The sequence below is a fragment of the Buteo buteo genome, chromosome 6, assembly GCF_964188355.1.
Source record: "Buteo buteo chromosome 6, bButBut1.hap1.1, whole genome shotgun sequence".
Lineage (NCBI taxonomy): Eukaryota > Metazoa > Chordata > Aves > Accipitriformes > Accipitridae > Buteo > Buteo buteo.
In genome coordinates, this window is record NC_134176.1 from 14815472 (window position 1) to 14959650 (window position 144179).

Consider the following 144179-nt stretch of genomic DNA (forward strand, 5'->3'; position numbering starts at 1 on the left):
AAGCACGATCCCGGAGTCAGGAGCGGCATCCTTGAAGGAAGCGTAGTGCAAGGAAACACAATCCAGGCCTGGGGCGTGCGTGTGTGTGCACACACGCGTGTGCTCGCAGGGGGTTACGGCCAACACCGGCTGTTGCCCCTGGTTTTTCAGCTCAACTACCTTCAATGAGCCTGGTGATACATTGTCATTTGTCTGTCGAAGGGAATGCTGTTATTTGATCATTTTCAATTAAGATGTGAGTAGTTGCCTGAGACACGAGCAATGACGTTCACATTCATACTTTGCTCCACTCTTTATGAACAGGAATGTGTAGTTTGGGTGCAATACACAAGCACTCCCAGGCCAGGCATCTGCACTTCTCCGATCCGTAATTGTCGACAGGAATAATGAAACTGCAGAGGCTGGTACTGAACCTAGAAACTGATGAATTTCCCTGTTTGAGTTCCGTTGCCCAAGTTAAAATAATAAAAATAATAATAATGCTAATATGTTACTATGGATATACCCTATTTAAATAAAATAAAGTAGGAAGAACATAGAGAGATAAAGAACAAGAACGAATGAGGTGCCGTTCTCTTCTGATGTTCAGATTCGGATTTTCATGATTCACAAGAGACAGGCTGGAACGTTTCTGTCATGAGTTCAAGCTGAAGATTTCATTGCCACGTTCAGAGCTTAGAGGCCTTTGTTATTTTAAACAATCGAAAGATTTCAAATCCTCTTAAAATCATCTGAGAAGGGAAAGGGAAGAAATTGGTTGAAACTTGCACTTGAAAGCAGTGGAGAGCTGTATGGATCCCAAATTTCAGGTTGAACAAGTTCTGAGGAGTACCTATGAAGGAGGGGTTCTTTGTCCCCTCCACATGCAAACGCAGTTGTACATGAATCTCTAGAGAGAGACAATGTTATGCATTTCCATAATGGAGGAAGTTTTAAAAGCACCTCTTTAGATGAAGATTTCCTTCAATTTCTAGGAGTTTTTCAGGGATTTTTTTTTTTTTTTACAGTGAAACTAGTGCTGGTTCACAAAACTCAGCTTATTCCACCAAGCAATGATGGCATTCGTTTTCCAAAGACACAAACAATCCTTGGACTGAATTTGTTAAGGAATATGTGCCAGCTGTTTTAAAAAAAGCCTCCCCAGCAACAGTGGATTTTGCCCATCTTCCTTCAAATTTTTTTTTTTTTGTAAATAACAGTCCTAACCCAGGTGTTATGTGGATGCCTGAATGGTATTTGTAGTGGAATGGAGCATATATAGCAGATGTGATGCTTGACTCTAATTTACTTTGGATGCTTGTAAAGCGGGTTCCCCTCTACCTTTGCCTGTTGGCGTGTGTACGCAGATGCAGGTAGTCCTTTGTAGAATGAGAGACAGTGCTGGAGAGAACTGTTACCTGACTTTTAGAGAGGTCCTCAAGTTACAAATGTAAGGGCACATCTTGCTCTCACCACAGTCCCTGAGGGTCCTGCAAGTGATTTCAGTGGGACCGCAATGGAATCTCTACTGTCGAAAAGTCTGAAGCTTAAACAGACCAAATTCTGCCTTTAGGAATGCACCTTTTAAACTGAAGAAGGAGAACAGGGCCCAATCCTGCATTTTATCTGATTTAAAAAAAAAAATAAAAAAAATCAGTGTTTCTCTTCTGCTCTGGCTTGCTGGTTCCATGATTATTTTTTGGGGGGTGGGAGAAGAGGTATTGTTTTGATTTTGTTTATTTTAATTGAAAAAAGGTGTGGGAGAAAACTGGGCCCCAGCATTTGGACTGTTACCTAGTATGTTTAACACTTGGAAAGAGTTGGAAAAATGAGGGACTCTGCAGGAAAAAAAAAAAACACACACAAAAAAAAACCCAAACCCCACAGACCATTGACTGAGCAGGGGACTCCAGGGAAGGTTTTGAATGTAAATGTTGAGAAAATCTCATTTTCTAAATTCACTCCTCGAAACATCAGCAAGTGACAGCCACCAAGAATAAGGGGACACCAAATGTCTCGAAAACACAGCAAGATCTGTATCGCTTTTGCCTCTCTCCAAAAAGTCTTGGGAATGAGGCAGGGGGATAACACACTATCTGCTTAAGCCTTCATTTCACTGCACCCTCAAATATACCAGTGTCATGGAAAAGAAAATCAAGTGAATAAATGTTGCAATTTATATATATTTGAATAGATAACAAGAACAATTTTACTGTTTGCCATAAATGAAAAACCCCACCAAATCATTCCTCTGATTGAGGTTCTGAAGCTCTGTTTATGGCTGCAAAGTGATTTGATACAAAAAAATTACACATTTTGAGTTATTATATCACCCAGAAATTTGATGCCACTTAACTATGTAATTTTCAGAAATGATATAAAACCACTGCAGAAAAATATTCAGGGAAGCCCAAAAGACCTCTTTTTATCTTTTTTTATGGGTCTAAAATGAGAACTCGCAGAGATCCTTGCACTGTATGTGAAGGCTGAACTGCCACCTCGGGAGCTTTATTAATATGTATGTAAATATGATCTGGTTAGATCCTGTGCTTCTGTGTCTTTTCACAAGGTGGAGCGGCTAACTAAGCCGATCAGATCAACGCCCTGTGTTTATTTTTTTGTATTTATTTATTTTTTCTTCCCAAGCAGCAACATTTAAAGATTCAAAGAGAATGAGGACAGCAGCCTCATTTATGTCAAGATTGTCTCAAACCTCCTTCCTTCCTTCCTTCCTTCCCTCTCTTCTCCCTCCCCCCCCCCAACTCCCAGATCTGTATCAAAAACAATTTACTTCTAACTTAGCATGAGCTTTCTCAGTAGAGACTGGGAAGAAACTAAAATCACATCACACAGAATCTGCAGCTCCAATTTTTCTTCAACTGAAAAGTTATTTGAGCAAATGGGGAGAAAGTGGAAATGCATTCGAAATGTGTCCAAGTGACACATCAAGCTTATCCTCCGTGAGGATATTGGGACTTCCTCTTTACACTGAAGCCACTGTTATTTATGTATCTATATCCGTGCCAAATTTTAGCTAAAGACATTGCACGATTTAAAAAAAAAAAAAGGAAAGAAAGAAAGAAAAGAAAGAGAAACCCAGAAGCTGAACATGTGTGTGCAGAGAGTTCTTGACTCAGCATGCCTTGCTGTATATAGGATAAAATGGAATATTTAACATCGTATTAGCTCATTTTCCCCTATGATAAGGACAGTGTTCCTAGATGAGAACTCTTCGAATCCCCAGTATATATGAAGACAGAAAAGATTATTACATTAATACAAGTTATTTTGTGCAAGAGAGTGCTTTCCCCCCCCTAATTTAAAACAAGGGACTCTAGCACCTTTAACGCTAGCGAAAAGCTCATCCTCTTCTTGCAGGTCATGCTCCCCGTTGGCCTGTTTTCGTCTTTCTCCTGGGCATTTGTTTTTTGGTGTCGGTGTCGGTTATTTGTCGTTGTTGTTGTTGTTTTGGGGGGCTGCGGCCCCAGGTTTGCAGGAGGGTGGCGGGCGGCGCTGTGCCGTAGCCCCCAGGCCGGAGGAGCGGGGGAGCCGGGGGGCACAGCCCCCCCTTACCCGGCTGCGGGCGCTCAGCACGGCCGCGCACCCCGGGACAAAGCGGGGCGATGTCGGGGGCCGCCGCCGCTGCCCGGGGCAGCCCCCCCCGGGGACCCGGCCCTTCTTGCGGGGCTGCTGCCACCGGCTGCGGCGGTGGGGGGGGGGGGACGGGGGGACACGGACACAAGCGCGGGGCCAGCTGCAGATGGAGGCGGGTCGAGGGATAGGTCAAGGTTAGAAAGAGCTTGCTATTGATCTGGCTTTGAACGCGAGACAGGGAGAGCAGAGAGACTAAAGGGGGAGCTGTGAGACAAGACATTAACAGCTTTCAGTGCTAATGATCACAAGTGCCAGACAGGGGAGGAAAGAGGAGACTGAGAAATCACTTTGGAATTTTTTTTTTTTTCCCCCTATTGGGATGTATTTTCGGAGGAGGAGGAGGAAGAGGAGGAAGAGGAGGAGGCAGGCTGGGGGCTCACCCCCCGCAGCCCAGCCCGCAGCCGGCGAGGCGGTGCGGGCGAGAGGGGGCTCCGGCGGCCCCGCCGCCCCGGGCAGCCGGGGCGCCCGCCTGGTGAATCATTGCCGGCCCTTATCTCCCGCTCTCAGTGCCCACTGGAAGACACTGGTTAATCAACAGATGATGCCCAGTAACTTCCCGATAAGCCGCGCTCCGAAGGGGTGCAGCTTCCTGCAGCTCGCTGAGAAACGGCCGCAGCCGCTGCGAGCCGGACTTTGCACCCCCGAGGGTGGAAAGTGACACCCCCACCCCACACCCCCCCCCGTGACCGCGGCCGCAGCCCCGCGGAGCGGCCCCGGGGCCGGGCCGCGCTTCGCACGGCAGGCACAGCCACACAAAGCCTCTCGGCCTCGCCGGCCGGGAGGAAACGAGGGATCAAAGCGGGGAGAGGGGCGACGGCAGCCCCCAGCCCCGCTGACCTGCCGGGGCCCCCTTCCCCGCGGGTGCGGAGGCCAGCGGAGGGGAGACCCTGCCCTCCGCGCCCCCACCCCGCCAGGGTGCCGCATCCCGACCCCCGGCCCCCGCAGGCTCGGACAACGTTGTCCCGCCGGGCCGACCCCGGGGCACCCCCGCGGGCCGGGGGGGGGGGTCGAGGCTCCCGTCCCTCCCCTGCCCGGCGGCGCGGAGCCCCTGCCATCACCACGCACATTTTTCTTTGCAGGACCCTGCCAAACAAACCGAAACACTCGCGGCGAAGAATCTAAACAGCTTAAGCGCCGTTAAATGTCTTTTACGTGTTTGCCGTGCCTTAATAGAGGCGGAGGGCTGAGCCGGGGCAGAGAAGGGCACCGCAAGGCTGGTCCGGCGCCCACCGCCCGGCCTGGGAGCATTTTGGGGAGGGGGGGTGGGGCGGCTGCCCTCGGCGTGCCGTCGGGCCGGGCTCCGGGGGGCCGGGGGCTGGCAGCGCCGAAATGCGAGCTGTGAGCGGGCGGACGGGTGTGGGGAGGAAAAGGCAGATTTGCTGGAGGAGGCGAGAGCGATGCTGTTTAGCCAAATTCTACTCAAAGCTGATTAAGGGCACCGAGATGAATTCTGGTCCCCCCCCCAAGGCTCTCATGCGATTTAATAAAAAAAAAATATATATTAATTTAACGTGGAAAGTAAATGACACGAGTGCAGAGCGGCTCTTCTAGAGTGCTCCGGGTGGAGGCTGGCTTTCTTGGGTTTCTGCTCCATCTGCCTTGGAGCCCCCAGCCCCCCCCCCCCTCCCCATTCCCCTCGCCCTGTCCAGACCTGGTGCTGAAAAGCTGTTTGCACCGAACAATTTCCTTGTCTGGGGCGGGGGGGTTGGGGGGGGGAGAGAGAGAGAGAGAAAAAAATAATCGCAGGAGATGGGCTCGGAGAGCGGAGGTAGAGGGGAAAAAGTTGGTTTCCAAGATTCTCCCAAGTTACAAGCGCACGCAGTTGTGGGCATTTACCTGCGTGTGAAAAAGGAGGACAAGTGCACCGAGATGCGGTCCCTGGGAACTCGGCGTCTCTCGATTCGTGGCTGAGACTTAATTCCTCCAAGGAAAAATCCTCTCTGCCAGGATTTTAAGGGAAGGGGGGGTAGGGGGGGTGGGAGAAGAAGGTCGGAGCGCGTGTGCGTGTGCGGATCGGGTGTGCGCGCGTGTCCCGCTACCATCACACTTCGGGTAGGGAGAGAGGAGGGAGGGAGGAAAAAAAAAAAAAAAAATCCTCTCCCCAACCCACACAGATATTTGTGTTGTTGTAAAACTGTTCGAAAGAAATGCAGGGGGGACGTGCTCGCCGCCGAGGAGCTGCGGCGGCGCCTGGAGGGAAGAGCAGCCCCAGACCCCTCGGCAGCTGCCGCTCCCGGGCACGGACGGCGGGGAGCACGACCCGGCGCCGGGCCCGGACGGCGGAGACCGGCCGCCGCCGCAATGAGTAACGGCGAAGGCGGCGGCACCGGCGGGCAGCGCGCCGCAGCCTCCCGCCCGCGCCTCCCTCGGCCGCCGGCCGCCGAGCCCGCCGCGGCCCCGGGCAGCCGCCCCCGCCGCCCCCCGCCCCGGCCGCCCCCGCTCCGGCCGGCGCCGGGCTCGGGGAAGTTTGGCCGTGCGTGAGGATGCGGCTTTATCCCTCCTCACCCCCCCCCACCCCCCCTCACCCCCCGCGCTCTCCTCCGGTGCCGGCACTCCGCGGAGCCGAGCGGGCGGCGCGGCACAAAGCCCGGAGCGGCTCCCGAGCCCTGCCGGGCTTGAGTTTGTGTGCGTGTGCGTGTGTGTGTGCGTGTGCGCGCGTGTGTGTGTGCGCGGGTGTGTGCGGTGTGTGCGAGTGGCGTTTCTTGTTCTCTTGCAGGGTACAATGTTAAAAAGCCACCGCTAGTCGCCCCCAGTGCTCCTACTCTCTGGGTCTTTTTGTCTCTAGTGCAGATTAAACGTCACGTCCGCACTTGAACTTGAATTTTATCCCATTGTACAGAGGCAGCCCCAGCCATAGAGAGACAGAGCGCTCCCAGAGAACCAGGACTCCGCCATCTTCACATTGCAATATATAATAGTAATAGCCAGCACCAGCCCAGCTGCACTGGGGGCTTCCTTCCTTCCAGTCCCAGTGCCAGGCGAGGGGGGAAGAGTGCAAAGTGGTGCAGGAGCACTGGCAATCCAAAAGCACCAGGGCAAAGCAGTGCCACTTGAACTGGGAGAGAGGAGACACAGTTTTGGCTACCCCTTTTCAAAAAAATTCTCTCTATATATCTACCCAGCAAGGGTCAATCTCTGAAAAACATTTTTTTTTTGGCAATTTTTTTGCGTGTGGGGGCAATCCCAATTCTAGTACTTTTTTTTGATATTCCTGCGGTTTTTTGCTTTTTCGATTTTTTTTTTCCTTTTTTTTACCCTCCTGGTGGAAAAGCACACTTGCCAATTTGCCAAGCACTCTGGAAAGAGGGAAAGAGAAAAGTGTCACTGGCGGTGCATATCCTCCCAAGTTCAAGAAGAGATCTGGAAGTCCAAGTGGCAGAAGCTGTGGAGAAAAGACAGAGTGTGTGAAAGAGAGAGAAAAAAAAAGAGCGAGAAAGAGCTTTTCCTGATGATGATGATGATGATTTTTAATTGAGAGGGGATCCCATCCAGTGCACCACAGCAGCAACAAAAAGGAGGCTTTTTTTTTCTTTTTAATTTTTTTTTTTTGAAAGAAGAACTCGATAAAGAAGAAGAAGAAGAAAGAGGAAAAAAAAAAAAAGAGGAGGAGGATCGCCCCCCCAACACATCCCCCCAAACCAGTGCAGCTCTCCAGGCGATGCCAGTGTAAATGCCAGGGCAATGTCCCGTCGCAAGCAGGGAAACCCGCAGCACTTGTCACAAAGAGAGATTATCACACGTAAGTTTGAACTTGGAACCAGACCGAGCCGAAATCGAGGAGCAAAATTAGGGAAGGGGAGGAAGCGGTTGGGGGGGGGGGGGAGAGACTCCAGGAGCAACCAAAGCTGGTAAATGACTTCAGAGAGAGGGAGAGGAGAAGGGAATTAAAGAGGGGAGGGGGGTGTGTGGCTAGGGGGGATGGGCTGGGGGTGGAGGGGGGGAGAAGCCCGAAGTTTGCTGTGCGTTTTTGCAGCGGTGCGGAGGTGAGGCGGGCAGGCAGGCGGCGTGGAGCGGGGAAGGCGCTGCCGGCGGGGAGAGCGCGGCGTGGGGCGGCGTGGGGCGGTGCGGGGCTCCCCCGGGGAGCGGGTGCGTGTGCGGGGGGCGGCGGAGCGGGGCGCGCCGCTCCGGACCGGGCCGGACCGGGCCGGGCCACCCCACCGGGGCTCCGCCGCTCGCCCCCGGCCCCGCTCCTCGTTGCCTTGCTCGGGGGACAGCGCGGAGCGGTGGGAAAAGTTGGCCGAGCGCCTTGCTTCGGCGTGACAGCCGGGCCGGGGCGGCGGGGGGGGGGGGGGGGGGGCGGATCAAGGTGGGCAGCGACGGGGGGAGAAGCGGAGCGGCCGGCGGGGGGGGAACTTAACGGGAAGCGCATGGAGGCGGTGGGCCGGCCGGGGGAGTGCGGGCCGGCAGCGGCGGGCGCCGAGCCCCCCCCGGCGCGGGGACGCGGGGCAGGTAGATGGGCAGGCTGCACCCTGCCCGCCCCAGGTGCATCGCCGGCGGGGGGAGATGACTCTCCTCCGAAGCGGGATTGGGGGGGGGGGGAGAAGGCAGGATGAGCTCGGCTGGGGCTAGAGGCAGGGCAGGGGCTGCAGAGGGGCCGGGGGCGGGCGGGGGTGTCTGTCGGTGGCGGGGGGCGCGGGGAGAGCCGAGGCAGGGGACGGGGCTGGAGGGCACGAAATGCGGGCCGGGCAGCGGCTCGGGTGCCGGGGCAGGAGCGGAGGCTGCACTTTGCCGAAGCTCCCATTGTGAAATGAAAACACGCACATACCCGCCCCCCCCCCCCCAAAAAAAAAAAAAGGAAGGAAAAGATAAAGCGGGGGGAGGGAAGGAGGCGCCCCCCCCCGCCTCCAGCTCCAGCATCCCCCCTCCTCCCCGTTCCCACCCCTAAAGCCCCGGGAGAGGGGCGAGCGCCTGCAGGCAGAGTCGGGGGCAGGTCCCCGCGCCGGGCGCCCCGCTCCGCCGCTCCCGTCCCCGCGGGGCTTGTGCCGCGGGGGGGGGATGTTGGGGAGGGGGCGCTTCCCGGGGTCCCCAGCGCTCCCCGCTGCTCCGCCGCCACAGGGGCACGGGGGGGGGTGTCCCCCCATTTCCCTCCTATAGCATCGGACCCGTTTGGGGGGGGGGAGAAAATGCCCGGCGGGCCGTGGGGAGGTTTGGGGGGGCGGAGGCCGGGATGGGGCCCCGCACCCCGCCGGGAAGGCCGGCCGGACACCCCCCCCCCCCCCCCAAAAAAGACGAGTCCGCAAGTTGCTGTGCTGCGGGGGGCGGCGGCGCGCACGGAGCCAGCCCGGGGCTGAGCCTGAGCCGCGGCGGATCCGAATATTTATGTTGAGATTTTAAAGAATTTAAATAAATAAATAAATAAAATATTCCCCCGGCTTCTCTCCCCTCCCCTGAAAGCCAAGAATAGGAGCCATCTGCCAGGAGCATTTGGTGCTTGCGAGCTCCTCTCTTTCTTTGTTACCGGTGATAAATTTCTGTTTGTAAGATTTCCTTGGGAATCGAGATATATATGTGTATATAATTTTTCCACCTCCTGTGAGATTTTTTTCTTTTCGTAGCGGAGGGTTGTGGGGGGACGGTTTGGGTCCCGAAATTTCATTTTCTTCTGCTCTTTTTTTTTTTTTTTTTTTTTTTTGGTGTGCGCCTTTATTTTTTAACCCGTTCCTCCTCCCCCCCCCCCCCCCCAGCCCATCAGCTAGTGGAACACAAATGAAGATGCATCTGGTATTCAGCTTTTTCTGGGGGGTTTGTTTTTAATTCATTGTTATTTGGAGTCAGATTTGCATCACCATAAAAGGTGGATTCCCCCCCTCCTCAACTCGTTAATTGCATTTTTGTTTTTAACCATCCGGTTTGGAAAATGCGTCTCCCTTTTTTGTTGGTGGCTTCTTTTTTTTTTTTCCTTTTTTTTTTTTTTAAGAAAAAGCATCAACCACCTAACCCCTCTAAATCGCCCTATGCAATTTCTCCCACTTTTCTGTCTCAGTTGCGAGGAGATGTGGGGTGTTGAAAGGGGTTGTGCGGAAAATCTGGTTTGTTGCGCACGTCTGAATTTGTTTAAAGGGGGTGAAACATTTCTTTTCTCGCTGCTGTTGCTGCTGGGGGGGGGGAGGTGGGGTGGAGAAGAGAGCCAGGTAGGTTTGTTCTTCCAATTTGATCTCCTTTTCTGATCGCTTTACTTGAAAGTAAATAATGAGGCAGGAGAGCATTAAAAGGTGCCGAGGAGCTGCGTGTACAATGGGTTTAGCGGGGAGGCTGGGGAGGAATGGAGAGCAGAGCGGTACGCAGCTTCCCTCCCTCCCCTCTTGTATTTATCTCTCTCTCCATCCTGAGGAAGCTGGCGAAGAAATCAGGCTGCATACTGAACAGTGGCAGAAAAAAATGAAGGTATCCAGGGGAGGAGGGGGTGGGAGCCGGGGGGGGAGCTGCGGCTGGGGCTGGGGCTGGGGTTGGGGCTGGGGGGAGCAGTTCAGCGCAGGCAGTTCAGCGCACAGGCGCTGAGCCTCAGCTGCAGGCTTGCAGGAGGGGGTTTCGCAATCCCCGCACTCCTCGGGAAGGTGTCATTCGTGGGGGAAAAGCAGCCAGGGAGACCGTCCTCTGTAAGGGGGAGTTTGGAAAGTAGCGGGCAACGGAATGGGAAACCAAAGCACTTCCAACAAAATAAAGCCAACCCCAAGCCAAGCCCCCCAAGCCGGATGAATTGATACTGTTTTCAGAAATCTTGCATTTATGTCATGTTTAGCTTGGGCTTCCCCCCCCCCCCCCGCCTCTCTCTCCCTTTTTGGCATCTGTCAGGAGAGTTGCATTTCAGGATGGATTGGAGGTCTGTGCCAGGGAAGGAAAGAGAGATTGGGAGAGAGATGGGGGGAGAGAGAGAGAAGGGTTTTCTGACACTGCTCAGCTGGAGTTTATTGGTTTTCATGCTCCTGGTGTTCAGAGAAACGTTTAGATCCTGAGTGTAAGACAAACAAACAAACAAACAAACATAAAAAGCAGAGAAGCTGCAATGTAGTTGTGCTCCAGAGTTGCAGGGTCTCATTAGCACAGTGGTCTTTACGACTGAAAACCGGAGTGGCCTGTTTGTCCTTGCCAGGCTCACCCAGGCAGCCTTGTAATGGATGCATGTGCAGGACAAAAAGAGGGGAAATACATGGGGAGAAAGGAGCAGCTCTGGACCTTTCTTCAGTGGTGGTGGACAGAACAAACTTGGTAGCTGAGCTCACTTAAATGGGTGGACAAAGTAAAAGAGACTATTATGTAGCAAAGAGGAGGCTGAGCTGTTGAGCTGCTCTGTGCAAAGAAATGTTATTTTGGTTTGATTCAAATTGCTGATTTTCCAGCTTAAGATCTTCTTTTTTTAACTTGAGAAATCTGTTTTCAAACTAGCCCTGCATTTTGCATCTGAAGGAAATGTGAAAGGCGAGAGCATGTGAAAAGCTCGCTGGTAGCAGTTTTGCAGAAGGCGGCAAAGCAAGAACATTTCTGTAGAGCAGCAGCAAAGATTGGGAGGGAAAGGCACAGTAAAATCATACAATTCCAGGTAGAGAACCAGGTTTCCCAAGGAGGCTCTTCAGTACCTGGTCAACAGGTTCCCTAGGAAAAGTAATAATATCCTTTATCACTTTGTATTTGTACATAGTCATTAAAAATAATAATAAAAAAAACCTACGATTTTTTGCATATCAAAGTTTTGCAAATGGCTTCAAGGAGCTTGTCTTAAAATGCATTTAGATTTAGTGCAATTAATGCACTCTTCCTGCAGAAAAAAAAACCCACCAAGGCAATCAACTCTAGTACAAAGAGGATGGTAAGCTGTGACTGAAGAATTAGAGAGGAAATTATTATTATTTTGGAGATGGCTGACTTTTTCATAATACCTGCATAGTTGTGCACAGAAAAGCTTAATGTGCTTTTAAAAGACGGTACATGTGTTGGCTTTAAATAGGACAGGACAAAAAAAAGGTTGCGTGCTGTTGACTTCCAGGTTGCCTCTCATTTGAATATATTTGTATTGGACTTACAAGGTAAAAAAAATATATATATATACTGGCACATTTTCATAGTTTCTGGTCTTTTAAAATATTTTTTAAAAACTGGTGCGGAGTAACTAGATTGTGGATCTAGATTGTTCCGTCCTTTTCGGTTGATGTGCTCAGTGGCTTAAATAGATGTACAGCGGGCGAGAAATCATTTTGCATTTTTTTGCTGGTCGGCAGATGCAGAGCATATTTTGTCAGGCTTATTTAAATATCGAGAAAGACAAGTCTTCAAGATTTTACAACCTGGCTGCCTTCAATAGGAACGGTTGGAGCCCTTGTCTTGCGCAAAACGTATGTTTCTCTGCAGAACAAAGGGTTGTCTTGTGGCATATTTGACAATAATTATGACTTAGTGGAGTGTGCGCTCGTAGAAGTAGTACAAATTACTGATGCCAGTTACCGACTTCGGTCGACACCTCTTCGGCGGCTCTTCCCCGGGCTGCGCTTGCTGCCGGCGCACCTCTTCGCTTCAAAAAAGCCTCTCGCAAGATGTTCCCTTCCCTTCCACGTTGCCTACCTGCGTGGCTTTGCGCTCTGGGTCGTCCGTCGGTGGAAAATACTTTCCCAAATAAACTTTGCTGGCTTTTTTGAGTTGCTCGCACGCCTGCCTTGTGCCCCCGGCTGCCAGTGGCGGGTGTTGACGACTAGGGGGAGCTCATAGCCTGTATGATGGCAGGGCTGGCTCCGGCCCTGCGGCGCGGGATGCTCTGCCCCGGGAACCCGGAGCCGGCGCTCAGCCCGCTCGGGGGGCCGCAGAATGTTTTCGGGGCAAAGTTGTCGCATCGATCGGCGTGCGAGGAGCTGCAGAGCCCTAGCGAGAGGGGCTGCGAGCGAGGCGAGTCTGTTTTCAGCTGGATCGCCGCTGATTAATTGGCTCGGGCGGACAGGAGTTTCTAATTAAAATTAGTTTCTAACAGTGCCTTTTTATTGTCAACGTACGGTGTTTAAATTGTCAACTTCTTGTCGGCAGATAGCGATCGGGGTAATGGTACCTGTACAAGAACGAGTCTCGGGGGGCGTGGGGGGGGATTCCACGGAGATCCGATTGTTTGTTCCAGTGGACGTAAAAACACTGAGCGAGGAAGCTGGAGTTCTAGGAGAAGGTGGGCACAGCAACAAGGCAGACATACACGTACATAATTTGGCGTTGATTACATGTCAGAAAGCCACATGTACCCCTGCCGAGAGGATTTGTTATTAGATAGTTTACCGTGCTTTGATTCTCGGGTCCTTAGAGCAAAAAATCCGCGTGTCCTGCAAATGAAAACAAGCATTTTTTTTTCTAGAGAAATAAACACAAAATCACATCTGTCATGTAGAAGTTGCTGCTGAGCAGCTCACAGGCTGCTTCACCGGGCTTGTGCTGTTCTCTGCCGCAGTCAGCTTGCACGTCGTGGACGGACTTTAGCGGGACACTTTCTTGCCCAAACAGATAATTCGTGGCGTACACACGGGAAGCTTTGATCAGTGGACATTTATTTCACCCAACCCGATAAATTCAGCAAGTTATGGTATTGTTAACATAGCACAAGTGTCTTCTCATTTTTAGGGTGCAATATGTGGATGGAGGTTATCCCGTGACAGGAAAGCGTGCTTTATTCTAACCTGAAAGAGAAGTAAATTAGGTCAGACAAAAGATCAGGGCTGTCATCAGCTGTACAAAAACCCTTCACTCTTGGGTAGAGAGGGCCAGCAATTTATCTGATGATTTCTCTACTTCATTTAATGTTTGAATTGAGCTGCTTGGAAGCATATAGACAGCAGCCAGCTCGTTTGACAGACCGGTAAGCTGAAGAGCACAGTGCCCAGGCCGCTGCTGATGCTAGTGTTTCCCAACCATGGGGAAAACCTCCCCTTCTCCCCTCCCGAAACCTCAGACTTCGCCGACTGTGGCTTTCCTTCCATTCCACGACTGTTAACTTCTACCAAGAGAAACAACGATCCCCCTCTCCTCCTTCCCCTTGCCTCTGCCCACCCAGCGCACGCACACCCACGCTCCCCTTCCTCCCACTCCGTCCTCTGCCTCCCACCCGTCTCACTCCCCCAGGTCGAAGCCCAGCGGAAAAGTCTCCCCGTGGAGACCTGCTACCCCAAAATGGCTCTCTGTCTTCTTGCCGGAGCACTTCCTTCTTTTGGGTTGCAGTTCGGTTTCTCCAGGGTTGCGTTGCAGTTGTCGGTTGAATTTGGTCTCCCCTTGGTAGCCTCCAGAGAAAGCACGCAGAAAAATAAACGGGGGCTGGGGGTTACCGCCTGCTTTAAAGTTAGCAATACCATAAAAGTGCTTGGTGAAGCATCAGCATTGGCTGTAGATGGATTTATATATATGTATCTTTTTAACGAGGGAGGGAAAAGGCATCAATAACTGCGTGCATTGATAAATGTATGATTCATTCAGCTGCTCTTACTACAGCACCTTCCTCTTTCGTGTTTATTTTCTTTCTTAAAATGTATCTATCTGGGCAGACTGCACACCGTTCCTTGGCACCCACGGTTACAGCCTCAGAGGCAGTTGTGTGTTCAGCTCCTGAACATCAGTTAAATTTGCTCACTGTCTGCCCTCCCTCCCGAAAAGCTGTTGCTTGCTCAGTACTGTAGACCCTTGCTGGAGCTTTAAGTAGTAGCTTCTTTTTTTTTTCCCTTTTTTTTTTTTTCCAAAGGATATATAAAAAATGCCTAAAGCAGGCTATTCGAAAACAAATTAAAGCAGAGGGACACACTTCATGCGTTGCAGGCACGCGCCAGTAGAAGGGGGTTAGAAGAATATCATCATTTTACTGGCAAAAGTGACACCAGATCGGGGATTTGATTAATGGTGCAGCATTCACAGGGACTTAGTTCTGTATTTTTGACATATGCAAGTCTTTTGTGTAGTTGCCTCAGTGCAAGAAATTCCGTTTTTTTTTTTTCCTGGAGCAGCTGATAATTTGTGTGTGTGCTGGATATGCCCAAGGTACTTTCCAAAGACTAAGCACTAGACAGCACAGTATAAAAAAGGAATCCAAAGTTAAGGGAGAGGAAAAAAACACACTGGTTTACTTAACTTTTTTATGACCCCTTTTACTAAGCCACTGGAAGAAGCCATAAATTCGCTGAATGTTATAATGAATATGCTTCAATGAAAGTAAAAAAAAAAAGGCTTAAGAAAATTGTATATGAGCAACAGTGCACCGTACACAATTGAGAAACAGTCTCTTTTGAGCCTGATATTTAAGAAAAGAACAAAGTTGTTGTGTGTTTAATACATGCTCAAAACTAATTACTTAATTTTGATCCTGCCTTTTAAATCCTGGGGTAAGACTCTGTGCTTCCAGTATCCTTTTCCACGCCAGTTAAAAGCCTGTACCCAAATACTGCTCCTTCTCCTTTTGTGGCACCGAGCGCTCCTTTCTCTCCTTGGTTGTCGTTTAGTTTTAAATAAAACAAATGTATTCACTGGGGAACAAAGAATGCTTTTATATCACATCATCACATCCCATTTTATCTGCAGAGATTTACAGCTTCTGCAGTCTATAGAAGAGCCTATGCATTTTCCGCTCTCAAAAGCAGTAAATATTTTTTTATGAACGTATAGTTTACTTAAGCGGAGACACGCCACTCCCTTCCTTAACACTGGGCATAGTTTCTGATGAAATAACATCTGACAAGTGTTGGAGATTCGCGCGGCTCCTTGGCTATTCTTGGCTTTTGTTCCGTTTTGGGTCCGGCGTGGTTATTGTCTCGTTTTCCTCCTTCTTTTCCCCAAACCCCGCTGCGTTGCCCGGCTCTTTGTGGCGGTGCCTGGGCTCGCTCCGTCTCAGGTGTGTGCGGAGGGTTAAACTGCTCTTCCCACAGATTCGGGACACTTCTGCAAAAGCTGCCTGACGTGCCAGCGGTGCAGGGGAGTCCTCCGACTGGCGGCTGTGCGCGGGGCTTGCTCAGGCGTGGGAGTGAAACCGGTTATTCCCCCCCCCCCGCCCCATCCCTGCACCGCTGGGTCCCGGTCCCCTCGCTGTCGGTACCCAGCCGGGGCTCGGGGAGGGGGGGGACGGGGCTCGGCGGGCTCCATCCCGGCCGCTGCGGGCAGGTGCCGGTGGTCAGCCCGCCACGACCCCCGCCACCCGCTGTGGCGGCCCGGGCCGGGCCGGGCTGCCGTCCGGCACGCGGGGAGGGCGGGCTGGCGCGCAGCGGCTGACTGGACCGGACCGGACCGGATCGGACCGGACCGGACCGGCCGGCGGCTCGGCGGCGGCGGCGGCCCCGGGGGCAGGCGCGGGCGGCGCGGCGGAGGTTCGCCGCCGCTCCGGGCGCCTTTGTGTGTGGGAGTCGTCGCTCGGAAAGTGCGGCGGAGCTGCGGGGCCCCCGTGTTTCTGGGGCTTCCCCATCGAGTCGCCTCTTTTGGCCGAGTCAGCCTCAGACTTCTGTTGAGAAAAAAATGTAGCGTACTCTGAACGATTGTTTGTCAGCCCTCAGAAAAATTAAAAATTGATGGCAGATAAGCGGTGCCTAGTACCGCTGAGCGTGATGCTGATGCAATACACAGGCAGAAGCTCGACTCTGCACCTTGCAGCTGCGGGGAGGCTCTGAAAACAGGTTATTGATAAACTTCGACGGCGAGGAGCCGCGTCGCCCGCTTTGCGCAGCGTTAGTCTTTGTGCAGCGAGGATCCTGACACCGATCGCGGCGATAACCCAGCTAGAGAGCATGTGATCCGCGCTATTTCCGTTAAGCACGTTGATGTTACAGTAAATGTGACATGTGGGTGTTGATTGAGGGGACATCATTTTCAAGCCTGCTTTGGGCCAACACCCTGAAGAGCGAGTCACTTCTTTGTGCTCGCTCCCCAACTGGGCTGAGCTCTTTCTGGATCTGCCTTCAAGACGGCAGCGACTGCGTGCGGGGAACGGCGTGCTCGGCGCGCTGCGGCACGCCTGGGCGCCGGGAGCCGTACCTCCGTGGCGGACCCTGGGCAGCCCCAGCTGGTCCCAGAGATGGGTGGCCCTGGGGCAGCCCCTGCTTCGACCCCGCAGGTGGGCACGAGGGCGGGCGGTGTCCGTAGCGGGGTGCCGGGGCAGGCAGGGCGCCCAGCAGCACCTCTGCGGCGAAGGCGCTGGCAGCGCTCGCCTTAACCGTCCCGTTATCGATTTGTGCAGAAACCAACCACGGAGGGGAGGTTTCACACGCAATGCTTTGGCCCGGCACCAAAACGTTCCCTCTTCCCCCTTTCTCTGCCTCCTCCTGATACTGCAGATCGGGAAGAATAAGGAAGAGAATAAGTTGGCAACTTCTAGATCCCTTCTTACCTTGGTTCTGCAGTGCAATAAAAAGGCAAAAAAAAAAATTACTGCTGCCTCGACCCAGCCTCACCCAAACGCTGTGAACAAGCATCCACGGTTCCGTCCTTTGAGGCCTTGGAAATGATTTTTAGTAACACAGTCTTTTTCAGTGTTAATGGGTACGAATTTGAGACATCTGACAGGCAGAAAGTAGTTAGCATGTGCATTCGCTTTAATACTGGGCATGAGAGTATTGTTTGCATGGGGCGCATATGCTCTAATGATGTCACCATGCTGAAGCAGGAGCGCTGGTGGTTTTGTGACAGTGCCTTTATGGAATTGAGGGGTTTGTCCACTGTATTTTGCCATGGGAGGCAGCCAGAGAGCTTGGAGATGCTGCTTAGAGTCCAGCCAGCAAGTGTAATGCTTTTCAGAGTAGAGCAAATGGTTTAGATTCTCCAGTTGCATTAATTTCATGAAGCCATTGGATAACAAGTGTCACTCACGTCCCCATAGATCACCCGTCCCGACTCGCTGTGCTCCTTAGGCAGGCAACGCCAAGGCAGTCCTCTTTGGAGGAATCTCTGGGTGCAAGAAAAATGCCGGGCACACCTTAACACACCTGGAAGAACCAGGGCATGAGTCCTGGATGGAAATAGCTCGTTTGCATTTTTTTTTCCTTTTCCCACGTAAGGGAGATGAGATGTTTTTCATTCTCCTTTTTTGTGTGCCTTGATTTCTCCTTCTTAAAAAAAATATAAATTAATTTTAAATAAATACTCGTGAGGAAACACCCTCCTCCCCCCAAACCCAGCTACCAACAAACAGCAATGAAACCACAAAGTTAAATTCAGATAATGTGAAGTGACTCATTTGAAACCCACAGACACAAGGGGAGTCAGAACTTTAGATTGAGACTGGCCCAAATTGCCCCATTGGTATTAAAGGACTCCTTAAACAGCCTAAGATCTTGGCTGTTGTATTAACCAGGCATGACCCGATGCGTTATGGGCTGGACTTGCAGGCTTTTTTCTCTTTTCCTTTGTGGGTTTTAAATCTCTGCTGTAATGTTACTTGAATGTAGGTTTTTAATGGCTTAATTGAGTTGTCAATAGGAAGCCTTTTCTTTTTTTTTTTTCATTCCGAGTTAAAAAAAAAAAAAATCCAAATTGCCATGGATAAAACGTATCTGAAGATCTATTCAGTATTTTGTTTTTCATTCTTTTGTATCTGTTTTCCATGTCCCGAATAAGGGGATGTAATATAGCTTCTGCATTATTGGGTGTATGGATGGTCTCATGCTTGGTGATTTATTAAGCTCAAATCAGAAATAGAGTTGAGTAAAAAAATCTTTTGATAGTTTGAAACCCAATTACTACTGATCACGAGGGCTCGGTGTACCAAGAAAACGAAAAGCTGATTTTTGGTAATGTGATGACTGCCAAAATATGAAGGAATACCAGATGTTATTTTAAAAAAAATGCCATTGCAGAGTCCTTGGAAAGAGAGAGTGAGCGAGTGTAAGCGAATAGGCATATGTGGATTTAACTAATATTCAAATGAAGTGTAGAACTGAAAAGAAAGAATTTGCAACAGTTTAGCTGTTCAAACCTCCTTCATGTTTCCACAGATGCCTGGTCAGGACCCTTATCAAATGCAGCAGTTTTGCTACATTTTCTGAAGAGCACAATGTAAATCACAGGCAAAAAAAAAATAATCCTCACATCAAAAAGATAATCAAGTTGAGATCTGTGCTTTTCTTTTTATTTGTTACATATATATAAATGCAAAAATTCAGTGTTTGTAATTTAAGAGACAGACTTTAATCTGAAGGCTTTACAGGAATGTTAGGTGAAGCTAGTAACAAGCATTTTCCCCCTCTGCCACCTTTTTTCCTTACGACCCTTGGTTCAGTTCCTGTTTTCGTGTTGTCTTTTCCAGCTCTTTGTCCCATCTCGCGCGTGTGTATCTGCGTGCCTGTGTGTGCCTCTCTGTATTTTTTTTTTTTTTTAATATTTTGACACACTGCTCCCCCTTAATAGGAATTCTTCCTAGAAATAGTGCGCACATTTCTAAAGGACCCTTTTCACAGTCCTTTTCTTTTGGCTCTAAAATGATGTATATGTAATTGGTAATTAAAGGTGCAAGCTCCCTTCAATATAAACAATATTGCTCAATGTTAGATCATTAAAGGGAACCGCAGCACTAAATAATTACCTTTTGCATCGTGACACACTGTTTGCAGGCACCCGCTCCCTTCCCAGCAGTCCCTGTTCAGCGCAAGGTTATGGTTACATTTTCACTAAGGCAAGGAGGCATCTTTTCATGATATAAATTGGTGAATTAATTACGTAGTATTGTCTTCAAACTCCTTTTAAACTTAGATTAAGGGGGAAAAGTTAATTAATGGTTTTCAGAACGAGTACTGTGCTGTGTATTTGGTAAGCTTGGTGTGAGTTAGGAAACCAAAGCCTTCCTGTGCCCATCGTTTGCTCCAGCAGGATGGTCCCTGCTTGGGCACTTCTCTGGGGTCCCCGTCTTTTTCCTGCTGGTGCTGCTGCTGCTCTCCGCTCTGCTGTTAGTGAGCTCTGCTGTAATACAGCTGGTAGATACACTGATCAAGTATTTATTCTGGAAGGCAAAAATGGGGGCGATTCTTTTTCTAAACTGCCTTTTTCAAGGCTCAACCATTTTTGTTGCCAGGTAATACATTTCACCTTCTACCTCTTGTCCCTTTCCTATGTGTTTTTTTTTGCAATTTGCTGAAGAGCGGGACAAAATGCCTTTTGTTTTCGGCTAGGAGGAGAATCCAGATCTGGATTATAACATCTGTTTATCTCAGTCTTACTTCTTTGAGATATTTGGGTGACTTGCTTTCCCCAGGAAATCCATAAGCAAACTGCTTGGGCTAATAGAGAACATTTTTCTTCCTATTCCTTTAATCCTGATTCGATTAGAGGTCTCACTCGCTGATTTACATACTGTTAGTTCCTCTGTTTTGTTCAGCCCAAATCCTATAGTCCTTGCAGAGGCAAAACAGCCTTAGGCAAAAGTCAGTGGAAATTTTGCCTGAGTAAAGACCAAGGTTTGTATGATTTGGCAGTTACACAGCAGAACAAGAGAAAACAAACTAAAACCCACGTTTTGCCCCAGAAATGGATGGTGATCCATAATTATTTTATAATGTAGGAATTATCTTCTAAATACCCATTCAAAATGCACTGTGTTTTATTAATTGTGAAATGAGAAGTTACTTATTTCTTAAAAACTGATGCAGGTCACTCAGAAATGCTTTCCCAGTCTTTGGGGGTAATGGTATGAAATCCACCAGGTCCACGGGCAAGACTTAAACAAAAAACTTTTATTAACCTATATAGCAACTGCAGGGTTATTTGACATCAGGAAAATAGAGTGGAAGATTTCAGGCTCAGCCAATATTCCAGTATGTTAAATAAGTGCCTCATTCTCTTTCCCACTGTACACGATTTTGAAACCCCGTAACTTCTCATGAGACTGTATCCTGTGTACCATACCCTTGCAAATAGTTTGCTGTAATTCTTGCTAATGGCTGGTCACTTAACCTTGCCGGTATCTTTGTAATGGGACAAGGTGGTGCTAATTTTGTATGCCACAGGGAGCCTGATCCTGCTTGTTTGGAGCACACAAGCTTTCCCCCTCTCTCTGAAATAGGAGGAGAGGTTTGGGTGCATAAGCTTTGCTGGATGGGGCCTTGGCCAGATGGCTGGGAGACACGGTGGGAATGAGAAGGTGGGATAAAAAGAGAGGAACTATTTCAGAAAGTGACTCGGGGCTCGAATGTTCGCAAAATGGCTCTTTGCTGATATCCTTGCAGTGCTGGCAGCAGTGGGAAGGAGCTGTCAGGAAAGCTATGCCAGGTCAGCCTTTCCATTTTGTTTCAGGCAGGCTTGGTTGCAAAATATATTGAAATCATTCTGGGAGAGCGGAAAAGCTGAAAAATAAAAGAAAGATCTCATCAGGCTTGGCTTCTTTGGGGGGGTGGGGGGAGGCTGGGCCTCTCATGATGCATCCTTCAGAGTCTGTGAACATTCAAAGCAATCTCTTTCTCTTCTCCCCTCATCCCTTTCCTCCCTCTTTCTCCTTGTCCATGTAAAGCAGAGGCTGACCATGTGGAACCGGCACTCGCCGACGAGGATGAGAGCCTGGCAATAGCAGAGCCGGGCGGCATCAGCATCACCGCAGGCGGGACAGACCCCGACTTGTTAACCTGTGGACAGTGTCAGATGAACTTCCCGCTGGGAGACATCTTGGTTTTTATAGAGCACAAGAGAAAACAGTGCAATGGCACTGGTGGTGCCTGCTATGAAAAGAGCATGGATAAGAGCAGCCCTCCCCCCTCCTCACGCGCCGAGCTCAGGAAAGTGTCAGAGCCAGTGGAAATCGGGATCCAAGTCACACCCGATGAAGAAGACCGTCTTCTCACGCCTACAAAAGGAATTTGCCCCAAGCAGGAGAACATTGCAGGTACAGCATGTTTTACACTCAATCAACTGCCTAGGTAATCTTTTAACGAGAGCCCTCTAGAAAGCACCATGAAACAGAGGCTTCAGTAACAGGTCTTTATAGGAGCCATCGGTCTGGAGGATCCTCACGGCTCAGCAGGGCTCAGCAGGACTCTCCACCCCATGTTTAATTCAGTGTAGCTATCTGCGCAGGGCCAGCTCCCAGAGAGAGGGGCAGCTCCCAGAGAGAGGGGCTTCTCAATCCCCTGGGAGAGCCAAGGGACAGTCTGTACATGTAGGAAAAAGCAGAAGGTTGGGGTCAGAAACCACTTCAGGAGCATCCTTAAGCAGGTAGCAGTGGCGGAGGGGTAGGGGACTTTGGTGAGATGCTCAGTTCAGTCCAGTTCAGATACCCTTTGTCACATGCAGACCCACTGGGAAGGAGTGAATCCCAACCCCACTGAATTCAGTGGAAAAATCCTCTTCCCACTGACCGCAGCGGGAAGAAGATTTGGTTTTAAGGTCTAAAGCAGGGGTTCATTAGGTCCTTGCTTGGTCCTTCCGCTGGGGTAGATGTCAGCTTCCTGGTCTGCACTGCTGCCTGTGCCGCCTGTCCCGGGTCTCTGCGCGTGGCTGGAGCTGGGTGGGCGACACTTCCATTCACGTGCACTCCCCAAATGGCGCTTTGGAATGTGGAGATGAGAGCACAGACTGGCCTGGGTGAGCAAATTGCAGGCATTCCTCTTCCTTAAACTCTCCTACGTGGTGCAGCTGACGTTTACTCAGCGGGCCTCCCCAGCTCAGAGGTGGGCAGGCGGTGATGGTATCCACCTGGGCGAGCTGCTGTGCAGCGGTTCCTGCAGAGCGCCCGGTGTGCGGCCGCTTCCGTCGTGCAGGGCGTTCCTCCCCTCTGCAGCGGTGAAAGGAAGGCTCTGTTCCCTGCTAGTGAGTGGGGGTTTTATCTTACACAGCAGGATGTCCCCTCAAATGGGCCTTTTTTGTTCAAACCGACTGTATCCCATGCAGAAGACCAGTGGTAATTTGTCTTTGCTGCCACTATCCCAGTTTCTCTAGGAGTTGCCCTATGGGATTAGATCTGACAGTCCAGGATCCTGCCTGTAGTAGAGATGTTCCCTCGAGGGGATCCCCAGAAGACTTATGAGAGGCTCCTATCTTTACAATTGAAGCTTAAGAGATTCCCGCTTTTAGCATTGGAGGTCTCCGAGTCAGTCCCCAGCATCACTGATGGGCTTGGCCATCACAAAAATGAGGATGTGGGCTTTGAACAGCTGCAGTCTTCAGATCTCCAGATGATCTGCCCCTTAGGAGAGGGCATAAGCCATCCATTGATGACCCTGTTGACTTCCAGGAATCTTTTTTGGGTGCAGTCACCATCTTGGCACGGGGCAGCTGGTAGCTTTGGGGACATCAGCAGTGGCAGCCTGTGCTGTAGCATTGTAAGCAACCCTACTGTAAGACCTGACCCTGTCCTTTCCTCATCCTTTTTCAGCTTTCCCCATCCTTTTGCAGTTGTGAGTGCATTTCTTGGCTGAGGTGACTACCTCATGGTATAGCAGCCTTGAGGGCTAGATTTCCTTCCTGTTGGGTGGGAGCAGAAGAGAAGTATTCAGGACCTTTTCTTCCACTCTGCTGAAGGCCTCCTGGATGGTGCTGAGCACTCTCCATAGCTGTTGATCTCTGTGCGAGCTGATGACACTCAGCCCCTTGCAGAGGGTGCCTAGTGCTTAGTAAGGTTGGTCCAGGAGACCTGTGCTGTAGTTGCAGTCCAGACCTCACCTCTTACTAATCTGTGCCCAAGTTCAGTCCATGGCGAAATACCTCAATGGCTATGCCCAGTGGAGAGAGTGCCGTCCCATCCCAGCTTCTGGGGGTCAGCATCAATGTAAGTCACGCTTTTGCTGTGCAGAAAGTCTGCTGGGGGAGGGGATGAAGGGGATGTTCACATGTGGAAAAGGCATAAAAAAAAAATTTTAAAAGCCAATCTGGAGCACCTAATCTCTTTCAGACTAAACTGAATATCAAATGAAAATATGTAGGAAAGATTTTGAATTGAGAAAAATAAAAGGGTTTATCATTTGATTGGCATTTTCTCAGCAGTGCATGGAGATAGGGACATCCACTAAATAGTGCAGTAATAATGCTTTCTCAATTAGGAGCCCAGCTCCGAGATAAAAAGGTGCAGTGTCCTTCCATATTTTTTTTTAATAGCAGCGGATAGTTTTCAATAGTAGGATAAAAGCCTCACATTACAGCCATGGAGGGTAGCCATGAAAAACCCACAGAAGTCATTCACTGGAAAGGCTTTAGTGGGATATACCAAACCCCTTATTTATATTTCAATAGAAAGGCTTTCTGCATTAGCCAAGAAAATCAGAATCTGCATTTAACATTAAAGGTATTTCCCAGTGAGCGGCTGTAGAGCATTGTTGTTAGATTTGTTAAAAAAAGAGACTAAATACGATTTCATAAAAGGGAAACTTAATCTCTAAGGCAGCTTTCTCCCACCCCGCCACCCCCTCCCTTTATTTTTTTATTTTTTTTGGTAATAATGCAACAGCCTACAGTATTTTTACTTTATATGTGACGAAAGATATTCTTAGCCTTTCTGTACTGTGACAGGAAGAATGAATTTCTTTATTCCACCAAGAAATATGTAAAATAATCCCTTAGAAGTATGGGGAGATATGTTTGTTCAAAGCATTTAAAATGTTATTTTAATCAAAGGCACAAAACACTCTACATGCTGTGTCAGCTAAAGGAGACCATTACATTTTAACAGCAAATCATGCTCTTTTTCCCCCTCCAAGCCAGCCCCCCCCACTTTGAAACTAACTTTTTTTTTATTAAATAAAAAGGCAAAAAAAGATTAAAGAATAAAAAAACTTCAGTGGCTCAAATGTATAAAGTAATTTAATATGGTGGAAGCATTAATTATTTTAGCTTAATTGAATTCTGAGGACTGCAGTAGTTGCATTTTTGTAGACAAGCTCTGTTTATTATTTCTTTGTGTAGATTAACAGTAAAGGAAACATAGATAACTTTCAGTTATTTATTGTAGAATAAATGTGTCAATTCATGTGTAAAGCAAGCTGTTCAAAGATAATTGAGTCTTTATATTTGAAGAGGGAAACCAGAAATCACCCACTCGCCACTCTGGCTCCCTGAAATATGCTGCCACCGCTGCTGCCCTCAAATAGGTTTCAGCGCCTCTCCTTGATCTCGTGTTATTTTTGTAGACCTTTTTATTTGGTCGAAATGATTTGTGTGGCCTTCTGCGGTGTGACTAAGCCCCCAAACCTTACAGCTTCCCATGGCTGAGTGCAGCAAGGGTACATCAAGCGCTGAGCTTGGCTCTGCCATTGCACCTCTCCTCCCTCTGGGCACGAGGATGTTGGGATGCAGCACCCACCAAGCGTTCACCCTGGCGCAGGGTGCTCCAGAGTCCTGAGCTCTTTCCTCCCCTCTTTTTTTTTTTGCCTTTCTTTCTTTCCTGGTAACTCTGCTTGCTTTGGTCACTGAATGCCTCTTGACCACAAAACAGACCTTGTGCCGCTTCGAGGGAGGCAGGTAGAGCTCAGGAGTCTGCAAGAATTTACATGCATGCAACGCAAATCTCCAACTGACATTTCTAGATAACTGAGGAGACAAAGGCAACTTTATCTCCACAATCAGCTTTTAAAGACCTTCTGAAAATGAAGTCTCTCATCTTTTCCTGACTTGTAACTTGCAAATCCAAGCTTTTCAAGGCGCTTTCATTTAGTTACCACTGTCCGTGAGGTGTGTGGTAGCATGTTAGCTGGCACTGGGAGGACGTGACTTGCTTAGGAGCAGTCTATCCTGTAAAGTTGTTTGTTTTTTTTTAAATTGGCTGACCTGTTTGAAAATCAGTTCTGCTCTTGTACAGACGGTGTGATAGGATCGAACAGATGTACCAGATTGTTGCACAGCAAAACACAGCCAGGCCAATGAGTTGGCTAGGAGTTATCAGTCACTGCTTCTTTCACTTCACTGCTGGCAGGTATTTTGGAAAAAATTAGTCCACCATTGTATTTTATACCTCTTTTTATCTTTCATATTTATTAGAGCTTGGGCATAACCAGGTGACCTGTCCTGGCTGAAGAAGGCCCCGGGGAAGTGGCTCCTGCTGTCCTTTGACTGATGGTATCGCCTGTCCTCCTCATGGCCCTGCTGGGCTCACAGGCCACCAGGCTGTTTGTTAGCAGGGCTCTCTGAAGCCATCCAGATTAAAGAAAAAGTACTGGCCCGCTTGTTTTTAATGCTGGATGGTTGCAGAGAACCCCGGCAGAGAGGAGGGGGCCTCCCTGGGGCAGGCACCACTTGGACCAGACCTTCTCCAGCTTCACTGGCTGGTCCACACGTTTGGGACAGCGTACCCTCGCAGACCGATAACACACCAGCAGCAGAGGTTCATTAAGACAGCATAGTTAATTTCTGCGAAGATGGTGCTAGGAAAGGGGAGGGGGTTGATTGGAATTCCTCGTTCATCCAGTCCCGGCCACCAGTGCTAGGCTCTATACATTATGTACTTGAACTAGATGTGCATCGTGAAAAAAGGCTCCCTGTCAGAGGCAGGATTTAACTGCAACCCCTGCTCCATGAATGTTCATTTCAGGCTTTTGAATGGTAAAACTGCCAGTGAGAGAAACTAAATAACTTGCATGTGCTGGAAGCCAGAGATAAACACCGCCGCAGGTTGCCATGAAATAGGCTATTTGATATATTTAGAATTGTTATTTTTCTCCAAATTAAGATTAGTTAAATCCATGTGTGTTGTGTGAGTGATTGTTAACTCAATGGCATGGATTATCCTTTTTTCAAATCATGACAGCTAATTATTATTGCTGTCTACCCTGAGACATTCACTTACAATGTACCATTATGGACCCGTGCACCCATATTAACTGTAGGACTCAGACAGCCATCATGATGCCTTCACACGTGAGCGGAGGAAAACACAAGCTGAAGCAACCTGAGGCTGGTGGCGGCGATGTCGGGCAGGTTGGGAAGAGGTGTCCTAAGCAGCGCCGAGCCGCCACGGGGCTTGGGGGCCATCGCCTTCCCGAGGCTGCCGCGGCACCAGGTCCTGCTGCCAGCACCTCCCCAGGGCGGTGGGTCTTGCAGGAGTGACTTGTCACAGCCAGGCCAGGAAAAACACTAGGTGAAGAAGAGGCTTCCAGAAGTGTGTGGCAACAGAGCCTGAGAAACTCGGGTTGTAGCTGCAATCCTTTTGGGGAGGCTTTTCCAGGCTTGTTTCTTCCCTCACGTTTGCCAGGCTTTCCCTGAGCACAGAGGAGTTACCTGGCGTCCTCCTCCTCCTCTGCAGCTTCACCAGGTATTTAGCAACGTGTTTTGCTAATTGGTGTTGCTAAGCAGTATGGGGGGGGGGGGGGAAGCGACACACGGAAGGTGTCAACCGCGGCTCCCCCGAGAGCGAGAGCGGTGTTAACGAGCAAGCCTCCTGCCCCCAGGGACCTCCGCTGAGGTCTTGACTTGGGTTGCGGGGAGAAAAACAAGCCGGGTGATCTCACCCAGAGCCCTGCTTGCACCCGGGGCAGGGTGGGGGGCACGTTGGGGGAGCCTGGCTCTCCTCCGGGGACAGGGCACCCCCAGCCCGTGGTGGGGGGGGTGAGGGGCCGTGGCGGCAGCTGCCCTTCCCTGGCTCGTCGCAGCTTCAAGCATGACGAGAGGCAGCTGAAACGCTGATGGCTTCAAGTTTTAAGGCTGCTGTTGAGGCCAAGGGGAGGCTCTCCAGCTGCTGCGATCCCCCTTTGGAGGATCCTTAGGGGGGCTGGTGTGGAGGACGGCCTGTGGCGGCCTGGCAGCCCCCCTCCTCAGCATGCCCACCTCGCTGGCAGTGAGGAACGGCAGGGCCGCGGCTGCTTGGCGCTGCACAGCATCTCCCACCAAGGCGGGGGTAAGCACCCTGCGAATCCCGGCAAGAGTTAAAGGTGAGAAACCTGCCGATTATGAAACTCTTCCCCTTGCTTGAACTCCACCGCACCCATGTGGTGTGGCTCCGGCACCCTCTGATCAGCCCCGGCCCGGGGGCCACCGGCCGCCCTCTCCCTGCCGCCATCTCGGCTCGCCCCAGCCGTGTCCTTCCCCGGGGGTCTGGCCCCACCGGGCACCAAGGCTTTCCCTGCACCCCCAGGAGTCAAGTGTGAAATTAATCGCACAGAGTTTTAAAAGCAGACTGAAAAAAACCGCTGAGGAGTATTATGCCCTCGATTCTCCCTGCCGGTTTTTAGCTTTTTGTTTTGTTCCTCTCACCATCCTGTTTTTCAAAGTTATTTTCTGCGCCCTGTGTGCGGTTAGCTGGACTCCCACGAGGCTGGGACAGCAGGTGCCGGTGCTGGAGGACTGGCGGGGGGTCTGGTTCACCCCACTCCGCCACGGTTTCACCTGGGGTAACTCCCCTGAAACCGGCGGGGCCATGCCAGATTGATCGGGTGGTGCAAGCGGGGACCTGCCCCGGAACGCACGGGGTGCCGAACTGCGACACGGGAGCTTGCTGCTGTTATTTTCTCTCTCTCCAATCTCTCTTAGTTATAGTCATCTTTGGTTTTACGTGTGACAATGCTAGGTAAAACCTTTTCGACAGAAATGCCATTTTGCAGGCTGATGAGAGGGGATTTAAGAAGGTCATTCAGTACACGTGGCCAGAGTCTTCTCGCTCTGGGGTGGATGTGTATCAGGAGCATATTAAGAGCAAAACTTGCTTTTTTGCACCATCTTGGCACTGCCGTTACCCTTCTTTAATTCAGTGGAAGGACTCTGGATTTACTCAGAGGTAGAGCCCAGTCAAAATGTCACCCAACAAAGTGTTTTTTTGCCTTTATTTAGGCCCTCTTGTGAAATTACTTGGGCCATGTGTGGGAGACCAGAAACTGTGTATATGTCTGATTATTATTAGCATGGAAGATTAGATTGGTAGATTTTTTAGACAACACTAATGGTAACTGATGAAAAGGCACTGGTCAGCCAGTCGTTACTCATTTTTCTTGACAACTTTGTGAGCAACTGTTAAGAGCAAAGTAAAAGTAGTGCCCAACCATCCCGTAGACTGCTTTGGCATTTGCGTGGATGTGACTAATAGCAATAGGTTTGTGCTCAGTGGAGTATTGACTGCAAGAAAGCAGTTTGTGTGCGTTCACAGGGGAGTTTTGCACTGCAATGTAGCCGAAGGAAAGCCAGTTGCGTGGAAGTACTATAAAACAGAAAAACTCCCATACAGATAGCAAAAGTTGCTGTTCCTCTCCAACGGCGAATAAATACATAAAGGCACAGAAATGGTTCCTTTGCTTCAGCAGGACAGAAGTGCTGCTATAGCGTTAGGCTGCCTCCCTTCGTGTCTTTTCCATAGATTGTTTTTCTTTCTCAGCCCGTGTTTGAACTGCGCTGCCTATACACACAGTGACCAAATCGGCTGTGACATAAAGGTTGAACCTTTCTGGGGTTTTTTGGAGATTGGAACATTTTTCTATCTAACTGGAGAAAAAAAACCCCTGTGAAGTAATCATACTTTTTTGTACAAGAAAGACTTGGATTTCTATGTCATGTCACATAACTTCAAAGGGCATAGATTTGGGGCTGAGTTTCAGCGCTGGCTTCGGTGGCCGAGTGGGAAGATGGAAGCCTGGAGGGTGAGAAATAGAGGAGAGAGGCCAGGTATAGAAATAAAACTGTGTGTCTCAGTGGACAACTCTGGAAGCCCAGAGAAACTGGGTAGCTCTCGGCTTGGGAGATGCGTGCGCTCACTCCGACGAGAGCATCCTTTTCAGCACGGTTCCTTCTCCCCGTTCCCTCCTACCCTCCAAATGGTAATTGGTGGGCCGTTCAGTAGAAATGTTATAAAAAAAAAAAAAAAAAAAAAGGGTGGGTGGGGTATCTAGGGATTTGGTGTCTAAGCTCAGGAGTTAAGCCGGAAATCCCAGAGATGTAATGAAAACAAAACGGACTTTTCACTCGCGCTGTGGCATTCTGGCAGTGAGAAGGCTTTCGTGAGCCAATGTTTTCATTGTAGGTTTTCTCGAGAGAAGTAGTGGAAACGAATCGTTAACCCCTTAACAGGAATGAATGTGGTTGCTGCAGCGGGGAAAGGAGAGCCGTCTTGGCTCCTAGTTGCCATATTGCAGAGCTTGGGGGTGTGTGTATGTTTGTGTGTAGTGGGGAAGCTGGGGTAGATACCGCTTGTAAGGAGTTTAATAATCTTAATGGCAGATGTGAAGTGGTTACTTAGCGGTTGTTTTTTCCTCTTTGCATGTATGCCTTTGCAGAAAGATTCGAGCGCGATCAGCACAAACTACCGTTAAGCCCAACAGCTCTTAAACTCGCTTTCTTCTGGCATTTGGTAGCGTATTTCTTGAGTGAGAAAAGGGGGACACTGCTCGCCGGTCCCTCAGCAGGGTCATAAAAGCTGCAGATGGAAAAGACCTACCAAGCGGCAGATCCCAGTTTTCTTGGAAAGTGGAAGTACAGGATGTGTGTCTGTTGCAGGCGTGTTACGTATATAGCTTTAAATGTCCAGCAGTCTTGGACAGCGTTCAGCCTTACAGGAGTAAGCCCCTTCATTAAAAACAAGGGAGTTTGGGGAGGAAGGGAAATGGGAGTGATTAATCTAATTTACCTTAACAGCCACTTTTGGTGAAGAGACCGTCTGTGCCTGTCCTCCATGCACTGATTAGGCTGCATTTTATTTTGATATTTTATTTCACCTTTTGATCACGGCTGGCTCTTACCGTCTTTCTCTCTCCACTCTCCCATTAGGGTATTTTATCTGCACATATTCTTGCAAGTGGTACAGAGCGTCAGCCCCCCGCTCTAGCTAAAGAGCATCTCATCTACCCTTCAGCACCTCGGAAGAGCAATTAAAACCATTATACACCTTCTTCCAGCTGCCCTAGATCCTCCGGTGCAGCCCTTGCGTGCAGGCTGTGGGACTCCCGGTGCTGGGCAGACTTCGGCCGTAATTGCAGAGCTGCTGCAAGGGGCTGTGTCTCTGCGGCTGACCTTGCTCCGCGCGTCTGGCCTCTGAATAGCTGTTTGCCTTCTTTCTTCCCACTTTGACAGCTCCCCCCCTCCGCACTCCAGCCCCTCGCTCTGCCCCAGCCCGCTCCTTGTCTGCTCACGCCGGGAAAGCACCGCGGCGGCCGGGTGTCGGTGGCTGAAATTGCCTTGGCAATGAGCAGAGCCCGAGGAGAGCGTCGGCTCTCCCGCACACCCCTGTTTGAAGAGGGGAAAAACGAGAGAGGAAAGACATACTGCTGAATAAATGATGGTTCTACATGTTTTTTATACCACGCTGCTTTCGTAATGGTCATTTAAACAAGGTGGAGTGGTGGGGGAGGAGAGAACATGACGAGACGGCAGACAGGGATTAAACAGCCCTCGTCTTTTAAGACATTTATTATTTTCAGCGTCAAACCTGTAGCCAGCTAATGTAACTGTAAAAGTCTCCTTTGAATTATTGGCGAGGTGCTCTGAAGTCTTCTATTATAGCTGATGTACTTGGGTGCAGGCAAAATCCAGATTTGAATTTAGCACCTACTTGTTTTATTTTCTTTATTAAACCAACTCCCGGCTCATTTTTTCCTTTCAATACCGGCTTTTCGTTTCCCGTTTTCTGGAGTTCCCTATTACTAGCTCATAAAAAGAGTTAGAAACTGAAGGGAAGTTTCCTGAGCAAGAAGGAATTTTTCTTTTTCCCTTTTTTTTTTTTCCCCCCTATGGCTTGGCCTGGAGCCAACCTGTCTTTCAACAAGTAGAGAGCCATTCCAAGTTGAAATTTATAGAGCAGAGTCCAGGTTCAAGGGCTGAAGCCCGCCAACAGCTCCAGCCTCTTTGTTACTGATTAATTCTGCAAGCGGTTCAGCTGGTTTGCTCACTTCTGCCTGCTCTTCACAGCACTGCAGCGCTTCCGAGCCGGCTGCCACTGCTTCCCCCTCCCCTGCTTTTCAGCAGCGCTTTCCCCCTTCACTGTAGAGCAAGCCCCCCCCCCCCGATTCATTTTAACCCCATGCAGTCCAAGCTGCACCGCGTCAGCTTGACGGTAAAATTACAAAAAAGCCTTTCCCTCTGCTTCCCCCCCCCCCCTTTTTTTTTTCTTTTCCCTACAGCTAATTTTAAACGTCTGGAGCTTCCATTTCACTTCAGCTCGTACTAACGATTACTTCTTGGCATCGTTTGGAACCCAAGTTCCCAGGTTTTAATTAGTTTACTCAAACGCACGCAGCGGGGCAAAATAGTTTCTTTCAGCTTTACCTGCAAAGGATGTTTCCCGTCTCAGCGAGGGGGTTTCCCTTGCAGAGGGATTTGAAAGGCAGAAGTTTTCAAGTGGTCTCAATATGGGGCCCCACAAGAGCGAGTGTGGGAGGTGAGGGGGAGAAACAGCAGGAAGAAAAAAGGAAGGAAAAAAACCAAAAAAAAAGACTTTGGGAAAGCACCTTGAAATGAGGATGGTCCCAATCCTGCAACAAACTGGATGTTAAAGCATAACCTTATTGACGTCAATGGGGGTTTTGCCATTGGCTTTAGCGATGGCAGGATTTCATCCTTAGCTTGCACCGAGCTGTAGGTACGCCAACGGTCCTCTTGCAGTCAGCGGGATTACTGATGTGCAGAAAGTTAAGCACGGCTGTAAGCGTTGGCAGGATTAAGATCTGTGGTGGTATTTTCAGACCGAGTGAAATGCATGTGGGAGGTTTTTAAAGAAGAAAGTGCATGGGAGTTTTAAAAAAAGGATAGTATAGCCGAGCCTGCCATTTTTAAGTGCCTTGGGGAAAAACCTGGGTTGCTATTAAAAATATCAGAGGACTAATGTGTTACTAATTGTGACACAATTAACTTCTTAAAAGTATTCGATTGTGAGTCCCAAGAAAATAAAAAGATGGGGATGAACAGCTAGAAATTTGGGCCTGTGTTTCAGGTTAAGCATTTCTTTTTTATTAACTAGAAATAAAAGCAAGCCTAGAGGTTCACTTTACTGTGCATCTTGGTTACTCTGCTCCTAGAAGTCTACCTTTGAGTAGCATATTTAAAGAATTAAAAAAGGACAACACCAACAAAAAGAAGCTCAAACCCAGTAGCTGTCTGAGACCCCTATATGTGGCTTTACCACAAAGCTCTTAAACTCTTGTTTAAACATTTCTCCAGAGCTGTTACTCGGGAAATAAAAATGTGTGCTGTTTGTCTATAGCAGATTAAAAGTTTACCTTTAATGTGACGGCTTCTCAAATCTAGTGTTGGAAACATGCCTCTATTTTATCGTATTATGAAACAGGTCTGGAGCAAAAACAATACACTTAAGAGAAAATGAGATAGAATTTGTGGGTTTCTTTCTTTAATGGTTTATAACCAGAGACCTTTTCTGTGTCTGTCTGTGAAACTTTTGTGCATACAAGTGGCCAGCACATGTAAGCCACACTTTGAAATTTAACAGTTAACCTTAAAAAATCTTAAGTTCAGCAAAATGGAACTTTTTTTTTAGTCTACCGACAGCTCTTTGTAATGATCTGGCACAGGAATCTAAAGTTGTTTTTTTTCTCCAAAACATTCATAATTTCAGCAGTAGAAAACTGAAGTATACCCGAGCTCTGAGAAGGCTCTTTCACATCTGCCTCCGCCTGTGTGCCGATTCCCTGGGGTCCCATTTATAACAATCTAACAAGATAGAATCTGCCTTTGAGTATCAGTAAATATGGCTAAAGATCACAAAACTGTACTCATAATTGTTCAAGACTAAAAGGCAGAATATAGTGTTTGATTAGCGTTTATGGTACAGGGCCTTTTTGCAGAAAGACATTAAAACAGTAACCCCCCAAACCCCCTAAAACTCCCCCCTGAGCCCCCACTCCAACCCCCACTGAAGGATGCTATCCTCATTGTGCAAAGTTCATCATTTAAGATGATGCACTTTATTTTTGTTGAAGCTGATTGAGGATACCTGATCGGAGCTGTTTCTTGAAAGGGATGCACAAGGTAGTTTTCTGTTAGCAGCGCTAGTACGCAGGAGCCAAGGACACCTTTGCTGGCCCCCAGAAGCACCCATCCCTCAGGTCAGGGGGCTTTTGACAGTGCATTCTTTTGGACTGGCCTCATCCTTACCACAACTGCTCTATGGGTGAGGAGAAACACCGTCAATCCTCAGTGGTCCCTCTCTGACAATTAACGTTCATTAGAAATATTTAAGCAGGAGGAGGTTACGGATGTAGTGGTGTCTGTCAGAGACCCCTAACAAAGGCACCTGCTTGTTTGGGAAGGACTGACGAGCTGGATTGATGAGGTCTCTGTTGGCACTGGAGCCCTGGAGCTGCTCAGGCTAGGGTTTGAGCCGGGCAACCGGCAGATTGCAGCAGGCGTTACCTAGGTGGGGTGATGCACTGGTTGTCCTCACTCCCTCAGTGGGAAGCTTGGGAACTCCTGTTGTCTTCGCTGTTGGGAGACTTCCCTGCTGTCTGGAAAGGTTTATTTTTTTGAGCGATAGAGGGTGGAGAATACAATACAGATGGATCTGTTTCTCTTTCATTAGCTCTTTTAAGACGCTTGTTTAAATGTGTTCACTTTGCTTTTCAAATGGTAAATGTCAGTGTTTCAAGTATCACTGTTAAGAAAAAAAAAAATATTTAAAAAAAGCCCAGGCCAGGACTTTGTTAAAATGCTGGTCAAGAAATGGCAAAGGTGACTCCGGACGTGCACAAAGAGGGGCAGATGTGCAGAAGAGTCGGTGCTAGTTTACAATCAGGGCAGAGCCCAGAGCAGGTCCTGGGGGGGGGAGCCAGCGGCAGGGGGAGAGCTGGGGCCAGCAAGAGGGGCTGGGTGCTGGCGACGGTGCCAGGGGGATGTGCTGGGCGGGTGGCTGTGACTTTTGCAGTGAAAAACCCATGTTTTGGGGAACAGGGTAAGGGTACAGAAAGAAGACCTGGAAGGGCAGATGCGCGTATGCTCCAGCGGAGTTTGTTTCTTGCTGAGGAAACTGTGGCCTTCAGGGCGAGGCACTAACTGGGGTGTGCAGAGCACCGCGCTAGCAGAAATACCACCCCAGCGTGCCATTATGGGAGAACCCTGGCACATCTAAAATCACGCTTGAATACTTCTGTTTCCCACCCTCCTGTCCCTACACTTCTCCCAGCCCTGGCTGGGTGATGGCAGTGCTGAGTGGAGCCTAAACCCTGTGCCCCGTAACCCTTCTCTAGGGCAGGTCTGCATGGTTTGATGGGTAAAGCGCAGGAGACCATCAGCCCTTTCTCCAACCCTGCAATCCCACCTTTGTTCCCGGCAGTGGAGCAAGTCCAGGAATTTTTAGTGCTCGTTGTTGTCGGTTTTAAACCTCCCATCTCTTTGCCAGCGCCAGCTTTAAACCGCCCACAGGAGATATGCAGATAGGCGCTCTCATTTCTCAGATGAGGCAGAAAAGATGTGAATGGCTTGATTTTCCAAAGTGCCCGGCTGCGTCCGGCAGGGTCTCGGGGCGGTCTGCCACACTCAGCACCCCTCTGGATGAGGCTGCAAGCGCTACCGTCCAAAATGACAGCAGGGAGCGGGTGATGGCAGCGGGGCTATGGCCTGGAGAGCCTGCCCTCTGGTTCACCGCTCACAGCCCTACCTTTTGTACGTGCGCTGATATTTTTGAACAAGCCTGAATCCCTCTGGGTCGCTGTGCTGTTAGCAAGTTCCCCCCCTTCCCAAAGTCCTTGGCAAAACGGTTGGATTAAACAAATGTGAAATCGCAGACAGGGCACCGGGGAGGGCGGCGATCTCGCCCATCCCCTCTCGCAGCCCGCGCGGTGCTGGTGAGGGTGGGTGTGGAGGATGGGAGGCTTCGTGCCACTTCCCGGAGCCTCGGCGGCATTGCCACCATGGGCACGGCGCCAGGAGATGGCTTCTGCCGCGTAATTGAATAAGGATCTAAGGAAATTTCACTTGTGAGCACGCGATAGGGCAATTCCCTGCGTGGGGAGATGGGAGCCCCGGAGCTGGGTGCCTTAGGTGAGATCCTGTCCGAGTTTGGCTGGATCGGGATGAGGATGGGTGTCGTTGCCACTGCTGTGGGTGTTGGTCCCAAGAGGAGCTGGGACTCCTCTGCGCCGCATCCGTGCAACTGGGTGCTGAAGAAGAGGAGGAGGCAGGGGGGAAGGGGGGGGGAGAAAAGAAAAGATCTGTGACAAAATCGTGCGACACCCACGTAAATATTGTTTGTATGAATTGGGTCCTTCATCTTTTGTTAGCAGCAGCTTGTTAATTAACAGCAGATTAGTGCTGCTTTCTTCTGACACATGAATATATTTTGGGCTAGAAAATACTTGTACTCAATAAAACTGTGTGACTGAACAATTCAGAAAGTACCAGCGGAGCGCCGTAATGGATTCCCTTTTCATCCCCTCCCCCCCGCGTCCTCCTCCTCCTGCTCTAAATGCAAGCAGATTTCTGCAGTCTAGTGCAGAAGAGACATGTTAAACACAGCTAAATAAATCATGTTTACTCTTGGCGTTCTTGGTAGTGAAAAATCTGTTGGCTGTTTTTACTTCCTTATTTCTCAGCATTTGCTTCCTACCTGTTTTTGAGCCCGTGCCCAGAAATAGTAGTTTTGTCAAACGAGTGGATTATGCCAACCAGCAGTTGCCTCTGCCAAGGAAGCTGCTGGATCGCAAAACCCGGTGACTTCTTTCTTACAGTGACACTGAGATTCGCCCCCCCCCCCCCCCCCTATTGGGATATAAAATAAAAGTATTAAAATGTGGAGAAGGAGAAAATGTAACCAGATCCTGGCAGTTTAAGAGTCCAGATTAAGGAAAGTTGAACTTCTGTTCCAGAAGCTGTTTGTGCAAGTAAGGTGCTGCAGGTAGCAATAATAGGAACCAGACATTTTCCCTTTCTCGTTATCATTCCTTGTCCCATTCTCTCCACAAATGGGTGTGGGTTTTGTTTCAGCATTGTTTTGTTGTTTTTTTTCCCCTCCGCAGAGTGCTTTACAGCTGGGAGTGAGAGGTAACTAAGCCTTTATTTTAACCAAGTCAGCTCCTGAACTCTGCTGTTTGCAGGCAGTGGGTGAGCTCTGGTTTTGGGGCTGAATTCTGCTCCTGACTGCGTGCTCCTGGGCAGCTCCATAAACCTCTTGCTTGAGTGAGGGCTGCCGAAGGGGCTGAGCTCCCTTTGTAATGTGGGGTAAATGCAGACGTGACAAAGCTGTGCACAGCTATATGTGCGTGTATGTGTGTGTATATATATATATATATATATATGTATATGTGTCACATCTGCTGTCATCAGCAGAACTGTGTTGAGTGGAGGGGAGTGTAGCCCAAAAGGTAACTAACTCTGTTTTGATGCAATCCTGGTTATTAAGCCCTCCTCTTTGACCTCAGGTGGCAACTTTTTAGCCTCGACTCCTTGCCACTGTTATCCCAGATGTCAGTGATCCCAGATGTGACTGTAACATGGATTACGAGCCTGGTGGACTTTCCCTGTTTGGTTTTAAAATTAGAAAAAAGATCCTTTTTCCCATCAGAGCTTTGCATGTATTTACTCTTTGATCACATTGGAAGGGCCTTATCCTGTCTCCAGAGGAGCTTTAGTTCTGCTTTCAGTGGTAACACGGATCTGGCCCGTGCTGAATATTAGCATTTTAATGGCTTACTTAAAACCCCATTGCTGGTACACTCACAGGGCTCCCGGCACAAGAAGAGTCCAGCTCTGGGGTTTTGCAAAGCGATGTCGCAGGCTGCAATGCCTGCTGAAACAGAGGAGTGGGGTTGGCCCATTTGTCATAGATTATTAGTATTGTCAATAATAACATGTCTACAGAAGCCAAATTAATTCCTCCTTCTACTAAGTCCAAGAAATGCCAGATCAGTTTCAGAACAGGGGAAAAAATAAACAGAATCAAAGTTTGTATGTTATGATTCCTCTGAATTTCTGGTGGGAATACTCTGCGACAGAAATGATATTTCCATAGAGGCATTGGCTGCCAGTTTGCTTAATTACATTAAATAGTGGTATAAACCTCGGCAGAACATAAACCTCTGTTACAGCCAGTCATTAGAATATTGAATCATAAGGAATAATGATACCAGTGCTAACGTGTTACAACAGTCTTTATTATATTAGTGATTGAAGTGTTATTTAAAAAATAAGGTTTGTTGTAGTGGTTTAGGTGTGCATGCATATTTTCTCTGATCACCTATTAAGAGAATGAGGACTGGATTTGAATTTATTACAGGGAAATAAAAGGCTTGCTTAGAGGAAGAACTACTAGATCGCTGCTTATGATTTTACAGTTTGATTCCGCTTGTCCTTAAGGAAGGTTCATAACGCTTACTGTAGAAATGCCATCTACATCTAGAAAATTAGGGTTAAAAGGACTACTTTGTTGAAACTAATTACAGGCTAGTTCAGTTTTTTAGTTGGTGACATTTTAGAGATTTTGCTTGTAATGCAAGAGGTTATAGAAAGATTTGGTTAGACTGTGATATACAGCAATAAGCTGCCATTTGAGTATATTGACATTTTCATCAGAAACAAAACAAAAACCCACTAGCTTTTATTTTACTGGGGTGATAGGTATGAATTTAACATTGCTTCCTCATCCTGACCATGAATGTTTGAAGGAATTCTTTTGCTTCACTTTGGTTTGTATAGTATCTCTGTTTTGTTACTATTTTTTTTTTTTAAATACACTTTCCTGGGTAATCAACTTCAGCTTCCATTTCAAGCAGACCTGATAATAAGAAGCCTTTTTGTGGCTTATACTTTTATATTATTAAGAAAGATGCTATTCTGTACAAATAAATTGGTGAATTGGGAGTTATGGGGAAATCTGGTCGAGAAAAAATATACCTCAGAAAAAATGTCCCATATGCAGAATGGTTCTTGGATTCTCGTAGTTGGCTTTGCTATTAGTTTTGTGTCATACTCTCGTACTTGTGTTTTACCTCTCCTGGTGCAGGGTTCAGTTATCCTGTCTAATTAGCATTGTGACTGGCCAAATTCTGCTTGGATCCAGGTCTTTGGGTGAAACTTTAATTGTGCTATGTAGCAGCAGGATTGGGCGCAGGTTTGCAACATGCTTCCTTGTGTAAATGAAATGTCGGTTTATTATTTCCCTTTTTTAACTTACATTGTAGTCTGAACTGGAGTCCTGGTTGCTGGTTTATTTGTCTGCTTTCTCTCGTTATTTAAAAGCTAGTTAATTTTCTGGCCTCTTTTCTATTCAGAGAGCATTATTTACTCAGTTGTGCCGGTGTCCAGTAAATTGAGGACTGAAGCTTTAGATCCTCCGAGTTCCCCATGTTTGGTGGATTGTTTTACCATCTCCAGTTGATTGCTCCGCTCATTTAATTTGACACATTCAGGTATCAGACTTGGGCCCGCTTGTACACACGCAGCTGGATTGGTTTTCCCCCCTGAGAGATCCAAAACTCAAAGGGAATCCTCATTTTAAAAATCTCTGTTGCTTTTTACCCCGTTACGATCGCTTGCTCTGCTTTGCTTGTTTAAGTTTTCTTGATCTTAGTGAAGTGCTCTGCTGAGTGTGAACGTGTTCTGTGCACAAGGGAAAACTTGCAAATTATAAATGTGCACGTTAACAGGACCCCCCCCAAACACTGTTATATTGCTTGAAGAGTAATGTATGCATTCACACTAGGTAGGTAGACTATTTTTCACACTGAAATTCAGCACTTATAAAGTGCCTACACTTACACTGCTTTTGGCAAGGGGTGAGCCAAAAAACAAGGAGCTGTGATTCTCTCCCAAAGCTAATTGTGTCTGTATATTAAGTTTGTCCATCTGTGCTTTGCAGGGACATCAGCATCACCTGATGGTCCTCCTTCGCATTTCCAGCAGTGAAGCAGTTAACAGTGCTGCTGCTTAATATATTGCTGTTACAGAGTCGTCTTAGTTTCCAGGACATTTAACTAAATCAGGTGGATGTCATTAGCCGATTTTCACAGATGGGGAGACTGAGGCACAGAGGGGCAGAGTGACTTCATCTGCCTCTCTTTTCTCAAGTTCCCTCCCCTTCCAGGAATTGTTTTTGCTACCGAACAGCTGCTAAAGCCTCATCCTGCCTAATTTCACCACTCTTTTTTTTTTTTTTCCAATTTTAGTGTGGGACAGGGAAAAAATTCAAAAATACTAGTAGAAGGCAAACTTCAGAGCAAGGAAGAGATACCTACCCGAGCAGCAAATCCTGCTGTTCTCTTTTCCAGAGGCCATATTCTGCCCGAGGATACATGTTTGCAGGGTTTGGTCCGAATGGCCAAGGCAGAGGAGAAATCCACCAGTGTTACTGATTCCTGCCTATCTGAGGCTCTTCCCTGGCCACTTCATTTTAGCCTCTTGACCACGTTCTTGTGGTCAAGCCCTCTGGTTATTTGTAGTGGTATTTCTCTCTGTAGCTGCATGTATGTATTATTTTGCCCTTTGGAAACAGCTCTTTCCATCCAGTGAGTTCCTTTATTAATTCCAGGGCCTGTTAAATTGCTGCAATCGTCTATTAGGGTGGTTATATGTTTCAATTACATCAGGAATATTTGTTGGTATGTAGAAATATTCACGGTATAATCAGGACTAAAAATTTTAATCCCCATGAGGATTTTTACAACCATTGAAACTCCCCAGGACTTAATTACAAGAGTTGGGGAACAAACTTGGGAAAATTGATGAACTGTTTATTGTCAACCCTTTATGCGTTTTGGAAAACAAAATCCACAAATCAGGGTGATTATTGTTATTTGTTAGTTTATTGTGGTAGCTTCTGGACATTGAAGCTCAGATCAGGGCACCATTGTGTTAGGCACTCTGCACCCCCGGAGCAAGAGGCAGGCTCTGCTTGGAAGCGTTTTGGGGCTGAACAGGCCAGACAGGCGAAGGGTGGGAAGGGGAAAGCCAAGCTCCGGGAGGAGACGTGCTGTAGCCTGGGTGGCTCGTGCCCTGGGGTGTGCCTTGGCCCCCCTGCCAGCCCAGAGCCCTGTCTGCAAGACCACCCTCCCGAGATGAGAAAACGCCCTGGTTTCCTATGTTATATTTATATCACGGCTGTTGATATGCTGTATTTACTTCTGCCTTATGATGTTTTAGGCCCAATCCTGCCCTTGTTTCCCCTGCTCTCGCTCCTGGTTGCTCTCATAGCGGAGGGATACGGTCCTCTGGGGGCAAAGCCTTGCATCGGTGGGGTGGGCAGAGGGCACAGCAGGAGGAAGCAATGAATGCAGCCTTAGGGTGGGCGAGAGTAATTTTTCTTGTGTGTTTAATCGGGGCGAGCCACGATATTTCACTTTTTCGCTTAGCTTCGTGTTCAAAGCACAAAGGCAAAGGATCCGGGAGCAGGTTTGGATGAGCATCAGGTGGGAGGGGGGACAGGTGGTCCTGCAGGAGCCCCCACGGGGACCCGGCTCATAGGGATGCTGCCGATGCTGCCGTGTGGCACCTGGATGCCCCCGCGGGCCTCCCACCCAGGCCCCCAAGCAGGTCCAGTGACAACCCACCCCCCCATTTCCTAAAAGACAGGTTTTGGCACTGCATAAGCAATCTTGCAGGCGTAGTGTGGGCTACTTCTGGGAATCCACACGGTCTCTTAGGTAAGTAGAAATCTCTACAGCCTGCCCTTGATGTCTGAGCCTCCAAAATGCCATGTGCAAATATGTGGACAACCTAAAATGTGGATTTTTATGCAGTGAGAAGAGTTACATGCGCAAAACAGGGTATTTATTAGGATATTTATTAACCACACGGGGTGTTCCAAGCTCAGTTTATTTATCTTTGTAAAGTGCTTCCAGATCTTTGCGTGGAAGGCACTAGAGAAATGAAAGGCGTATTATTATTATTATTGTTATTATTGTTGTTGTTGTTATTATTATTATTATTACAGCATCTAACTACTGACAGGCAACCACAGCTGCACGCTCAATTCAAGCCACTTAAATTTAGGGGCTGATTTTTACAATATTGACTCTTAATACTTTTTCCCATTGACTCCATATGCCGAAATGTGTGTTCACCTGCCCTGCTGAAGTATCATTATTCTCCAGAAATATGTAAATGGGGTGCTTTTAAAGAAAGGAAGAAAATGTGGCATAAATATTAAGTATTCACATTTATATGGTAGAACTCAACTGCCATTTAAGAAGGGCTTCAAAGCAACCAACTGTATGAGCTGGTAGTTGCTTCTCTGTCATTAAAAAAGAAAATGCATTGATTAAAATAAAGCCAAGGAATCTCATAGACAAAGGGTAACATTTATGGTGTTCAAGGGTCTGACACGAGCTACTAACAGCCCAGGAAATGGAGACCTGAGTTTCACAGTCGAGCGTTTTAATCAGTACGGTTGTGCACAGCCGCTGCCGCGTGTGTGTTATGTAATATCACACTTCACCCACCCACACACACCTAGAGACAACAGGCATCTTCGAAAGGTCTTGGCATTATTCAGAGGAAAGACTCCCAGCAATACCCCTGCCTGGTGTTTAACCTTATCTTTACTTATGTTTAGGCATTTCTTTTTTTTTTTTTTTTCCTCCTTCCCTCCCCTCTGTTTTTTCTTTCTCATGGTACATCAATAGTGGGTATTTTTGTATCTCCAAAAATGGAGCAGATATAGGGGAAAAAATCCCATTAGCTCCATGATGTGTTTTCACGGCAGCTCTGAAGGTTCCGGTCATGGCCGTTTTGTACATTTTGTTGCATTGTCCTCATGCTGTTATTATTTTTTTTTTTTTCTAAGTAGACTTGAAATGTTGCATTCTGAAGACACCAGCTAATTATTAAATGGTACCTAGCCTATGCTTTCTTTAGATTTTGAAATAGGAAATAATTAGCCAGAGGTTTTAAATATGTGCAGAAAAGCCAAATAGGCCTGTGAAACCCCAGGATTTAATAACAAAGAAGGTGAGTCGGTTTTCCAGTGCCCTAAGAGTTTGAAGACATCCTTACTCTGGCTTCTGAGTAACAGAAAGCGTTCAACCACATTTCATTGTGGTATAAGGTAGCCCTGAAGTTAACTGTTTTCCCAAAAAAGACGGGGGAAAAAAAAAAGGCTGTTGCTGGCTGCTAATTAGATGTATTTTAACTGCAAAGTCATTTTAGCAGCTAATATTGTTATTATGTGCTTCAGTGTGAATCCTTAGTGAAGCTATTAAACTGTGAGAGCCTGAACTTATCAGACATTTTGTAATGTGGCTGGATTTTTTTATCCTTCTTCAGAAACCTGTGGGGAGTGGAGGACCTTTCTGCCTCAGACATGGAAAACACATTTCTTACCAACTGATTACTAGAGTGGGCAGCTGAGACCTCCTTGCACCCTCCTTTTGCACTTTCTTTTCCCTGGCAATAATATTTCTTCTTTCTGTTGCACTCCCTCCCTCCTCTCCCAGACAGTGGTCAGACCCCGCGACGCACCCTCTAGCCAAGGAAAGAGATTTAACGGCAGGGACCGGTCTCGGTTATTTTGGGATACTTTCGACTCCTGCCTGTATACAACAAGTTGGCGGTTCTCAGTAGCCGGTAGGCTCTCAGCATCAGGCAAGCTCCTGCTTTTGAAAAGCAATAGCCCACAGCAGACAGTGGACTTAGCCATCATTTTCCTATTGGTTTCTCACCCAGGATTCTTACTTTGTAATTGCTGGGTTGGGTTTCTCAGGGTTTGGATTTTTCCCCCTGTCTTATTGCATCGGTTGCTTTTATTCTCCTTCGCACTCTAAAACAAAGTGACTGATACAATATCCAAACTGATTAAAAAGAAGGGGATTTTTTCCCCCTTTATTTGCTCAGATTTGAATTGGGTTATCTGCCTATCTTGTTTATGAAATTTTGTGCTGTCTTTTCTGCACAGACTGTGACTCCCAAATCTTCCACAGCTCCATTTCCATATTCCTGCGTGCTTGTTCTTTGTTAATCACTTGGCAAGCGCTTATTTGAATATTAAAAATTTCTTTAATCATCAAAGGCAGGAGCACAGCTTCATGAATATTCATATTTTTTTCCTCCTCAGACTGGATTCTAGTTCATTACCCTGCAGTAAAGCCAAACAGTCATCAATCGCGCTCATTACAGCCGCTGGCGTTTTGATTGGCTGCCTGCTGCTGGTAGCCTGCGTCCCCCATCCTCCCGCTCTCTTCCATGAGCTGTCGTGTACCTGCCAACAACAACAACAAAAAAAATATCAACAATGCAAGAATAAATTTCTCCAGTTGAAAAACAACTTTGCAAACTTGTCAAACAGTCCTCGTCACTTTTTTTTTTTTTGGTTTTACACCAAAAAATAATAAAAAAAAATTAGAAGGGAGAAACTTGAGCTTTAGAGATGAATATTTGTCAAGAGAGTTGACGTAAGTTTCATTTGCATAATGACTTTGTACTTCTGCATTAATAAAATTTGCATATGAAGCCATGTTAATTACTCCTGATCATGCTTTTTGCATTCATGCATAGTAATTTTCTCCGACTTGTGAGAATTAATGTCTTGGCATGGGGGGAGGAAGGGGGGGATTGGGGTACTGTCAAATTTCTGTGCCAGTGCCCCTCACTTACACTCTTTCTCCTTCTTGCTCACCACGTCGCTGTTCTTGATCTATGACTCATTTATGCATTATCATTTGAAATTCTTGGGAGAAAGAAATGTATCAATTCAAAGGGAATCCTTGTCTGCCAAAAAAAAAAAAAAATCCCTGAGCAAAATATAACAAGAAATCCCTGCCCTGCCCTCCTTCTTCTTTCCCCAGTGCCGCCTTTCCATTTCCAGCTTGAGCGAAGTTTTAGTTTCAGCATCGTAAGTCAGTGCAGGGGAACTGCTCCAAAACCGCACGCGTGTGCTGGGGGAAGAGGTAAAGGCTGGTGTGCAGGTGTGTCTGGCTGAGTGCTGGACTCTCTGCCTAAGTGTGTATAATAGCGTGTCTGCCTGTACCACTGAGTCTTTCAGCCTTTCCTGGGGGATGCTGTGGGTGTCCACCACTTGCAGGGTGTCCATGCATTGCTCTGCTAGTTGCTGTTGGAACTGGTTGTGCCTCTGTGTCTCTGTACTCTCTGTGTCTGTACACGTGTGTGCTTGTGCAAGTTTGCTTCATCCACCCTGTTGGTGTCTGTGTAAAGAGACATGGTGGAAAGATAATAATGTCAGTTGGGAACAGTCCGTATGAGAGGGTGTAATACAGATGAGACAACTTGTTTTAGGAAAAGCTTGGAAAAAAATCTGTTGGAAAGATTAGTGAATAGATCTGTCTTTCACTTTTGGATGTGTCTGTTCAAGGCTGCTGCAATGGTTCATGTAAAACCCATCTCAGAACATCTGCAGTACTCTCCCTGAACATGACGGGCACAGGGCAGGGTTGAGGCTGCAGCCTGCACTCTGAATTTGTAGCCATACACTGTTTGAACAGATGTTTTTCTTTTTATTGAAAGAGAGTTTTTTTAATAATGGAACTGAGCTTTAGTCTCTAACCAGCTATTGATTGATTTTCCATCACCAGACAGGCACAGAGACACACAGAGAAAAACTTGGTTCGTGCCCTGTTAAGTGGTTTACACGTCTGCCTGTGCAGCTGCCTGTCTGCCTGTGCACAGACACCCACCCAGGCACCCACCCAGGCAAGCACACAACACCCCCAGGGACACACCAGCTACATGCGGCTGCATTTACATACAACATGAACTGTAAAGCAAGGTCTCTTAAATTGAGATCGCGTCCCCTGCTCTGAACCACACTCTGCACCCCTCTGAATGTCCTCGGAACCTGAGGTGGGACATTGTGAACACTGCTTGTGGCTCCGTCTTTGTGCTTTGCTCGGGGACTTTTCTGCAGATGTGCCAGAGGAGTGTTGTGTTCTACGTATAGCATATCATATGGCCAGTCATGCCTAGGTTCAGGGAGAGGGACAACAAAAGGATGCAATTTATGCCTTGATTGTGGCTTTTGTCATGTTCATCTAGGCTTTTATGCTCATTTCCATCTTCTGGGGTCATGTCCAATTTACCTTATTTTCTTCTTTGCAAGTTTAAAAATAGCAGGGAGCAAAAAATTTACTCTTAGCCCTGCCTGGGAGTCAACATAACCAGTGAGCTACTGCCATGCACTGAGTATATGCCGAGCCTGTTTAAAGCATGAGGACAAAATTCTCCTTGACCATCAGCAATGCAGATCTTTTATTTACATAGTGACAGTCCCTGTGCATGTTTCACACTCATGCTACGTGCAAAACTCCCCTTCGCATCCATGCAGAATGAATGCAGAATATATAATTGAGATCTGCAGTGCAGGTGAGTGATTTCCCAGTGCTGACCCAAGAAGAAAACCGAGCCTCACACATCGTGTCAGCAATGTCCGAGCGACACAGAGCTGTGCATGTGTGCCCGCTCACCCCAGTCGGATCGGATATTTTCCTCTAAGACTGCAGCACAGTTCTTGCGGTCTGCTTTCCCTTAGTGCCAGTTGTGGCTGTGTCCTTTATGGCAGCCAGGGGCTTGCAGGAGTGATTTCTTTTTGAAACCTGTGTGCAACATGATGTGGTCAATCGGCTGTCGAATTCCAGAGACTGGCTGCCCTCCCTTGCCTGGTGCTGTGTGGGTTGAGCAGAAAACTCCCAGCACCGCCTTAGGATACTGTTTGTCTATCTACCTATATCTGTTTATCTTTTTATCTGTTTGTTTGTTTTGTGTTTGTCCATCAACTGTAGCAGTTAAGTTGAAGAACGGTAGAGTCCCCGTCTTAATTTTCAGTTTTAAATAGAGCCTTTATGGGGAAAAAATCCCACAGGAGAGGAGCTGGAGAGGTGAAACATGGGCATGTTCCTAGCAAACGTAAGCTTTGTGTTTCTGAGCACCGCTCTTATTCTTTCTAGAGCTATGAAGAGGTATCGTGTACCTAATGGTGGAGGTCTCCTTTTCTCCATGCCTTTCCATGAGGCCAGCGGATACGATTTCCCTCTTCATGATTTGCCACTTGAGCTGGTTCTATAAGACTGTCCTGATTTGTGACAAAGAAGCAAACCCTGAAGTGATAGCAAAGAGGAGGAGGGACCACCTGACTTGACTTCCCTTGTAGGGGCAGACTCAGCCTCCTGGTCCAGCAGGCCCATGATCTTTGTCTCTTAGTGCTGGACTTGGGAGTGGTGGTGGGACTCCTTGAGCATCTGCCAGAGTCTCTCTTTGTCTACTCTTCTTCTCCGTTACCAACCCTTTCCTTTCTGACACTAAGTTAGCACCTTTTAGATTTCCTCATATATACATCAAAGGACAGAGAAGACCTTCAGAGTGACACGTTCTGTTCCGTCCATTCGCTGGCAACTGGTTCATATAGTTCTTCCCGTAAATTTGCTAGGTACCTTGTTAAAGCGGATTGCTGGCTTGTCCCCAGTACCTCTGTTGGAAGGCTCTTACAAGATACTTTTGCTGCGATGGTTAGAAACCTCCTATTTGAAACCTTATTTCCTTTTTCACACTAGAGGAGATGTATTGGACAAGAGCAGGGAGGCCCTCCCTGTACCCACTTGGTGAGCTCTTAGCATCTTCTCGGATGCCTCAGGGCTGTGCAGATTGTATCAAATCCATTGCCAATGGACAGGTGGGACCCACCATCACTAGAGGAGAAGCTGTTGCTCTCAGGGTAGTGCTGCATGCTAGGACCCATGCACCTCCACATTAAAATGCCATGCCGTTGGGGTTGATGGTGCACCTGGCGCGCTTCATATAGCTCCTCTGTGTGATGAACTCCTTCAAAACCCGTACTATGGCCCCACAATGTGCAGAGGGCCAAGTGACTGCAGGACCTGTGCCCTTAGTCATGGTGGGGCCACAGACATGTCTAGGTGTAACCTGAGACGTAGCTGCCCTGTTGTCCTACTCCAGATCCTGATTTCAAGCTCACAACTTTCCTAGCAAGGACGAGTGCCCAGGCAGCTCAGCATAGCCTATGCTAGCCTAGTTATTTTTATAATGTTAGGAATATAAGATACAATTGTTAAGTCACTGGAGGGAATCTTTGTTACTTTCTGCTTGTTCCATGAAAAAAACAAACTTGTTACTCGTTTATGTTACAGTGGCAATAGAGTAGTTCATACACACACAGAAATCCATGTCTGACTCCAGCAGTTTCCACGTGTCTAGTGCACAGTCCTGCCCAAAATGCAGCGTAGGTACGATCTGGATAGTAGTTACCATTACCTGCTTGTGCAGTACTTCAAGGGAGATCAAACAGTTGCAAAAGCAACTGAGCCCCCAAAATAAAAAAATCCTTCCTCGTCCCAAAAGCCACAGAGATGGCTTCTATTTAAAACCAGTCCTCACAAAAGAGCACAAATTTTATCCTTGATGCTTGAAGCTCAAGTATTTACACAGGGAATTTAGACTCTTCACTTGTGGTTTTGGCAAAAGCTTCACACAAATGTTTTGCACTGGTGGTCTCTTAGCCATTTAAGATAAACGACAAAATCAAATGCAGTCCTTGCAGACTGGAGCGCTGGATGCTGTGCCAGGGATGAAGTATCCCCGTTTGCCTCACATGTGTAGCTGTCAGATCAACATGCAGGCCTAGTTTCCGAATCAGGACTCTCGAGGTGGAGAGGCTCCCTTTGAAAGTGTTGCTTTTTTAGGGTTGGAGGGAGCATGGATAAATATTTCTCCTTGCTGCCACGGTGTAGGCTCCTTCTGAAAATGTTTTTTCTAGGGTTGGAGGGAGCACAGATAAATATTTCTCCTTGCTGCCACGGTGTTTGTATATATCTGCAAGGGGCACACGTATGCACAGCCAGAATTGCCACCATTAAAAAAAGGAGAGCATTTGCCAGAAGATACCCCACAATTAACACACATATTTCCTGATCTAAATACAGGGGGAAACTGTGGTTTCTGATCTACCACTGTGCGGTAACTGTTGGCAAATGCCAGCTTTTTAATGGCGACCACTCCACCACATATCTTCATTTAGAAACTGCCCTTGATTAGTAGCTACCCTTTATTTAATAATTAAGTGGCAGGCATAGTTTTAAATGAAGGGGGTGGGATTCTCAGTGGATAGTGCTGTTCGCTCAACTTCCCTTTAAGCTCTGCTAATTCGTGCCAGCCAAAAATGCGACTCCTACCTGATTCTGCCTGTGTGTATGCTCGTGCGTATTTGTGCAGGTGTATATCGGTATTTAAGACTTGTGTCTTAGTTTTTCAAAGCCGTGGAGCTCAGTTTGGACTAGTGCCAGGAGGAGCGAGCGTTTCCAGCGGAGCAGGAGAAAACTCTTAAAAATACAGCTTTTAAATGGCAGGTGATTCCTAGAGGGGTTAAAAATAAATAATACGGTTGGAGGTTACAATACCGTCTTTTAGCTACCAGGAAAAAAGGTTGCTCCCTTCTTCACAGGCTCGATAGGGAAGCAGCCTGCATAATCGGGGCATGCAAAATGCACAACTGGCTGCAGCTCAAGCGGGAAGGCAGCACAGCATCCGCCAATGCTTCCTTCTGGGAGCTCGGCTCCTGGCACCTCACTGAAGCCATTTGAGCTCTAAGTCACCACACTTTGTCCGGGCTGGTGTGCGGAGCCCGCTTCAGCGGCGGCTCGGCAGAAAGCCTGCCCAGTTTTGTGTCGTCTCAATGCATTAACACAGCCGTAAAACAATAATCCCCCTTTTGATTCGGTCCCTGAGCAAGCGCCGGTGGCGACGTCTGCCGCCTCCGGCTCTGCTCCGTGCCAGGGCCGGCCGTTCCCCCCAACTTTGCCCCTCTCCGTGCCCCCTGCGGGCCCCCAGCCCTGGTTTGCGGGTCCCCCAGGTCTCTTCTTGCTCTTTCCCTGCCCGGCGTGAGCCCGCCAGACTCAGCCGGACCCAGAGAGGGGGTCAGACCAAGCGTGTCGCGCGTTAGGCAGCCAGCCCCCGCCTCGCTTGTTTCCCCTGATGATGCCTCCTCTGTCCCTTCAAACTTAGATCCGACTGACAGTTTTTTCTATTGTTTTTTCTCCAGGGCCGTCCAGGCCTGCAAACCTGCCGGGGGCTCCCATAGCTGCCTCCTCCCACCCTCACACATCCGTGATCACGTCACCTCTCCGCGCACTGGCCTCCCTCCCGCCCTGCCTTAGCCTGCCCTGCTGTGGTGCACGTGCAGTCTCAGTTGGCGGGACTCAGACTGAGATTCAGACTGAGACGTCAGGCACATTTGGATGTCATTGTCAGTTGTCAGGTAATAGAAACATTTTTTTTTTTTTTTGTTGCTATCTGAAGGTCAGTAGTGCTGCCAAGTGATGTCGTCTTTGCTGTGGGAGAGCTGCCTTCGCTGGGTTCGCGTGGGGAAGGCAGAGACGATGCCCTAAACCACCCCCCTCCCCTTCCTCCTTCCCCCTCCACCCTGGCGGAGGATGGGGAGCGGGAAAGGGCGAGCGACTCCCTCCGTTTCCCCATCCCTCCCCCCCGCCTGCCCACCTTCAGCTGTCACCGGCGGCCACTGCCGGGCCGGTTGTGCCACGTTGTGAACAAATGTCTGAGACTCCTCACCGAATGTGATACCCCGGTATCAAGATTTCTTCTCTCTGGGCTGTTTATTTTAAGCTTAATTGGATAACATTTAACATCTGAAGTATTTCCCCCCCCCCTTTTTTTTTTCCTCCCTCCCCAATCATTTGTATTAAAGGCTCTCCTCCGCATCCATGTGCACGCAGGATGTATGTGCTCCATGCCGTTTTCTCCCTCGCTTTGAGAAAATGCTCCTTGGTAACTTGCCACACATCCCTCGCCTCTCCCCCGTCAGCTTTTCTGTTCCTTTATTCCTTTCGGATGCCTGACTTTTGTCACCACGAGGAGGGGAAAGTGATGTGGAAATGAGGGTGCACCGAGCTAGCCAAAGAGGACACGGACATATTGTCGCCAGACCCCATCATTTCAGACCCAGCGATCTCTTTGAAATCAGTGGGTGTTTCTGAGCGTGGCTCAGTTGCAGGATTGGGTCTATGGTGAACTGCGGGCTGCAGAGGTGAAAATGGGGAGGATTTAAAAGAAAATACAGCTGTGGCAAAATCCACAAGTGTTTATGGAGTCTCACTGTGGTGGGCCAAACCCTGCAGCCCTCATTCATGCTAACGTGCGTGGAGTTTTAATAGGAAGTTCCCAGAATGATGCTGGATGAGTAATGCGTGAGGACCAGAGGATTTAGAGAGACAGCAACGACTGTCAGGAGTAAAGCCTTTGGGAAATGGTTCCTCATGTCCTCCTGAAGCCGGCAAAACTTTGCTGCTCTCAGCTTTTTCCTTCCATGAGCAGTGGTACCACCTGGCTGCAGTACGCTGTATCTCATGGGAATGTCCCCGTACGTCTCTCATTGTTGTAATAAAGTGAGACAAAAAGTTTTGCAAGGAATTTAAATTTGCATCTTGGAAGCCCTTGATCTTGAAAGATAAAGTATTCTCGGAAGGAGGCTGAGAGCTCTCCCCAGGGTCCTATTTCGACCCTGGGTGAAGCTGAGGGCGCGCGAGGAAGGCTCCCGGGCTGCCTGGGAGAGGCTCAGCCTGCACCCGGCCGCTTGCAGCGGGCGCAGGCACTGGGCTTGCAGCAATGCCCTGTGTGGCATGGTGCAGTCAGTGCATCCAGAGGATTTGGTCCGATTTCCTATCCGAGCTGCCGCATGCAGTTAGGGGGCGATGCTCTTTTAATCAGGCTCTCCTTCATCAGCCTCAGCAGATTGACCAACTGGCCTGAGATGGGTGTAGAGGTGGACTCTTCCGAACGGTGAGCCTGGATCAGAAAGTCAGATAGCTCCCCTGCCTCCTCCCTTCCCTCCTCCCTGTAACCAGTAAGCCAAAGTGGAACTGATCTCATGGTTCGCTGTCTCTGTCCTCACTGCTGCGGTACGCACGCAGGTGCCTTTGGTAAGCAGGTAGTTGTAACAGTGAACTGGATGCCCTGATTCCCTGTTGCTTCTGATGCCAGCAGCTAGTGGGGAGGGAAGCAAGTACAACTAAAAATAGAAAAGGAAGGAAGGAATAACTTATTAAAGAACGTGGGAAGGCAAGGCTTTTGTACTTTGAGTACTTTGAGTTCTCACTTTGGAGTTGTGCGCTGTGAGTTTTCAGAATTGCCTGTTTGCTGGGAGAGCGATGCCAGCTCTGTGGAGAGAGAGACCTGTTATCATGGCTTCCTGTAATTACTGCTGCAGTCTGCAGCACTTAGAGAATAGGTTATATCAAAGTGCATGCTACATGTTTATGACAGTAGTTGGTCAAGGTCTGCTTGAAAGAAACATTTGCTTCCCTTGAAAAAGGAGATTATGTCTACTTAACCCTTTCTTAGCTCCCATAGTATTCACTGTATATGAGCCTGGGCTTGGTTTAAACCCTGTGGCAAGGGTTACGGGATTTTTCTAGCCCCCAAAATGTTTTGTGGAAATGAAAGAAAAGTGAGTTCTTTGTGTCGACTAATAATCTGGTGACGGTCCCTGCATTGTGCCCTCTTTTTTAATGTAGACATTTACAACAGTCACTTGCTCCAGCTTTAGAGATCTGCTTGTCTCTCTGACTTGATTAGCCTTTTATTCTGTCAGCCCTGTTCTTGCTTCTGAGGAATTGTTTCCTTCTTTGAACAAAAGCCATCAACAGTTCCCGCCTCTCCTCCTCCTTCATCATTTCTTACCTTTCCTGTTTTTCAGCATTGAGGAGCTGGATTTTTTCCATGCAGTTCTCAAGCAGGCTGCAACTCTGAAGGCTTGAATTTGCAGGTTCTCCAGAATCTCTGCTGGCCACTCACAAATTGGGCCCTCAAGAGTCCTAGCAGTTTTGTGCTGGAGAATCTAAACTTTTGGCTGCTGGTGGGATTTGGGGTATGCATGTGTGAAAACTGCATTTGGAAATCTCCGACTTAGATAAGAGCTATTGCCTGGAATGCTGAGTAACGTTGAGTCATGCACAAGGGAAGTCACGCTGCCTCATCCAGAGCTGTTTTCGATCTTTAGAAAACGTGCTGCTGATAGTAGTTTCAATCACAGTGAATGATGCTGTGAAGTCTGCTTGGGTGTCGACTGTCGCTCGGCCGGTGCTGGTTGTGGTCCCCTCGGTCTTTGTTCAATTCTTTGTGGTCTTGCCACCACAGGATGAGGAATTTGTGAGTGAAGGTCTATGTTTTTCCATGTGATTTAAAAAAAAGTACCCACCATTAGAACAATCTCTCTCTCAGTCTATTTATTTATTTATTTTTTGCCTCAGAGGCTTCTGTCTGCTGAATTGGGTTCTCCCATTTAAATGTGTTTAGTGCCTATTTAATTAGAAGTTGGAATAGAGTCATGAAATTCACAGGGTTGTGTAGCTTGGATCTAAAATATGAATGGGCAAAGCATTCATTTTGCTTTACCCCTTGCCAGATTAGGGTACTTTTTTGAGCCTGCTTTTTATTTCATTTCAGTGAATTGCAACTACTCAGGGTAACTGTAAAACATACACAGGTTTTTTTGCATAACAGAGACATGCAAATGATTGTTGAGAGACTTAATTATGTAAAGAAAAGTATATGCCCGTATGCATGCACACATACACTGCAATGCTTTTTGTGGGGCTATTTTTTCACAATACGTCTTTATAAGGCTCTTTTTATGATGCTGATTTATTAATATTGTACATTAAGGCTTAAATTGTCAAAGCTGCCTAAGAGATTTGGATGCCCATTTCCCATTAAAGTTAACGAGAAATGAGCTTTGAAAATCTCAGTGCAGAAGTGCATAGCACTTTACAGTGCGCTCTCCAAAGAAAAAAGTCCCTGCCCTGAAGATCCTACAGTGCAAAAGCCCCAGAAATGGAATTATAATCGGCATAAGACAAAGGGGATTGTAATGGCACAGATAATTTATCCCCTACGCCTGCATTCACATATATTCGTGATCCAAAATCTTTGGACTTGGGCCCGCGAGTGAGGGTTTTATATACCTCCGTAAAGATAATTAAATCTGTCCAATACACATATATTCAGCTAACCAGTGAAACTGCTTCCTTCCCACATGTAGGCTGATGGAAGGAGGTGGAAAGCAATTATGATACTTAGTTGCATATATAAAAACAGCAAGTGGGCATGGACAGCAGTGATTAATGGACAGGGCTGTGAAGTTTAAGGTCTAAAATAGAGGAAGGCATGGGGCCATAGCTCAGAAAAGAGGAACAAGCTCCTGTTAATTCAAGGAATCAGCTATATTAGTCATTAGGACATTCTGAAAATCACACAGTCATCTTGTAAAGTTAATATCAATTTACTTGGCTACTGAAATTCTACTTACTGCATCATTTAACTAGTCTGGTGTTTTCTTGGCAAAGGTTAAGGTGACAGTAAAGATAAAAGAAGTACCTGTAAGTAAATAATAGATTTTAAAAGAATACTTTTCCCTCCTTCAATTATATCACCAAAACAATTTTGTGTTGGTTTTATAACTGGAGTCAGCCAATAAGAAGAGTTAGATTAGACCACCCTGCTGTAAAAAGCTTGATGCAATTAATACAGTCTGTCTAGAAAGCAGTATTATTTCAAAAACTTTTATGTTAATGATATGGTATGCACTCGGCACATTTCTTACTAGAACAAGAAGCAAGCTTTTGTTCACTCCAGACTGGGTTTTATTAACACAGGAGGATCAATGGAAAACAAAACAGTAATCAGAGCGGAGAATGCAAACTCATCCAGCAAAAACCTACTAAATCATCAAGTCCCAGGACGATAACTTATATTTTACTCTTCATTATTTGTTGAGTGGAATCTCAAAAAAAAAAAAAGTCCACTAAAACTTGTTTTCTGATCAGCACTGGGTGCTTTTTCGGGAGGAGAAAAAGGAATTGGGTGTATGTGTCTGAGGGCAGACAAAGACCTATAGTTTCCCTGAGACCCTTTGTAAATGTATCTTTTCATTTTGCTGCATAAAGAAGAGGTTTGCATAAAGTACTGGCTAACATTCAGGAGAGATGTCCCTATTAGTCATGGTTACATGTATTTATTTATTTTAGTGAAATATTTAATGCATGCTATAGTAGAATTGACTTTGTGGACAGTACTTACAGAGTGCAGGGATGTGTGAGAGATATATATACTAAAACCAGTAATGCATCAGTCTGAGTGTATGCATCCATCTTTTCATCTATCTATCAATCTATGTGTTCATCCATCTATCCAAGTATTAAAATCATATGTGACCTGTCTGTCTATGCAGCTGTCTCACCAGATATTAAAATCAGATCCAAACTCAAAATAGATGGATCTAATCACAGACTGATTTTTTGACTGAATGGCATGTTTGTCAAGAGGCAGCGAAGAGACCTTAAGATGGCAAAGAGGCGACTAAAATTAGGGTGCTGCATGGGGCAGCAGCGCTGGCAATTTGAACGTGGCTGAGGCTTTGTTCTAGACAGATGCCTGATCACTATAACTTTGTAAGTCCTAATTATGTCAAGTTAAGAACCAGCAGGAGCAATAGCGATATTTAAAGGTGCTTTAAAGTGGATGCTTGCCATTTCCAGACATCCCAGGAAAAAAGAAAAGCCCTTAATTGCAATATTAACGGGTGGAACTGAATCTGGTAGTCTCGGGACAAAAGGGTTCAAGGCAACGTTGCCTGCAGTAAAGACAATGGCTCCAACATTGAGAGAGTTAACTCGATCGCATACCACTATGCTGAGCCCGAGAGTCTGAACTCTTCAAACGCTCCAAATGGAGAGCTAAATCAAAGAATCCTGTTTCAAATCCATCCAAGATGTTGCTGTTTTTCTCCTCTGACAGGAGAAGCATTTGGAAGTGCAGTTTCTTTCTTTTTTTATAGCTGTCTTAAAAAGGAGTTTGGATGTTTAGCACAGCTGGTGCTCATTACATTATGCACTATCAATAAAATAGCATGTGTAATTAATTTTTAATGCAGTGCTGTATGCAGCGCTTTAAAGCAGTTACTGTATGGGGAGAGCCGACACCGGTCACTGACATCAGAAATATTGAAATAGAGGGCTAGATTTTGCATTTTTAAAGGGTGTATGTGCAAGTGGGGGAAGGGTAATTCCCAGCCAGCAATTCTCTGGCCACAATCAAATTTAAAAATATAGGAACAAGATGGATGAAGGTGATTTTATAATTTGCTTATTGGAATGAACAAATTTATTTCCTTTTAGAGTTTGCTGAGTGATGGCTGGGTTAGGAGTAGGTGACTTCAGAGTATAGGTAAGCACCAGGGGACCGCACAGAACTGATCCATCTTTGTTAAAGCACGAACAGGCTTTGGTGGTATCAGGTGGGAGATGAGGCAAAAGGGGAGGTTATGGGAAAACAAGGGAAAGACATTTCTCTTTTATCTCATTGAGCAGGTTTTATTTTACAGGGCTCCTTTCTTGTGCCTTGTTGTTCCCATTAGGAATAACCCCCATTTTTTCCCCTTGATTCATTAAATATTTGGGAGTATCAGTAGTTTGAAAGGGAGAGAGTAGCTTGGTTACAAAGAGGCACCACTGATGGCAAGGTGCCTGCTGCTCTGACAGAAGACCCAAACAAATCACAGGGTCTTCTATTTTCTTGGCATTGGTGCAGCACTTTCCAGAAGACACCAGCATAAATAAAGACTGCTTTAATGGGGTGCGGTAGGCAAGGTTTGGGCACTGCCGTAGCTTTCGGCAGCTGCTATGTCCAGAAACACCTCAGTTGTCTGAAGGAGGAGCAGACCTGGTTTTGAAGTTGTAGCATGGTGCGTGTTCGTATTCAGCAAAGGGACAGGAATGGCTTTCATGTTTCTGCAGCAGAGTAACCACCAGGGATGGTTTGCAGGATAGGACCAGCCTCTCCTTGCTGCCACCCTTTTCAGGGAGTTGAATGCCTCTTGGTGAACACTTCCTAAAAAGAGAAGAAATGAACTGCAGGAAGAGAAGGAAGGAAGCAATCACCTACAAAGAGACAAAATTAGGGGTAGCGTTTGTCAGGTGCCTTGCCTTTTTGGTTGGGCAAAGCACCAGCTTTCTAAGAGCTGATTTTTTTTTAATTTTTTTTTAATACACGTGCACGAGGCATAAATGTTTGCAATTATTCTTTCTTTCTCTCAGTAAATTGCTATTCATTTGTACATAGCATATGCTAAACAGTTCACTTGTACAGCCTCACCTGGTGTATTCAGGATGGAGTTTTCTCCTGCCCCTTCAGCAGTAGCTTTTGTCATCACTTTTCTTCTCACTTTCTGTCAGATACATGCGGATGTGTTTGTGTCTTTGAGCCAGGAAGTGAATTGGGCTGTTCAGTTTATGAGAACAGAGATAAATCTCTTGCACACAAATATAATGCTCAGTGTCAAAGGAAGTAGGGCGAGCCATGGTGCATGGTGTAGGTAGTTGTGATGAGAACCACTCTTTAGTTCACGAGCCAGAGTGGGAAGGGTGGAGGCAACAGTGAAGCATTGTACATTTTGTAGTGAAATAGCTTTATTTTTTTATTATTTTTTTTTTATTTTTTAGAGGAATTGGATCCCATATTCCTGGGGTGGCTCAGGTTTAGGCCAGAGAACTGCAAAAAAATTGATCCATGTCCCTCCAGAGCTGCCTAATTCAGAGGACCCGGGTTCTTTTTTCTTTTCTGAGTGCTTCATAAAAATAGATGAAAGGAAGAGTTCTGTGCTCAGATGGGATGCTTTATGTTCAGAAAGGGATTTGAGTCAAAGAAGCCACGCTGATCCACCTTGCGTGTGCCCCACTGGGCTCCTGTATGTTGCATGTTGGGCCTTCTTTCTGCTGAGCAGTAAACAGCTGAGCAACTGTTAGCAACGTAAGTTTTTTATGCTGTTTGCTTTCTTTTGGACAGGCTATTTCCAAGCATTTTTGCAGTACGTACAGAAATCTGGTAGGCTAGAGTATGGTAGGCTAGAGTATGGTATGTGCCTTTTCTATCTTTATTTCCCTCTTGTTTCTGTCTTAATCAGACAATTTCTATGGGTCCCTGTTCCAGATAATGCAACCTGCCATAGCACAAGCTGGGGAAGCCAGGTTCAATGAGTCAATAAAGCACGCACTTGGAAGGAAGCAGGCAAAAATCCCACATAGCGAAGGTTTACATTTTTTATGAATTCAGCTGTAAGAGTCAGAGGTCCTGGGACTTCTGGAATGAGGTTAATGCAGTCACTAAGTAAGGCAGTAGGAAGATGCAGGCGCTGGAATGACACCGTGAAATGGTACTTTCTAAATTATTGTCTTTGCTATTAGAATAAGGAGTCTCTGGTTAGAGAGAGGCCAGTTTGCACAACATACCTGCAGCTTTTATGCTTGTTTAAACATCATTGGCTATTTGGAGCCAACAGTAAATGTCTTATTTTCAGTACATCCCCTGGCAATGCGAGGGGAGCATCCTATCCTTTCTGTGTGTCAGACTGTCTCCTTACATGTCCTGTATTGACCTAGATTACTTCACGTGAGACCCAAATCTAAACCTGATCCTTACGTCTCTTCCATGGCTGCGTGACAAGCGTGTGCTTCCAGGACATGCTGTACCATGCCAGCAGTCCATTGAGGGATGTGATAGGGACCGCCTAGGGATGCTTAGCTGAGCATCTTTCTAGGAGGTGTTTTCTGACTTTGGTGGCGTTGTGCTGTTATGCCAGCTGTGAACATGGTCTGTGAAATTCAGGGATGTACAGAGATTCAAATGAGAATCAGGGTATTGTTGGGATATACGTACCATTTAAAACTGTCCATGGCGATCAAGGTAAAAAAAAATTCATGGAACCTTCTAAGACCTCAGCATAGCACCAGCGCCCTTTGCCTGAGGGGGAACTATTTTTTGGGTTTGCATCTTCTAACAGAGATTTGGGTTATTTTTTCCTCTCCTCTGGTTGAACAAGGAGAGAGTAAGTTCATTTATTACGGCACAGACAGGCTTATAATGCAAAGTCTGTCCAAAAATTAGGTCTGAGTGTTTACGGATTGATTAATCCAAATCCTTTATAAAAAATGTGTGAACTGTTGATTAAACTGGGAATAGGATCATTGTGGTTTTGCCTACAGTGAGGACAAGATTAGTGAGTAACTCTACCTTTCTGCAAAACCTTATAAAATAGAGTAATAATAAAAAAAGACGTTCTTTCTCTATTTTTTCTGGTTGTTCCTTAAACCGAACTGTAATACCTTCATTGTAAATTTGAGGTAGAGTCTTAAAAAAAAAATCCTGTGAAATTGCTGTAAACTCCCTCCCAATTTCCTTCATACTTTCTCTGCACGTTTTCCACGAGGAGCAGTGTGAAAGCTGCTGTGGTGCTAGCCCCTGCCTCCACCACCACTGTCAACGTTCATTAGTGCAGTTGAGCACACTCATAAATGTCTGAGCTTTTCCCATATTTAGAGCCCTCTAGCCAGCAAATCTTCCCTTCTGCTCTCCTCTTTCTGGTGAAGAACACAGTGGTCAGGGTTTGAGGTGGGCACTTGAGGTATAATTTTAATTCTGTGGCCTGGTATCATCCAAAGCTGTAAGGCAGAGTATGAGTGTGTGGGAGACAGTACTGCCAGTGCCTTAAATAATTTGCTCCTTGCCCTTTCCTGCTAAGTTTGCCAGTCCGTGTCTTGTGATTATAAGCTGAGATTTCTTAAATTTGTTTTCTCCTTAATAGGTAAAGATGAGTGAATGCTGTTTCTCACTTTCTCCTCACTCTTTCTTCACAGATGTCTTTGCTCTCTGGGGCCGGCTGTGACTGCCAGGGAGGTATTACCCAGGGATTTTATTGCCCCAGGGTTAGATTTGCCCCGCTGCATGGCAGCATGGGGCTGTGTTGCATGTAGCTCCCTCCCAGCAAGTCCCAGTGAGTCACCATCCTGCTTGCTGGGCTGTCTGATGGGAACAGGCTGCTCTGTCCGTGGCCACTCTGGCTATGGAGCTTTTCCCCATCTGCACCATTCCCTTCCCCTGCTCTTCCCCAAACTTTCATACAAATTTCTTTTTTTAATATATAATTTCAACTTTGCCGTCAGGTAGGTCCTTCATTCCTTGCTGTCACTGCCAGTGGTCCCTACAGTAATAATTACAGCATTTTTTTCTAAAAAACAAGTCCAAAGTGAATTTTCTGGGTTTTGTGGGTTTTTTTAACTTCACATTTTTTTAAATGGAAATGACTGCTGAAAGTAAACACAGCTTGCAACGTACAGACTTATTGGGCCAGCATGAATTTCCTTAATAAGCTGGGGTATGCATGTGTGCGTGCGCGTGTGTTTTTTTCCCCCTTAGACCTTGGAATAAGAGTGCTGTCTCTTTAAATCCTAACTCAAACTTTACTGGCGATTTTACAGAGCCTGGTTTCATTTATAGTGGAGCCAGACTTGCTGTGTGAGAGCCGTCCGCATGCTGGAATTAGTCTTAAGCTTGCTTCTGTGGTGTTGCCAAATTCCATGTTTGTGTTTTATTTAGAATTCTTTTCACGGCCAGTCGAATCTGTTCAGGCACACATAGGCAGTGTTGCGCCCCATGGAGAAAATAAGCAAGTTTGCGTTTTCTTTGGCATAGGCCATGGCCACAAAAGACTGCGGTCTAAAAAAACATTTTTTAAAAGCTATTTTAACCCATAACAGATGTATAAAGTAGGCACACGCATGCCAGCTTCCTTAGTTTTAATTAAAAAATAATTACGGCTTTAATGGGATGCTAGTGACAAATTTGGATGAATGGTGGGTGACATTATCTCAAGGCTTGCTTCAACTTATAAATTAGTGCATTTCTCTTGGCCAGTGGTACAGATGAAATTAAACGAAGGAGCAGATTAATATTTCTTAAAGTTACATTGAACCAAATGAAAAATCAAATCAAATAAAAAACCAAGGCCCCTTTCTCCCTCTCTCGCTCAGATTCCCGTTTGCATGAGATCACAGAACATGGAGGAAAGGTTATTCTCCCTGGCTGATAAACGATCTGGCCAACGATAAACTGGGTTTAGGTTTGCAAGGTACCTGTCCCTTTCGTAATTTCACATCGGTAGCCACATCACCAAATTATTGTGATTAATGTCAGCAGGCGCTTCTATTTATAACCACATCTAACTAGCTAACACAGTACCTCCGAGCCAGGAAATCTTAAATATAAAACCATCCCTATGTGCTGCATGTTGCATTGGTTCTCTCTCCATACCTCGGCTAAGTGGCTGCCTTTTGGGCTGCGATGCCGGCCGTGATTCTTCACATCTTTAGGCTATTTTCAATTTGGGGCTTTTAAGGCTCACCAGAACTGGGCTAGATGCACAGGCTCGCACAAGTAACAACAGTTTATATTTATGAAGAAATAAACAAAGGAGTAATAAACATGTAATGAGCTAACCCCAGATGGTATCTCTGCTGTTATTACAGTCAGGTGTATGCAGAGCTGGGGAAGGGAAAGGGAAGGATCAGCATGGGAGGCTGTGGATATTGAAGGAGGAGGAGGAGGAGAGGCCTGACGAGTTCACTGGAAGAAGGGTCTTCCTCCTTCCCGTGCAAGCCTCCATCCCACCCATGGACACCCTGAATAGGTGCTGAGAGGAGAGGCGATAAAGCAGCACAGTTTTTTGGGGCGTGCAGCAGAAGCACGTTTCCTCTGGATCTGCTCATCCCACCCTGGTGCTTTCCAGCAGCAAAGGCAGCCCGGCACGGGATGGGGCTTTCTGAACGGGAGCAGATGATTGGCTTCATGATCTATGGCACAGGCAGACGAGGATCATTTTGTGTGTGGACAGCCAAACCCTGCTTGCCATTCTTAGACATATTCTTTCATGAAACTTCTCATCTGCTTAACATTTAGCCCCCTTTATAAAAAGACCCTGAAATGCTGCTGATACATGTAATCTAGATGGTCCGAGCTCTTCACTTAGGCATCGCCAGTTTTCTGTAACAAACATGTTACCTTGTTTCCTCATTAAAAAATAAAAGCAATTTTTCGAAAAAGCAATTGAAGGAAAGATAGAGAATCAGGTGTTTGGTGAATAGCTGTGCTCCTTCCCCTAGATCAGTCCAGATTTGTCTTGTGATCTACAGGTGTTTTGCTACTAATTTCCACGCAAATGTGGCAGTGTCCTCCACCTTGCTTGCTGAAAGCTGCCTGCCTTGTTAAGCCAGGGAAGCGCAGCAAGAGAAAACTGCTCTGCTCGATTCAAGATAGTCTGGAGAATTTGAGCTCCTCGGGGTGATCTGCTTGAGCCCTCGGGGAGAGCAGTGTCCCTCCTTGGTGTGCAGAATGTCCACTGCCTGAAGCTGAACCAAGCCAGACTCTCCAAAGATATGATTCTTAGGCTTTGTTTAACTGCAGCAAAAGAGAGAGAGATTTTCCTTTGTCGATTGAATCAGGATTTCTGTGGTAACGTTTCCCTGAGCTTGAATTCCTCATGAGTGAAAATGAAGTTCCAGCATTAAAAACATGAGTCACGCAGTGCAGATGAGAGTCATTTTTGCATTCCTGGAATTTTTGGAAGGGAAACATTACATTCACGATAATCCTTTCAATTATACCTTATTGCTAAAATAATCCATGAGGCATTCTGCAGTAGAGCCCTCTGCTATTTGGTTACAGTTGAGGCTTTGAAAATAGCACCTGAAAGCTTTTAGACTCCTGTGTGTCAGTATTTTAATTTTCTTTTTTATGTTGCTGCACACAGGATGGTCTGGTGTCTTTTTTATTTATTCCTTAGGATTTTTTTGTTTAATAAATAAGGCTAATTTGATTTGTTCTGATCTGTCTCAAGTATATAATTGCTGCTGTAGAGAATGATTAATGTCCAGTTGAAAGGATTCCACATCTATAAATGAGAATTGAAAGCAGATGTTAGTTTGATGAACGTGTGCTGCCCATTCCTTGTCTGAACTGACTCAGAGAGCAGGCTGCTGAGATATCGCTATCTATCAAAAGAGAGATGTTAGATGCCAAATACAGTTCAGAGTCACACACCTATCATGAGCTGAGTGAACAGTTAACAAATAATGTATCCCAGGTAGTTTTTTTCTCTGCTTGTGAAATATCTATACACAAGACAGCGTTATCCTCAGATTGTCAGAAGTACTTGACAAACTCCAGTTCAGGAGAATGCACTGTGAATTGATTACAACCAGGACTTTGTCTCTCAGTTTTTATGCAGGGAGTAGTGTTGGTATGTTGTCCAAGGGCAGGTAAGTTCAGTTTTCAGTGCCATTGCATGTGCAGTGCTGATTCTGAAGTTAATCCAGCCCATTAAAAAAAAAAAAAGGAAAAAAAAGCTGATACTGTTCTCTTTTCTATTTGTGGACTGGCTAGGTGCTCAAGCATTTCTGGCAAGCCAGGCCAAATGCTTTTCAGAGTTCACTAGCTTGAGTTCATGCAGATCTGTGGAGAGCAGACAGTAAAAGGAGCAAAAGACTGAATTGCCTGGCCACAAGATCAGGTTTTGTAGCGTCCAGCCAACTTTGACATACACCTGCACACAATAAGCGCAGCAGCTTTTTAGATAAAAGCAGGTACAAACAAGATCTTTTCACGTGGGCTTTCCAGTTTAGTAATGCATGATGCTTTACAGTCCTTTCACAAGTGGTGCTCTCTTGGCCGTTGGAATATGCCTTCCCAGCCAGTGTGTAACAGCAGGTTAGCAGCCAGTGTGTGTCAGAGTGGAGGAGGAGAAATTTTGGCTAAGGGCAGGCATTTCTGATAATGGCAGTAGGATTGTCAGTGTTTCCAAAAAACAGAGAGCACTTGCTTTTTAAAGCCTCTTTTAAAAATCTTGCCTGTACTTTTACAATGTTCACAGCATTACTGTGAAGAAAAGAGAAAAAGTAGTTAGCTTAACAGATTTAGTAACTTTGATTTTTTTTGGTGAAATAGCCTTTGCAACTTTATTTTTTGTTAAATCACTATTCAGATAATGTCTATGACTAGAAAACTATTTCACAGATGGACAGATGGAGATGTAAAGACCAACACAAATCTTCCTTGCTGTCTATAAATCAGACTGACTTGGGATGCGTATATGGCAGGAGAGAGAGGGAAAGAGAGAGAGGAGGGAAGGTGGAGGATAAAAGGAACGGAGAAAGGACTTGGAGTCATGGAGAAGGATAGGTACTGGCATCCCAGAGCTCCGGCTACATCAGCTTCTGTACTGTAGTCATGTCAAAATTACAGCAAAGAAGAGTACTTCCAGTGGGACCTTCCGTTCCCCTGGTACCTCAATAGGACTCTCCATAGAGCAGGCAGGTGAGAACAGAGGAGAGACTGGTTTTACATTTAGCCGGCTTTTCCGTTTGGGATGTAACCGTAATGACATTAATTTCAAATGCAATTTTTTCTTAAAATCCTTGGGTTTTTTTTTCATAAATGGTACTGAACTGAGCAGCAAGACTTTTTCAATTAAAGTAACTACACTTTACCAGGGTAAAACCTGGCCTTTTAGATTCTTTCTGATGATTTTTCCTGACTTGTATCTACCTGACTGTGCTATAATGTCAACAGTTCCCAACTGATACACCTCAAAAAGTGACTGGAAATCTGAAAGTGGACCAAAATAAAAGAAATGGTAGCTCTCTCCCTATCAGGTCATACTTTCAAGTTATTAGAAAACAAAACATGCTTTTTGTCTTCCTTTACCACTCTTTCTCCACTCTTTTCTTACCTTTCTTTTCTTATAGGGAAGAAATGTAATTGATGCAAATATGACTATCCTAAACTAAGCTGGTGAAATACTCACGTGGCTGATACCATTACTGGTCAGTCTGTAGTGCATGGTAAACTTCACTTCTGTGGAGGGGAGTCAGGACTGAAGTCAAGAGATGGGGCACAGCTTACAGTGCAGTCAGCAAAATATGTTGTGGTTTCTCTTGATGCAGTCTCCTGACAGGTTGTTCCTACATCCTTACGTGGGGTAGGAGAAAACATTCTTGAGACAACGTGTAAAGAAAGCTATCCTTTGTAACATGGTGGCTTTCCTCATTGCAATGAACTCAGCCTGCCGAATGAGCTGCGAATGTGTAATTTTTTGCAGGACAGGGCTTGTCGGCAGTGTTTTATCATTTCTGGAAGTGGTCACTTGAGCAAGTACACATGTGCTATGAGTCAGTATTGGTTTGCTCTGGCTGCTTCTTAGCAGGTTTTCCTATGAATAAAGGTGTGCCTGGCCCTGAGCAAATTGTGGAACTCCCTTGTGTTGGCAGCAGGAAGGTGTAAAAGGGTTGGGAACTTCACGTGGAGCACATAGCTCAACGTACATCACAGGCTCAGCATCAGAAATCCCATGTTTGCTCTGCATGGGCAGATACTCTGTTGGCCTTACACAACTGAGGGCATGGCTGTAAGTTTTAATCATGTGTCTAAAATCAGAGGAGAACACCGCACAGGGAACGTTCCTTGGAGAAGGCAGCTTTAGGAGACCAACAACAGGCTGTCTTTACAGATGGGAGAAAATAAAGCATTCCTGTCCAGGGGTCCCCAATGACATCAAAGAAAGGACCCTGTATCTGGCTAAAAAAGGAAAATCCAGGTTGAAAAATATTGTGAGTGGATTTGAGAATTTGTTGTATGCTTTTATTGCTATCCGGTGAAAAGTATTGATAAGAGAAAGAGATTCTTGTATTGCATGTCCTATTCCCTACCGTTTGGGAAATCTAAATCCAGGCCTCTGTTGAATTTTGCCTGTGATCTTGCAAAAGTTCCTTGATTTCTCCATGGAAAGTATCCCACCAATTCAGTAAGGAATTCCAAGTCTTCACTCTCTGATAGGAGTATTATGAGGATAAAGATGTGGGAGTTTCTGAGGTGTTCAAACACTAAAATAATAAAAAACTACAGAGGTATATAAAATGAATGTGAATAATTTAGGCTAATTTTTGAGGAATTGCTTGTCCTGGGTTTTATTGGATATGATGAAAATGAGACTGAGGGCCACTGATGGTGATTGATGTTTGTCCAACTGTTACTGTGTTTAAAATACTCACAAGTGTACAAGAGGTACTGCTGTTACTCCTCTCTGTGAAAACGGTGGATCAAATTGTGCTCTCAGGTACAGCAGCTCGAGACCATTGCAAATTAAGCCATTGGAAATCAATGGGGTTGCACATTTGTAACTGAGATCAGAATTTGGCTTGGTCTTGTGTGGTGCTCTGTGTGTTAATTCTTGCATCTAAACCTGGAAGAAATGGCTTTTTTATTACAGCAGTGCTTGAAGAGACCCCAGGAAAGTAAGGTGTAAATATTAGAGGCTGCCAACAGCTAGTGGCAGTTTCGGCCTAATAAACTGGAAGTAAATAACTTGGTGATTAGCTGGAATTGGCAGGCCACTTAAACACAGTGCTGACTGGGTACATGGTTTTCCCCGTTCACACCTTAATACTATATAACAGCACGGATAGATGCCTGGAAGATATATGAGCCTCAGCAGAACTGGTTCTGAATATACCTTGACACTTGTATTTGTGAATAATCTCAATGATAACAACAACAACAATAGTATGTACTTAGCTAGATCCTTTCATCCTGAGGAGCCCAGAGCACTTCTAATTTGAAGAATGAGCAAACAATAAAATTTGAGTCATTACAGCAAGTATAGTTTTGCAGCTCAAATGCAGAACTGGGAAGCCAAGGGACATTGGGGGTTCTTGCTGCTGCCCCCACCACACAGTCCCTCTGTGAACCTGGCCAACTCCCTTTCTCCCCAGCGTGTCTCTGTAGTGGGGATGTGTGAGGCTTAATCTCAGGCAAACAGGTATGTTGATAAAGCAAGCAGTGCAAGAACCTAAACAGGATTATTGTGAATAGACTTGTACGTTGAGAGAAATTCAACCCTTGGAGATCCACTCTAGGAAGAAATACGATCAAATAGCGAGGGAACAAATGAACTCTTTCAGGGCAAGACATAGATGAAGTCCATGGGAGTTATCAGAAAAATCAATCGCTATTGATTCTGTGAGCATTAGATCAGGCTTCTTGTTCCCTGACTGCCATTAAGTTGTATTTCAGGAGACAACAGGGCATTTTGGCAAGGGTAGTAAGAGAAAGTTTGGCACGGTCCACTCATTTTTGCCATTGCCATGTTCCTGTCTTACTTGTCTCTCTTCTTATGTCTGTGTACCATAAGTAGCAAGAGAAGATTCCGGTTCAGTTGTCATTTGCTGTCTTTCTGAGTCCCACTTTAAGCTCTAATACGCAGGCTTGTTTTAACATTTTGTTGTTCCACTGGATGACTTTACTTTTTCCTTTGCAGCGATGAGGTTCCTGTTGCAAGGAGGAATTCCCCGCTCCTATGTAATAAAATGACCAGACTGGGTTGGCATAGTGTTCCCAAAGAGAAAAGGATATAAAATACTCAAACAGTGCCAGGCTCCCTGACAGAATTAATACTTCACAGTATTGTGTCACTCCTGCAGTCTCTGCTTTTGAGTTACCCATCCCTCTTAGTCATTTCATTAGTCATTATTTTTGGCAATGGGTGTAGCGATCTGGTTTGACTGGAAAGCACCAGGGTACAGTGTCCAGATTTATTACTTATGAATAGTGGCCATCATGTTGACATGTAGATTCCTATGAATGTAAACTGTGTAGGGGTCAGAGAGTGTAGTGTTTCTTAACTCCTCTGCTCTCTGAAGTGTAGTCTTTTGGTGGTTTAGAAATGGAGTGATAATCCTTAAAAATGCTGCAACTTGCCTGGGATTGTGTGGCATAGTTCATCTTTGTGGTTTCTCCTAATCAGCCCTCATGGGTGAGTATGACCATTTTACAGGCAGGAAAAAAAAAGGGCTTAGGCACAGACTTGGTTAGTAAGTTCCCGGCCTCTAGAAATCTGGTCTGGTCACGTCGCTACATGAACAACAGGCATAAAATGAATGTACAGTTGAAAGTGATGTGCTTTGGGTTTGGATTAGGCCCATAATCCAGGTCAGCAGTTATCAAATTGTCTTGCAGAAGATAAGAGTATTTTGGCCCAAGGTAGTCAGAATTGAAATGTGTGACAAAAGTATGTCTAAAATTCATACTTAGGAGGGCTAAAACTTATGCATGGAGGTACTGGAGCATTTCTCATCAAATCATGGGATCTGCTTGGCTTTTAACTTTTACTGTAACTGACAACATGCAAAATAAATTCAAACAAGGGGGGACCTGAAAGATTGAGATACAACTGATTTTATTTTATTGAGATGAAGTACTTGATACCTGGAGCCTGCCAGGAAAGCAAACCAGGGTTGGCTCTACAGTGTGAATCTCTGGGTTTTGAAGAAGCCGAGAATCCCGAATGGCTGCTTTATGTGGGATTTCTTCATTTCTTCCACCTCTTGGGTGAAAGTCAGCGCTGTGTGAAGGTAGGTGTGCATGCTAGTTTGCAAGCAGACACGAGCTTGTTCTGCCTATGCTTCAAGCCAACTGGACGCATGCCAGCCCTGCGCAGGAAGCCGTACAGCTGTGTGCATGAGGATTTTGAGCCCCAGCCCCGTCTCTCTGCAGGGCTTGTTAGCTCGGGTTTGGGGTTGTACTAACCACAGCTACATGTCCTCTGCATTGGTGCTGGCTTGCATCTGGCCAGGTTGGAGTGCAGGCAGGGTGAGCCTTTGTCAGCCTGCCAGATACCATGTAGACATACCCTTCCTCACCCTAGGTAGCAGTTTCTCAGGCACTTAATTTTTGTTGAAGTCAGCATGAGCAAACGTTAGTCATCTTGAGTAGCGGTTGCCAAAGGAGGTCCTTTGTGTAACGCATAGATTTAGCAATCTAGGCATTGACTTTGCATTATTAATGTTTGGTCTGCTTTCTCTCAGGCCTTTCCACTCTCTTGGTCACTGTCAATCCCCTTTCCTGCTAGCAGCTCCAGCCCATAATTGCATCTGACTGCAGTGATATAGTTGTCAGCCCTGGAGAAGTCTCTAGACTTTATCGCTACCCTCCCTCAGGCAATGCAGTTTGCCACCAGCCCTGAGAGGCTGGTTTGGAGTCTCTTGAAATTGTTGAGATCTCGATAGTGCATTATGGTGATATTGCCCTTTCTCTTCACCTTGAAGAAGTGAGTGGGAATTCAGCCATAAGAGAATGAGTGACTTCAGCAAGCCCCTGTTTCTTCCCTAGGGAGTATAATAAAGGTGTCACCCTAGAGGGTACAAACTGTGCTTCACAGAGTAAAACAAAAAGAGTAAAAAAGAAGTTGGTGTTGGCTTGTGTTTCCAAGTTGTCTGAGCTTTGATTGGTTTTGATAATTCAAGAAATTGTAGAAGTACATTTTACGTTTCCTTTTATCGTCTGTTACTAACGCACTAGCATTCCTTCCTACTTGGCTTCTAGCTGAGGAAACGCAAACTTCATAGTGATATAAAAGCTTGAAATTGCCCAGAAAAATTCAACTTCCTTCACTCTTTCAGGTGCTAGCGCTGGTGTGTTCTGAAAAAACCCCCACATGATCTAGGTGTGAAACTGTGGTCTGTTCAACTCACTAGAAACTTCATGGTGACTTCTGTCAGGTTTCTCATGAGGATTTGCATCCCAAGAATCGAGAAGTATAACAAATGTTCACTTTGCATCCATTATTAAAGTTTTAAATTGTGTTTTTCTTCCTACTGGAATGAAACCCAGACTTAAAGATTTCTGAGAAATGGAATTTTGTTTTCAGTTTTTTAGGCAAAACCATGATATTTTGGTTCAAACCCCATGGCTTCTGGGTCAGTATCAATATTGCTTCAGCATCTTTCTCCCAGATAATTTGCAGTCTGACAAAAGGAATTGAATATGAGTCTCATGACTACTAGGGCAGGTCCCTGACTACTAGGCAACTCTGTCTCTTGCACAGTCTTTCTGATGAAACTTCACTGAAACTCAGCGCTTAACACAGGTCATCTTAGCTGTCAGGAATCTTTGGTAGAAGTGTTCTGAGCAGCTCTAGTCCACCGTCTTCAAACTTGTTTTAACTTCAACCACATAAGTCAAATCTATAAGATAGGATCTGTGGTGTCCTGTGAAAAGGAATGGGCTTTATACATTGACTGCATAGCTTGGCTGGTACGGTTATGCTACAAGAGCTTTTTTAATGTGATAGACATAAGAAAAGCCTTCCAATTGTCTCTTCCATGCCTTGCGTATCCCAGCGAGATTCCAAATAGGATCTGAAAGTCCAGACATGGGTCACTCAGCCCTGGGGTGTTATGGATGCCCTCTTAGACCTGGGAGGAAAGCAGTGGAAACACACCTTGTAGAGAGGATGCACTTCACAGTTGGAGAGATGTAACCCAATTTGTCAGCTATCACAAAACACTCATTTCATTTCCATTGCTACAGTTTTGGCTAGAACTGTTCAAGCCCTGGAGGGTTTAGTTCACAAGGTTGTATGTGAACTGAACCTTGCTCTCAGGTTGAGGAAGGGTGGGTGGAGAATCAAACCTTTCAAGTTTGCTTAGAGGGATGAGTCTGAGAAATTCACACCTTCACAACTCCTCATCCTCTTCCTCTACTCATGTGTGCACTGAGCCCTTTAGTACTCTTTACTCAGGACTTCATAGTGATCCCGGTAATACTTTCTCTCTATGTTTATGGCTTTCTCTGCTGAGTCAACCAAAGTGCTATACAGTGCTTTCCTCTCCTTTGGGGCTCTAGGTGCTGCCACTAATTAGCTCTTGCATTGTTCTAGAGTACATTCAGGATCTTCCCTGCACTGTAGGTTACCTCGTTGCAGGTTTGATCTCTTGGTAATTCATATGTGGAATCTGGCTCTCTACCCAAGTTCATGAGAAGTGTGGTTTATAATTTGTAGAAAATATAACAGGGGTACAGTTCTGCTCAAACTACTGAGAACAAACAGCAATGCAATACTGTGGCTTGTTAAGCCTATTTGCAGCAGGATCCACATCCAAAAAAACCCCGACCCAAAATCCAGTACGTAAAATTATATTTGTGTTCCACAGCCTTGATGTGGCATGTGCAAGGACTCAGTGGCATTTTTAATTCACAGTTGTGTCCCTTTCAGTGTCCCCTTCTTGAACGTTCATATCAATCCCAACTCTGTTTTGGTGTGTTGGCTATATTCAGTTCTTGCTTACACCCAGTTGATTACCAGGAATTAAATACATGTAGTGGCAAAACGTATTAAAGATGAGATAATAAAAGAACAGGATTTTGTGTACGCTCCCAATTACCTTAATGAGTATATATATTTTTACTTTGGCTGTAGAGACGTTTTAATGTGGCTCCTCAACTTGGCACAAAGTAACTCCCTTTCTTGCTACTTCCCTTAGGTGTCCTAAGAAGAAATAATCCAAGCCTGTGAGTGATTTAGCTGCATGGTCCACCTCACTTTTCTCACAGTGCAGTTTAAGTGCAGTACAGAACATGTGGCTTTGAACATGTGGATTTTGGTGGAAGACAAACAGATTCCCTCTCCCCTTGATGCTAGAAATAGCAATAGCACTGAGCAGTCAAAATATTTCTGTCTCTGGTTCTAACTGTATTTGAGTGTGCCTGTGTTTCATGGTCCTGTTATCAATGCAGGAGAGAATCCCCCATCCTTGATAGCTTTTTTTGGTGCTTTTTGCAAACATGAGCGTGAAGAAGTAAGGGGGAGCTCTTCCACAACAAATATTGCTGAATGCTCTGGGATCTTTTGGAAACAAACCTTTTTTCTTTAAAAAATTTATCTTCTAACAGTCCTTATTATTAAGATATTCATTCTTATAAAGGGATGTTAAATAATTAAGCCTGTGGAAGGGGCAACATCAACAAATGCTGGAATATATTTAAATAATGAGGAACATCTTTAATTTGTACATGTAAAATAATTGTGGGCCGATGGCAGGTTAAGCATTCCTATTTATTAAAATGTATTTGCCTCTCCTTTAGAGGAAGAAGGTTGTCGTTTCCTATACTCTCCCTCAGCCCGAACCACTTCAAGGCTTCCTTCTCTTCAGTCAAATTATGCATTGTGGTTGCTTTCCCCCAAAATACTTTGATTGCTTCATTTTGTTTTAGCTGAGAGCACTCAAGTCATTCCTCTTTATACAGGAGGGAAGAGGGGTGTAGAAATTACCCAGTCTGTAACCAAATAACCCGGCCTTTAGTGCAGATTCCTAGTGATTCAGAATATTGACAGCAATCAGGAGTCTCAGGCTATTGAAACTTCCCCTCTAATTGAACTGGGAAAGGTAAACCAGTTTCAGTGCTCCGCACGCTGTAATTGCAATAATTTAATTTAGCTATTTAACCTGTAATTCAGTGGTATTTATTAAAGAGCATAGGAGAAAATGAGGCCATTAGGAGCCAGAGATGAATACATTGAAATGAAAATGAACACTTCTAACTGCTAGTTGACCTTCGTTTTGTAGCAGTTTTTATTAGGCTGGTCACGGTAATTACTGGGACGTGAATCATGGAGAAAAGTGAATAATTCTGTAATGAACATTTTTATTCATTATCTCACATTTTCAGGAACCAGAAAAGTATCATGTAAAAGTATCTCCAATGTTCTCCTTTTGTTTGTTTTTCGACAAATAATGGTTTGTGGACAATAGCCCGGTGCAAAACATCACTCCACTGTGAGAATTTGTGTCACGCTGAATTGAGGGGCCCACGGTGATCCGCATGCAGGTTGCAGGGCTGTGGGGCACGCTCCGGGAGACCGAGCAGTTTGTGAATCAAGCAAGACTCGTAATTGTAGGTGTAGGACATGCTGGTCACCTGTGTTAAAACATAGGACGACACATTTTGGGACAAAAGCTGAGGTATTAAAAATTATCCAGTGACTTGTGCTAGGCTTTCTGGGCTTGAGTCCTTTTACCCTGGCTCCTGCAAAGGGGCAGTTTCTTTGGGAATAGGTCTTCCTGACCATTAGCGAGCTGTTTAGGGGAACAAGGTCAGCATCTGTGGAGGCTTCTGAATGGGTTTTGTAAGGCGAGAGTGAGGCCTCTCCCAACACCACTGTGCGAGCAGCAAAGCACCCTCCATTCCTCTCCTGCTTCAGCTCACCCTGGCATCTCCAACGCCAGCCTAGCTCTGGAGCACACGAGCTGCATCCCCGGCGTTTGCTCCAGAGGAGAAGGGGTGGAGGGAGAGCAGGAGTGGGTGGATTTGTGGCTCTGCCTCTTGCGTGGCTGCTCTGGGACTGCCGTCTCGCTGGGGAGCAGGGGAGGGGATCAGCACCCTGCGAGGAGGTGGGAGCCCACGTGCAGCCCTGCACTGGTGCCTGGGCTCCGCGTAGCACGGTCTGCCAGGCGTCCTGCCACCGCAACCCTTCCAGCCATGTTGTTTCATTAAATCTGCTTCTTTGCTGCAGCAAATTGTTCGGAGTTAGTGTCTCAGCAAGGAGGAGAACGGGCAGCGTTTTGGCAGTTGCGCTGTGATTGATATTCTGTTCGCTGCTCTTGAACACTCTGATCGTTCTTTTTACCACTCTTGTTTTCTTACTAGTGTTATTAAACCAGCCAGACTCTACAGGGACCTGGCCTCATGCACTCCCATAGTTCACAAGATCTGGAGGGGTTTTTCTTTTGGTTTTGTGTTTTGTTTTGGTTTTTTTTAATAATTTTTTTGTTTAGTCTTTTTGTTTTTATTAATTACTGCCCAATAAAATGAGATGTAAGTTCAGTGAGAGCAGTGCAGTGAGGAGGGTTACTCCCCAAATCCCTCCAGCATATCTGCTCTATCCATGGCCATAGTGATTCTAACATGGATGAAGAGAGTGAATTTACTGAGTGTAATTATTCACCCTGAAGAGGATGCTAATAGTTTTAGGTTTGAAGCTCTGCATGCTGGAGATGATCTTTGCTAGGCATTCTTTTCTCTACTTAAAAGTGGCCAATAAACTTACACTAAGCAGCAGTGATGAAAAACTCCAGCTGCACTAACCTCTTAATTTCCCAAAGCGTGTGTTTTCTTACTTGAAGCTCTTTGATTTTCAGCCTGACTTTGAAAAGGAACATAGGTCTCATTTAGCTTTAAAGTGTCCCAGTGATACACATTCCCGAGATAGTTTTCCTAATTTCTTTCACTGTCTTCACTTTAAGGCACATCTCCGTCCCTCTGGCAAATCTCTCACTGTGACTGACATCAACTTGAGGCTTGGTATTCAAATGGCTGAGGCTATATTCTGTAGGCTTAAGGTGGTAAAAAACAAATGGAGTTGTAAGTGGTAAGGTGTGAATACTTTCAACATTCACCTGGGGTCAGAAATTCGACATAACTTAGAAACTGAGATTGGAAGAGTGTGCTTATGGAGAGGCATCACAGACCTGGGCTGAAGAAAGGGTATGTGATATTTTCCAGTTGACTGATTTTCCTGCCATATTCCCTTACCTGCAAGCTACCTCTTACTGTGCAGCCTAGAATCCCAGCTTGGTAGAGATGCCACTGTTTACACCAATTTTCTCTACCTAATACTAATTTAACCTCTACCTCACTGAAGAGTCTAACTGGAATGGTTGCTGGGGACTGGAAAGCACTCACCCCCTCTTTGGAATTTGGCAGTGTGATCTCAGGGTGGCTTGCCAAGTCTTTTGTGGGGGGTTTAGTTACCTATGACTGGTTTTCTTTAGAATAGTGCCACGTTCTTCTGGGCCCCTGTTGCTAAATGGAGATGTACAAACGCATGTCTGACCACCCCCATTCAGTGATCAGCTAGAAAACCTAATCTTGGGTCAACCTAATAGGGTCGAGTTTTATTACTAATAGTTTTCATCTGCGATAGCTAGTTAACAATTACGAATGATATGTGAATGCTGACTCAGTATTGCCAGGATACTCAAGGATTTGAGAAGGCTTAATACAGCTCAGAGTTTAAAAACAATTAGCAGATTCTGGGCTGCGTTTCTTTTAAAGGCATTTATTTGCCTTGTTTATTCAAATGACTAGAACTGAACGTCCTTACTACAGACATTCTTTTTGCAATGAAAGAGTTAAAAATCCTTGCTGTACATTTTTCTACATCTACAACAAAGATACTGTAGTGGTGAGAGTTACAGACATACCTGTACAAATAGATATGCATCCAACATATTCCTTTTAAATTCAATATATATGTTATACGCACATATGTATCTGCACGTATATGTGGGTAGGCAATAGACAATTCTACCATTAAATTTTTGTTTGGAAATAAATGCCAGTCTATGATAATGGTATACTTCTTCTAGCGTAGGATATTTTTAAGCCATAGACTCTGCCACTGGGGACTGCACTATGAGATAATTGACCTCCACGTGAGTTATGTGTCCTGAGTCTAAAGCAAGGGCGCACGTGGTGGCATCAAAATCAATTATCTCACAATCCATCCCCCAGTGGAAAGGGCTACTGCCGTTGGAATAGACCCATGAAAAAGATTTAGATATTTTAAAATGTTTTCAGTGACTTAATTCTTATAAATAATGTTATTCCATTATGCAAAGAAATAGAATAATGGAGGTGGATTAAACTGTGCTAAGTGTACCTACTGATGGACTCTGTATGAGCACTCACTAGCTGGGGATGAAATCTTATTGGGGTATCACTGATGGAGTATCACCAAGGCTGTATTAACTGGGCTGGCTCCATTGCTGCCACGCAGGTGACTGTCAAGTAGATGCATCTTCATTTCCTCTGTGGTCATCATCCTCTTGCGTGTGTCAGGGAGGAGCAGGAGTAATGGACAGAGCTGCTAAGCTCTGAGGACAAAATTCTACCTCCGCCAACCCTTGCAAATCCTTGCCAGGGTAAAACTATTTGGAGCGAGCAAAGGTATTTAACTCAGGGATGGCATCTCCAGTCGGAGCTTGATCACCCAAATGATCATAGCTAAACTCTCATGTACTGGAACTTTGAAACTCTTCAATTGCCCAGTTGCTTGGTTACAGGATCATTTGTCATCTATTCTGGTAGCAGGGTGAGAGGTGGGGGAACTGGAGGGAAGGGGAGAAGATTACATGTGCTGTTGAAAATGCAATGAGCACATTCGATCATATCTAATTCTCATTTATATTACTGTGGACATCCCTACTGCCCAGCTGCCCTCTCAAAGACTCAGAGCTATGGGATTTTTTGATGCATGAATGAAGACTGGGAAAAGGGCCAGCATGCTGTTCATAGGCTTCTTCATCATTTATTACCTTCTAGTTTTAATTGTTTTCCTGCTTCTCTCAAGATATTTATCTAGGAGGAATTGTACTATGCAATGCAGACACGCGAGGTGGCAACTGAAGATTGCTTGTTAGCTCAGTGCACCGTACAGTAGATGGATCTTAATAAAATAGAGAAGACGATTTACATTAATAGAAGAGGCCCATTTGTAAACCTTTCATTACTTAAGTGCACAAGTTTGACTCCTGTTTGTCCATTATAGAGGTGTGGGTTATGTAATAATCACCACATAACTGCATTGTCTGTGTCCTTATAGTAATGAAAATCAGATCTCTCCGTATGCCACTCCGTTGCACCCTATTGTGTCTGCAAAGGCTACATTTATCTCTGGTAAAAGGGTCTGGTAGATTTACAGTAGGGCAAAATTTGGTCTGCTTAGTTTCTGACTGGTACCTCAGGAGTGGAAAAATTAAACAGAAGCCACCAGAACAGAGCTTGGTGATAGCAGGTAAAACAAAGGGGAAGTTGGCAAAGGAGGGTAGTGAGGAAAAGATAGGAATGGAGTGTACATATATATCACAGAGTGAGATTTGAAGGGAGGAATTCAGATCTCTAGTTCCCTGTAGCTTCAGTGGAGCTTTATGGTCCTTTTCTGTGGGCAGCTTTCAGATGTCGCCCTCGCTGCCATTTGGATTCCCTCGTCAGAGCCCAGTGGCTTTGTTGCAGGCAGTACCTCTGGTTACCTTTCATGGTTCTCATGTTGTTTCCCAGCCCTGCCCCGTCCCGCTGAAATTGTGCGTGCCATGGTCACAGCCTTTCCTCCTTGCAGAGCTGGCGATGGCTGTGAGGGGTACAGCGTGTGGCCGAGGTGCAGAGGAGCTTGGTCTGTGTTTGGTCAGCTTCCAACTCCAAAACCTAACACAAACACACTGGTGTACCCGGGGGAGGGAGAACTGGCAGTGCAGAGCCGTGTGAAATATGGCTCCAGCCTTCTCTGGTAGCTGCTTTGTGTTTTCAGAGCACCCCACACTGTGCAGGAGATGTGACAAATCGCTCTGAATCTCTGAGGAAGGTCAGGACCATAGGCTGAAGCAGGAGTGACCACTTTGATTTAAGTCCTCTTTGATTTGAAGAATAAAAAGATGCAAGTCCCTTTTCATGCTTTGAGGGCCAGAGAATTAGGGGAGCTTTCATGCCTCTGTCCCATTTTAGTCTTCAGGAAGGCAAGGTTTATGCATTACTCCGATTTCTTTTTTCAAACACAAGAGTACAGTTGAGAACAATTGTGCGTGCATTGGGGCTTGGAAAAATTGAAGACCACTAGATGTAGGGACCTTCCTAGGTGGAGAAAGTGGCTTTAGAAACGGGCAGATTTTGAATGGATCCAGAATTATTTTATTATTTCTCCCAATACTTCAATGACCTTGAGTGTTTACCTCACCTCTTGGGGGAGTGGATAGGGCTGCTCATTTTGTCATAGTGAAAGTTCATGTTATTCACTGAAGCAGACAGGACTTCTCTGTTTGTCTGGTACCTAGCATTCACTGTTAGTTAATTGGGAGAGTATTTGTTGACATTGATGGGTCTGCTGAGCAGAGTCCATGTTGCCAAGTTCAGTAGACAAAGCATATACACCAGATTTATCCATTCCTCATCCATCTTGACAAAGGGATAAATATTGACTCAAGTGTTCCATCTTGTTTTCCTCCCATCCCCCCTCCCAGCAAAACCCAAAGAACATGTTTTATGGATAGAGCCAAATGACCAAGCTTAGATAAAAATACCTTGTGCTTGTAGATATGAAACAGAATCAATTAGTCTGAGTAACAGGTCATTTTGCCTGAGACAGCACACACCATTAGGTCTAAAAAGATGATAATATGTGATTTATAAATATATATCATATGTATTTCCTAATGAGTTAGGAAAAAAACCTTTTACCATCGCATATTTTTAATTGTATAATGAACATTAAAGTATGTGAATGAGCTTGATTTAAAAATACAAAAGAGCTGAAGTACCCTAATAATAAATCCGTAGGTGTGTGTTGGGAAAGAGATGCAGTTCGCATGACTGATGAGATATTAACTGTTTTGACCTGATCTCTCGGTGACTGATATTGATAACACTCATTTCTAGAGCGCACCAAGGCTCCCATACGGCACAGCCTCCATTGAGGTTGGAAGGGGGTGTGTGCAGCTCATGCTGAGTCCGGTGTTTCTAAATGGGGTACTTGGAGCAGCCCGATTCATTTTTGTGAATCATGGCTGTAAATTTAGAAAGCAGAAAATGCCTATTTCATAATGCTGCTCTGACTCTGGCAACATGACATTATTTTTGTTGTGTACTCTCAAGTGCTCCTCCTCGTCTGAGGCACCATCAGCTTGGGGCTTCTCTTAAGGGTTTGCCGATCTCAGAGCTAGGAAACGTTTTTCCTGATAAACGGCCTACACTGTCACTGGCCCAATTAAATCCCATTACTTCTTGTTATACCCCAGTGGGATTCCCCAAACAATTCCTTGGCATCCTCACTATCTGTCCCCTGTCAGACACTCCTGGACGCTCATCTGGAGCCTCCCGCCAAACTCTGGCTATAAGTCAGCCTGATAGCTGTCTGCTCTGTGCATGTCCAGGGCCCTTCTTGCTGCTTTGCATCCCATATCCCTCAATGGCATTTTTTTGTAAATCTGGCGTGCCATGATGTTTTGGTTAGAAAATAACTTCTCTGTAGAGTTAAGCATCTGCCTGAGATTGATAAAGGCCAAACAATCCAGACCAAACATTGTCAATTAATCACTCTATCACCCAGCTCTGTTGGCTGGTCTCAGGGGTCATAGAGGAGGGAAGACTCTTGATCACTGTTTGATCCAGGGACAATGACACCGAGCTGTGGAAAATACCCTTACTTCTCAATCTGTACACTTCAGTCAGCCTTTGTTATGCAGATGGGCCAAATTCAGTCCGCAGTTTCACCATTCCAGGGCGTTCTTGAAGTCGGTATCTGACCCACAGCAAGACTAAATGGGAAACTGTTTTTCCACAGAAGAATGACCCAAGACTGGGTATAATTTTGTGCACCTTGCTAATTGGAGAGTGTTGTCAAATTGGAGGTAATTCAGAGAAGAACAACAAAAGTGATTAAAATGTTGGCAAGATTGTTTCATAGGGAAAGATGAAAAGAACTACAAATATAGGAGCAAGTTAAATAAGGAGCAGGTAGAGGGAATATGATGTAAGTAACTAGGAATATCAGGGGTGATACAGTAGTGTGACACCCCCTCCAGACCCCATTTCCAGAAGGTTTGGAGTGAGGTTATGAAGTCTGTAAAGCCAGTGGGGCTTCAGTGTCAGCTTGATGCGACGCACCAGGTGCATTTTCAGAACAAGAGCTACAGCCATGAATAATAGGTAAACTGAACTACGTGTGAAATGAGCATTAGGAAGAACTTCCAGACCATGACTGATTTTCAGGTTGTAGAGTCTTCTTAAGAGGTGGAAAAATGCCAAGTTTCAGCAAGTACTTATAAAACCATCTCCTAGCTTTTGGTGAATATGCCTCCTTTGTTCAAGGCATTTAAACCTAGATTAGATGTTAAACCTAGACTAGGAACAGAACACGAAACTATTCAGTCAATCAGAAATCAAGAGCAAACAAACGAAAGGAAAGATGGTTTGGGAAGGAGCTGCCATATCTGACTTGTGCCCAATCCTGAAGTTTTCCATCTGTTGTTATTTAGAGGTCAGTCTCCTGTGGAATCGGTAAGGATTTGGCTGAAGTAAGAATTTTGTAAAAGCAGAGAGTGTGATTTTGCTGTCTGTGTCACTAGGGAGTATTTTGTGATGGTCTGCTGCCGTGACACGCTCGGGTTGCACTTGGCAGTGCTAGTGTCCCTGTTAGATGCCCTGTGAGTCAGGCAGCAGACCTAAAGCCGATGTAGTTTTTCGCTCACACCAAACAGAGGTGTGGAACTCATAGCTGCAGGATGTCACAGGGATTAAAAGTAACAAATGGGTTCAGAAAAGGACTAGGCAAAATCAGGAAGATTTGGTGGGTGGTTAATAAAAATGCTAATCTGCTGTGGATCAACTCCTGGCACTGACAGACTAAATCATTGATTGCTAGGAGCTGGGAGGCCTGGAAGAGGGTCTAGCTGTGAACTTTTTTCTGCCTTGATTCACATGCTCTTCTTTCTCTAAGCTTCTGCGGGTGGCCATGGTTGAAAATGGGGTCCTGCCTGTGGGCACGACCCAGGGGTTTTATGTTCTTATATGAGCAAGAGCAGTAGTGTCTGGCTGATGGGATCTCACTATTTCACTCTGTCCTGAAAGAGACCTGGAGGTTCCAGCCCAGGATGCCATCATTTCTCTTACAGGCTTCCTGTGTGAAGCCAACGCAGCGGTTGGGTCTGGCCTGAACACCCTCTTCCACTAGTTTAACTAAAGGGGTCTTTCTGACTGACAATCCAGAATACGTCAGGGTATAGATTGTCTTAACTGATTGCCACCCCAGTTTAGCTGACCTGTTTTAGTGTACCTATATAAATTTACAGTGAGAAATTTCCTGATATAGCTGGTTTTAAGCTGACAGAAATAGAAGCTACACTGGGGTTTGCACTGGTTAAAGTGAGTCCTTTTGATTAAACTGGTGCCAAATTCTGTGTGGACAAATCCTCATATTGTAACAAACCCACACATCCTCCCTTTCCTCTGACAATCATATCAGGCTGGTGAGTCCTATGGACCCAATCTAATAGAAATGGAATTTTTACCATGCAAATCTTATTACCTAAAGTGCCAATGAAACTAATGGGATTTTGGATAGTAAAAAATATTCTGTATGTGATACATAGTTTGGAATATGAATTCGGCGGGGGGGCGGGAGGGGAATGTAAGGAAAAGCAGCTGTTACTGCATGTGGTTCTTTGTGACTTTGGAGGACCTGTTCCTCCCAACAGCCCTCAGCTCCCCCTTGATTTCAGTGGGACCAAAGTGATGTTCAGCATCTTGATGAAAACACTGAGCTCCTTGCAGAATTTGGTTTTCAAAATACACAACTAAGTGTCTGTTTGTTTTAGAATTCATTTGAGGGAGGGGAACAGAAATAAAAAATATCCTAAACACTCTACTCCAAGGACAGACATTTAGAGGAATATATGTTTTTCCAAAGGGAACCATTTTTGCTGTGGAGGTTGCCTGAATGCATCAAGAACACAGGGAACATTTGGACATATTTTGACAATCTCTGGATTTTAAAAAAAAAAAGTCTGAATCTGTTAGATAACATTTTAATTTACACCCTCCCCAGTATAAACACACATATATATGGTGTATGTTATATATACGCTAGTGTCCTCAGTCTACCAACCTGTGTGGCAGCTCTCAGGCTGAGGACAGTGTCAGCAGATGGGTCCAAAGTTAATAGCTGAAGTGCTGCAAACACTACAGCCTTTAAAACTGTCTCCTATAGTTCCTACATGTTGTGATAACACAGCACAACTTGCAGAGGATTCAACACCCCTTGTCAATGCTTGGGCAGAATTCCTGCTGACTCTTCTGGGAGCTTAGTTTATGTGTACATTCAGGCCTAAAATATTTTAAAGTAAAATCTTTTTAATAGCCTACAGCGTTGCACCATTTTGATGGTGATGCTGATTACTTGGTGTCGCAGTTTAACCCCAGCGGGCAACCGAGCACCACACAGTTGCTCGCTCACTCCCCCGCACTGGTGGGATGAGGGAGAGAATTGGAAGGGTAAAAGTAAGAAAACTTGTGCATTGAGATAAGAACAGTTTAATAACTGAATTAAAATAAAATAAAATAAAAATAAAATAACAACACCAACAATAAATTGTAATGCAAAGGAAAATAACAAAAAGAGAGAGAACTAAAACCCAAGAAAAACAAGTGATGCAAATGAAAAACAATTGCTTACCACCAACTGACGAATGCCCAGCCTGTTCCTGAGCAGCAGCCCCCTGGCCAGCTTTCCACGTAGTTTATATGCTGAGCATGATGTTATATGGTCTGGACTATCCCTGTGGTCAGTTGAGGTCAGCTGTCCCAGCTGTGTCCCCTCACAGCTTCTTGTGCCCCCCAGCCTCCTCGCTGGCAGGCCAGTATGAGAAGCTGAAAAGTGCTTGACTTTTAGTGTAAGTACTGCTCAGCAACAACTAAAACCATCAGTGTGTTATCAACATTATTCTCATCCTAAATCCAAAACACAGCACTACAGCAGCTACTAGGGAGAAAATTAACTCTATCCCAGCTGAAACCAGGACACTTATTTTCCTGTCACCTCAGAAGGAAAGATGGGATAAACAATACCTTTATTTTTGTATTTATTTTAATGAAACACACAGAAAAGGCACTTTGAAAAAGTGGAGGAAAGAGGAGGAGGTCAGATAAAAACAACTGCAGTCTGATGTTCGTTTTTTGTGGGGTTGATAGTTATTATTCCCAAAGAAAATAATGTCCTTTTTTATTTGCTTTTAACATTTCGCCCTTGGCATCTGTTCCATCCATTGTGGACTAACCTAGACTCTTTTCTCTGACGATGGGTTAAAGCGAGCACTTACTGAAGAGCATTCTCTACTTAATTACTTTTCCTTCTTCTGGAAGCTATTTTTTTATAGTCACATGTTAATTGTGTATTAGTAGGCCTTTCTGATTAGTTGAAAACATAATGAAACCTTTGTAAACAACAGGGAGAAAGAGAGAGAGAGGGAGGGAGGGAGCGGGAATTGGGGGAGAAAGGGACAGGGAGAAAGAGAGGTGTGAAGTGGGGGCTGGACTGGTGGGGGGGAGGTCTGCGAATTTTGAAAGGCGGAAATAATGCCAGTGGAAATTTCTGGTTTTTTGAATGACAACTTCCCTCGCCCAAATTAATCAACTTACTTAACGAGAAATGAGATGCATGGAGATGCAAATTGCTGTCGATCTCCAAAAGCAGGGTGGCAAAGGCAGCAAGTTGGAATGGCGTGGAGGGGGGCTGAGCCGCAGCTGTCCACTAACAAGTCAGTCCTATTTGTAAAGGGCACGGAGCTGAATAACGGTTTTGTTATTGGCTTTCTCTCTCTCTCAGCCGTAGGTAGAAATGCTGCATTTGTTTCCTGCGACTATTTCAGCGAGATAGATGTCCTCCTCTTTCATCTCGCCTGCTCGTTTGATTCCCACAGTGGAGCCTTGTGTTCCCCATGTACCCCAGCCTCCCCCGACGGAGCAGAAAATTTGGATGCATGAGGAACACAGGCTCAGGTGTGGGGTCTCAAACACGCAAGGTAATGCTGGGAACTATTAAGTTATCTGCACACCCCTCAGAAGGGCAGGAAAAAAAAAAAAAAAAAAAAAAAAAGAAGAAAATAAACAGTACTTAGGACCCAATTCAGTGACGCTCGGAGCCTAGCCAGCGCAGATCAGATTCGGTGAATCAGCTGAATCAGGCCCTCTTCTCAGAGATGTTTTTTTCTTTTCCTGGAAAGCTGCTCCTTAAACATAATTCACATTGGTTGTTTTTAAAAGGACCATCCTCTGTTTGCAGCGCTGGATTTTGAACGGGCAGAGCCTCCCCCCTCCAGTCCTCCGCCCCCACCCCCTTCTGTTGCAGCTTTAAAGAGCTGTGCTTATAGGGATTTTGCAGCTCTCCGTGTGTTATTAGAAGACGTGTGGCTGGGACGGTTAAAATGGGAGTGCTACTGTATGCAAGAGCAATGTTCACTGTAAGCAATCCAAGGAAATCCTGCCAAGGCAGTATATGAACAGCAGCCAAACAAAACACAGGCGCCTTTCCAGTGAAAACCAGCACACTTCTGCAAATAGAGGAAAAATTGACTTTCTGATTTGGAGTGTTTCTACAACTAAGAAGAATTACTACAGTGATTGTTCTAAAAATATTTTTCAGCAGCACATTCTCAAAGGGGTTGGGATGCTTAGCATTGTTTAATTATGCTTCTCTTAGGTGATCAATCTGGATTGTATAGAAATAAAATAGGAAGTTTTTAGGATCTTCTGTCAAGCCAACATTGGCATTATTTTCTGCAGTGTTGTAGTGGCATAAACCACCACCTATTTAAGGAGCAAAAACTGTGTTTTTATCTTTGCACTTCAGGAAGTATGATTGGAGGTTCACCTTTCACAACTTAGATTGCAATTTAACTGCTTAATCTAGAGCAACCCCCAAGATCCCTGCTTCTGTAACTGATGGGTTTTATTTTTCATCTGAAGTATTTTATACCTTCCTCCTTCCCTTGTCCCCCTTTCGCCCCCCCCCCCCCTTTAGCCTTTTAAAGCTTTTGCTCGTCTTGCTTCTTTGTTCACCCAGTCTGGGATTTCCCTTTACAGGACCTTTGAGTCCTTTAGGAACCCTTTAGTGTAAGATGTGTCTGCAGACATTCTGGCATTCAAAAAATTTCCATAATGATGGAAATTGAATAGGATTCCACAAATTTGTTTATTGCCAAGAATAAATATGTTATTAAAAAAAAATTGTTTTGCTAGTTTCAGCTACAATTGTTTTCAAAGAATTCTTAATAATGGAGTTTAAGAATGCAGTCAGTTTATCTAAAGTGAGCTAAAGAAATAGGATAGATCTACGGAGAATTATTATCCTTTTATACTTCCAAAACCCAACATAATATCAGCATAAGAAAAAGCAACAGAATTGTCAAGGATTAATTTCAGTTTATATATTTCTCCTATTTCAACTGTTTTTCTTTTAACTAAAGATACAAAAGATACTTTACTAGATATGTCTCCATTTATTCCTCTAAAATATTTACAGCTGAGCTCTTTAGGCTTATAGCTGCTGTGAACTCAGTTCTCTTCTTTTAACTACACCACCACAAACCAGATTTATCCCTACATTGAAGGCAGTGTCTTGGGACTAACAAATCCCAATGTGGAAGAAGACCCTCATCCAGAGCCCATTGAAGCTAGTGGAAAGATTCATATTGACTTTGTATTGGGATATTAAACATTCATTTCCTCTTCTTTTTTTGAATTTAACTACTCATTTTCAGGGTGAGATAGTCTTTACTTTAAACAAATCTTAAAGTTGCCCTAATTTACTGAATTAACTTGTGCTGTATTTACCATTTAGGCAAAACTTCCAGTAGACTGAAACTGTTGCATATGCGTCTCCCAAAATAAGATTGTGTTTTTGAAGGTCTAGTTGGAATAGCTGGGGAAAGATGGACCTCTGCCCTGTACTCAGCCCCCTTTCTCCTTTGTGCATAGTGCTGTGTTCATTGCCGGTCTTACAGAGAGCAAACCATGTATATACACACACGCACATATATATGTATATATATAAAAATAAAAGAGAGCTTGAAAATGTAAGCATTTCTGCCTTGAATGTGAGGGATATCATCCGCTGTGTTCAAATTAGGACATGGAATTTGTGGCATATGCCGTGTCAAGGCACAGCAGCGCAGTTCTGTATCTTTAAATGTTCATGCATAACAGTGAAACCAGGTGAGATCTGGCCCCAGGTGCTGGCTCCTGCATGCATTGCTGAACAATTTTTAAAGGATGCAGATTGGGTGGTTGGAGGAGGAAAAAGTAGGTCTTTTTCTAAATAGATCTTTTTTTGTGAAATACATTGCAGGTTTAATGCAATGATTAAAACAACGATTGACTTAAGCTTCGTACATTCCACTAATAGCAGCTCGATATAATCCGGTCCTGACCTGGCTCCCCCTGATGTGCAGTACCAGTTGTCATGGAGCCCCAATTATGCCAAACTGGGGGAAGATTTTGTTGAGACCATGAAACTCATTTCACTGGTGACTGTACACAAATGCTGAATTAAGGGTCCTTCACAGAATTACTCTGAAGGGAAAGCTTGGATGCTGAAGAGGTGCTCCAAGGACTGCTTCTGCTTTCCCTGTCTGCACATCAAGAGCCTACATGGCTTCAAAAATAGCTCCAGAGCAAAGTTTTTTCCTTCATTCCTTTCAATGTAAATCCAGTTTTGAATCATTTTACCTTCAGGTCCATAGGTTCAAATTCTGTGGTCACCAGAGATGAGGCATCAAGGTAAATTTGCAGATAATTTGGATAGTGGCCCATGCTGAAGGTGTGTGGCTTCTAAACCTAATTAGAGGTGTAGTTTGTTGCAGGCAAAAATTATTGATACACAAGGAAGGTTTTATTTGGAGACATCTGTAGGTTGGCAGCTGTGCCAGCCATGTCTGTTCTTCTAAGTAACGGAAGCCGTGCAGCCGGGAATAGCAGTGTTTTGGTGACAAGCTTTGAGAATATTGGTTGAATTGCACTATGAAAATATTTTCATTATTTTTATTATTACTGTTCTGCAAGCGGATTTGAGATATGTGTCTGCCTATGTGTGCACGAATGGATGAGGTAGAGAGGGAGGGCTTTTATTTTTTATTTTTTTTCAGTCACACCTCCTTAGCATTTTGTACATATCAGCATTCTAGCCGACCGATTTGCTAATTGCACTGGAAGACCCACTTTAAATTCAGGAATACTGAAACTTTGAAACTGTAACATTTTGACTGGTGAGAATGACCAGTCTTCTTTTCTCTTTCGCAGTGAGCTAGTTGAAGGAAGCTGGCATTGTCGCAGAGTGAAAGCTCTGCAGAAGTGCCGCAGGTTTTTCATATGGAAATGTGAAATAATGGGGTGATTAAATAGAGCTGTATATTAAAGTACATCTGACATTAGAATTAGCATAATGTGCTCTAGCCCTAGGCTGAGTACTTTATTTGCCATCTGCGTCGGACCAAAATCCCCTGGGGAAGCGCTAAAATATTCTGAATAAACTCAGCCCGAGTTCTTATTGAGAGTAAAATACCATTTGTGGCACGTCGTATTGATTCGTCTTAATTGCGGTGCAGAAAAGAACATTCAGTTGCTGATGACTTTTGTACTCTGTGACAAGTCGGCTGGAGTTATTCTAACACTGCAGTTGGTTAACCTGAACAGACTGTCGTGCTCAGAGAAGGAGAAAACCTTATCTTCGGTAGCATAAACTACAGTATCATCTCCCAGCTTTACTCCTTTCTATCTCAGTGCAGCATCCTTTTTTTTTTTAAAATTTTTTTATGTTATTCCCTTAGCACAGCAGCCAACGAACTGAAGGGAAAATGGGGCTTCATTGAATCAGTCCGAGAAAATTCACGTTCTTACCTAGTTATTCTCCCCAGTTTCCCTCCCCACACTTCTACCCCCACATCTTAAAAAAAAGCCAGAAACATCTGACCAGCTTTCATCTAAGGGAGTGAAAATCAGTGGAACTTGTCCTTGAGGATCCATCTCCGGAACCATTAGTTCAAGAGATTTATTATGCATATTCTGTAAAACGCTGTGGCTTCTCCTGTGCATAAGCCCACAGTCTTAGTCGGTTGTAATGGTTTGATTTTTGTCAACTCTCCACTCAAATAGGTTGCTGAATACCTTTGAAAAAGTGCTTATAACATGCATAAAAAATAAATATTTCATCTGAAGGAAAATACTTTGATGCTCCATGCAATTCTGTAACATTCATAAGGTCCAGTTTTTACCCTATAATTGCCTATCATTATACACAATTTACATATTCAAACATTCTCTACAAACCTTAGTCTAGCATGTTTTTATTACAAATTCAGATCAAGGGAATAACCTTTAACTTCAGAGACAAATGAGACAAATTTACAAGTGCATGTCTGCTGTTTTCTTGTGTTTTATAAATCCCTGCAGACCCGAACACTTTTGCTATAACGCCACTCAGAACAATATACATATATTACTACTTGTTTGTAGTGCTTCAGTAATGAGTCCCCTTTGTATTAGATAACCTATATAATTCAGCATCTAGGCCCTCCATAACGTCAATTATCTCCTCATAGCTAAATGTACATTCCATTAAAACAAGATTTACAGCCTTTATAATACTTCTTAGGATTGAACGTGGAGATTTTGTGGATTTAAAGAAGCAGAGATGGGAGTTAGCATTTGTTAAAGAAGCAATGAATTAAAACAAAAATGCTATTTCATTTACTAACTATGAATAGGCACCTAATACCCTTAAGAAATAGTTATAGTAAAACAGACTGAAGTACTCCTGGGGAAAAAACCAGGAAAATTTGTTTTCACCCTTTGGCTTTTTTTATTGTTTCCTAATTTACTCTTTATTTTTCCATTATATGACATGGACAATTTCCTTTATGTATCCTCCTTTAAGTTCCTATTCAGATTACTGAGAATTCTTGCTTGTAAGATGAGAAAATGGCACCTTAGAAAAGTCTGTGGGAAAAAAAAATCCCAGCACTTGCCAGTTTTCAAACAAAACTACTTACAGGAAACCGATTTAAAGGGAAGCTGCTGGCATATGTCATATGTTGTAGAAAAGACTGACATTATTTCAAATGCATTTGAATACCTTATGCAAAGAAAAGGCCTAAAAGTGTCCTTGAGCAGTACAAGGGTTTTTCATTAATGCTGTAAATGGGATCCTATATATTAAACCACCAGTCATGGGTAGTCCTATGGTCTTTTTGTCTCATGAATGGGTACATTTCCCCCCACATATTGCCTTCCCCATTTTCACTGATAGTTTTCACTATTTTATGCAGCAGCTTTGTAAAGCATCCTTTCAGTCTGCTAGCTGATGTCTTAGGTTCAGAGAAACTAACTAAAAGACACAAAGCTGTTTAGATGCTAAAGGTGGAGTCAATTGAAACTGTTGTATCACAAAGGGCTAATTTAAAAGTTAACTCATTCACTATTGATCTTTTAATATTGATTTTCCTGCTCGCTCCTTACTTTTCACACTTCTCCCTTTCTCTGCTTTATAAATTGCCTTTGTATTTTAGAATTTAACACCAATTAGAAGAAGGTGTTCAGAGATGACAAACATGTTTTTTATCTTCCATTTTAATAGTGCTCCTGGGTCAAAATCCCTGTGTCGTGAGTTCCAATTTTTGCTATGCATTTTTCTTGCTTTCTCTGCACTAAGTAAAAGCACTTCTTATACTTCTGTAGGCTGAACATTAACTTCCAGTAAGCCACAAGCTCTTTTAAGGAATGAGAAATTGGACATCCAGAAGGAAGTTGCCCAAAATGACTATTGACATTTTATACCTAAAAATATAATATTGCCATTTTGTAATGCACTAGAAATTAAACTGAGCTGTGCATTTGGCTCATTTATGTGAATCTGGCAGTACAGATCTGAGGTATGATTAAGTCTCACAGAAAATGGTACTATTGAACACAAGCTGCATCTTCAGCCAAAGGTCGCCTGTGTCCATTAAGAAGCAGGAAGCATCTGTTTGTGTTATGCATGACTGTAGTCTGCCTGCAGTCTCCTTCTTTTTTGTAAGTATAAATGCTAGAGAGGACATATAAAATGCTTCTGGGGAAAGTTTAATGAAAAAAAAAATCACAACTTGGTATATTCATATAAGCCTAGTTAAGATCCTTGTTTGTGATAACCTGGTATAGCTTATCTGGAAAAATTTGAAGTCTGCAATGGTGGCCATCAGAGCTACTTTGAATCCATAGCAGGGTAATTCAAATCAGCATTTGGCTAAGAGTATGATTTTAAGGTATCGTGTTGATATCTCCAAGTCTTCAAGGATTCATGCTCTTTGTTCTTGGAATTATGAAAGGATTGGCTGTAGACAGACAGCATGACAGTCTGACTTTTTGACTATGTGATTGGTAATTAATCTGTTTGGTTTTCCACTTGTATGATAAAATAGTTCATTTCACAAAAAAGATATTTATTATTACAAGAATGATAAACAGACAATTCGCAGTCCTGCCTAATAGGAAAGGAACACGGCTGAAAAGCACAAATGGCTTCAGAAAATAAAATAGGCTCCCAAAAGTGGGGCCGCATTTGGTCCACCAAAGGCCGAGTTTGGTAGTTGGCTTTAGCATAGAAAGAATTAACAGTACCTTACTAATAGTAGTGTAATGTTAATATATTTTAATATTGGTGTCAACCAGTGCTGTTGTAGATCTTTTTCAACAGGTAGAAAATGCTCTCGAGAATATTCGCATTGCTAATTAAAATCAGTGCTTGGAATGAGAGGGTCTTGTGGGGTTTGTAGGTTCCCTTGGCATAAAGCTTCTTGCGTAATCTCTGTAGAGAACTTGCAGTCTCACTAGTCAAGGTAGAAACAGGATGGAGAAAGCTGTAAAACACGCAGGCAGCGTGTGGGAGAAGAATATTGCATGAAGTCGTGATTCTTCTGTTTGAAGATGGCACTGGAGGAGACAGGCTATTCAAGAGGCAAGGCAGAAAAAGAGAACAGGGCCTAGTATGGGAGGAAACAGGATTCTGTTACTGAGAAGTAACACTTCTTGGTTACTTCTCCTCCTTTCTTCAGACACCCTTATTTTTCCATCCACCTCTTCAAAACATTTCATTTTTGTTTCCCTGTCACATTTGTTCCCTTCACCAACCTCATCCTGAGATTCCCCATTTCCAGATGATGACAGGCTCTGTGGCCCCTCATGCTTGGGCTCTTGAACCTCAGCCTCCATCTCCTCTTCTTGACTGAGATGCGCTTCAGGTCGGCTGAGCTTTACAAGAGAGAGTGGCTGTTTATCTGAGTGGAGAATTGGAGATGCTTAGGTTGTGAGACTGCAGGCGTCTTGCTAAGCCACAAAACACCAACTTTAGTTGCTAGTTGACGCTTACTTTATGAATTGTTGGTGATAGTCCCCACCAGCCTCAGCTGGATGTGCTGCAAGACTCTCTTGAGCCCTTTCTTTAGACAAGGCAGCGTAGAGATGGATGCACTGTGTTAGCTCTGGGGATGGATAGAGGAGTTGCGCTTGTTTTACATCTTCAGCTCGTGTTGCAATCTAACCAAAATGAAAATGAAGAAAGGTATAAAGAGAAATGGTTCCTTTGCGTTTGGTGTTTAAAACTAGTGACTGGCATTGGACTGGCAGTGGTGATCCTCACCCAGGCTTGGACCCTACTTCACACTTCCGACTTTTTTTTTGAGACTGTCAGTCCCTCTGAAATGGAGGTAGCAGCACTGCCAAACACCCCAGGGAGTGCAGGGAGGGTAAAACTCTCGATATTGGGGGTGCTCAGCATATGTTTGTTTAATCATAAACATATGTAAGTCAATCTTCTTGCTAACTTGGATAATTTAGAGTGGCAGTATGGCTTATAAAACCTCTTCAGCAGAAACACCTATAGTAGAGATATTTTTGCATACCTAGTCAAGCATCGGGTATGAACCGATATAGTTCACACTGCAGATGCACACTGCAGACACCTGGAAAGTATTTGGCCCTTATCTAGGTGACCTGTCAAACCGCGTAAACCCATGTATTTTCTTCACTATGAAACACTAAATCTTTTCAGTATTTAATGCCCTTTAATGTCAGCTGGTCTTATAAGGAGACTTGTTAAACTGGTGTTCTCAATTATGGCATTTTAATTTAATAATAATTCAATTAAAGGTGTGTTTTTTATGGAGCATCCATGCTACCTTTATTGGTATTATTAGAGTAACCATCATAATAACAAGGAGTAATTATTTAAATGCTCATTAAAAATCGAGTGGTGAAGAGAGTAACATTGGTGGAAAGACTGTAGGAACCTGACACATGTCTGTTCCTGAGTGCTACAATAAAAGGTGTCCTTTCTTTAAAGCTTGCAAGTTTCTACTTTTCCTGAACTTCTAAAGGTGCAGTAAAGCAGCATTAAAATTCCTTAACATTTTTATTGCTGCTGTTGTAACTTTGTAAAGGGAACCAGAAACATTATCTGGAAAGTATTGCTAGAGGTAAAGAATGGCAGTGGTTATGTGGACCTGACTGCAGGTCCTCACCGCAGTCTTGGCAGGGGTTATGGGTGGGTGATTAAAAAGGGTGGCGGTGGGGAAGTTTGTTCCCTGTTACAGCTAATGGCATTATTCAGGCATGCTGAGGGGAGGATTCGTAAGGCACTGGATGTCACTGTAGCCCAGCAGAAAATAATGAATTCTCAACAGTTCTTATCTCACACTGATTATTGTTTGATGGTATCCAAAATAACTGAGGATATTTTGAGGGAAATTTATCTCCAGGGCAAAGGCGCTCAGCATTCAGGGTATATAGAAAGTAATGTACCAACTGGGCAAGGAAGATCTGCGTATCACTAAATGATACAAGTGAGACTGCAGAGGACAGATAAGTCAGGGGATTCAGGCTGCCTGGTGCAGTGGGATGAATGTCCATAGACCCAGGCTACTCTTGTTCTGGTCTGGGAAGACTGAACTGTCTTTTCTCACTGCCCCCTGTAAGGGCAGAATTTGGGAGGCAGGATCTGAATTTACCTTTGTTTTGTACTGTTCACAAAAGACAAAAAAGCTCATTATTGCTTTGACATTTTGAATGGAACATAATCTGTCATGCAATAATGGAGGGAACACGTTTTAATATTTCTGGAAAAGACCATCATTTGCCATAATACGCAGAAAAGGCAAGAGTATTCAGTAAGTTCATAGTTTATAATCACCTGCTTAGAGAGAAGATACTAGAGAGATTTTTAATCTACCAGATAAAAACATAACAAGATCTAACGGCTGGCAGTTCAACTCAGCAATTTGAATCGAAAAGAAGACAGGTTTTTTGATACTGAAGGTAGTCAACCATTGCCACAGACTACTCTGATGCATAGTGAACCCTCTCTCACTTGGCATTTCCAAATCAAATTGGGAGAAGGGGGTGCTAAAAGACACGAAGTGGTTCAACTGCAAATCGCTGGGCTGGATGATATCTGTATGTGAGGTGCAGACTAAACTGTTTCCTATGTTTTTCATGTACATGTATGTAGGAAAGAATATGATCTTAAATTTCAGGAAGAAAAAATTTAGATTAGGCATTTGGGGAACCTTCATGATGGTAAAGGAGAGAAGGAATGAGGTAGACTTTGGGAAGTTTGTAGACTCTCCATCCAGGTGGCCTTTGAAGTGGGATAAATGGAGCATCTGCCGTAGATATGAATAGATGCACAGATATGGAGATCCTTTGGATCAGGTATTGGACAAGGCAACCCTTAAGGTTTATCCCAGTCCTCTCATTCTTTAAATTCACAGTCCTTCGTAGCCTTCAAATCAATGTTTCTGAACCTATAGACCTGTGTCTCAGTAGGATCCAGCCCTACAAACGTGTCTCATGTCTGAACTTCAGCAGCAGTATTTGTTTGGCTTTAGTGCAACCTTGGAGCTACTATTGACTGCTCGGGGCTTGTGGCCTGGATGTCTCATCTCAGTACATACACCCTATCTACCAACTAATGTAAAGGTAAAAGATTATACTTGAGCCATCAGCCCTGAAAATCATGCCTAGTTACAGACTGTAGGGTTGAATCCATGTGCAATTCATTTAACAGTATTAATAAAGTCTTGGCTTGTGCTTAACTCTAAGCACATGAATAATTTCATCACTATCCAACAGAGCACTTCAGCCTATGCTTAAGTTTCACTGATGTTGATTACTCACATGCTCAAAGTCAAGCACATGCTAAAGTGATAAAGACTGCATATGGCAAAGCCTATACAGCTAGTTGTCATAAAGCGGGTATTTAGACAGACTTCAGTGCAGGTGGCAAGGGATTAAGATAGCCATATATCAAAAGTAGCCTTATAACAAAGAGTTTTATAGTGTAGGTGCACTGCATTATTAAATATAAGGATCATTCTTGAGCAATACATGGCTGTTTCTGGGCATGTTTAAAATATTTAGCAAGTTTTTGAATATAAAAATATTTGGAGTGGATCTTCAAAGACTTTTTGACATTGTTCTGTTCTTAAAAGTGAGCATCTACACTGCTCAGGGCTACTTCTAGGCAAGATAACCATGAAGTGATAATATGGAAATGAACATTTTAATTTATTTTTTTCATTTTTTTTAAACGGGGAGTCTGAGGAGAGTCTTTCAGGGTTGTGAAACTTAAAACATATATATACACAGGCATGCACACATGAACACTGCTGAAGCAGTCAGAGATCGGTAGCCAGGTAGCCTGCAGTCAATTTTGCCGCCGTGTTGGGGTCTCCTGAAGAGGAGTGTTAAGGAGCGTAAAAGCTAAACAAAACAAAAAGGAAGAGAAGACTCTTTTATGACTGCTAGCTTGTAAATCTTAGATCACTAATAGCACTAATTTGCTCTGTATGAAAGAAAACTAAAAAGGAGGGGGATTTACTTTCCTCACTTGAATTTCACGGAGGTGAAGTTTTGGAGAACAAAACAAAACAAAACATCTCAGTTCCATGTAACATGTAGTAGCAAGCATCCAGCCAGCTGCCATTTTGAGGGTAATTTTTTTAATCAGCCATTTCAGTTTTAGATTGGCCTTGATCCTCAGACTGCTCAGGAATTTTTCTCCTTACGTATGTGCCTTTGCTGAAGTAAACGTGTTGCTGTTGTCGTTGTCGTCTAATACACAGCTGTTTTCTTCCTCCTGTCAGCTCTTGAGCTAAGCCAGGAGAATGCAGGCACACACACTCACACACTTTATTTTTTTAAAGAAAAAACCCCACAACAAAGAAGAATGCATGCTGTGACTTTAAAAATGAAAGAATCGAACAGCTGTGGGTAATAAATCGATTAATTAGAGTGGATAAAATGAAGGTGAAGGGTGCAGAGCACTCTTTAATTTGAAGATATATGACCTTGTAAGATGCTGCACTTCATTTGCTATTAGATCACACTTCGGAAGGGGCTTTATTAAAATCTATTCTAGGGTGAGCTGAGGTAAAACATATTGTTAAAAAAAGCTTTTGACAGAGTATGTTATATACTTTAGTCTGCTTCAGTGATTTCTGTCACTTTTTATACTACACATGTTGCCGTGCAAGAAAAGTTAAAGGTCTAGACATTTTCATCATATTTCTGTAAGAAACAGAAATTTAAATATTTGAAGTAATAATGGGAGCATTTACTGTTGCTTTGGCTGCAGAGCTGACATAAAATTCCCTAACTGCCTCAGCGCTGAGTAGAGTTTTAAGGGATAATGTATCAGTTCCTTTCTGTGATTGTATGTGGCTTTCATTACTGTCAATAGCAGTTACGGGCACTTTTTCCAAGCCGAGTACAGTTCCCAAACTTGTGTTTTTTCTAATAGTGGTTGTTAGAGATTAATCAAAGCAACTGAGTCTGTCCTGTATGACGCAGCGTGCAGGGCCGGGGCACAGGGGCCATGTCAGCCAGGCAGAAATGCCCGCTGTGTTGTGTACGTTTTTTCTTGGCTGTGAAGAGCCGCCTTCTCCAAAATCGGGGTCTGAAGATGCTATCCACAGCAATAGCCCTACTAAATCAATAGGAGCGTGAGGAGCTGCACCACATTTATCACCTACCTTTGTAAATAAGTCTCAATCTGATAGATGCTTTTTCCTTTACGCTTTTATGGATGTTCATTGGGTGATAAGATTAGATAGACTGACAGGCTGATAGGTAGGCACATAATCTTCTAGCCTCCTTGTCTAAGGTTTTGTAGGTTTTGTTAGCAGCGGCCATTCCTGCAACAGCCAGAAGAGGGGAATTCAGTCAGCAGCAATCCTGCTTTGCCTGGTGTGCCCGAGTTCAATTTTTTTCTTTTTTTTTTTTTGACTGCTATGAGTCAGTCCTCCTCTTTACAACGGTAGTTTCAATAATACGGTTCTGTTCACCTTATAAATTTTCATTTTCAAGCTCAAGCAATAGGCTTTTATGAATTGCAGTCTCCTCAATCTAGAAGGGGGTTGTGTAGTTCAGCTTGGGACCGGAGCTCCTGTGGAGGGGCTGGGATCGGGCCTCCTTTGGGTCGTTATGCAGATACGGGTCAGGCGGGAAGCTTGGTTCAGGCTTTGAACTTTCAGGAAGTTTAGTGCCTTTAGGTGCAGCGGGGCCACTGCTAGCCAAAATATGTGCTTTCATAAACAAACAAATAAGCAAGAAATTAATTTTAGATTTTCCAAAATGGGTAGTTGTTTTTTCAGGAAACCTCCCCCTCATTTAAAAAAAACAACAACAACAGAACAAATCCTGGATTGTGATTTTCAAGCTGACACATATTTATGAATTTATCAGAGTCTTGCAGAGGCATTGAAAAAAGAAGGGCGGCTGGGGGAGCAGGGGGGAAGTGCTTTTTGAAGATAGCACAAAGTTTATATCGTGCCCAGGACTGGAATTTTCTAGCTAGCAAAATTATGACTGTAGTGCAGACTTGTCCACACCTGTCCTTTATGTAAAGCTGAATCAAGGTTAAAGGAATGCTTTCCACCTTTATGCAGTCGTTCAAAGAGGCTAGAAAGGCAAACAGAACAATGTTTTTGGCTCCGGTGAGCATTTCTGCATTGGAGGGCAGGCTCAGGCTCAGAAATTCTTGGGACCCAGTTCAAGCACGGCCCAACGTTTGTTACTGTTAATTGCAACTGTGCTGTCGGCTTTGATTACCGGATGTTTCATTTGAGTGGCTTCTTGGTGTTTTGGCAAAAAGAAAGTCAAAGTGGTTTATGCAAGGGTACGCTTTCCAAGCTCCTGTTGACTTGAATAGGACTTGTGCAGCTAAATACCTACGTAGTATTTTAAAAATGGAAGTGCTGGCATGACTGAAGCATGTATAAATTAAATTCAGCAAGATCTCAGGGGACTGCTGCATGAAGTATACAAAAATATAAAATGAAAGAGTGAAAATGACACTGAAGCTTCTTGCAGGTGCCTTATAAAACCTACCACACTGCATTTTCTTTGTTTTTTGTCTGTAGTCGTAAATCCCTTGAAACAAGTTCCTTTTTGTGGAATAAACACGTGAAAGGATTTGGATCCTTATGCATCATAAAGGAAGGTTTTATTTGCAAGTTAGAGGATATAAACGTATATAGCACCAATGCGTATGTGTGATATTTGTCATACATGTTAAGTGAATAAGTGTGGTGAGTAAATGTGCTGTTCAACAATTTATATCAGTCAATACATTGCAATTAAGTCCTTCTTTCAGAAATGCCAAGGAGGAAATGTGTTAGCAAAATAAAGTGCATGCCAACTGTATTTAAATGTTCTCCACTGTATTATTTTTTGAGTGTTCTTTCTGTTTTTCTTTTATAGGTAAAGATGAGCCTTCAAGCTATATTTGCACAACATGCAAGCAGCCTTTTAATAGTGCTTGGTTCTTGCTTCAGCATGCCCAGAACACACATGGATTCCGCATCTACCTGGAAACAAGCCCTTCAAACAGTTCCCTTACTCCACGCATCACCATCCCTCCTCCTCTGGGACCGGAGACTGTTGCACAGTCCCCGCTGATGAATTTCCTTGGAGACAACAACCCTTTCAATCTTTTGCGGATGACAGGACCCATCTTGCGCGAACACCCTGGCTTTGGTGAGGGTCGGCTCCCAAACACGCCTCCACTGTTCAGCCCACCGCCTCGTCATCATCTGGATCCACATCGCCTTAGTGCCGAAGAAATGGGGTTAGTTGCCCAGCATCCCAGTGCCTTTGACAGAGTTATGCGTTTAAACCCCATGGCAATTGAGTCCCCAGCGATGGATTTCTCCAGAAGGCTTCGAGAGCTGGCAGGAAACAGTTCCACCCCTCCGCCAGTCTCACCCAGTCGCACCAACCCTATGCATCGCCTGTTGAATCCTTTCCAGCCGAGTCCGAAATCACCTTTTTTGAGCACCCCACCACTGCCCCCCATGCCCCCCAGCAGCACTACGCCTCCCCAGCCTCAGGCCAAGAGCAAGTCCTGTGAATTTTGTGGGAAAACATTCAAGTTCCAGAGTAACCTTATCGTGCACCGGCGCAGTCACACAGGAGAAAAGCCCTACAAGTGTCAGCTCTGTGACCACGCTTGCTCCCAGGCCAGCAAGCTAAAACGCCACATGAAAACGCATATGCATAAAGCTGGCTCCATGACGGGCAGGTCAGACGATGGACTATCCACCACTAGCTCCCCAGAGCCGGGCACAAGCGAGCTCACTGGAGAGGGACTGAAATCCAGTGAGGCAGATTTCAGGAACGAGAGCGATCCTTCCCTGGGCCATGACAATGAAGAAGAGGAAGAGGAGGAGGAGGAGGAGGAGGAGCTCGAAAATGAGAGCCGGCCAGAGTCGAGCTTCAGTATGGACTCAGAGCTGAGTCGTAACCGAGAAAACGGCTCCAAGTCGCTGCCAGATGAGAAATCCCTCGTCCTGGGAAAAGTCATCGAGAATGTCAGTCTAGGTGCCATCCAGCAATATAACGACATGCTAGCTGAAAAACAGAAGAGGAGTAGCTTCATGAAAAGGTCTTCTGACCAGCGAGACTTGTGTCCCCGAGACCTCTGTCAGAGAGATCCAGGCGACGAGGACTCAGTGGTGGGAGAGCTGGACCGCACTGAGGAAGGGACGGTCAACGGAAGAAACTTTGGCCCGGGTGAACCCTTCCCAAACTTGTTCCCCCGCAAGCCGACGCCTATCACGAGCCCCAGTTTAAACAATTCCTCTAAAAGAATAAAGGTAGAGAAAGATTTGGACTTGCCACCAGCAACGATAATACCTTCCGAAAACGTTTACTCCCAGTGGCTGGTAGGGTACGCAGCATCGCGGCACTTCATGAAGGATCCGTTCCTCGGATTCACAGACTCCCGACAATCCCCCTTCGCGACCTCTTCCGAGCACTCGTCGGAGAACGGGAGCCTGCGTTTCTCCACCCCGCCAGGGGACATGCTGGACGGGGGGCTCTCAGGGCGCAGCGGCACGGCGAGCGGAGGCAGCACCCCCCACATCAGTGGCCCCGGCCCCGGGCGACCCAGTTCGAAGGAAGGGCGCAGGAGCGATACATGTGAGTACTGTGGCAAGGTCTTTAAGAACTGCAGCAATTTGACGGTGCACCGTCGGAGCCACACTGGAGAGCGGCCTTACAAATGCGAGCTCTGCAACTATGCATGTGCCCAGAGCAGTAAGCTGACGCGCCATATGAAAACGCATGGCCAGATAGGGAAGGAGGTCTACCGCTGCGACATTTGCCAGATGCCCTTCAGTGTTTACAGCACCCTGGAGAAACACATGAAAAAGTGGCATGGAGAACATTTGCTGACAAATGACGTCAAAATTGAGCAGGCAGAAAGAAGCTAAGGCCCCCCACCCACCCACCCCCCCGCCCCCGCTAGGTTAAATTTCAGGGGTCTAGGTAACATTTTATTTGTACAGTTTAACTATTGCCAACTGAGAAAAGATGACCTAACTTGCCTCCGTAAACATAACTTAGCATAACTATGGTAGGTGCCAGACTTTGGCACTTAAATATAACCTGTGTCTACAAAGTTCTATTAAACCCGAGGGTTGATTAAGGCAGTAAAAATTGTGGAGCCTTTTAACTGTGCAATAATTTCTGTATTTATTGGGTTTTTGTAATTTTTTGGCATGTGCAGGTACTTTTTTTTATTCTTTCTGTTTAAATTTCTTTTAAAATTTTGTTGGGTATCCCTGTTTAATTTTACCCAGTCGTAGCCTGAGATTACTTGCATTGTAGGGGAGAAACATATCTTTTAAAATTATAATTTTTGGGCCGCTGCTTTGTTGAAATTTAAGCTAAGTGTGTGTAATTTCTTGTGAAGAAGCCAGCATTTGAACAGAAATCTTCCTTTTTTTTTTTTCCTTTCTTTTTTTCTTCCCTTTCCTCTTCTTAAATAACCTTGAAGATTAGGGAAAACAAAATTATACAGCGGATAACAATCTTTAAAATTAGCACTTTCTTTTGCAATTGGATCAAACATGTAGCACTGACAATGTTGCTGACGATAGAGGCCTTTTCTAGGTGGATTTCATCACTAAAGTTATGACAACAAAAAAGACATAGGCGTAGAAGGCAGCTACATTCCAAAACCAGAAACGTTCTTAATTGTGCATTACTATCAGATAGTTCCTTCCTGTTGTTAAAAGCTATGGCAACATAATGGTGCCATTTTGTCACTTTTTGGGGTGTCTTTCCCACCCTCTTCCCCTCCTGCCACTCTTCCCAGAGACAGTGAAAGTACATCTTGAGTATTGTAATATTCTTTTCAAACCTTGGAGGAGCCAAATGCCATCTTTTTTTCTTTTTAAACTGCAAAATCATAAATTTGAGTTCAGGACATCTACTTTAGTCCAGAGTTGTTGTAGTCAAAAGAATTACTAGAGGATGGGAAAGTGTGAATTTCTCAATGAAAAGCCTCAACACATAGGCATTTGGTTTATGAATAGAAACATTAGAACTATCTTATATGATGTACAATGATGTTATTATAAGGAAGGGAAAAACAAATTCTAGTTTATTTACCTGTCTGGGCAAGATTCTGCTCCTACTGAAGTCGGTAAGAGTTTTCCCCTTGGCTTAATTAGGAACAGAATGGGATTGTATTCAGATAAAAGCATTACGACAGAAAAAAGTAAAGAAAAGAAAAATGCACCTGCTCTACTTTCAAATTCCAAATTTTTTAAAGCCTTTTATGACTAATATTAGCAAACAGTGGAGAATTATGGTTAGAGATTTTAATTACGTTGACCCGCACTTTAAAGCTTTTGTTTGTGGTTAAGAGAAAAATGGCTTCTCAACAAGAAATTACATCATATTCTTCTACTTGGCCCAAAGGTGGGTTAAACTGTAAGGGAACAGCTGAGATTAAGTGTCAGTGTTGCTAAGCATGGCATTCACAATACTGGCACTATAAAGAAAAATAAATAAAAATAATTTATTGGACAGTTTTTCTACTGCCATTCAATTTGACGTGAGTGCCTTGAAAACTGATCTTCCTATTTGAGTCTCTTGAGACAAATGCAAAACGTTTTTGTGAAATGAAAAGACTTTTAAAAAAAAAAAGTAAAACAAGAAAAGTACATTCTTTAGAAAAAAAAGAGCCACATTTACTTAAAAAAAAAAATTACTGGTTGAAGATAGTGGACATGAAAATGCCATAAGACCCAATCAAATGAAGATGTATACCCAGCACAACTTCGGACATCCATTAGCTGAATTATTCTCAGCCTTTTTTTTTTTTCAGGACAACGCTGCTTAGGAAATGGAATGGAAATGATTTACTGCTGAATTAAAACTCAAATGACACAAATTACAAGTTGTTATCATTGAATGAGAAAAAACAATTCAGGAACAACGGCTAATTTTTTTTTTAAAGTTAAATTTAGTGCACTCTGTCTTAAAATACGTTTACAGTATTGAATACATACAAGGGTAAAAAAGAAATTGTGTGTATGTGTGTTTGAGCAATCTTTTTTTTTTCAAAGTTTGCTTAATAGGTTATTAAAAAAAATGCCATAATGGCCATGTGTATATTGTTTTCTTTTGGTGACGGGGTTTTAGTATATATTATATATATTAAAATTTCTTGATTACTGTAAAAGTGGACCAGTATTTGTAATAATGGAGAATGCCTGGGCATTTTACAAAACCAGAAAGAAAAAAAAAAAAATCCCTTTTCTTTTTCCTTGAAAATGTTGCAGTAAAATTTAAATGGTGGGTCTATAAATTTGTTCTTGTCACTGTAACTGTAAAGTCTTGAGTTTTAGTAAATTTTTTTCTGCCTTGGGTGTTGAATTTTTATTTCAAAAAATGTATAGAATCTTGTATTTGGGGATTAAAAGGTGATTGCTACACCATGTAGAAAAAGTATGTAGAAAAAAGTGCTTAATATTGTTATTGCTTTGCAGAAAAAAAAAATCACGTTTCTGACCTGTACCTATTTTTCTCTTTTTTTCTCCCCTTCCCCCCTTCCCTTCCCCTTCTGGAATGGATATTGATATTGGTTGATTCATATGATGTAGGCACTTGCTGTATTTTTACTGAAGCTTGTAATTTTTTAACTGTACGCTTGTCCTTTTAAAGGGATTTAATGTACCTTTTTGTTAGTGAATTTGGAAATAAAAATAAAAACAAACAAACAGGCTGCCATAATATATTTTTTTAATTTGGCAGGATAAAATATTGCAAAAATAAAAAAAAATTTGTATGTGAAGTCCTTATTGTACAGGAAAAAAGGGGGTTGTTAGACGACCTTTGAGTAAAAGAAACAAAACAAAATAATTAAGTGCTTTTTTATTTTTAATTTTTTTGTTGTTGTTGTTCACAGATAATTTTAGTTGTATATATATTTTTTTTGTCAGAAATGGCCTACAAAAAAGTGCTGTTCCCACAGGGCTCTAAATAACTTCAAAGTTGCCTGGACCCCTTGCATCAAGGTTTTACCAGGTATGGTTGAACCAGGCTGGATGGTTATTGCCTATTCATGTGAAATGAAATTCTGTTCCCGTAAAGGTATCTGGGGTGACATCCCACAGCTTCCCCGCAGATTTGAGAGAGAGAGAGGAGATTTTTTCCGCCCCTTCTAAACACGAAGATGTCTGACACATCTTCCCTGTCCTGGCCACCCCCCACCTCACTGCTCCCCACACCCTGCCACCGTCCTCTGGAAGAAAGTCGTTTTATAGCAAAAAGTGAGAGCTGTTGCTTCCACTTCGACACAAAATGGTAAAATGGTCTGCTGTTGGTACAGCTGTAACCAGGTTGAAGTAAAATTGGTCCAGGCACAGCCCTCCTCTTCCCTGTCAGAACAGGACCTACTCCGTGTACAGGTCTTGCCAGTCCATGTTTTTAGCTGCTTTGCTGCTGTTCACTCCTAATTGTACATTCCATAAATTTCTGAATGTTTGAGGGACTGGGATGAAATCCTGTGCCTTTTGATTTCTCTCTTCTTTGCTTTTCTTTCTCTCTCTCTCTCTCACGCTCTCTCCCTTTGGGGTCGAGGGGAAGACAGGTGGCAGAAGAGGCACTGAAGCTCTAGTGAAGGGGAGAAGGAGAAAATGCTCACCGCTCTTGCAGGAAGTGACGGTAAAACTTAAAACAAAAACAACAAGAAAAATACCTATTGCCATGCCAAATTCTTCTGCTGCTTTCATCGGTGCAGAACTGCTGGAGCAATTGGAGAGGCATGGGTGTGACAGCAGGGAGAATTTGGTCCAGCTACCTAACAGATAGATATATGTCTTCCTGGCTTGAACAACGTACCCTTAAGACTTCTGGACAAATTCTGGATCTCAATTAAACTGATAGAAATCAAGAATTATTCATCACTCTTAGTCCTGGATTACTCCAGTGTAGCTGAGGCTGGAATTTGGTCCCTTAAAGGCACATTTTCACTTTTTGGTGAAAATTCAGATCTCTGGCGTTAGTATAAATCCAGAGTCATGTCACAGAACTCAGCAGAATCCCTTGGACATGCGTCAGTGTAATGAAGATCAGAAGTTAACGGCATATTTTCAGTCCACGATTTGTTGATTTAAGAAAGAAATTCACCTTTCATTTTAGTGTAAGTTGTTCAGGAGCTCCAGTCTCCCTGTTCTTAATTATCCACGATAGCTAACACCAGCAGTTGTCTAATTTTGTGACTTAGATCACTGAAACTAACAATAAGTCACCCAAAAGCACAAGGGTTGTGTTTCTGCAGACTGTAGTGATAATGAAATGGCCCTCCTTTTCTTCTTGCTTAGAAGAACTGTAGTTTACTAGGCCATAAGCACAATATAACATAGACATAAAATAGCTAGAATGCTGCCATAGTTCTTTTCACAATTTAAATAGTTTTTTTTTATTATTATTTTAAGGTTGAATTTATTACTTTATTGTGTCTAGTCCTGCTGCCTTTGAGGTCCAGAGCAAAACTCCAGTCAAATCCCTTGGCAACAGGACAGGTCCGAGAACCTGGTTTTAGAAAGAAAAATACTGATTTTTAAGGAAAGGGTCAAAAAATCAGCATTTCATCCCAGTCCTATGTAAAAGACAGTCCAAGGTTTTGTTTATCACAGGCAAACTCATTTTTATGGTGCTCTTTGTATTTTAGAACTGCAAAGCAAAGTAACGTTGATTTAAGTTGTTTGCATTTGTACCGGCAAGGCAAAATATTTTTATTACCTTTTTCTATTACTTATTGTATGAGCTTTTGTTGTTTACTTGGAGGTTTTGTCTTTTACTACAAGTTTGGAACTATTTATTATTGCTTGGTATTTGTGCTCTGTTTAAAAAACGAGAGCACTTTTTTTTTATTATGGATAAAATGTTGAGATGGCTGGAGGTCATTTCAATATGGCTTAGTGAAATATTTATTGTTCCTTTTATTCTCTGTACAAGATTTTTGGCCTCTTTTTTTTCCCTTATTGTCACAATGTTGAGTTCAGCATGTGTCTACCATTTCATTTGTACGCTCGTTCAAAACAACGTTTGTTCCAGTTTCAAGTTATAAAAATAAATTGGACATTTGACTTGATCTCCAAATCTTGTCTTTCCTGTTTTTTTGAAATTGAGGGGTGGGAAAGGGTAAAAAGAAGGGAGTGAGAAGTTGAAGCTTCAGTACAGATGATAGAGCTTGTGCTGTATTTTTTGTCGATTCTCGTGGGAGTCGATTGGGAGAGAATTCTTGTTTGGGGAGGACACGTGAGCACCTGCATGATGCTAAGCAGATGTTCAAGTCCTGCTTACATCTCTTGAACTTAAATATAATGTCAAGTATTTCCTGAGTAGGGGTATTGAGAGAAAGTGGTAGAATAATGCTTGAAACGGTCAACTTTCTCATAGGAAATCATGTTACGTTTGGGCAATTAGCACAGTTTTCTGAAGATGGTGAGATGTGCTTTGCTCTTGTGTTCCTTTCCATCCCCATAAACTTAACTATGTGCTGTATGCACCTAAGTTCGTTAATGTGTTTTGCTTCTTGCATGCCAATGCAAATAGGGAGAAGGCTTACCAATTTAAGCAGGAGCTGAATTTGGGCCACAGACTGTGTATTACCATGTGAGAAGCACCAAAACGTAACTGCGGCTAAACAGCTGCTCCTCCTCCTCAGCTAGGGATGAAGGCATGCACAGTTAAAGGCAGAATTTTGCACAATTTGCAGTTTGAGGATAAGAGCTGACAGCTACAGGCAGTTCACTGTCCTGATACTCTTTATCAAGCCAACCTGTTAGCAAATGCATGGAAATCTTAAATGAGAGAATTGTTATTCAAACCATTATTGGAAAGCTCAGTAAAGATTTGGAGTGTCGGAGACCAGATTCTGATTTCCTGGAGGCCCTGGTCCAACAAACCATGTAACAGGCTTGTGATTCAAAGCAGGTGGGTAATTGAAATTCATTTCAAAGGAACTGCTCCTGGACTTTAAAGTATTTGGCTCAACTCAGAAGTCAGGAGGGGAAGCTAAGTGGTTTGTGCTACAGAAGAGCTCCTACAGATGGTCCCTTCCTGATCTCAGGCTCCCTGAATCTACAATCTAAATTTAGGTATGTGTGTAAGTGCTTTGCTGGATCAAGGCTTCAGAGTGATATAAAAGTTACAGGCTTTGAAAAGTTGCACTCATGAAAAACCAGTGAAAATGAAATCAGAACCCGACGCTGACAATTATATTGGGCAATAGTTCACGCTGTAATTCCCAAAATGCCATGTTCATTTTGAATGCCTTCTGCAGTGAGCTGTAAAGGCTGTTACATTTTACTTCTAAATTTTGTACAGTTTGCATTTGAATGGGGTGTTTTTGACACCCCATAAACATGACTTCACTCTAGTGGAGCTTTACACTGCTGTGTCATTTTGTCAGCTTTAAAGGCATTGCAGGCCTTGCAGATGTTGCTGCGATGTTTGAAGACTGAGCGGCAGCAGCCGCTGCTGTGCACCCTGGCCTGTGGCCAGGAGGGTTTGAAGGCGCGAGGGGACTTTCCGTCCACTGCCTCTGCTCGGGGAGGTGGTACCTGCCCGGCAAGGAGAAGCATGGACCTCCTAGAAGTAGTGATGCCTTGACTCATTACTGTTGGATCTGCTAGAGCTTGTCTGTCAGAGCCCTGATTACTCACATGTTGGCATGAGGGAAAAAGCCGGATTACGCCCTTTTGACAGAGGAAATGTGAGAAATCACACAAACAAGGCTGCAAACAACTAAATCCAAATGAGTCTCTCTGCAGCATCCTCGGGTTGGATGTTCCTGTATCACACATGCTTGTGTAACCCAAGAAGAACTCTGTTATAATCAAGAAAGGAAAAAGGTTTAGAAAAATCTTCATGAAATCCAAATGAAACCAATGGAGTTCAAACTTTGGTATGAAAGGAGAGGTACTTTAAGTCAGCATTGTAGTTATTATAATGAAGAAACCTGTTATAAAGGTGATTTAATTTCTCAAGGGCCTTATTCCTCACACTGATTCTACACCATATTGCTTCTTCGGATTCAATAGATTTACTCCTGATTTACATAAGTATTCCATGGGATTGAATCTGGCTTAGTGGTTTTATATACAAAAAATTTACTTAAATGATCAGAACATATAACAGAATAGCAGCGGCCATTGAACTCTAACTCCATAATTGAGATGTTTCCATGAGAAAGTGGAGTCAAAGAGTTACATTTACCCTATCAAAGGACAGAAAGATACCATGTGAACTGTACGTCCAATTAAAACAGCCTGAAAACTCAAAATGAAAGGCTTGTGAACAGACCAATAATTATACACCAAAATCATTCAGGAAATAATTCTGAATAATGAATATATTTGAGAAAATTGTGATCTATTTGCAGACAACTTGTAAGCAAAAAAGAGGCAACATTTGCCTAATAGTTGATTTGCTCTGAATTATTCTCCTAGCTCAGCTAAACACTGACCTTTAGCTACTCAATGACAACATGCATTTCACTGTCTGACAGATGACAGACTGTTCTCTGGGATCACACATGTTAGAGCTGGAAAAGACCTATTCACTCCTTTTACCCATCCACTACCAGTGCAAGATTATTTCTTTCAGTACTTTTCCTAAACAGGATGTTATGCAGAACAGAATCAAATATAATTTTATACCTACCCATTGAAAAAAAAATTGCCTGGTAAGAAAAGATTCTTCAGCCAGTTTTCTCACTGTCCATTTCCCCGTGGGTTTAATCACAGGATATAACGATATGGTACTACATTTATGGAGAATGGACACGTGCTTCAGGGCTTTGTTGGACTGTAGTTTGAGAGTGAGTCTAGTTCCAAAAGATATCCTAATTCTTCTATTTCCCATACTAATCAGGAGACCATTGCATTATACAGACAATGTACTGATTTACAGATTACTTTTTCTGCACAGAAGTTAGACATAGGTTTCCTTTTATGTGTATCTTTTCATTTATTTCTTATTCTGTCAGGATACCTGTGAAATACCTCCTATGCAAGTGAAGACCACTTACGTATTTTCATGTAGATTTGGCAAGTGCCAGTGCTGATTATGGTAGAAGACATAGGTATTATCAGAAAACATCAAAGCTAATGAAAATGTGAAGGGAAACAATCATGTTTTAATGATTCCTATAAACTGGCTAGGAATTACAGTAATGCAAAAAATACACACTGCTTTTCAAAAATGTTTTAAGCATAAAGAACGGATGTCCAATGACTAACAAGCTATATGCGTGAGTGTGCAAAACCTATGTATACATCTCTGTGTACGTAACTTAGATTCAAATTTCAAGTGTACTTCTAGAAAGCTAAAGCATAATATTGATTTCATTCAAATTTCTCCTCATTAACAGGCAAGTGTAACTGAGCTAATTTTAGTCCACAGCACTATATCCTTAAGATTGCCAGTTACTTTAGCAAAGCTGATTTGAAATGGATATTACAGTGATAAATGAAGACCGCTTGCTTTCCCTCTAGAAATCACAATTGGAGTAGCCATTGTGTGCAGGCAATGTCCATATATATAAAATTTTACTAGACACTATTAAAATCCTTAAGATGCTGTTTTTTTACTAGAAACCAATAGACCATAAAGCAAAGTTCAGTGACTAGCCAGACTAATCTGGGGCATGTGAAGTTTCCACAGTACCAAAGTACCACTAGGAGGTATGTTTATAATTCTTTTTCTCACTATATTTATTCATTTATATGAAAAGATGAATATAACTACCTGTGTGTTTGAGGGATGTTGGGCTTCACTCGTCATAGTGCATGGGTCTTCCCACTGGTGTGAGATGGGGTGAGATGAGAGAAACCAAGATAAGTTATAAAAGCTGAACAGGCATGGAAACACTCCAGAACAAACTCTCATCATTTAACTCTCCATGATGTGACAGTAAGAATAATTTTTGGAGTGAAGCAGGAGGCCAAAGGAGTACAGTCTTCATATGATATATTCCCAATGTGAACCATCAGCAAAACCAGGGAAAATTGATATTGATAACAATAGTAGTTTCTATTCAGGATGCGGCTGCAGCAATCTAATCGGAAACCAAGCACTTATCACAGAATACTTTGACTTCTTAGCAATGATGTAACATAATGCAGCTTCACTGAGAAAAGCACTATTCCTGCAAAATACCCCCAAATGACTGACAGAACGAATTGATGCAATTACAAAATTAGAAGAGGAGAGGGAAGGAGATGTTAAGAGATATAAACAAGGGAGAAAATAATGTTTCACATGGTAATAATGTTCAGAAAAAAGTAACGTGTTGGAGGATCATTGATGAATCAAGCCTGTTAGACATTTCAAAATACCTAAGTGAAATGGGAGTTTAAATCCTATTTTAGAGGTAACTTGAGTTCTAAGATCTAATGATTTTTAACAAGCCTTGCATTTCCAAATGGCTTTTGAAAATAAGGCAGTGGTCCAAAGGTATTTTAGAAAAACAGTCTCCTGTCATAGATATTATTCTGCTTATAGTCCAATGGCTTAAATTATTACTTTTAATGTCTGAACATTTTTGAACATAGAGAAATTGGAATGCCAGACTCATCCTCTCTCAGTTTGTGGCTTAGCCTCATCTTTAGTAAGAGAGACAGAAGTCCTAACTCCCCATATTTCAGGTCTAGAAACCCATCACTGTACCCAACAGATAGCACAAATTCAGGCTAAAGAGCACATGGCCAGGACAGTGGTCTAACAATTTCACTAGATATGAAAGACTGCAGAGTTATTTCCAGATCAATACGTCTCATAAGTGTTCCAGTAGTCCTATGGAGAAACTCTCAGAATGACAACCTGGTGGAAACCTTGCTACCTGCAGGAGGTTCAAATTTAGATCTGTAATTTGGCTCATTGCAAAGACTCTTGAGGTAAAGGTATGAAATTGTAGCTATTTAAAATGTCCAAACTACCAGTGACTAACAACATGAACTTTCTGGTTGAGAAAAACACATTTTGAATCAAAAGTCATGTCTCTCTCTATGAAAAATGGTCATTGATGAAAATGTTTCTATGTATGTGCTAGTTTTGAAGTTTGATATGTGAAGTATTTGCAGTTTACTCCTCTGCCATAGTTTATCCTTTCTGAAGAGTTGCATGGGTGCTCCTCACCTACTCTAATGCAAAGTCAGGTAGATTAGCCAGTTCTCTGCTGGCAGATCAATCTAGTCTGAGAAGAGGAGAGGACCTCAGGTGTACAATTTCAATTGGTACATCTTGTTCTGCAACAGATGTTTGACCATGGCTGTAGAATGTCTTGTCCATCTATGATGATGAGGATATGCCTATGAAGATGGATTCTCTTCCCAGATGTGGATCTGAAAGCAGAAGCAGATTTTTTTTTTTATTTTTTTTTTTTTAGTAGCAAGTTAGAGAAACACATTTTTTAATTCTGCTTTGTGGGGAAGCAAACCAAAATGGGACATTGCCTGGTGTAAATTAATATTGCTCTGTTGTGCCAAGGCAACTAGGCTTACTTACTTATCTGAGATGATGAATAATAAATAACTTGGGAATTATTTTCAAATTTGTGCTATCCACCCCAGGTTGGTAAATAGTTTTAATATCTGATATATTTTCAAATATTATTTTTCAAAGAGACTAAGATGTTATTCAGATTTTTTAAAGCAAGAAGTGTTTTAAACCAAATTACCCTGATTGCTTTGTGGTACTGAGTGTGACTTCCCCAGTAAGTCAATCCTCAAAAAGAGTAGTAGGAACCTGTAGCTCCTGGTAAATTAGGTAGACTGCGCATGTCAGTAGGAACTTCTGTGATGTATGTGAATGATCAGCCAGCAGAATTCAGTAGCTTTTTTGTCATTTCGGTCTGATGTAATCTCTCAAGCAATTTTTTCCCAGAAGTATGTACTTGTCTTGATATGCAGAAACTCTGGCCACATAGTTCACATGATTTTCCATACTTGGAGACTGTTTCTTTTGTTAACTGTTATTCAGACGTGATTTCATGTTACCACTTTAATCCCGGTGATGAGTGATTCCTCAATGTAAAACCCATAGTTTTCTCTTCACCATGCTGTTTTCCCACACATGAGGTTTTGGTCATTCTTCCTCTGGCCACGCAAGACTGGACATTGACTTCTCCCTAAACTGTTAATGTGAACTAATTTGTACAGGTAATTGTACCTCAAGGGAAGTTTCTTGGTCCCTGTGGAACACTCCTGGCCCAGAGGACTGGTGATCAGCTTCCGCAGTTCTCCCACACGATAGCTGCTTAAGCAAAATAGGAACTTAAGCAAAAATGAATTCAGATCCTCTGACCACAAAGGACACTAGAACAAGCTGCATATTTACAAGTAAAGTGTTGTTTGGCTTGCCTCTGTGTCTACCAGACACACATCATATTTCAGTTTGTTTGAATTCCTACGTGCTCTTGAATTTCTCTTCAGGGTACCTTTTCTGTTCAGGGAGAGAAAGAGACACAGAGCCACTCTCAAAATGGAGCAGGTTTTAAGGGGTCAGTACTGGGAGCAGTTCTGTGCAATGTTTCATTAAAACCTTAGAAGTTGGGCTGGAGACAACACATCATATTTGCACACCAAACCAAGTTGGGAGAGATCAAAAGTGTGTTAAAGGTTGGTGGTGGTGTTCAAAGTGATTTTAACATCTCACTAAGTCCACTAAACAGCCGTTGGTCAGCAAAAAAGGTATGAAGGATCACAAGTGACAGGGAGGCAACAACATTTTGTTGCAAAAAAAAAAGGCAGACACCACCATGGAATGTATCAACAAGAGAGTAGCCTGCAAATGACATGGTGTACGCTGTCCACTCTGTCCAGCATAGTGAGCACTTTGGACATCCAGTTGTGGGTTAAAATTCAAGAAAAATGTAGGCCAGTTGGAGGGTTGTCCTGAAGGGAGCAAAGGAAATTATTAGAAGGCTACAATGTATGTTTGATGAGGAAATATTGAAGTCATTTGGATTGTTTATCCAAAAAAGAGCAGAAGAAGGAGGCAAAATGAAGGAGGGACACAACTTCTCTCAAGTAGGGAAAAACACATTGTAAAGATGTTCTCCCTCTCCATGGTTTCATACACCTCCACGGTACCTGGAAGAAGAAGCATATGCACTGTACCTTCACAAGGAATTTCACCTTATGCAACTCTCAAACCCTTTCCTTGCTGAACATTTCCTTTCCTTACAAATCGGTGGTCATGGCTCCCCTGACTGGCATCTTAAAAGAGCAAAGATTTTTTAAAATGTTTACTAAACAAGGGAGTTCAATAGCAACACCTGCCTTCACCCAGGATTTATCAAACCTAAGTAGAGACCTGTGGACCAGATTCAGACCTGGTGTAAGCTAGTGCAACATAACCTTGGAAAGAGTTCCTCCTCCTTCCACCAGACCTGAATTTAGCCCTTGATTTAACTCAGAGAAAAATGCAAATTAGCCTAATTAAACATACAGTTCAAGCAATCAAGATACTGGTTTTATACTATATTGATCTATTTTAAAATATCAACGTAGGACAGTTAAAAGCAAAGGGGGCAATTAATGTCTTTCCCTGGAAAGGTGTGAAAGGTACCTGTCAGGTTTCATTAAGTGTATTTATTCTTTCCTTTCAAATTGTCTCTCATTTGAGCAGACCACTCTTCTGGGTTAATGGTGACAGAAGACAGCAGCGCTGCTGTAAGCACCCTACACAGCAAATGTAGCCTATTAGTGAAAGACGGGGAATCCTGAAAATGAAATACTTTATTGTTGATGCCTCTGAAATACCCCATATACTGTAACTGTCTCAGAAAAGCAAAGCTGGAGCTTACATAAAAACAGTAAGAGAAAAAATTGTTATTATAGTAGCTTTATGAATGGGGATCTAAAGCACAGAAAGGTTAAGTTACTTGTTCAAGGTCATACAAAAAACTCTGTGAAGTAACCAGAAGTTTTGTGGAGATCTCCTGAGTCCAATTCTGGTGGGTTTTGATGTGGTTCCTCAGTCCTAAAGGAACAACCAACCTTTAGGTAGATGTGTCGTTATGGCAAGTGACATCTGAAGGTGTAAGAAAAGATGTTTTTCCATACAAGCTTCACCCAGAGCTTGTCCAAGTCAGTGAAAAATCTCCCATTGGTTTCAATGGGTCAGCTAAAAACCGCAAGGGGCAAAGCTATCCTCTGCTTTCGGGGGGAGCACAGCACGACTGTGTTGGGCCACAAGGGATGAGCCTGATCTCAGCCAGCCAACACACCTGCCCAGCACTGGAAGAGCCTGACCTGCCATGGAAAGCGAGAAGGAGCTGGAGGGAGTTTTCCTACTGGACTTGCTGCAGTGGAAGGGATGGGGTCAGAGACAAAAGAAGGGAGAAGAGGCGATGGGCGAGGAGGAGGGTCTTAGTGTATTTCCTGGCTAAACCTGCACTGTGCCTTGTGTGTATTTCTGTGAGTTCCTCTGGAGTGAGTACTGCAGGGCTGTGATCACAGCCGTACAGTTTGCAAATAACCAACAAATGTGAGCAGCCATAAGTCTCTGAGTTGTGACCTTTGGTGGTGGAATAGATTTCCCTCGTGATGCTGAGATTCTTTGACAGCTGAGCCTGACTCCGAGTTTACATGTTTTGTCAGGCCAGCATCTCTCAGGGTTTGTGGTTAGGGTGGCCTTGGTGACAGTCACTGTTTTCAGTTCAGGCCATGAAAGAGATGCTGGGCTGCAGCAGCAATTCTTTGGATATTTTTCCAGCTGAAAATCTGCACATCTCTGAGCCTGACATTTTCTTCTCAGTAGTTTTTAATGTTATATGGATTTTTAAGAAGTATAATTTATGCCAGTGCCATTTAATGATGCACCTTTAACCAAAGATAAAACACTACCCATGTTGTTTCTGATTTAGCCTTTTTGGCCTGGTTGCTGCAGATCATTTTAGCAAGGGAAAGGTTGTCTGCAGTATGAATCCCCCAACCAGTGAAACTACTTTGTCTTAATTACCTCAGGACGAGAGAGTGCCCCTGAAGCAATCATCTTTGTTTGTTAACACACCCTATCTGCTGCACTACTCCCCATAAATAAAACATGACCAAGATTACAATGTCATGTTCCCGTGGACTCCAGACCCTGGTAGCTGCTCAAGTAGAATGCACAAAAACATCCCACAGCAACCCGGTGCGTATCGGAGGGCATATCGAAGGGATGTTTCTCATTCCTAAGCAACCACATGCATACCGGCTTCTAATATTAAACACGATGTTTGCTCGAATGCTAACATGACGTATAAGACATACTTTTTCTTGCCTTTGTCTTGGGTAAACGGCAGATCCCAGGCCAGATCTGTAGCTGCTAAAAACCAGCAGAAGCTCCAAGATCTAGCCCAAGTGTTTACCCTCTGCAGATTGCCTAATTGGAGACCATACCCACAGCATTGGCAATTAACGTGGCATTTGCCAGAGAAGGTTGTAGGTGATGTTAAAGAAGATCTAAGGATTTACAAGCATTTTGTCTTGGTTTTCCCTTGTTTTCCTCTCTACATGTTTGTCCATTACTGCTCTGCCAGTGTTGCTGTCCTCTCCAGGCAGGATAGTACTTGATTGCTTAGGCTGGGAGAAATGAATACTATAAACAAATAGACTGGCCTCTTAAATATCGGGGTGGGGGGTAACAGATATCAGCTGTGAAATATTTTCCCAGGCTTTGATTCTCAGAGGCAAAAATGGACGGTGGGATCACTCCTGCACTGAATAGTGTCTTACTCTGTGGTTGATCTCACTGAAATTAAGGGGCACTGTAGCGTTAAAGATGGTTTAATGGAGGTTAAGAGAAGGGCAGTACAAAATCACCTCCCTTGAGAATAATTTAGGATTAGAGTAAGGGGTGGAAAGAAGCTGCCCAGGTAGCTCAGAAATGCATTCCTGCTCATTAGGAGGAAGGCATATTTTGCTGCCGTCCTCAAGGGGCTTCGGCTTTTGGGGCCCTGGCAGCCCAGACCAACGTGGTAAGACAGTAGGGAAGATGGGCTGGTCTGAGATCTGACACCTTCTGCCTATTCTGCTGGGCTGCTCCAGAGCCACGTGGCTTCGTGGGTGGAGGAGGGCTCTTCTGCCCTTCTGGTTGTACAGGCCACTTCTATCACAGAAATGCTCTTAGACCCACTTTGCATATCTACATGTCTGTTCGGCCAAAATGACTTAATTTCAATGTACTCTCAACTCTCCTGCCTTCTTTTTCTTAAAGAAACCATGTTTTCTCTGCTCCCTTCTGTCCTTAAAAAAAACCCAAACCCCCATTAATCCTGATAACAAAGTGCCTTCCATTGATCCACAGATCAGTTGCAAAGACCATCAGTGGTGCTTGCTTTTTCAAGTGGTTTAGCATGGTTCTTATTCAGAGTAGGTCCACAGGGAAGATCCAAGATGTGGAAAGACGACAACTAAGAAAAGGTCTCTTCAGACTGTGAAAGTGATATCTGAGGTCTGTAAAATCATGTGGGTGGATCGGGATGGGTGAGATGATGCTAGCTGGGGAAGGTCAGAAGTGTTTTTTGACCCTGTGTGCAGAACTCCTTGCTGCATGTTTCTAACAGTTCATATGCCTTAAAGGGGAGACTTTGCAAGTTTACGGAAGAGAAACCCCCTGAGAATTCCTGAATATACAAGAATGGGAAGTTGCTGAGCTGCACATGGCTGAAGACTAGAAGACTGGAGGAATATTGTTAATGTTGCCTTGATCCTAGATGCTTCATATGCACCTGTTGGGGAACAGTTGGGGAAAGATGCAGAACTTTGTTCTGATCCCATACTGCTGCTATGGTCATACTCAGGGGCCAATGGTCAAATCGGCAGGGCTAGTGTTATAGGCTGGTGTATGCCCTTCAAGGTACCTTTCTACAATTTTCTGAAGCAATCTTCAAAGGTCCTAGTACTTGGGGCCATCTTGTATGTTTGCAGCTGTGATGCTGTATTTGTTCATTCAGAATATCTCTGTTTCTGTGGCCCATATTATAAAAAAAAATAAAAAATTCCTCTATGTCCAGTCAGCTTTCAGCATCTCTGCTCAGAGAATCAGTTGTGCCAGCTGCCCTGGTGTTTTTTGTGAGAGAGACAAACATCTCCTGCAATGGGAACCAACAGCTCTTTTTATACAGGACACCAAACAGACATCAGAAAGGGCACACTGCTGTCTGACAGGCTGTTCCATGGATTATCAAAGGCAACTGCCTGCCAGTGCCTTGACCTACTGTATGCTTTGGTCAGGCCACGCATTTCATTCATTTGCGATTTCAGAGGTGCTTTTTGAAGGCAAAAACTCTTTTCTCGGCTAGTTGCTCTAAATGCAGGACTCTAAGTCTCTGTAGAATACTCCAGTCCTTTTAATGATTTGTGCCCTGTCACTTAAAGAGTTCTGTCTTTTTCCCAGCACTGCAATAAAATGGTATTTCCCTCTCTTGTGCTTCCTTCCTACTACTGTACTTTCAAGTTTTGTTTTGTTTGTTCAGTGCTGTCTTGAAAAATTCAATATTGTTCTTCCTGGTTTCCTCTCTCATCTTTGTCTTTGTATCATTGTCCTGATTTACAAAAATCTGCTTTATTTTTTAAGCTTAAATCTCTATATTTGCCTTCTTATCTCTTGCAGTTGCCTTGTTCCTCAGATACATCCCTGGCTTGTATCTGGCATCTTGCAGCCTCTCTTGGCAACTTTCTTCTAAGGGTCTTCTATTTCTTCATTTGTAGCACCATTATTCAGGTGGGTTTTACTCTGAGATTCGCTGGCTTTCATCAGTCAGGATGGTGCGCTGGAAGTTATGTAAGCACTGAAATTTTTTATTTAAAAGCTATCAGGTTAAAATGTGCAAAAAAAGGAAGGGGGTGAAAAAGAAGGATGGTCAAAGCAATAGAATAATCTCCAGTCAAAGTTTACTGCAAGAAGAATCTGCCAGACAACAGCTTTGGTTTGCAGGCAAATATAGGGGAACCCCCCCCCAAAGAGTAAATCTCCATATTGCACCAAATCAGTGCGGCTCTAAATCTCCCCAGCTGAGGGTTTGGCCCTTGCTGTTAATTCATTTATCTTGCTGAGACGTATCAACTGCGGAATATATAAGTCATTTTGCAGCTGGGGAGAGAAACCTGTTGGGGCAGATTTATGTGTCCGTGCAGAGGAGTAAGGATGTTGTGAACCTGCCTGTGCCCAGGTGTTCGGTGCTGCGGGTGGAGCTCCTCCGCCGCTTCCCTCTCCCACGGGCAGGCGTGTGGGCAGTGGATGGGAGGGACGGCTGAGCTGTCATGGGGAGGGTTATAGGCTGCTGCTGGAAGAGGCTGGGGATAGATCGTGCTTTCTGCCGGGGTTGTCTCGGAGCTGCTCGGCCTCCCAGGGCTGCTCCTGGGCTGACTCGCCGTCATCACCTACCGCTGTCCTGGGGCTGCGCCTGGAGGCGTGATCTGAGCCATAATTTGTTGATGAAAGGATCTCATAATGCCGAAAGGCTGAGTTACTGACCTCCGAGTCCTGTTAATTAAAGCTTGGTAGTCCAGGAGGGAGGAGGACCCGAAAAATCGTGTTTTGTCCTATGTAAATGCTGGTTATCAGAGGCCGCTGCTTTCACATGCTGACACTAGGGGAGACTCCAGACAGACCAGCAGAGTTAGCAGACAGAAATTGGCCTTGTAAATCTGAACTGCCAGTTTTTGTGACAATGAACAAAAATGTAATTGTTTAACCAAATGTATGTGTCATAACTTGGTGACCTCAGTGAATACGCTTTAATTAAGTCCTTTTGTTGCTTTTCACCCCTTTGCCCCCAAGCAATTCCAAGTTTTTGAAAACAGCCAAACAAAGTCTGCTGTGACTATTATGTATCTGACAGAACTGTGAATGACCCACAACTATAAAAACACAATATACCCGCTCCCGTCTTTGGCTTTTAGGCAGGACTAGCCATAGCCATTACTGGGGTAATGAGAACTTCTCAACTCTGTGTGATGTGCTGCAGTTATCTCCTAGGGCAAAGCTGCGTATGAACTGCTCAGCGGCACTGAGCCTGCACCCTTCCCCTGGAATCAGGGGAGCCAAGCTGATGCATATCAGCTCAGGATTTGGCCCAAAGACATTTTCTTTTGTCTTGGGAAAGGGACAGTCTGTAACTGTGTCATTCAAGTTGGAAACCTGGCCTAAAGGCATGAAGCACAGGAGATTATAGGCGCTGCAGGTGGGATGGAGCTATGGAAGCCCTTCAACCAGGTTTGAAGAAAAGGTTCAGAAAGCCTGGTTGATGTGAAAGATGCAAAATAGGGGTTAGACCAAAAGAAGCAGGGAGAGAATGAGGAATGCATGGGAACGAAATCCAGGCCAGGGAAATGGGAAGGCAGTGAGAAAGAGCAGGTGCCTGCTTTGTGGGAGGTAAGGGTCAGCAGAGTGGTTAGGCAGGTTTCAGTGCTGGGCGCCTGAGCAGGAAGTGGGAGAAGGGGAAAACATTTGGAAATTGGAACTACTCGTTTCCCAGTCAGGATAATAAGGCATAAGAGCACCAGGAGGTCCCAGCAAGGTGGGAAGTGGTATGATCTGAGGCAAAAGGCTATGAGTGGTGGCTGGTGAAATGGGTTTGAGCTTCCATTGCAGAAGCAGGTGGAGAAAGGAGCTTGATTGAACAGGTAATTATTCTGCTTTTGCAGACCTATGGAGAATTTTCTAGACTCAGAAGAGGATCACAGAGAGGCAGACCGTTGAAAATAACTAAGTGGATGATCTCATTCCATTATTTTTAACTCCATATACCATTGATAATTAATTTGTCTGACACCATATTGATTTTCTGTCTCTTGTTTTATTGTCAGTGTTTTGTTTGCAATATATAACTGGTAAAGTTACAATTAACCCATATTGCCCTGTCCAAACACATCTGTGCATGTTTAGAAGCACAACATGAACATGATGCCTTGAAAAGATGCTTGCAATGTACGGTAAAATGCTCATGCCTGTACTAATGAAAAAAATTATGAGGGGTGCTTTTGTGGATGAAGGTAGAGCTAGAACTGATACCATACTGAGCCCTGTGTGGGGAACATAGTAGATATCTCATCATGCAATTATTCCTGTTTCACCCATATGTAGGACAAAAGATCTGTACAAAATATTCTTCTGTAGAATTTTACCTAACTGATTAGCATTTCTAAGGGAATACTTGTGTTCAAGCCAAATCAGGATACTTTGCATTTCTTGAAAGAACTTCCCTTCTGATAACATTAAAAACCTTGATATGCATATGCTAAACGTGTGATTCTCTGTTTTTTCTTGGTGACCTGACATTGTTTTCATTATCTTAAATGTAAGCTTTCTTGCTTCTAGAACAATTAATTCTGTTTTGAATCTTCAGGATAGCTAATATGCATATTTACCCTCTCTCCCACTCTCCCTCCCTTTTCTTTAACTTAGGTTTTCAGTCCCACACTGTGAACTTCAGCCACCAGGAACAGTAGTTCCTTTGGATAATTTGCAACAGAATAGCCAAAATGCTAAACCCAAACAAGTAGCAATGCCCTCCTGTGCACCCTGGCTTCTGCATCGTCAGTTCTGCATGACAGAATGGCTTTGCTTTGCCATCAAAAATGCACAGGGTCAACCGGAGACAATCCCAGAGAAGCACCTCCCAGCCGCAATGAGAGTGCTCACAGTCTCCTTCTCCTCCCAGCTGTTCATTCTCCTGCAACAGAGATACCCGGACCCTCCAAAATGTTGAATCCATCTGCAGTTTCCCTGACGACTGCCCAAAACTGTCCTTCCTGGCTGCCAACAGCTCTCAATACATCCGGGACAAGCTGACTAAACATCCTCCTTCCTTTCATGATCTATGCCAGCAATCATGGCCACGCGGCGTTACATCTTGCGGCTGCTCCTCCTGGATTTTACGTAACGTTATGGTCTGGAGGAAGCTGAGTCCTTAAGTTCATTCTTATTTGTGAGTAGGTCTGTGTTTAGTGTTGGTGCGATTTGTGCTTGTGCTGACACGAGGGAACTGGCATAAGAGCCTGGGCATCTGGGAGGATGAGTAGGCTCCTAGCTCTGAGCCCCCAACCTCTGAACACATGGGAATTCAGTCTTAACTTAGTCACCAAAGCTCTCTCCTGAAGTTAAATGCTGTGAACATTTGTTGCAGAGGTTGTTTCAGGTGTTAAATAAAGCTACAGTACCTATATTTTCTCTTGTCATGGTTCATAGTATGAGGATCATTAGGCTTAGTAATTTCTGATCAGAAATGGGCCCAGGCCACAACTCCTCACTTGAATTCTCTAGGGGACACTTGGGATTTATCCACTGAAGTTTGTAGAAAGCTACGTAAATGGCATTCTGGTGGTGGACACTGATAGTTTTGCTCTTCTGGCTCGAATGAGCACTCTTCCATTTGGGTAAAGCTTGTGTGTGAAAGAAACACAGCCTTAGGAAGGCTGTCCATCAAATAAAACTAAAGCCTAAGAAGCTAAGGACCATCACAAGCCTCACAGTCTTCCACTCCAAGTGTGAGACATGCTTTGTGACCTTGCTTTATCCAGTATGCAGCAACATGTGCAGACAAAAACAGAAAAAAAACCCCAAACCCAAACCCTAGGAAAACAAGAGGCCTGGCGCCACATACTCCTCCTCCATGGGGAGATGATGAGAGAACAAAGAACATGTGATGGATGTGAGACACATCGCATAATGTGATGTCCTCAGATACTCAGATGAGCAAGTATCTGTGTTTCGACAGGGCAGAAGGACACCTGAATTTCTGTAACAGATTTCAATGGAAAGTGAAGATGCTGGGGTGAGTGTTTTGGTGCCACAGTACTCTTCTTGCAGTGAATGTTCATGGATCATCAAATTTAGTGGTTAGTATAGACATGTTTTCTTCTGGACATTTCATGGCATTCCTGACTTTATTAAAATCATGTGTTGTACTGCTGTGCTTTTTTTTTATTTTATTCTTCCTTGTATGTAGAATGTCCTAGTTTGACTGCTGGTCTGGTGGCTATTTTCCAGGAAAACTGTTTTGTAACAGCTGGCGCACGTTCCTTGACTTTAGCTCATAGACTATCAGAGTTGAAAGTCTGCCTGTAATCATGTAATGGAGACAGGGCATGTTTTTAACTTACATAGTGAGGCTGAAGCTATGACAGCAAATATCACTTGCCTTACAGAGAAAGCTATAGATAGGCAGAGAGAGAAAAATAATTGTGACCGAAGGAAGAAATTCTTCAGTTCTGCTCCCACATTGAGTGACTGGAAGTCTGTAGGTGCATATTGTTGGTACCTGCTGTGACTACTTGCCTGTGGGAGATAATTTTCACACAGAAGGATTAATAATAACCAATTCCAGTAATTCCCAAAATCAGGAGCTCTCTTCAGTGGGCAAAACAAATTTCTTACTTGCTTTTTGGAAGTGGAGCTTTGAAGAGAATCCTTCTGGAAATTAAACTTCAGACAACCAACAGCCATCACTTAATACAATCTCACGTAAATCACACAGGGAGAACTGAAATGATGAAGGTGTTTTGGAATTTGCTGCCCATAACCATCAGACATATCAGATCCAATCTGCAGCCATTGTAGTATTGCAGAGATTGCTAAATATGATTCTTTTTACAAGTTCTGATAATCTGGCTTTGTGATTTTTCAGGGCGTACAGGAGAGAGTGGTTCACTGGGCAAGAGATGTTTGTGACATATTCAGGGGAAAACAATGAGTGGATTTCTTTGTCCCTCTGAGTGTTGCCTCAGTTGGTGGGGTTTGGGGACGCATGTAATGGAAAGGGCTGACAAGGTTATTGTCAGCCGCCCGTCTCCTTCACTTCCTCCGCTGATCCCTCTCACATGATTTACATTGTTCTAAAAGGACAGGCCAACAATTCAGGACATTTGCAGCAGCTTCCTTGCTCGTCTTTCTGAATTTATGTTGAGACAGGGCAAATTCTGGCCTCAGAAGGCTGAGCCTGGCTCTAGTTGCCCTCGCATTGCAAACTGTTCTCGATGCCTGGGGCTGAGAATCAGAGGCTCTCCTCACCCGTGGCAATGCGCTGCTGGGCAGGCATGCCATGCATATCCAAATCTCACCGTGTTTGCTTGGACTGGGGTCCTCAGCCTCTCAGTTTTGTTCTCTTGTGTTTCCTCCTCCCCTGAAGGAGACTGTTGGCTTTCTGGGCGACATCTCCAACCAGATACCTGCTGAAACGAGACATGCTGTTCTAGCATAGATCCAGTCTGCCTAGGGTAAAGATTAAATCTGGAAAGCGGACTCTAAGGCACATAATTAAAAAGGAAGTTGAAAATTATTTAAACATGAGTCTTAGCAGGGGAAAGCTGTAATCTGAATGTGTGGTTGTAGATACACAAAATGAATCCATTGGCTTAGTTTCCTCTCAGAGGTGGGTGCCTTGATATGGTATGTGAGCTGCACACTCATTTGACATGTAGGAGGACACAACCCTGCTGAGCTGCAAAAAATGGGACATTGTAAGCAGTGGGATAGTTGCCTGCCTTCTTGCAGTCAGCATATTTGGGTTCATTATCAGCTGGGCTTATTATGTCAGGTTTAATGCTTTGCTAACTGCGGTTGAGTGGAGTGTGGTTGGTTTAGCACACTGGCAGAGTGTTCGTGTCTACGCACAGTACAGCATATAGACATGCTATGTGATTGTTCGTATGCTGGGCGGAGGTTGGTCTCAACAGAAAAGTTAATTCAAAATATTGGAATTTTCTGTTGTAGATAATAAGAAATGGAAGTGTTAGATTTTGGGTCACAGTGTACAAAAACACTATGGGAAAAACAGCACGCATTGTTCCTGCAGATAAAAAACAAATAAACTACAAAACAAAGGCCTGCAGAAGCCAAAGGAGCTGCTAGAGAAAAATGTGAAATCCACTTTAAAGAGAAAAAAAGCAGTAAGTCAGCACAGCACTAACAGGTAACACAGAAGGTGACAAGTAACATGTCTCTTCAGAACCCCAGACAATGCCTCCTCTTTTACAGCTGTTGTCATTTCATTTGAAGGACATTAGTAGCTTCATCTTTACTGCACTCATGGGAAGAAAGGAGAAGAGGCAGCACCTAGAAGTTATACTCTCCTGAAAGGAAGTGTTAAGGGTTATCGGGTAAGCTAAAAAGGTGAACTAAAAGTGAAGTGATGTCCTTGGTGTTTGATGTTCAAGCACAAAAAAAGAGAGAGCCAAAGCGGTGCATAGGTCAGGTTTTAGTCCTTCCTGCACATATAGTGTCCTCTCTCATGAGGCACTTCTTGAAAGCAGAGTTTTTGAAGATATCAGACTAAATGTATCATATAAGCAGCCTATCAAAACACAGTATCCCTTCTTGGGAAGCCACCTTTCCTAATGTGCTTTTTACTGTACTTAAAATAGCAGCATTAAATGTGGTTAGCAGAACTTTCTTACACACTTAAAATCCTCATCGATTATATAACTTAACACCATTTCACACCAAGTTCTTTCTTTCATAGTTTTTGTGAGCTTCCAACTCTCTTGGAGAATTAAGGTGTTTTCTTCTGGGTTTAAGAGAGTTACTTTTTTCATGCCAGTATTGTACAAAGTCTTGTGTTTACCTTGCAGGCATCTTGATGTTGGTGCCAATGCAATTTATTCTTGATGATAAGAGACTGGCTTGTACTTGGTTCTTCTGTTAGCAGGGTGTTTTGAAAGTCTGTTCTGATGTTTACTGGTTGTTTGTCTGCTATGTTCCTTTCCACATCCTGCTGACTGAGTCTCAGTACCACCTTCATGTTAATGTCCTGAGTTTGTAATAAGCGTGTACTGTGATATTTGTGAATAATATGCCCAGCCACTGCTGTGTTACATGATTGAAGCTTTATCTGATCAACACACGTATCTTCCTCACAAATATATTATTTCTCCTGAGATTACATTTGATCCCAACAGGGTCTCCTGATGGTAGTTTTGAGATGTCGCTAGTTCATCAGCTATTATATGATTCGAACTTTGGAAGTCTCAATTTTTGTCTTATCCTTTCACTGTTGGCTCTAATAAAGCTCTAACAACACAGGGACTATCGACATGCATCTAGATATCAACCTAGTAAGCTCTTGTGTGGGAGAGATCCTCTCCCTCTATTTTTTTTCTCCTTGAGGTTTTCTGTAATAGGCTGGAAATTTTTTCCTTTCTCTACTTGACCAGCTTTCACATTTCCTGGTAAATTGCTCAAACTCATTGTGAACAAACCAGTGTCTATTGTCTGAAATTATACAGTGTGGGATAACATTCGTGATGAAATGCTTTACTGCTTTGTTTGGGATGGTCACTGTGGTAGTGTCTGACAGTTCGTCTCATTTCCAGGAGGAGGGTTTTATATTAAACAGTTTAGCATGAGCGTATCCCTTGTTTTGACCAGATCGCTTTTTCTCAAGATGCTGCTCTCTGCAGTGCCCTGGCCAGACTCCAAGTCAGGGAATAATTTTCTGTCTATAAAAATCCCTCTCGAAGTTACAAACAGTCAAGTCCTAAAGACTCTTGAATTTAATTTGGCAGGTTAAGGAAATGTCAGCTCAAGATAATGAGGAGAAAGCCTGAGATGTTTATTCCTTTTTTCTATTTTTCTAAATTTTGAGGAAATAGAACTCCAGTTTTTATTAAAAATCTGCAAAATGTTTTTGAGTGTTGAATATGTTTCTCCTGTTTTTTGACACATCCTCTGTTTCAGGCAGCTGTTGGGGTGTGTATCTCACAAATCAATCTGTACTTCTATCATGAAAAAAGATGTTATGGTATTGAACTCTTATATCATCCTGTAAATCATGTTTCCCAGTGTAATGAATTATCAATGTAAAAGAGCTTTGTTTGTCTAATAGACATTTTGATCAAAAATTCAATTTTTTAAAAAAAGTATTCATCAAAAAAGGAATTCTCACTTCTCATTTCCCCAGTTTTCTCCAACTGAACTGAGATTTTGTTTCCATGCATATCCTTTCAAAAGAAGATTTTATCAGTTTTCTTATTGCATGACTAAAATTTTCCAATCATCTCCAATATTTGAGTAAAAGGTTTACAAAATGTCTGCAATGAAGAAGGAAGGTATGATTTATGAGCAAAATTTGACTTGTATTTGAGCAAAGATGCCTGTTTATCAAGACTGCATGGAATCCCAAGTCACTAGAAAAAAACCCCCACAAACAAATGCACATTGGCAATTTCATGAGAATGAAAAGGGAAGTAGCAAATTTAAGTATGTATTGTACTGTATGGAACAAAATAGTTAAAGGTTGACATGTTATTTTTTGGAACGAGAAAAATGGAATTAGTGACAAGTCCCTTTGAGATCCTTTGGGATGGAAGATGGCACATAGTGGCAGGATGCACAGTATTTGCTGTATTATTATAATCTTTCTAATTGTTCAGAGAAATAAAATGTACTTTGCTTGCCATCCTGTCCCTCAAATTTCCATCCCCTCTTAGAATATGCATTTGAACAGTATAAAATGATGTTTTGGCAAGCCCTGTTGAAGATAATTACACAGACACTTTATTTAGGTCAAAGCAACTGGGACTACAGTTTCTTCTTCCAAGTTCCTAGAGATTGTTATTTTTGCGGAGGGGTCATCTGCATAACTTAGAAATGAAGAGGCCCTTGCATTGTATATGAGGCATAATTTTGGTTTTTTTTTTTTTTTTCTCTGTTTGCCTTTGATCTGCACAGAATGAGGAAAACCTCCTCCAGTTTGAATTTCAGAATTACACGAATTCTGAGTTTGGAGAATCACAGTGTGCTGGGAAGAAAAGGGAGAGCTGGTTAATCTTCTATAATGCTTTCTATACGAAAGGAAGGAAGTATTTTAATAGCATGTTGCAACAACAAGTGCGTTGTGTGTGCGTGTGCACGCGTGTGTATGAGTGCACGCATGCTCATGCCTCCAACTCTGTGGTTGGAGTTGGCACAGAGAACCCAACTAATAAATAAAGCTCTGACGGGTTGTGTTAATCATTGTTACTCTTGGAAAACCACTTTCATAGGCTCTAGTTTGTAAATCTCATGCATTACTCAGATGTTTAGGGCTCTCCTTCTGGGGAAACATTTTGTAAACCACATGTGTCATTTCTCTTCTGTAAACAGAGGAGGAGAACCTAATGTTGGGGTTCTCCAGATTTACAAGGTAAATTTGCAAATTTGCAAAAGCCAGTCCCAGGCAACTAAAAGTTGCAATTACTGATGCATCCTAAATAGAACACCAGGCTTGTTTTAAAATAAAATTGCCAGTAAGCTATGAATCTTGTGTGATGTGTAAGCATAGGAAAAGCTACTGCAATTCACCCATCATCCAATTCAGTGATGTTCCAGAAGAGGTGAATTTGGCTCACTCTTTTTTTGTGCTGAAGTAACAGCCTGAGAGCGATGGGATCTCATATATGTTGATAGTTTCCAAATAAGTTAAGAAATATGATCTTTTCATGCTTTTCCATATGTGTTCCATATATGATGTGTTCCATATAAAATTATTAAATAACAGGATGTCATGGGCATAACTCCTTTAGTCCCTGACATTACAGTAGGTAATTTCCCTATGTTTTTATATAGGCCTTATAGAATACCTATATACATATTCATATCTATAAAAGCATAACCATACATTTTATGTGTATATTATTATAACTATATTTGTAAAAAATAATGTGTTTATATGTTAGTTTAGAATATTTCTTTATAAATATAATAAAATGTCAGAAAAGCTCTTGCTGCTTTGAGAGTACAAGTGAAAAACAGGGGCTTTTTTGTATTGTCACAGAACTCCAAAAATCATTCTGTAAAACTGCAGCTGTGTGGTGCTCTTTGGCTGATAGCCTGTGCAGTGGAGGGATGGGATCAGGCTCCTGCCGTTACTTACCAAGTGATTCCCTTCTTTGCTCAGTGCTGGGAGAATATTCGCCTTCAGTTATCCTAAGTATTTTTTTTTAATATATATAAAAAATATATATATAAATATATATATATATACACACACCCCCCTTAATTTTTGGAAAAGAATGGAAGTTTTCTTTAATCAGAAGCAGGAGAAATTTAGCATATAATTAAGTAAGGATATATTGGGGTGCTTTTTTTGAAAATATATGTGCCACAGGGACGTTGAGTTCCATAACATCTTATGTTACTCATGCCTCAGAATTGTCTTCCATTCTTATATTTCCTACCTTATGATAGGTGTAGAAGCAGAGGCATCATCTAAGACCAAAAGGAAAAGAAGAAAAGGAATGAACTTTGCTAAGATGATGGAAGTTTGTACAGTCCTTTATTTACTCAATCAGAGGACTATACGGCTGTCCTGTGAAGTGGAATCATTTAATTAGGAGATGGTACAAGTATTCAACCGAAGTGCTACAGCTAAATTCTGTAATTGCCACATGGAGCATCAACTGTGTCTTCTTGTATGCTGTCTGCTCCTATAAGATTGCATCAGTCTGATCTATTGTGCCATCAATATTGCTTCTCATTTTCAATGGGAACTCCAGTGAGACTCTGAAACCTTGTCAGACTCCTGAATAACTTGGAGTTGAGTTGGTTACAATAGGATCAATTATTATAAAGGAAAATTATTAAAAGTTTCATCTTCCAAAATTAACTTTTGACTAGCATTCATTTAGTAGCTTTGATTGAAATATCCCATGATCCAGAGAGACTCTGTTCTAAGATGGCAAACAAAATTCAATGGTGGTAACTGCAAAATAGTTATATAGAGGGAAGAATCCTCCCTAAAATCCTTGTCTCTTCATGTCTATATATCCATGGACAGGATGGTATAGGTACCCAGAGATGTTAAAATAATATTGGAGAGTTGTTCAAAAGGATCAGCTCAAGAAAGGCAAAGGAAACATTAGGAATGATTAGGTAAAGGATAGAGAGAAAAATCAAAAGCATCATTATGTTATCATGCATGTTCATGACATATCTGTATCTTAAATACTGGATGCAGTTATGGTTATCCTATCTCAAAAGAGACAAAGGTAACCTGAAAGTGGTACAGAGAGATGTGATGTGTTTTACCAGATGCAGGAATGCCTTCCATATACACTGTGGACTGGAAAGAGTTGGATTTTTTTGCTTGGAAAAAGAATTTGGGGGGATATGACAAAAGTCGATAATATAACTAATATTGCAGAGAATGTGATTAGGGAAGGATTAGGCTCTGTTTTTCACAATCCAGTGAAATTATTAGGTTTAAAACAAAACAAAAAAACCCCTTCTTTTTTGTGCAATGCATAATCAAAACGGAGAATAGGATATAGTGGAAGTGAAAAGTAAAAATGAGTTAAAAAAAGAATTAGACATATTCATTGAAATCCAGTGGTGGTTGTTAAACCATATGTTTCAGAAGTAAACTCTGCTTCATGGGGTTTTTAAAACTGACTGAGGGAAGCTTGGCAGGTAAACTGGAGGCTAAACAAGGCTGAGCCTGGAGCTCCATCTCTGCTGCTTCCCCAAGCATCCATCACCGGGTACAGGCTGGGCAGATTGCTGTCTGATCCAGGATGGGTTTTGTGTTCTTATGTGTCTGGTGCATAGAAAGCTTGTCTTATATTAGATTTATTTTATTATTTTTATTAGCTTTTTTTACCACCTTGAGAGCCTTTGTGTGCTGCTCTTTCCACCCTCTTAGGTCCAGGAGACAGTCCCTTTGCTAATGGGCTTAAGTATAAAAATAAGCTGTGGGAGAGACCACAGGAGCCTGGAGAAGTGACTTGCTCTTGCTCACACAAGCACTGAGTGCTAGTCAGGAATAACTTTATCTATCTGTGGTGAATTCTTGACCTTGTTAAAATCAATGGCATAACTACCTTTGGCTCCAAAAGAGTTAGCTCTTCACCCTTTGTAATGAAAATTCTGTAGACGTTAGTTAGTATACTGTATTCTGAATTATGATATATATTAGAATAGGCTAGTCCAGGCTAGAAAAGTAATTAAAGAGTGCTCTTTCCAATTAATGGAAGCCTATTTACCTTACCTTCAGAAACTCTGAACTGCTTCCATCACTGTGCATGATACTTATCACAAGCTGCCTTGGTGATTATCCAGTAAGGAGCTGCAACTCTGAACTCACAGAGAGCTCAGAGAACCCAGGAGAGGCAACAGACAGCCCTTAAGAGACAATGTACACCTAGCAAAATCAGTTTTAAAATGAGTTCATCCATTTTTTTCAAGTATATAGATTCCTGCCCTGCATGTTGGTGCTCCAAGTCTCACTCTGTCTAAATTTTCTACTTGCATAAGTTAACTTCAGCATGGAAAACCCCTGGGGAATATAGCAGTGCCTGTGAAAGGGGGACCTGGATGTTCTTGATTACGAGATGTATATCTCAAATAGAGTAGGAATGATTTTAATCCAGATTATGACATTTGTATTCTTTTCAAGTTAGTCTGCATAAGGGAAAACTTATTAACATCTCAAATCTATGGTAGAAAAGTTATTTTCCATATTAAGATAAAAATCTTCAAGTTAATTTTAAATGTTACGTATTTGTGTTTTTTTTCTTGGTTTGCTTTTGCTTTATGAGATTTCTCTTGTCCCAGTGCATTTCATGAATAATAATCTTAAGTCTTCAAAATAACAATAGCACTTGGATTTTCTTCCACATTAACTGGACTACATTTTTTGAACACATGCTAGAGATTTGGAGCCACATCCTTGTGAAAACTGAATCAAAGGAGCTTTGTTGATTTACACAGTCTGAAGATTTTTGTGTTCTGGGCTTTGCCGCTAGCCCCAGATTTCATGCTACAAGAAACCATGAGAGTTTCCATCATCACTGTATAACTGGCTCTGTGCTTCCAAAAGCTAGGAGAAGGAGAAACACAAGTGGTCTGGAGAATATTAGTACTAGAAATTGGTTTAAATTTAGTAGTACAAAGTGCAAAGTACTTAACTTAGGAAACAATAACAAGAATTTCTGCTAGAAAAAGGAGACTCATTTAGACAGAAGACAAATGTCTGCATTTCAAACATTGCAGGCTAATACATAGAGATGTGCCTAAGCCATTGGCAATGATGTGGCTGTGAAAAAGGCAAATGAAATCCCAGGTAAGACGTACCTAGTAGAAATAGCAAAATATTAATGATACTACATATGGCATGAGAAGGATCTCCCCTGGAATAGGGTCTACAATGCAATTCTGTTCACTCTTATTGAGTAAAGATTAACTTAAATGGGGGAAAAACGTATACATGAATCCACTGGGAAGAAGACAGGGAAGCAACCTGTCTCAGGAAAAGAGACAGAAAGAGCTTGACAAGAGAAGCTAGTGTCCTGCCTCAGCCCTCCTGCCTGAGAGCTTTATTTGTAGCTTCACAAGCAAAAATCACCCAGACCACCATTCTGTGGTCAAACAATGGCTGACAGCTACATGTGGACCCTAAAAACAATTGCTTCTTATGTCCTTTGAGATTTCACAGCTTGCTTTCTCACAGATGAATTCTAATATATCCGTCAGTCTTCTTTAGGTAGGAAAAGTAGCATACAGTATGCAACACTGAAACTATTTCCTATCCGCTCTCCATATGGATACCGTCAGAGTAAGCTGCTTCACATAAAGATATTCTTAGTGGGAGCATAACAGCATCCGCATGAAGATCGAACAGGGGATTAGTTCTCCCTAACTTAGGTGCCTAAGGTGCTTCACGTAGAAGCCTAGTCGTATCCAGAGGGCAATCAGATCTTAGGTGGGTTGAAACACCCTGGGGAGATGTCTCTCTCGACCAGGCAGTGTGATTTGGCACTTGGGTCTGGTGTCTCAGACAGCGTCTCTGTAACATCTCATAGGTGAATCCCTCCCCTTTGCGCAGAATTGCTGGTGTGCTGCAAATTCTCACCTCAATGTGAATTGACTTCAAGATGAAGATGAAGGCAGCATCAAAGAACAAAATCAATGGTTGCTTTGTCACTGATTTGAAGGCAAGAGAATTGGGTTTAAATTAATGTTCCTACCCAGAATATGGCTTCTTAAAATGTATACTTTGCTACAAATCCCTTCCTCCCAGGGCAAGAAGATGGTAGTTACCTCGTTCTAAGTTTCTTTACTGGTCGCTTCTACATGATTAATTCAAGCCTCTGAGGAAGAATTACTTCCAGGTTGACTTTTCCACCGGTTGGAAACTCTCCTGTCAGGATTATGAAGCTGTCTCCCACACAATTTAAAAATCTCTTTGATGTAGCCTGTATCTTGCTCTAGCTGCACAGTAAATACATGGGAAATTAAACTCTCCAATGGGGAGGGTATCCTGTGGTTACAAGTATCTTGAGAGTTGGTCCAAGAATTATTATTCTTGCTTTCCTCCAGTCTTGGTGATCTATAGCGTTTACCTCCTGTAGATTCCCCTTTGATTTTCATTCCTTTTGTCTTTATCCAAGAATTTCACTACCCTATTCTCCATTTTCATATTGTCGTCTGCTGGCATTGGAGATGTTTTTCACATACAAAACCATCCCTCCTCTGTCTCTTCCCGTTGTATCTCTTCTATATAAATTGAACCTGTCCGTACTGATATTCTGGTTATGAGAATCATTTTACAAGGTTTCACTTGCTCTCATACTTTCCATTATTTAGTGATACTTCAAGTTCTTCTTGCTTGTTTCCCATACAGAATTTCCATTCACATAAAGCCACTTTATGACTTTAGCACTTTTATTATTCATCTTCTATTTCAGAAACTCAACTTCTGTCTTATTTTGTGTGTTAAAAGCACACACTTGATTCTTTGGATTAAGTAAAAGCTTCTCCTTTCAGCTTATTTTAAAGCCCACATAACAAGCCAATTTTGTACCTGAGAAGTTGTCACTCTCTCTGTTTTAGTGGAGACCATCTAAGCAAAGCAGCCATCTCTCGTCACCGAAGATAGCCGAGTCCTCTTTGATTCTAAAATCTTTTTCTCTGTGCTGTGGGAGAATATAGTGATTGGTGTCTCATATCTGTCTTTGCTTTTCTTCACCAATGCATTGTATTGGAAGGCTCTGTGCAAAAAAATCACCTGGGTTGATTTCAGCTTCGTGTTTTTTTTCCCTGTTTCTTTTCCTTGATCTCTGAGGAGGTCTTTCATCTTCCCTAAACAAAATTATAGCTGTTCCTTAAGTCAGAGATTGCTTATCAGAAAAAAACCTTCCTTCTAAAGAAATAAATAGAGCAAAACTAGACGAATATGAAACAAATGTTTCACATTGCTGCCGTTATCAGTATGCTAATGTCCGTGCTCTGCAGTATTACTGTGGAAATACTGCAGTATTACTGTGGAAACAGTGATGTGGGTTACTAAAAGAAAGATGATCTACTGTGAAATGGCTGTGAAAAACAGAGGGGTCAATTTCTTTATGAGCCTTCCTATTAAAAAGAACAGCAGAAAACGGAAAGTCCAATCTGATTCATATTGCTGCAGATTTTGAAGGCTGAGCTCAAGGCATCATAACAAAATTGCAGCCCCAGCACTCCGGGAGATGTTCCTGGACTGTGCAGGATCACTGAAGGGATAAGCAGAAATATTATTTGCATTTTAACAGATAAATGTCAGTTAGCTGTTTTCCTGTTTTAACAGGGAGTTTGAATGATGATTCCTGAGTTTCTCCGAGGTTGGTTCTGTTCACTTAGCAGCACTCTTTGATATTTGTGAAATGCCAGCTTTCTATGAATATAGGAGTTTGGCAAAGAACGAGAGAACTATTCATTAAAATTCAAAAGTACATAAATGACAAATAAGGAAGTAATTTAGAGGATGTATTTGGCATGTGGGGAGTGGAAACCAACCAACTAGCCTACTGCAACTTTGACTATATTTGAAGTTATGTATTTAACTCATCCTTCTGATCCCAGGCTGGCTGGAGTCTGCAGAGTTTTCAGCCCTGGGAGAGGCACCAGGTGTGCTTTGTGCAGAGGTCAAGCGATGGCCCCTAGACACAGTGAGGCCAGGGTAAAGGCTGAAGAGCCGGGCCATCTGCTGCCCGTGCTCCATGGGGTTGACGGAAAGTGACAACGCTGATGTAACCAAATGACAAATAGGGTAAGTACAGTGATGTAACCAAGAGCTTAATTTTTTATATCTGTTGCCGCATGAGGCCAGGAATGGGTGTTGTTCAACAGATGGCAAATTTTCTCAAGAAGGGACAAAGGCAACACGTTGTTATCTTTCCACAAGGATTAGAAGAGCTTGCTTTGTCTCTGCTGTGCCTAGAGCTGGCCTGCCTTTGGATATCATCTCGAGCAGGGCAAGTTGAGGAGGGCTTTTGCCTCACCTGGGCTAGAAGCCTGGGATGCTGAATATTCATTGCTATTTGCACTTGGAATAGATAGATGAAACCTCTACTGGGATCACCTGTACGTGTCAACTGCACTGTCGGCATGTAGAAACAGAGTGATTTCTACTCAAGCTCATGTTGTCTACCAGGCAAAAAACATCTCCAAGACGTCAAAGCTTCCTTTGCACGAGCAATTGTCTTTGCGTGCCACAATGATTGTGCAGACTGCATCACAGATCTGTGTTGCTGCTTGGAGTTTGCAAACATGCCTTAGCTCCCTTTTCACAGGCAGTCGCTTGCATGGGAAAAAGCTAATGAGTTCAGAGGCAAGGTTTGAAAATATGCAGTACCATGAAAAAATATTGCAGAAGCTATCAACCCTTCTCACAAAGAAAGAGAAATATCAATCTATTATTCCTTCTAATAAGCTCATTGGTACACACTAAAGCCAGGAATTACCTTTACTGGCTTACGTGCCATTTTAAGGTACACAAACTGCACGGTAACTTCATTGTTCACAATGGTAATTAAGTCACTACATTATCTCATCACAGTGAGTCACTTAACTGGCATTGCTGTTGCAAGATGGGAAAATTTACCAAGGTGGAAAATTATGGGTCAGATTAACTCCTAGTGTAACATTCAGAAGTATTATGCCCTGAATACATTTGGCCCACCCTTTATAAATTAGATTGTGTTTAATGTGCTTCGGAGAGGAGATGAATCAGACCTGCTGTTTGGGAAAAAAAAAAAAAAAAAAAAGAAGAAAAAACCTGTCTCATGCTTTTAGTTTGCCCATTCCTCAGGGCAAATGGCTGTTGAAGTTGTGGAAATAATCCCTTGTTTTTCCAGAAAAGGCCTACCTGCAGCTTCAGCAGTAGATCACCAAGAGAGTGTATCTTCTGTACCAGGTCATGGGAGTTCAGTGCAGAGTTGTACAGTAGAAAGAGCATGCCTGCAGTCTCTTAAAGACATCAGACTGCTGAAAGTCAGCCATGCACATGGCCCTGAAGGGATATCTACAAGGAACTTAAAGCTATAACATCATACACAAAGGGCTGAGATGGAAATCGAGTCTAAAATATACAATTACATTTGAAATGGATTTTAAAACAGGCCATGAATATTTGTTTTTGTAAAGCCCCCATGACCAACTTTTCCTTTTGACTGTTAATTTTTTTTTAAAAGAAGGAAAACAGAAACTGTTGATACGGTAATATTTTTCACTGATGACTCGCATTATCCCTGAGTGACAGCGCCTTAATTCAATTGCAGGAAAATACGGACATCATGCCCAGGTAAACACTCATTAACTTTTCTTGACAGCCCTTTTTAAATTAAAGGGAAAAAAAAAAAAAAGGCACTCCAAGTTGCTGCCAAATTTGGCAGCTCTGATCTTGTCCTGACTCTAAGCCCAAGGAGCATTTACCAGGTCTCGTTTCTGAGGACATTGGTGCACTCAAAGCAAAGCGGGCGCCGCGCTCTCCGGCAGGCTCAGGGCTCCGGCAGCCACCGCCGCGGTGGCGTTCCCAGCTGGACCAAAATCCCAGTGTGCAGCAAAACCCCTCGGTGGGTGCGGAGCGGTGCTCTCGGGTTTTAGTTTTGTGGAAAGAGTTAAGCGTTTAAAGACGAGGGTTCAGGGAAGGAGAGTCTGAGCCTGTTGAACTTGTTTTTCTCTCCCCCAGAGCTGCCCAAGTTTACAGTCTGTGGCGCTATCTGTAGGGCTTCAGACAGCAATAAAAGGGAGGCAGAGAGGTTCCCTGACAAAAGCCTGAAACCCTGGTATCTCTTTTGTTTTCACCCTAGTCTATGGCCACTGACATTACTCCCTTACACCATGGATGGATAATAAGCCCCCTTCTCAGGAATAGAAAAGCTCTTATACATTTTAATGTGACCTTAGACAGTGCTTTTCAGAAATCACAGGCACATCTGACTACACTTGAGGTTGAATTGAGCTAATGGCATTCACCTCATCTTTAGATGCAAAATTGGAAGATAAAAAGACCTTGATGTGAAAAGGAAAGGGGGGTTGTGGGGAGCGGGGGTGGGGGGAAGAGAAGCAGATTAGAGATATTGCTTAAAAATCTTATGATTGCTAGTTGATAACGAAATGTCTCCTTCTCTTTCTAAAAACCCTATGGGCTTGCAAGATGTCCTTGCGCTTTTATTTTTAATGATAGAATCTTTTTATTCCCTGGCCAAGGAAATTTCAATGTTGCTGCATATGTGGCCAGGAGATACGTTGACCTTTAGCAAATCTTATTTTTAAAATCAGATGGAACAGTTATTGCAATATTCCAGCCCTGTAAGATTAAAAAAGAGCTTTCTTCCTCTGTAATCAGACGTGGATTAAATTTATTAAAGGTGCAGTATCTCTTTTTTAAATGACACTTGCCAGTCATACTGAATTCTAATAAGCCATTTGAAGATTTTGTATCCTCCTGCTTTTATTTTTTTTTGAAAGCTGAAACCAAGGCATAAAGAGAGTGGGATAACTTATTTGACTAGCAAAGAAACTTGATGTTAACAGGAGAAGGGCAGCAGACAAAAGAAAGCGGCTGAAACATTAATGAATGATAATGCTGAGCAATGAAACATGCAAAGGAGCATGCAACGAGGAAATTCAATGAGGAAAATGCAATTTAAAGACCAAAATAAATCTTCTCAGTGAAAAGGTGCAACGGGCACAGAAAAAGGCTTAAAAAAATCAAGTGGTGAGTTGGTTATAATAATTTCAGTTCTATTCCTGAGCAGAACTGTCTGCCTGTTGGGTGCATATGCACGTTTGAGAATGCAAGACCAGTCAATCCTATTTGAATGTGTTTGTATTTGCTAAGTACGAAGAGTTGCTTGGGGTTGTCCAAAATATAAGTAAAGCTATAATCCTTTCTCTTGGGAGTGTATGGACTGACTAGATGGGTTCCTTGACACTGTTGTTGAAATTTTCAAAGCAAATTTGGAGAGTTATTCAGCAGCTTCTATTAAAATGAATCTACTCTGAGCCTTCGTTGAAAATCTTAACCTCTAAGTGTGGGTGCAAAAACACTGATGGTGCAGGAAATGCAGAGTGTACAAGGACACTCAGCAGAAGTTTCTTGTTAAGCATATCCATCCTTTCAAACTAATTAGTAGAGTCCTAATTAGGAATCTGATCTATGCTCTCTGATTGTGCCCAGCAAGGGAGTCTGTCTTCCTTCTGACCTTCCCAGTCCTACTTAGCCAAAAGTTTTGGTGGTTCTGAACCTGCTTTGCAGAATCAGTCTGGATGTGCGATAATCACGGTGGGAATCTTCACGGGTGGCCTCCTGAAAAAAAGCACAAATCCAGTTTTGCACCACCGTATGCAGAGCCCTGGCTTGTGAGCAGAGCTGCAGCCTCAGGGTCTGGTCGAGGGTCTCGGTCAGGACAGCGCTATAGGTGCAGCGGGGTTACTGTCCCTTCCACACCAGCGCAGGGAGAAGCCGTCCAGTGGCAGGCTCTGTCAAAGCACCTTCCAGCATCCCACCCGGAACTTCCCAGTTCTCTTTCTGGTTGCTATCTCTTACTCCTCAGGAGATGCTCGTTACTGGAATTATACATGATAGTGTGATACATAGAGCCAAATGTATCCCCAGGGTAACTTTGCTGACACTAGTAGATTAGCATGTGCGATAAATTTGGCCATTCCCGTGATGCAAAAACTCTTCTTTTTATCCCTAAATAAACATTAATTAAAAGTTTTACATACATAAAATATATGAAAGGAAAAAAAAATACCCAACTGCTCCCACATTAACATTATAAGAAATATCACTTACAACAGCAAAAGCTAGGAAATTAAGTAATTCAAGCTAGTCTGGAAAAATTGAAGCATCAGTGCCAGCTAACAGGAGCTGAGAATTAACTACCTGACTGCAATTTGTTAGTCATATTATTCCCTTATGATTTTCATTATACATAGGAAAACAGCCCTACATCGAATGTGTGATTTTTTAAACCCAGATGCTTTAGGAGCCTTAAAACTCTTAAATCAAAACCAGAAGAGATTTTTGTCTTCATTCACTCTTTCTTTCCTTCCTTTCTTTCTTTCTTGTTTTTCTTTTTCTTTCTTTATTCTCTTTCTCTTTCCCCTTCTTTTTCCTCTCCTCTCTTCTCTCCTCATTTTTCCTCCTTTCTCCTCTGCTGTAGATGATGGGAGTGCCTAGCACTAGGCCAGTGTTCTTGTCATAATTTTCTAAATAAAAATTATCATTATTAGAGGGTGGTCTATTATTTCCCATGTTTTAAAATGTATTTTAAATTGCTTTTATGATATTGTACAATGCCCCAAGCACTTCGCTGGGGGAGCACTTTATAAATAAAATTATTATTATTATGCTTAGTGCACATGTCAGCAAGTGTTCATAAGAAATAAGTGACTGGTACCCTTGCCCTCCAGAGACTGAGCGCCTTATTTCTTTAACTTGACTTTCACCGGCCTGGAGTCTGGGTAAGAATTAGAGTCACTTCTAATCTTGTTCTTCCTATTGGCACAAGAAAATGAGCTGTCATTGAGTAGCACTGGCAATGAAGGGCCATTTTTTTAATTCCTTCTACATCATATGCTATAACTACATTCCCCCTTTTTAATTTGAGGATGTAGAGTTGTCAAATGGGGAAAAAAAAAGAGCTCTTTAAAATTTCAATGGGACCTTCTGGAAGATTCATGTGTGTTGTGTGCATGGAAGCGTGGGTGGACTGGCAGAAAGGCAGGAATAATCTTAGATTGTGTTAATGTTAAAGCTTAATAAGCAGTTTGGTGCAGTATATCGAGAAGGTGTTGGTCCTAAGTTCTGATTGTGTGGTTTTTGAAATCTGCAATTCTTTAATAGATAATTTTTTTTTCCCTTTAGATGAACTTTAAAGAAAAATGATAATGTAAGCACTGCTAGTTACTCTAGGTTGGGATTTAAGATTACAGCATTTAGTAAGATTATATATTTGATGAACAAGGCGAGGTGGTGTGTGTCAGCCTTTGAAGGGGTTACCTCGCTTAGGAAGTGAGTATTAACAGCATCTCAGCCCTACCAAGATTAATGTCAGTGGAATCAAAACTGGCATTAGCACAGCACTGTTGTCAGGAAGCTCGCGACAGTTCAATAACTTTAACACACTGGGTAGATTTCAGTGTGTGTGTCAAAGACTAGGACTGCTTAAAAAGGCATGTGGCAAGTAGGAAGTTTTAGTACAAAGATCATAAAAGATTTGAATACCAAATGTACAAGTGTTGAGTATTACTTGCGGGTACTTGAAAAGAAACAAACTTTTTTCTTTGTTTTTTTTCCTTCTTTTTTTTTTTCCTGCCCCCCCCCGTTTTTTTTTAGACGAGTATTCCCACATATGAATCATTAGCATAGGGGTCTGATACAACCTGCGTATCTCATTTCTCATGTACATACACAGCTGCCAATGAACCTAACGAGGAAATGCGGTTTGTTAGCTAACGATAACAGGAAGGGTATGTAAGAGAGGGATGCAAACTGCTTTTGATGGGTTCGTTAAACATGACGCTGTGTGTCTCGGGTTTGATTTTCACCTGCCTCTATGTTTCTTCACTTTCTCCGCGGCAGTGCAAAGGAGCTCAAGCGCTCGGGAAAACTGGCTTCGCCAACTCCCAAGGCCCGCCCGCTGACCTTCGAAGCCAGAGGAACGCGGCGGAAAGCGGGTGACAAGCCTGTTGACACGTCTTCTTGGGGGCACCCGAGGAGTTCCACGGAGGGCCGTCTCCCCCCCCCCCCGGGAGGAAGAAGCGCGGCCCACGCCCGCGGGCCCTGCCCGCACAAGGGCCGGGGCCGAGGGCCGGGGTCGGGGCCGGGGCCGGGGCCGGGGCCTGGGCCCCGGCCCCGGCCCCCGGCCCCGGCCCCGGCCCTCGGCCCCGGCCCCGGCGAGCCACGGGGCCGCGGCGCGGGGGGGCCCGGCGCTGTGAGGCGATCCGCCGGCTCTGCCCGGCCCCACGCCCGGCCCTGCCTCGGGGGATGGAAAACTGGAAGAGGGAGCTGTTTTGGAAGCGTCTGGGAAGCTGCTCTCCTCCCCTCCCTCCCGGCCCCTCCGAGAGCGGGGATTGCCTGGTTTCGGTAGTGATGTAAACTAGGAAATATTTTATTTTTCGCCTTGCTTTGTCAGACCTTTAGAGCCCCGTGTGACGGCTCGCTCGGTCCGGCTGCGTAGGTGCGATTCTGGTTCGGAGCCGGGAGGCGCGGTTCGGCACGAACGCTGGTGTTTCTTGGGGGGAACTCGGGATCCGCGTCTGTTCTCACAGATAGAGCAGTTCAGTGCACAGGGCAAGTGCGGGGAACGCGTCGTGCCACATGCATTTGTAGGAGGGGTAAGGTCGGGGATGTCGTCTGCGTCTTGGGGAGGGGAAGAAAAAGACGTGTTCATTTGGAGAGGAGGGTTTATTGTTACTGTCCTGTTAATTCGTCTAACGAAAACATGAAATCTTGGAAAGCTAAACCGAAATGATAAAGGAGTACAGTGTGCTCATTTGCCTCTGCTATAGGCGTTTTATAAATAAAGGAATCTGGCTGCAAATGATCCGAAGTAATATTTTAGCACAAGCCTTAAACCACACACTATTATTATCCGTTCCCATGCTTCTCTCCCTATGTATCTACAGATATTTTTGCTGTCTTTGCTGTTGTGGAAACAGAGTCCTTTTCACAACTTTCCCTTTTATAAGTTACTGGGATTCGAAAACCTCAATCTGACTTCTGTTCCCTCCTGATTCTTTAATAGCTGCCTCTGCTCTGCAGTTTGCTACTGAAAATGCAGAACTACTGGGAAGGAAAGATAAATAAATATAAAAAAAAAATTATTTGCTTTAAATGTGTGAAGTGTTCCAATAATTTTAAACAGTTTAATTTAAATTTTAAACTGCAAATCTTCAACCTCTAATCACTTCTAAACTGAAGTGGTTTTAACCAAATGTGAAGTGCTGCAGAGTTTGAAATGATTATGCCTGGAGTAGGTGACTGTAAACTTTGGAGAGGGTTGCAAGCTGTCTTTTTTTTTTTTTTTTTTTATTTTTAAACAAGCACTTGCACAGCATTAAACTATTCCTGCTGAAGAAGGCGAGGGGCTGAGAGGAAAGCTCTATTAATACTGCAAGACCAACACAGTGGAAGAATCGAAGCATTTGAAAGTTTTCAGAGGTAGCGTTCAGTGCCAGGCTGAGGCAAACTTAGAAAGCCCTTCCCAGTCCCAGAGCCCTGGTAGGGCCGGGGGCGCGCTGGGCTGTGGGTGCCAGGCAGGGAGAGTGCCGGGGGTTCTGCAGTCCCCGGGCTCCAGCACCGCAGGAAAGTGAGCCTCGCCGAGGCTCGATGGAGAGGAAGGTATGTGTGCAGCAGGGGGATGGTTAACACTCCCAAATTCGCAGCTATGTTTTTAGGACTCTTTCCAGCATTAGTTTCTCTTCAACATTTTTATTTTAGGGCTTTCAGTCTTTGCATTATGTGTTTTTCCTGTTTGAGGGAGAGAGTAAGAAACTTAAACTAGAATTCAGAAGCTGGTCCAGGACTCGGCTCCAGCTGGAAAAACACATGTGCTGGCATTCAGCTCCTGTAAGCTCCTTTCTGACTATTTTGAATGCTGGCATTGTTACAATAGGCAGGGGAACAGCCATGATAGCCCAGGGTGACAAATTGCTCAGTCTTGTGCATATATGTTTTTGCCTGGCTGGTTTTTATTAGCATGTAAGCATCGTCTGCGGACTGCGCATTCTTTCCCTTTCATTTGCATGACCCCGTCCAGTTCAGACGACTGACAGATTCACTATGTGATTTCCAGATTTTGATGATTAACTTTTTGACAGCGGTCCTTATCTTTTATTTAATATTATTATGATGATTATAACAAAGGGCTGCATGTCGGGCAGTGTGGAAATCAGACTGGATGCTGCCTCCTTAGCTCCGATGATAACTTTGTGTTGATTTAACAACAAAACAGAGCACAACTTTATGGATTAAATGAGGAAAAAGGGGGACAGCTGCCGAATCTGATTATTTGGGTTTCTGCAATAGGTAGCTCTTTTATGTCAATAGGTAGCTATTTTGTGCCCTGCTCCTTCAAGGGCTTTGGTACTTATTTAACTTTCCTCAGGCGAGTAATGCCATTGACTTAAGCAGAACTACACATATGTGTGTAAGGGCCAGGGCCTTATTATGCAGAGAGGATGTAAATAAACATCAACTTTTCCCCCTTTGGTTAAAAGGAGACTCTTGTAAATGAATGAAACCAAATGAACAAACAGAAAACAGATGAAAGAGAAAACATCCCTTCTTCCTGAAAGAAAAACGTTACATGCATCACTTCAGATTTGGCAGCCTCTTGTCTCTTACAGACTCTGTTTTTGTTTGCTTAGAGATGGCTGAATTACTATTTTTGATACCACTTAGGACCGTGTGCTAGAAAAGAGTTCTCGTCAAAGCCTCCCAGTGGGGCTGGACAAGATCTCTCAAGCTCTGCGCTCTCCAGCAGGGACGATGGGGGAAAGCGGCGACGGGTGATTTTTGGTGCGCAGCCCCTCTTTTGCGTAGGAATTTGCATGAAAGATACAAACACACTTTGTGTGTGCAAATCAGAAATAACTGCTTGTTGGGCATTTGCCGAGGAGAAGGGCTTTGACTTTGCAGCTAGCTTTCGCTGCTGGTCCAAGAGCTTCAATCTCTTGTCCTCCAGGTGGTTAGTAAATTATCGATGTCTATTGCTCTATGTTATAGGTGATTTTTGTTCAGTTTTGCTGTCTTGCCTGAGGGTAGAGGCTGGCAGAAGGACACTAGATGCAGAAGACCGATTTCTTTTCTATTCCAGCACCCACTTGGTAGAAGACTCTCGAATTTCCTGGTTGTCCTTTCCCCAAGTGAGTTAGATGCTGCTTTGTTGCTCTGATTTGAAACGGCTGCTAAGGGAATCTCTGCCACTGAGGTTTTGGTGACAAAATGGAGATTATATCCCCAAACACCCTCCCAGACATGTCTCCTTCCTTCTCTGCCTTGCAGGGAAGGAGGTGAGTTTAGCATCAGGAAATGCCTCTGGGGGTTTTATGCTAGCAGAAAATATTCCTTTGCTTTGGGAATTCAGTACTGGAAAGCAATGGAGGCATGATATCCCCTTTTCAATGCTGAAGTGGAGCAAAGGAATTGAGTCAGGGCAGAATCCTGTATCCCTGTTTAGCAGATGTTCCTCTTTCATGCATTGAGATTTTCCAATCAGTACATCTCATGGTTGGACTCAAGCAATACAAGATAAAATCAGTCCTTTGAGTGGGTGGAAGAACAGTCATGAATGTGTGAAAACTGTCTGGGAACATCCACGCTCTTCATTAAGGTCTTTGTGTATACTGAGGCTGATGGAAAACCTCCTGCCATCTTCTCTGAACTTTGGAGCAGGCTTATATATGGATTTCAGTGATCAGCAGGGGTCTTGTTACACATTGCTGTCTTGGCTAAGTACTGGAGGTTGACCTCTAAGGTACAAGGTGTGAGCTGTGACAGCACAAATTAAGAAACCGGGCTTTTATGTTTCTGGCTAAAGTAGACTCTCATATCTTATAGATCGACTGCTGAGGAGGACGTTTAGCAGACTGTGCTCCTCTGTGAATCTGGTCAAAGCTTTTGTGCTGAAACATTCATACTGTTAAAAACACACTTGTTTGCTGGCTCTGAGGCATTTCAAAAGAACAGGCCTGCTCTAACACATCTTCCAAACGATTTCAAGACTGGACAGCAAAGCAGATTTCCATCCAATCCAGCCTGGCTCCTCCCTGCTTCCTCTCTGCCGTCCACCCTCTGGGTCCTCTGGGCTGGGGTGGTCCTGGACTTCATCCCTGCTGGTGCTGTGTCCCTCCTGCAGCCCCACGGTGCCCTTGCAGCTCCCGGTGCTGGACCCACCTCTGTGGCAGCAGGTTTTGGGGCTCCTGGGCAGCCTGCTCTGGTTGTAGGGCCATAGCTGAGCTGGAGGTGTCAGTGCTTGGGCTTCCCTGTGCTCAGCACTTCTAACGAAAGCATTTCAATCATTTACAGCAGTAGCTTGAATTTTTCTTTTCCACACACAGCTTTGAAGCCTCCACTCTTCACTCTGATGTGGATTTTTGGTTCTTTCAAAACTGCAAAATTTTCCTCAGAAAGATCACCCTGGAAGCTAGCTCTGGTCACGGTATGCATTTAGCTAACATGGCCTTAGAAGATAAAGTGAGAAAAATGTGTGAGAATGTGGACCGGCAAACCGAGAGGAAGATTTTCTGGCGTCAGAATACAGGTAAATAGTGCCTCATTCTGCAAACACTTACCATGAAGTGCTTATTTTTGGGGGCAAACTGAACACCTAAATGAGGCTGTGCCCTGGGAATAAATCTGGGACTTTGGACCATTACTTTGTGTAAATCAATATTGCTCCTTTTGGGTAAACAGTGATGGACTTCGCTTGTGGTATATCTGGCTCTCTATTTTGTGGGAGGCTTTTGCAGAACATGGCTTTTGCAGAACGTGGCTTTCACTGAGGTTTCGTCCCTTCTCTAGGGGCTGCACCGGCAGTGCACGGTCTCCTCCTGGCTTCTGCCCAGCCAAGAAATCGGATGTCCCCCGTCGCTGGGTTCAGTGGGGCTGAAGGAGCCGGTGTCGGAGAGGCACCGTGGGCAGGGACAGCTCTCAGGAACGTGGCAAAGTTAGGCGCTTCCCATCGCTGCGCTTTTCCGTCAGGGAGGTTGAGTTTAATTTGCTAGCTAATCTCTGGTGGTGAAATTCATTTCTGCTCTGTCTGTTTAGATTGCCGTGACACCCACCCGTGCCTGTGTCCGCTGAACCCTTTGGCTGCCAGGTGCTCCGGCTGGAGCGGAGCGAGGAGGGGTGCTGGCTCCTAGTAGCTGCTCCCCCCGCGCTTGGCCCTGGTGCGATGTAAAGAGACTGGGGTCTGCTCAGACATACCTGCTTCCCGCGCAGAGCCCTAGTAAACTCATCACAGTGCAAGTGTCCGTAACATTGGAGGTCCGAGATTGCCTGAGTTTTGTCCCTCCCTTCATGGGTTTTAGCGCATAAGTCAATGTGATTGTCCCAGTTCCTCTCCTTTGTTGCTTTGTTGTTCTATTTTTCGTCATAAAATTTCCTTATATTGGGTAGGGGAGGAATACGAACAGAAGAATAGAAGGGAAAAGGTGAACGCTTTCTGGTCTTGCTTACATGGGACAACATTTCAAAACTTCTACATCTTCCTCAGTATTTTGGCTCTGGTTTTAATAACTTCTAATCACTTTCCTCGTTAGCCTGATTGTTCATTTTTCAATATGCTCCTTTAACTACTTATATACCTCACAAAGAATAGTGCAGCGAAAGCAAACTAATTTATTAGAAAAGCAGAACCACATGGCATTCCATATTGGGCAGATTTGTGATGAGCAATTAATTATTTCTATTTTCTTCCTCCTCAGTTTAAATACAGTTTAAGTTGTTGATGTTAATATTATCAAACCAACATTTTTATATCATTTGCCAGGCTTGACAGAATTAAGTGGATTTCTTTAAGTGATAATAGACATAATTAATTTGGTGTATAAGTTGCTTTGTCGCCTTTGAAGTTAAGTAAAAAATGAGATGTTAAGACTGAATTAGTGATATTTAATTGGAAACCATTATAAAAAATAAACTACATACACGGTAGTTCCAGGAAATAGAAAAGAGAGAGTATATGTTTAACTGCAGATACTAACAATTTGTGGTTGAATGTTTTGCTTTAATAGCTGTAAGAGTGGCAGCAGTGATTGCGAGCACAATGGAGAGAAGGCAGAGCGACGCAGAAAGGGCAGGGCTGAGCTATTTGAAGATGATTGACAAGAATAGTTACGTGAAATTTCTTTGTAGGTCATGCAAACAGACAGAATGAAACCATTGCTCTTGGAGATAGTGCCAGTGTTTCATTTTGCTTATTTCATCCTTTCTAGTCCTATAATAAATAGTGGTTAATACCTTGCAAAGGATGTTAGGTTCAGCCATGTGCCTCTGCACCTGGCTTAGTAGATATTTGGAAGATAGAAGAAGATGTTAGCATGTTTAATGGTTTTTAACATACAGCACTGCTTATCAGGAGCCTATTCTGAAAAATGACATGCCAGAGACCTGGCATTCTCCTGTGCATCAACTGGACAGCCTGGAAAATCTAATCTGTGATACCAGTATTATAAATCAGATATTACTCTCAGGTATTATCAATTGATCATAAGCTCAGTCCTGTGTAAGGTAAAATTTGGCCATTTATTAAAATGAGTAGGTTTCTGGCTTGCCTTTTCTCTCAGAAATAGCCTAATTTAAGTCTTCAGCTGTTAGAAGAAAGTTCTGCTTTGTTTTCAACCATGAGGTTAAAGCAGCTGCAGCAGAAGTGTATGTGGAAGGAGAGGAGAAAGGATGGAGTTGACTTCCCTCAGGTGGAACAGGCCAGCCTAGTAAAACCAGT

The 144179-nt window shown here is 43.9% G+C and overlaps 1 protein-coding gene across 4 annotated transcripts; it reads left to right on the plus strand.

The window, feature by feature from the left end:
- Positions 1 to 6492: 6492 nt before the first annotated feature.
- On the plus strand, positions 6493 to 98402 carry BCL11B (BCL11 transcription factor B). 4 transcript variants are annotated; one of them, XM_075029863.1, is made up of 4 exons: positions 6493 to 7372; positions 21056 to 21424; positions 49373 to 49588; positions 96391 to 98402. In XM_075029863.1, the coding sequence occupies exons 1-4, from the start codon at positions 7315 to 7317 to the stop codon at positions 98400 to 98402; spliced, it is 2655 nt and encodes an 884-aa protein (XP_074885964.1). In that variant the 5' UTR covers positions 6493 to 7314. The 4 variants fall into 4 exon arrangements, with proteins under 4 accessions (XP_074885964.1, XP_074885965.1, XP_074885967.1 ...); XM_075029864.1 differs by having other exon boundaries at positions 21059 to 21424; XM_075029866.1 differs by lacking the exon at positions 49373 to 49588.
- Positions 98403 to 144179: the final 45777 nt, after the last annotated feature.

Bases quoted from the DNA above. Each gene is read 5' to 3' on its own strand.
- BCL11B (XM_075029863.1), top strand. From the start codon at position 7,315: ATGTCCCGTCGCAAGCAGGGAAACCCGCAGCACTTGTCACAAAGAGAG. The intron at 7,373-21,055 runs GTAAGTTTGAAC...GTCCATGTAAAG, and splicing joins ACAAAGAGAGATTATCACAC to CAGAGGCTGACCATGTGGAA. The intron at 49,589-96,390 runs GTAATAGAAACA...TTTCTTTTATAG, and splicing joins ATGTCATTGTCAGTTGTCAG to GTAAAGATGAGCCTTCAAGC.